Here is a 144179-nt window from a genome sequence, read left to right on the forward strand (position 1 = left end):
TTAGGTTCTCACTAAGGTTATCATATAAGCGCTGTTCGTCTGCTATTTTCCCCACTGGAGACACAGCGCTCTATGTAGCAATCCGGGGGAGTCTGTACATGACTTGTGGAGATCAACATTGAATATAACCGTCACTGATCATGTTAGGAACACAATTTGGAACGACCTGCCGGCATTAAAACATTGTCAGGAATGTGCTTACCTTATGTTTTCATGGTTGGGTTTTTGGGCATTTGACAAGGGCTTTCTCCCTGGATCTTGAAGACCCGTTTTCTGAAGCAAAAAACATCTTAAAAGTACTTCTATAGCTGAAAGGCGCAGCGTGGAAACTAAGATGACTGTAATTCCCCGTTCTAATTCAACTGCAAAAATAATCACCGGTTAATTGTGACTAATCAGATACCTTGGAAAGTGCCTCAGTGAGTCTGCAGAATTAAATGTCCATTTCAGAAATGGACTATATTTGATATGTAAACAGAAAATGCTGGAAAATCTCAGCATGTCTGGCAGCATATGTGGGGAGAGAATAGAGCCAATGTTTCGAGTGGAGATGACCCGTTTTACTTACATCTGAGTAAAGACTTCCAAATCTGAAACGCCAGGATAGAATTATCACCCAACATTTTCACTTGACTATAAAGTCACAGACAACAAAAGTTATCTTTAGTCTCTCTGTGTTGCTAATTCATATTAAATATTATCTTTGCATTAAATTAACATCAATTTACCTGTTCCCATATACAAGACCAGAGTGGCCGTGAGGCGGTACGGTGGCTCAGTGGTTAGCACTGCTACTTCACAGCGCTAGGGACCTGGGTTCGATTCTCGGCTTGGGTTACAGCGTGTGGAGTTTGCACGTTCTCCCCGTGTCTGCGTGGGTTTTCTCCGGGTGCTCCGGTTTCCTCCCACATTCTGAAAGGCGTGCTGGTTAGGTGCATTGAGCCGAACTAGCGCCGGACTGTGGCGACTAGGGGAATTTCGCAGTAACGTCATTGCAGTGCGAATGTAAGCTTTACTTGTGACCAATAAATAAACTTTACCTTCGTTAGAGCTCTGACTTGAAGTGTGCGAAATGACGAAGGGTCAGCTAGACTCTAACGTTGGCTCTATTCCTTCCCAGTAAGAAGTCTCACAACACCAGGTTAAAGTCCAACAGGTTTATTTGGTAGCAAATACCATAAGCTTTCCGAGCGCTGCCCCTTCGTCAGATGGAGTGAAAATCTGTTCTCCAACAGTGCACAGAGCCACAGAAATCAAGTTACAGAATACTAATTAGAATGCAAATCTCTACAGCCAGCCAGGTCTTAAAGGTACAGATAATGTGGGTGGAGGGAACATTAAACACAGGTTAAAGAGATGTGTATTGTCTCCAGACAGAACATTCCCTCCCCACAGGTGCTGTCAGACTTGCTGACATTTCCCACAATTTTCTGTTTTTGTTTCAGATTCCAGCATCCGTAATATTTTGCTTTTATCTATATATTTGATACATGTTGAGTATAGGGCTTTAATTAAACTGTTGCTATTGTGCTGTGCTCGGGATTCGATATCAGTTTACACAAGGGGCAATGTTCAGCAGTTTGGAATGAGCAGGGCACATGTGTGGTCATCCTGGACCAGGAAGCCGGATCATCGACACAGATGCCATCATCTCACGTGAGAACACCATCCACCAGGTACACGGTACATACTCTTGCAACTCGGCCAACGTTGTCTACCTGATACGCTGCAAGAAAGGATGTCCCGAGGCATGGTACATTGGGGAAACTATGCAGACGCTGCGACAACGGATGAATGAACACCGCTCGACAATCACCAGGCAAGACTGTTCTCTTCCTGTTGGGGAGCACTTCAGCGGTCACGGGCATTCGGCCTCTGATATTCGGGTAAGCGTTCTCCAAGGCGGCCTTCGCGACACACGACAGCGCAGAGTCGCTGAGCAGAAACTGATAGCCAAGTTCCGCACACACAAGGACGGCCTCAACCGGGATATTGGGTTTATGTCACACTATTTGTAACTCCCACAGTTGCGTGGACCTGCAGAGTTTCACTGGCTGTCTTGTCTGGAGACAATACACATCTTTTTAGCCTGTCTTGATGCTCTCTCCACTCCCATTGTTTTGTTTCTTAAAGACTGGATTAGTTGTAAGTATTCGCATTCCAACCATTATTCATGTAAATTGAGTCTGTGTCTTTATAAGTTCTGTTTGTGAACAGAATTCCCACTCACCTGAAGAAGGGGCTCAGAGCCTCGAAAGCTTGTGTGGCTTTTGCTACCAAATAAACCTGTTGGACTTTAACCTGGTGTTGTTAAACTTCTTACTGTGTTTACCCCAGTCCAACGCCGGCATCTCCACACCAGGAAGCAGGAGCAGAGATAATTGTGAAATTTGAATGTGCCTTGTAAATCTCCTGTTTTCTCTGCATTGATAACACGTGGACATCTCAAACTCCTTCCTCTACACACGTTGAACCAGCTCTGATGACCCCGACCTTTCACTGGGTTTCAGATGCTGAACGACCTGCTGTAAATTTTCATCATTTTCCCACTCGCCTTCAAATGTCTAAAATGCGTATCTTTTGCCACCAAAAGAGAAAATGCTGGAAAATCTCAGCAGGTCTGGCAGCATCTGTAAGGAGAGAAAAGACCTGACGTTTCGAGTCCAGACGACCTTTTGTCAAAGTATATTTTGCTCCTGGTATTCGAGGGAAAGCTTAACGAGCATTTATTGGTTATGACTGTGTTGCATTCTTCCCTTCAGATTTACGCTTTCTCTGTACATTTACACAAAAGTCTCCTTAATATGTTTCCAGCATTATTTTCGACAAGGGAAGTAACCGATTTTCGATCTGGCCAAAATCTCGCTAAACTACCGCCATGGAAATAGCAGCAGATATGCATTTGCTTCTCATTATATTCACTTAACATTGATAGTTCCTTATCATTTGTGTTTATTGCGGGTCAAGTCAGCTGTCAGTACAATGTTCCGTGCAGCTTTCAACCAATAAAGGACCTCAAAATTAGACCTCTAGTGCTTGCTCGGTAGAATTACAATTTCCCAACACATCCCCCCAACAAATACGTCCTCATTTAAGCAGTGCACACTTGTATACAACTGACATTTACAACCGCAACATCACGGTTTTCCCAATTACATAAACTTTTAAATGGCCCAGGCATCTCCTAAAAAATCAATCGAAGGGGAGGAGATTCATTTATCTCGAATTCGCTGGAGATGGTAAAAGTGACAGTTCGAAAAATGGACAGAAAATACTGTGCTTGGGTATTTGCTTAAACGGGTTTGGAAATATGAGTGGACAAGAGAGTCAAAAATTATAGTGTATACATATGGTTGGGTAAATATTTAAAAATGATTTCGATGGAGCTTGCTGATAAAACAGGTGAACGTAACGCCAGTTCTTGCTATTCAGGGCTTAATTGGGATTCGCTCTGGAAATGCTTATTTCCAAAATCTGCTCATATCAGATCTGCATTTAATGAAATTCTGTGCAATGTTAGGCACCCATGATGGACTAGAGTCCATCAATACAAGTTCATCAAAAAGAAATCCGGTAGGGAATTCAGAAGAAAGTTAGTTACCCAAAGAGTTGTGAGAGTTTGGAACTCACTACCACAGGGAGTGGTTGAACCGAATAATAGTGCATTTAAGGTGAAGTTAGACAAACACATAAGGGAGAAGGGAATAGAAGGTTACCATGGTAGATTTAGATGAGGAAAGACCGGCGGGGGGGGGGGGGGGAGGTGGAGGCTTGAGTGGAGGATAAACGCTCTCAAATTGGTTTTGTGACTGGCTTATTCCTGTGTGGTAAGCACTATCTGCAAACAGTTAACTTACTTTTATTTTGTCTGATTACTCCCCCGTTGTAGCGCGCTGTGACATTTCAGTACAAGACAATGCATGCTGTTTTGGTAGTTCTGAAAGGATTGATCTGTTCAGTTCTTGTTTTGTAAGAATCAGGGAAGTCACTGACTCCGTCTCATTCAACACACTATGGTCATCCTCGAACCTTTACACTCTCTTCACCTCACAAGGTATGAAACTAAGTGCCTCAAACTTGTTCGTCGCTGCACTTACACCAAATGTGCTTGTTTCAAAATCTAGATCTGTGCAGTACAAAAAAATACACTTGTCTTGGACTTCAATGGAGTTGGAAATCTTTGTGAAGGGCTGAAGACTCTTTTGCACAGTGGAGCACGAGAGATTGAAATAGTTTGCTTAAAATAGAACGTTTAGTAAAAAATGACCCATTTTATTGCAAGTTAATTGTGAATAGAATCGTATTAATCAAAAATACCACACGCGTAACATATATTAATTTCATTAGCCAAAACATAGGGAAAGAATAATCTGTTCCGGGTGATTTTATTGAAAACACCTTGCGCAGTCATTGGCTTTGATATGTGGAGGGTTAAAATTGGACTTTTTGCGCTATTTCGTAAATAATAGCCATCACCGACAACATCCCCCTAATTTTAAAAAGCGAATTAATAAACTATGATCAAGAGGCGGGCAGTAACAGCAGAATACTTGGCAGATTACGCCCAAGGACATCTTACCCCGCTTACATTAATCTAGATAGAAAGCGCCATCGTTTGTCTCGAAGCGTCTGTGACGCATTTGTCCATGAATATAAATCTTATTCTACGGAATTGCATTCAGGAATCATGGTTTGCCTATAAGCCACTGGGATAAATGCAAGCATCCTTCCCCAATGGAAAGTGGCTGCAGGTCACTTTTTTGCGAAATATTGGTCTCCTATAATTCAAGTTAATATACGAGAAAGAGGGTTCATTCATAGCCCCAGTAACGCAACGAATAGGCGTCGAAAGCAACGGACAGTGGCACACACACGTATTAAATCCCTTCAAACATCTATTCAAGATCAGAGGTATCTTTCAGCAGGTAAATAGACAAAGTGGTTGGACACGCCTAAAAATCATGATCACGAGTGGCATTCGTTTACATTACACACGGCCTTGTACCATGTTCCTGCATTGTATTGCTTAGGGTGCTCCCTAATATTTCAGCGTCGTTTAGCTGACTGCTAAAAGGCAGGAGCGGTAAGTAGGTGATTTGATCCCTTGCCTCCTTACAGTTTGGGATTTCTTGATAGAGTACTGCCTGTAATTACATATTTTTTTGGTCCGTTGACTGACGTGCCGGTGCCTGTTTTAAAGCAGGTCCCAGTTCTACATTGTTGTTCAATATATTAGTGATGCAAGTCCTAAGAGATCATAAAACCGTGGAAGAGGCTGTAAATTCCCTCAACTACATATTTTGTGGAATAACGTCATGGAAAAATCTTTGCTTTCAGTCGAGGAGCCAGGCGGAATGTGTCGAGCGAGGACTCCACAAAAGTAATTTACATCTTCTGAGCAAATAAAAAAGATTTAACTCATTAATAAAACATTTTGTTGTTAAAGTATTTACGCTGCAGATTGTACTCTGGTTTTCCCGACTAGTGATTGCTGAAACATGTTAATGATCTAATGACTGGTTCTGCCCCAGCCTCCCTGTGAATGAAGGTTGTGGGGAGAATGACCTGCTGTTCTAGTCACAAAATTGGGGCAATAGAGCTCATTACTAGTCAGAAGAAACCCGACATTCTTTCTTCCATCTTCTTCCGTCGGGAAAAAGATACAAAAATCTGAGGTCACGTAACCAACAAACTCAAGAACAGCTTCTTCCTGCTGCCATCAGACTTCTGAATGGATTAAGTGAATCTTGCATTAAGTGAATCTTTCTCCACACCCGAGCTATGACTATAACACTGCATTCTGCACTCTCTCCTTTCCTTCTCTGTGAACGGTATGCTTTATGTGTATATCGCGCAAGGAATAATACTTTTCACTGTATGCTAATACATGTGACAATAATAAATCAACTCAAATCAAATCAAATCAAAGTGGTAAGCAATGGGTTCCCGTTCAGTGAACAGGTATGAGTTGCTGGCCTTTACAATAAAGTAAGGTCACCTATCACTCAGTCAATACATTTGCATTTTATTCATTTCAAACTCTTAACTCCCGTAATATTTAAATAGCTAGGTGCACTGCAAACATCGTTCTCCTGCTCAATTTGAGATTATATTTTACAACATAAAATAGATCTCAGCACCATACCCCACTCCACCTCCCCCCCCCCCCCCCCCACGATGTGGCACCCCTCTTCCTGCCATGTCAATGCATTTAAAATTTGCAATTCGGTTTGTCCACTGTGTCCCTGCATAAACTTAAATTATATTAACACGTCAGTACGCTTTCTCCCATGTCAACACATCCCCGATATTAGTTAAGCCACAATAGCTGAACTAAAGGAGCATTTCATCAAGACACACTCTAATCTCTTCAAGTCCAATTCAGAGAATACCATGCGCCAGCCAACCTCGACAGTCGAATGCATGGATTCCTCTGGTCAGTTCGCTGGCGTTGTTCTTGTATAGATTATATATAACTAAAATAAACTATTACTAAATGCAATGCATGATAAAGCAGCCCAGGTAAACACCTTTACTGTTTTATTTGTTTTACCGCTGAGTTATTTATTACACTGTACATCACAATATTGACATTGTTTAAAACGACCTCCCTATTTAATAATCCCAATCTTGGGCAAAATGCACGGGCCATGCTTTGTTCTTTGTGTCTCTTTCCGTCCCATATTACTCTCAACTTCGTTTATGCCAGCTGGATATTAGTGATAAACAGAAGACAATTCAACAATTCGAATCTTTTCCAAATCCTGGGTCGCCCTTCATACAGGGCATATGCAAGGCTGTTTCTTTTTAATATTCAAGAACCGTCCCTGTGCGTCCATTAAGACACTACATTATTCTGTCATCACCTTGTGGGCTGGGGGGAGGGGGGTGGGGGGGGGGGGGTGAAGAGAAACTTTTAACAGTTGATGGAATTACTCCTGTCACTACCCCCTCGCCTCGCGTAAACTTTGAGAGATCAATTTCCTTGGCTGCCCCGAAGTTTTGCGTCGGGAGGGTTTGCACATTTTAAAATAATCCCTGTCCAAGGTGATCTCGGGGAGGGAGAGCCTAATTAAAAGCAGGGAGTGGAACGGGGCACACGCGTGCCTTAATTCCAGCCGTGGGTGGTCTGGGCTCCCTCTACCTCAGGCTTGAGTGCTGATAAATGCCTGGCCCCGGCTAACAGGGTCACTGATTACGCAGCCTGTTTACAATAACTTAACCCAAACCCGGGTCTTCGTGGACCATAATACCCCTTGTATCAATTTTATTTACACCCCCTATGCAATCTCGAATACAATCGACTCGGCTTGTTCGATGCCCGAATTTGATCTTAAAAGGAAACTGTTTTTTAATGGGCGTTCATGGTAGGCGGTAGAATCAAACTGCCCCAAGAGGGTGGGATGGGAAATGTAAAACACAGGCGCTCCAAAGAGGTGACTTTGCAACTGATTAAATATTTAAAATGTAGATGTATAATTTTAGATTGTTTCAACTCGATAAGCAACATTGAATCAGTACTTTATACCTGGAATCGAATTTATACATCTTTTGATAACATTATTTAACCTATAATCGATTCGCATTTTAACTTTAATAGTATTTTTAAAACTATGATACGGCCAACAGAAAAGTGACTTATGATCACTTCACCTAAATGAATTTGAATCGGATTTTGAGGACGGAGTTCATACCATCAGCTGCGATCAATTTCCACCAGTTTTTTTTCTCCGCAGATAGATGAAACTACTTTTATTTATCTAATCTGCTCTTTGTACTAAAAAAAATGGGCCCAATACCTAAAACATGGGGATATATAACATATATACAATATATACTATAAATAACATAGATGATATATATATTTAATATATATGTATTGCTTATCACAGTAAGGCGAAGTTATAGAACACGTTCCTATTTTCCTGTGTTCCAAAGATAGGGCGACGCTACTTCCAAATCGTTTGCCACAATACACACGATAACAAAATATAACTATATTACAGCGTGGTCTTCACAATTCGTCAATTCATGAAGGTTAGACCGCTCGATAAGCACTTTACTTAAAACACATAATTGTATAATATTTTGAGTTGCTATTTCATATTATTGCAACTACATGCATGAAACCGGAATATATTTTAACATTAGTGTGCGCAAGGAAATCTTACAAGTTTTTGTGTTTGTCGGGATCCATTCCTTATTTACTGGGAATAAATCATGTCCAAGAATTCTCCTTGTAGATAATGTACCCGTGTGCAGGTGGGTAAGGCATGTGAATTACAGTAATTCAGCAGATGGGTATAATATTATTATAAAGAAGCACTGTCGCACATTCTATCAAAACAGGGGAATTAAATGGGGCAAGCATAATCGATGGAAAGACATCTTAACAACAGCCTATTCGATAATGAACCTGAAGTATTAACAAAAGAATCTGTAAACTGTTTAGGCAAATATGTCACTTGAATACATCGGTGTATTTATAACTTTCTAATTTGTCTTATCCACTGGGAGGACACGGCTCGGCTTACGATTTCTCTCATCTAGGTTTAAAGAGGAACCCAGCAAGTTTATAGTTCGGCCTTTATCCTACTTGCTACAGGGTTTAAAAACAAACGCATTTGCTGGACTTACAGTTTTAGTGCAAGAATGGTTTGCTCCCCGCCACCCCCAATATTGTTAACTATTGTGCTTTTAAAAAATGTTACTTTCCTTTTGCAATTACCAATATTTGTTTTTGTCACATGCGAGAGGCAGTTTATTCCTTACGCTGATACAGTATATTATTGATTTATATCACTAAAAAAAATAAACTAGCTCTTTGCAACCAGACTGCTTTGGGGAAGTGGCCTTTTTTTTAAAGCGTGCCTTTGTTTCAATATTGGGATGTTATTGTGACAACAGAAAATATTCAGTCATGATGACACAACTCTGAATAGAATAAATGCATTATAGAGCAATGTGATATATATTTGTTGGAAAATCGCTTTTTACTAGTCAATTGGCGGGGGTCACTGACTGTCGTGCTGTTTACAAAAGTGCATTCATATTAAATCGCTTACACTTTGGCAAGCCCTACTTCTTTTAAAGAAAGCAAATCAGTTACAGAATGCCTAAAGCGCAACACATTTTAATTTGGAAATAAGTCCCGGGGGAAAATAGATGCAAATTCCTTCCAAGCTCATAATTTTCGCCAAAATTTTGACACAGAACAATGGGATCTTAAATTGCAACTTTATCTGCATAAAATAACGCAAACCCGATCTCTTCCAATGTAATCCCAACCTTATTAGAAATTCAACGCTTATATATAGACACATTACAAAAAAAAACACAATTCCGTGATCTTACCAGAGAGAAAATAATCTCCGGGTTACAGGCGCCGTCTGGACTTGTCGCATGGATCTGCTTTTGTAGTTCATCTTAATAAACTATGGGTAACCAGCAGCAAGAATTGCACTTTCTAAATCACGACGCTGAATCAAAGCACGTCTTTCTCACACTTGGCTTCTAATCATGTAAAAGCTTTCACTTTACATGAAAGAAATGCAGAGATGCTTGCGATGTCCCCTTACCTTGGGTTGTGTTTGTCGGGATGCGACACGTTATCGCAAACGATGCCAGGCGCCGGGACTACTCGTTCGCGTCCCTGCTTTTTCCCTCTCTTGCAGTGACAGAGTGTATGTGTGTGTATGTGTGTGTGTGTGGCAAACTATGTGGGCCAGAAACTGGGCACAATTCAGCTTGTACTGACTTATTTATATATAAACATATATTAAGAGAATATCTAAACAGTCAGGCGTGAGGCTACAAAGAGCATTTTATAAGTAACAGAAAAGAAAGAGTATTAGATAGGATTTCACCGAATTTTCTTTAAAGGAACAGATTGCAGATGTTTACATTGTTTTTGTATAAACATCCTGTACATGTTCCTGTCTATTAAACATCAGCTCTCAAACAAGGGACGGAATGTGTATCTGATCCACATTTTAAATAGGAGAAAATCCAATACTAATGTATTATCAACCATTCCTCAAAGTACAAAATTCCTTAAAGAACAAAAGACACATTCTCCTATTATGAGATTCAATTCTGCTTTCATTTTTACAAAAATAGACCGCCAATACCTTCACTTCACTCTGTCCTCCCCAGATCCCACTTTAATCACGAGCAGACATTTTATTTTGCTAAAATTATTTGACTTTCAAACAAAATAACTTAATTTAAAAAGAATTCTACCCTGCTCGTTTTAGCTTGAAATCTTTATCAAGGTTTATAATTGACCCTTATTCAAGATTTGCTTTTATGAATTAGCTGGCATTTAATATTTCTTTGTGTGTATACAGATATTTTATATATATATACATGGTGATTCCCCCCCAACACACACTCCAGCCTCCCTACCCCCGCCCCCTCACCCCCCCCCCCCCCCCCCGCCATAAAAGTTGGCTTGAACTGCGTGGAGAAAGACAGATACCACATCAAATTACTAATGAAGGCGGGTGTTGGAGCGCTTTAACAGCCCACCAGTCCTGACCGAGGTGGGAGGGGGGTCGGGGCGGGGAGTTCCTTGTTCCTTTACGTCTTTTGACAGTCGAGAGGTTTGGAGACGCTGATGACAAGAGATAAGTAAACGCGATCTCTTTGGCGTGGCAGATGCCAGAACAACTGCGATGAAAAGCTACTCCCCGTCCAGGCGACCTATGCAAAAAGCAGCACAGCCGAAGAAGTAAGTGCGCCGAGGAAGGAAGGAAGGGTTTCCTCCCCAGAGCGTCTAACAACTGCCTTCGCCTGATCCAACCTCCTTTTTGGAAGATCCGGATTTAAAAAGAAAGCAATATATATACATATATAGATTGATAAAGAAACATTCTGGCAAACAAAAGAAACTTTTTATTTTGAAACAGCTCGACGTTTTGGGGAATATTGAAGAGGCGGTTGAATCAAGGCGCTGAGAGTTTTTACTGCCGGGTTTCGCTGAGTGAGAGCAGTGTCCAAATGACGGCTGAGGTTCAGCAACCGCCGGCTCACAGCACGGCCCAGAGCAGCCCCATGTCCGCCGGCACCGACAAAGCCAACAATCAGACCTCTGTGATGGAATCGGCCATCTCCACCACCAAGAGCAAGAAGAGCAACGCGGGCATACGGCGCCCCGAGAAGCCGCCCTACTCCTACATCGCCCTGATTGTGATGGCCATCCAGAGCTCGCCCACCAAGCGGCTGACCCTCAGCGAGATTTACCAGTTCCTCCAGAGCCGCTTCCCCTTTTTCCGGGGCTCCTACCAGGGCTGGAAGAACTCGGTGCGTCACAACCTCTCCTTGAACGAGTGCTTCATCAAACTGCCCAAGGGTCTGGGCAGACCGGGCAAAGGCCACTACTGGACCATTGACCCCGCCAGCGAGTTCATGTTTGAGGAGGGATCCTTCCGACGCAGACCGAGGGGCTTTCGCCGAAAGTGCCAAGCCCTCAAGCCCATGTACAGCATGATGAACGGGTTGGGTTTTAACCACATCCCAGAGAGTTATAACTTCCAAGGCTCAAGAGGACCCATCTCCTGTGCCCCGAACAGCCTTTCCCTGGACAGTGGCATTGGCATGATGAATGGACATCTGCCCAACAACGTGGACGGGCTAGGTTTATCAGGACACGCTGTCTCTCACCTCTCCACTAACAACGGGCACTATATGGGGAGCTGTACAGGGTCTTCCGTGGGAGATTACCCTAACCACGCCGACAGCTCGGTGCCCGCCTCTCCCTTGCTGACCGGTGCTGGGGTGATGGAGCCTCACTCCATGTACACTACCTCGGCTTCAGCATGGGCTCCAGCGGCCTCCGCACTCAACAACGGGGCCCCTTACATCAAACAGCAGTCCCTATCACCCTGCAACCCGTCGGCGAACCTAACTTCAAACCTGCAAGCGCACTCCCTAGACCAATCCTATATACACCAAAATAGCCACAATGCTACCGATATACAAGGTACAGAGCTTTGGTATTACAGATAGACATTAGCAAAAGTATTCATGCTTCTATGTTGCAGGAGGCACTCTCACGACAGAACAGCAGTATATTACTAAGTGATAAACTGAGCAGTATATTACTAAGTGATAAATTTATCTAATTTTAAGCAGAATTTTAAGAATGTGCACATTATGCGGTAGACGGGACAATGTTGGGATAGACAACAGATGCTGGCTGGGGCGAATTAATCCACAAATTGAACCCATCATTTTCAGAAGCGCCCCTTTCAATTTGCTGTGATATTTGTGTAGGTAAACTCTTAAGCCTTAAGCTCAAAAAGCAGCAGAAACCCTTAAGCACTAAAGACAGGGGCAAGAAAAAGAGAATTCCTGGTGTTCAAGCGAGTGACTGAAAGGAATGGGTTAAATAAGATTTCAGCGAATTATTTATCTCACAGAGCTTCTCTTCCAGTGCAGTATTTCCCAAAAAAAGCGTTTTACTTTTGTGGGAAGCAATTCTAAAACTCAAAAGATTTGGCAGGGTTGCTATGTGAACGGGGCTGTGAAATCTCACTTGGTTTGGTCACAATGATAAGAAAAAAGCTCTGCAAAAAAATAGAGAAATTATCTTTTTTTTTACACACACACACACGCCATCTCCGTGTATAAATAGTTTGGGGGCTATGTACCAGGAAGATTCATTAGGAAATTGACTGGACTTAAGGCTGTTGTCTTGCAGAAGAGTTTCTAAAGTGTCATTAAGTTAAGGAAGTAAGTAGTTTTTTCGCTTCCTCCCCGCGCACGTAATTGGTCACTGGGCTGGAATAATAACAAACTGGGAGGATAAACCGGCCTTTGTTTTTCCAACAAATTCCAAAACGTGGTCAAAGAAAACATCTCGATGCCATCCCCGCGGGGACAGTGTTTACTGTGGTGCCAACCCGACGGCAATAACAACATCAGAATGTCAAGAGCCGACTCCCTGCCGCAGAACCCGTCTACTGGGGATTCATAGCGTGCAGCTCAGTCCCAGAGCAACCCGGCCAGAAACAGGATTAATTGTGTGAATCTGGATTGTGGGGTGTGTGTGAAAGGCGGGGGGTGGGGGGGAGGGGGGGGGTGGTTGGTGGAGAAAGAATAGTGACTCCCCCCAGCCCCAAGTAGCACAAATTTCTATTCCCGCTTATCCTGAGAAAGACATGAGTATTTTAAAATATTATCATTTCTGTGAGCATTCCGCCAGGGGTTTTTAAAATGTAAATAGACCGAATAGCTAACACACCACATCGAGGGCCTCAAATACTTGCTCTCTGAAACGGGTAAAGACTAGTAACAGTTTTAGTAGTCCAACCACAAACTGTGTGACCAAGTCGATCTCTTACACTGTACCAATAACTGAAGATGTGCAATTTCTGATTAGGCAAGAACTGATTCTGATTTCAAATATAAAGCTACTTTAGCTACTTGGTCAATCAAAGCAGCAACTAATTGATGGGAGACATTAAATCCCCGAGTTTTTTTATGGTGGAAGTTTTTCTTTTTTTAAAAAAAACTTGTGCTTTTACAATGGGCAGCAGTGTAATGCTATTAAATATACCCCTTTAACCACACAATCAGATTAGATTCAGCCGGTACAATTGCATTGCAATGTGAATGCATGTAGACAAACAAACAATACATGTTGGCCCATACGGCCAGGGGGCAAATTCTAAACACAACGGAAATAATTCGTTTAGGAGGCCGCTAAGATTTCTTTTTTGAGCGTGGCTAATTTCGAAATATGAGAACACGTGAAGGAAATTAATTTAAGCATGAAACTAGGTAGCTTTGACATTGTGTGGGTCAGAAATTTGCAGAGAAGGGGTTCTGTTAGTAACAGCCCGCAATGGCGTGACTTCAGCCTCATGGTAGGCAGTCGGCGCACCTCTCGTTCTTGCCTGAGAAATAAGGTGGAATAAATTCAATCGACTAAATGGGATTTTTTTTTCACAAATCAATGAAACAACCAGAGCGAGATCTTCGCTCTGCCGTGAAGTGCGCTTGAATATAAGAATGCGCTTGAATATAAGAATGTGAGGCGACTTGATGAGACAAGTGGGACGCAGTTTCCACCAGCAAATGATTCCAGAGGTTTGCATTTGCCGCAACTGTTAAAATATCGGCGAAAGGGTGGTGTAACAATGGCAACTGATTGATGACATTAGATTTATAGACATAAATTTAAGACATAATCCCATAGATTAATGCATCATTGGGTGGTGAGTTGTGACTGATTATTGGTCTCTATTGAGCGGTGCAATCAACCCATTTAGTGGGATTTATCATTTTAATAAGAGATGTCAAGTGTAAAGATTTTCACAGTATGAGAATGGCCTCCCGTGATATCTGACCAGATCCATTCATTTTAATGTGTTTCTCCATATCCTAGCTTGAATGTAATGTATTATTATTACCAGGCTGGCCTTCTAGTGATAAATACAGGCTACTAATGAAGTTTCACTTGAATGGCATTTCTTCATCTCGGTGCATTTTTTTTACTCTCCCCCATTTTCTTTTTAAACAGGAATTCCGCGGTATCACTCGCAGTCTCCCAGCATGTGTGACAGGAAAGAATTCGTCTTCTCCTTCAACGCCATGACGTCCCCTTCAATGCATCCATCAACTAATGGATCTTACTATCATCAGCAAGTGACTTACCAAGATATCAAACCTTGTGTAATGTGATACTGTATAGGAAACCAGTGGAATATGCTCCCCCCGCGGCCTTGCACTGCAGTAGTGCCCATCAACCGAAGTGGTGCGTTCTTGTCCATAGAAACTTTATTTGGATCCTTATTTAAAGCAATAAGCGAATCCAGGATTATTACTAGAGAAGAAAAAATACAATTTGTGAAGGCACTTTCAGCGAAGCTCAATCTAGTTCCTATTTATTCTATTTTTTTTAGCTACCCATCATAAAGAACACCGCATAGCCTCCAAAACTGTTCAGTATTGTAAAATAAGTCAATGGTGCAGTTTGTTGGCAATATTTGCCGTTCCTATAGATTTTTTTTCGTCATTTAATGTAAATCAAGCCTAACATGCATTTTTAATTAAAAAAAGTTATCCTAATCTTTTTTTAATTTGAATATGTATTGGGAAAATACATATTTTAGTGTTTTTTGGCATTTGGGAAAGATTTTTAAAAAACAGTATTGTGACACCTGACTTTTTAAACTTTAATCTTTATGCACTGTATACCAATGTAATTCATGTGGACTCATAGGCGAGTTGGTTTGTACTGTCTGTAGATGAACGAAATGAAATGTTCTTTTATTCTGTGTATGGAGTCTAACATGATATTGTATAATTCAGTAAAATAATAAAAAAAAACATGCAGTTTAGGCCTGCAAATGTGTAGTCTAGTTTAAAGCGGGAGAGGTTGGATGGCGTGGACCCACCGCAGGCCGCGTTGCTCCCAAGGTCCTGGACAACTGAAACTGCAACGTTTCAAACTTGACATCTCAGAACTGGGGTGTAATTTATTTGAAAGCCTGTGCCTCTCGGATTATCGGTGTTATTTAACTCTGTAATTATCTGTACAAACAAACAGCCACCCCCAAAATGCAATGCCTCAACCAGAAACAAAAGTAATGACCGCTGTTGCTCAGCAGAAGGCTCCGAATTTTTTTAAAATATCCGAATAAAAAGTAAATTTAGAAATTTGGATACAAGATAATAATAACCCCCGCCCCCACATCGGTCCAGGCCGTTCCTCGCTGCTGCTGAAGAATTCTTTGCATGCATAATATAGACAATATACCATCGACAGTCACATTCCGATAAAGGCATATTTCCACAGTTTTGTGATCAGTGCTATAACACTGGGATATAATTGTCGCATTATTAAGGAGGACATCACAGAACTATAACTAATAATAAGAAGATATTCACGTACGCGTAGGTATATTTTATATGATTTATTTTAAGCAAGTTGTGAAATTCAAGAGGTATATTTTTTTTCAAAGGACGTGGATGTCGTTGTATTAAAGTTCCAAGTTATTGTACTCATAATGCCCAGGTCGGTTCTCATTATTTCTCCAACTTCTTCCTCTTATTTCTTCCAATTTATTGACAGTGCTGATTCCAAGTAGACATTCCGTTGCAATTTTGAAGGAGATATCTCCTTGTTTATTTTAAGTGTTGATTATTTTTACCATGAGGAGTTTTGCTGGTGTAAATAGATCGTTAAATTCACACGTGAACTATTCATCATTTGTTCTGAGTTGCCGATATCGCATTCCAATCTATATCTACATTTATACCCGTACAACTGTGTATCTTTATGAGCAGATGTGTAATCTGTATATATGGACATTAAAAATCTAAAATGGTTTACAGCTGAGAGACAGAAGTTTTTAAAAAACATATTCGACGTTCGCAAACCTCTCCAACAAACAACACATCAAAACAAAAAGAACTCTTGACAAAATTGGACGCCGCGAGCCAACTGTTGAGTCTTGTAATTTCCAGAGAAAATCCAAAATCTGACCAATATATTTCCCTGTAGCGCCATCGCGTGGACCTGCTGGTTTTAAATTATTGAGAAACCCCCTGCTTCAGTTCATCCAATTTAATTCCAAATCATTGCATTGTGCATGGAAAGAAATAAAGAAAAGAATCAGAGGATCACAGAATCGCTACAGTGCAGAAGAAGGTCAAAAAAAAGGAGGCAGGAAAATCTCAGCAGGTCTGGCAGCATCTGTAAGAAGAGAAAAGAGCTGATGTTTCGAGTCCAGATGACCCTTTGTCAAAGCTAAAAGGCATAGAAAGTGGGAGATACTTATACTGTAGGGTGAAGCTTTAACAAAGGGTCATCTGGACTCAAAACGTCAGCTCCTTTCTCTCCTTACAGATGCTGCCAGACCTGCTGAGATTTTCCAGCATTTTCTCTTTTGGTTTCAGATTCCAGCATCCCAATAATTTGCTTTTATCCAGAAGGAGGCCAATTGGCTTATTGAGCCTGCGCCGACAACAATGCCCTATCCCCGTACCCCCTGACACTCAGGGGCAATTTAGCATGGCCAATCCACCTAACCCGCACATCGTTGGACTGTGGGAGGAAACGGGAACACCTGGAGGAAACCCACACAGACACGGGGAGAATGTACAAACTCCACAAAGACAGAGGCCGGAATTGAACCCAGGTCCCTTGTGCTGTGAGGCAGCAGTGCGAACCGAGACTTGCACTTTTGCTGGCGTATTCCATGTTACCAGGATGTCCCAGAACGTTTTAAAGTGGCCAGGCACCCCTAATTTGTTTCACTGGAGCCTGACGGACACAATAGGTTATACAGGGTCAGAGGAGAAGTCTAGGCCAGATGACCAAAAGCTTGATCAGCGAAGTGGGTTTTAAGGAGCCTTTTTCATGGAGGAGAGAGGAGTAGACAGGTGAACAAGTTTAGGGTCAATGACCCAGAACTTAGTTGGCTGAAGGCAGAGCGCTTGATAGTGGGGTAGTGCCTGTTATCAAGTAACTGGATAGGTTGAAATCTGTGTTGGATTGGAAAATTGAATCAGGAAACTAACAAGCATTAGAATGATTTCAAATTCTTCTCTGGTGTTTAAAGTTTTTGTTGGGAGTATGATGATTTTCAATTATTCGGAACTGCTCTGATAATAGAATTTTCACTGGAGTTTAAAGCAGAATTGTAATACTTGGGCAGCAAATTGTGCTTCACATGAGGGTTCTTGCGTGGTCAGCTCACAACTTCCACCAATTCCACTTTTATCATCGAATCTTATGGCATAAGGGTGGCACAATATTAGCACTGCTGCCTTATAGCACCAGGGACCTGGATTCCATTCTGGCCTTTGGTCACTGTCTGGGTGGAATTTGCACCTTCCTCCCATGCCTGCGTGGGTTTCCTCTGGTTGCTCCGGTTTCCTTCCACAGTTCTAAGATGTGTGGGTTAGGTGGATTGGCCATGTTAATTTGTACCTTGGTGTCCAGAAATGTGTGGGTTAGGTGGATGAGCCATGGTAAATGGTACAGAGAGGGGTGGGCTTGGGTAAGATGCTCTGTCAGGGAGAAGGTGCAGACTCGATGGCCTGAATGGCCTCCTTTTGCACTGTAGGGATTCTATGGTTCATATAAAGGAATCATTCAGCCCACCATGCCTGTGCTATCTATTTTAAAGAGCTGACCAATTAATCATATTTTTCCAATCTTTCTCCATACCTTGCATATGAAGGGAGTGAGAATCGGAGGTGGCCAGTGCAGGAGTAAAAAACCCACTGTGGCTAAATGTACAAACTTGTAAGACTTGTTATGGGGACGTCAATGTCACATCATATTATTTGCCCTAATCATAATCGAATTGGATAACAGGAGCCAATGACATTAAAGTGTGAAGGAGTGGACAGAGGAACAACAGGTACACCATTAACCAAGTGTTTTGGGGAACATAGTTCTTTCAATTCTATACATTTCACTCCCTCACATTGTCAAGCTCAGTAATCCCTCCAAGACAGTTTCCAGATGATGTAATGAATGCTAAGTTTTAAACTGAAATATTAAAAAAAATTAGGATAGAAAACAGATACTGAAGTTAGTTGGAATTATTCATAAACATTGATTCTGAGATCTTATGGTGAGTGTTAAACTCACACTTTGATTTATATTGAAAGTCTTTGGCAAAGTCCAATTGCAGTATGGGGTGGCCATCATATGCTGACTATAGATTTCCACTTGTCAATCTTTACACATGTTTCACATATACACACATGGGTTGTTATCTTACCTTATCCATGAGTGTCAATGGGCTCAGCTGGTGGCACTGTTGACTCTGAATTAGAAGGTTATAAGTTCAAGCCTCACTTCAAGACTTGAGTACATAATTTAAGCAGATATTTCAGTATTGAGGGAGTGTTCCATTGCCAGAGATAATTTCTTTTGGGTGAGAGGTTATACAGAGGTCCTGCTCAGGTTGACGTTAAGAAACGCAGTGCAATATTTAGCATAGAGGATGTGGCTCATAGGTATCTAAGCCACTATTCCAGCTGCAACCAAAAACAGGCCAGCTGTATGTATTTTTATTAACAGGTAAAATACCAGTAAAGTAAAAGAAACACAAAACAAATGCTGAAAATATGATTTTTTTAAAAAGAAACTGGAAGGACACTGGCCAGAATTCTCTGGCCATTCACAGCTGGCAGTCCACCTGATGAAGGAGCAGCGCTCCGAAAGCTAGTGGCATTTTCTACCAAATAAACCTGTTGGACTTTAACCTGGTGTTGTGAGACTTCTTACTGTATTCACAGCCTGCCACCACTGCCAATGAGAACGGAGAATTTAGCGCGCAGCCAAAAATCTGTTCACTGCAGCGGGACCGGGGAATCCCAGCCACAGGCAAGGTCGGAGACTCCTTCACATTCTATTCACCAGCACTTGAAGAGTAAAAGAGAATATGTGAGTGTTACTGATCTTTTCTGCTCAAACGTTATGGGAGACAGGCAAGAAAGTAGAGTTAAAGCCACAATCAGGTCAGGCATGATCTTATTGAATGACAGAGCAGGCTGAAGGGGCCAAATGGCTTTCTCCTGCTCCTGTTTCTTATATCCTTCTGCACCCGAGATATCTACTAATGCTGATGGAACTCTTGTGTATTCTCAGAATTTGCCCTTTCTTTTCTCAACAAAGGTAATGTTCCATTTCTCAGGTTATGCAATTCACTGAAAGGTGACAGATAGATACACCTCAGTATCAAATAGTGTCTGGTTTTGATCCTGTGAAGCACTTTTGGGCATTAAAGGTGCTATCAGCATGCATATAATAGATAGATGGATTGAGCTTCTTGTTATGTAACAAATCTGGAAAGACTTTAAAAAGGTCAATGAATGAAAGTTGAGGTGGCATGGCATTTTTGGAATTTCATATCTCAAACACTGTCTGGAGGTGTTAGAACACTGCATAGGGAAAGAGGTAGAAAAGTAGAGGAAAAACCCCCAAAGCCCACAGTGAGCCAATGAAATGAAGCACTGAATCATAAATTCCAGTGGTCATGTTGATGGTCAAGGGTTACAGATACTGATTTCAGAACAAAATGGTAATATAGCCACCATCATCTTCAAAAGAATCTCCTAGATCGCCATTCAGTGGTAAAGACCCAGAACAGTTGAGAGTTCTCTTCTCTTCACTGCTCTTTCATTTGACTGCCATGCCAGCAACGTTAAAAGCCAGAGTGGAAGCAAATTCACTGAGCTGTGCTTAGCAGGGAGTTTCTCTGCAGAACTTATTGACAATATTGGCTGAACATCTAGTCATAAGTAAACACTATTACACTACTTAGGGCTTTTCTCGTGTTGGTAAATCCCTATATAGCAGCAAACTTCAAGGACTGGGACACACTGCTGACAATTTTGCACTAGGTTGCCAAAAAAATATGATCCTGGATCAAAGAGTTTGGATGACAGGCTATAAACAGTTTCTTGGCCTACAAACTATTTTTTTTTACAAGCTTTTACATACTCAATAGAAACGTTTTAGCTTTAACTGGAATTTCTTTATCACTGCCCCGTCTTGAAGGCATTGCTATGGTTTGAGTTATGGACTCCATTGTCCTTTTTGTGCCTGTGTAAATGAACAGACAGCACTTGAAAATTGGGGTGGCACCTTGGTCACACTGTTGCTGCCCAAAGCCTGCCATATGCAGTTGGATTTATAGACAGCAAGCATCACGCCTGACTGAAACAGGCATGAAGATGTTTTGCAATGCAAATTGAAGTCTTACATTGATCGTAAGACCCTGAGATTATTTTGATTTTTCATTTGATTTATTATTGTCACATGTATTAATATACAGTGAAAAGTATTGTTTCTTGCTCGCTCTCCAGACAAAGCATAACATTCATGGAGAAGGAAAGGAGAGAGTGCAGAATGTAGTGTCACAGTCATAGCTAGGGTGTAGAGAAAGATCAACTTAATGCAAGGTAAGTCCATTCAAAAGTCTGATGGCAGCAGGCAAGAAGCTTTTCTTGGATTGGTTGGTACGTGAGCTCAGACTTTTCTATATTTTTCCTGATGGAAGAAGGTGGAAGAGAGTATGTTCGGGGTGCATGGGGTCCTTAGTTATGCTGGCTGCATTTCTGAGGCAGTGGGAAGTGTAGACAGAGTCAATGGATGGGAGGCTGGTTTGCGTGATGGACTGGGCTTCATTCACAACCTTTTGTAATTTCCAGTTGAGGTAGTGTGGTTAAATCACTTTTCATGCCTCATCTTTGCCTCAGCTCAGATTTTCACCTGTGCGCAGTCTTTTTTCTAATAACTTGGTTAAGATCAGATCAACACAATTATTAGCAGAAGCTGTAATAAATGCCACCATACGTTAAAATAAACCACCGTCCTTGATAGTTAAGGACCCCATGCACCCCGGACATTTTCTCTTCTACCTTCTTCCTTCAGGAAAAAGATACAAAGGTCCGAGGTCACATCCCAACTGACTCAAGAACAGCTTCTTCCCAACCGACTCAAGAACAGCTTCTTCCCTGCTGCTGTCAGACTTTTGAATGGATTACATAAGAACATAAGAAATAGGAGCAGGAGTAGGCCATCTAGCCCCTCGAGCCTGCCCCACCATTCAATAAGATCATGGCTGATCTGATAGTGGTTTAGTTCCACTTACCCACCTGCTCCCCATAACCCTTAATTCCCTTATTGACCAGAAATCTATCTACCTGTGACTTAAACATATTTAACGAAGTAGCCTCTACTGCTTCAATGGGCAGAGAATTCCAGAGATTCACTACCCTCTGAATTTATCTTGCATTAAGTTGATCTTTCTCTACACCCTAGCTATGACTGTAACACATTCTGTACTCTCTCGTTTCCTTCTCTATGAATGGTATGTTTTGTCTGTATAGGGCGCAAGAAATAATACTTTTCACTGTATGTTAATACATGTGACAATAATAAATCAAATCAAATCAAAGTTTTAGAAATCATTTAAATAATTATATCAACTTTTTTAAACTTACATCTTACAACATCTAAAATGAATGAATTGAAACCAATTCCTTGAGTGAAATTATTTGTATTAAGCACAGCTTGTGGCAATCATGTGGTGATCGGGAGGTTTTCTGCTGCAGTGCTCCTGGCACATGGCAACAGTGTGTAGCAGGAAATTGCACGCCCACCCTTTGACTTTCCACCACTAAAGTTAATAGGCAGAAAATTATGGGCTTGAAGTTGCATAATTTCTCAAAGTATGCTCAGAGCACCAAAATGGAAAATTTCCCAAATTCTTAAAATCTCACAAATTCAGCTTATAAAATCTCTTTTTTACAATAAGTCTGCATTTTTACGGTGTACGGTTTTTGTTTGAAATCCAATTGAGAAGCTGCCAGTACAGAAATATAGCCACAATGTCAGAATGGTCTACTGGCAACTGTCAAACAACAAGCCAGCACTCTGAGCAATGTTTACTATTTACAAGATTCACTGCAGCAACTCGCCAAGGCTCCTTCGACAGCACCTTCCAAACCTGTGGTGTCTACCACCTAGAAGGGCAAGAGCAGCAGACGCATGGAAATACCACCACCTGCAACTAGCCCTTCAAGTCACACACTATCCTGACTTGGAAGGGTTTTAAAATGCCAGTGAGAAACATTGCTAAACAGCTAAGCATGACAGACACCAGTGAGTGCAAAACTGTAAGTTGACTTTTACAGTCTTGGCATGCCACGAGCAATAAATATATATATAATAAGAGAAGTGTCATGCGTTAATAAGCCTGGAATGTTCGTTTGAACAAGATTTTCAATCCGCACTTTGCTCAATAACAAGTAACAACATCCAATGTTTATTGCTTTGAAGGGAGAGTGGAATGGAGCCCATTTCTGAATAAATTAAATTCAGTTATTGACATAAAAATAATGATTTCAATACAACGGTTACAAACAGTATTAATTCATACTTTTGTCAGAGTGAATTTCCCACAGTCAGGAGTACTCCTTTCTCACTGCACAGTAGACTAAGTCAGCCTAATCCTCTCAGAAGAGATTTAATTTTCCAACAAGAAATTATTCTTAAAGTATTATTTATCACAAGTCAAATGATGTTTCAGTAACTGAAATATATCACCAATAAAGTTTATTCATTAGTGTCACAAGTAGGCTTACATTAACACTGCAATGAAGTTACTGTGAAAATCCCCTAGTTGCCACACTCCGACGTACACTGAGGGGGAATTTAGCATGGCCAATGCACCTAACCAGCACATCTTTCCGACTGTGGGAAGAAACCGGAGCACCCGGAGGAAACCCAAGCAGACACGGGGAGAACGTGCAGACTCCGCACAGTCAGTGAACTGAGGCTAGAATTGAACCTGGGTCCCTGGCACTGTGAGGCAGAAGTGCTAACCACTGTGCCGCCCAAATGTGATGTTATAATGTCTAATTTCCATGTTTTAATCATTTTTGTTAACTATTCATATTAAACATTTTATGAAGTCTCCTGTTTTAATAGGCCAGTATAGGAGAGGGACAGGAAGTCATTCTTATTACTCTGCGAAAAGTTACCAGCAGTGTGTAAACTGAGAAATTATTGCTGGCAATGAATACTGAAAATGAATACTTACTAGGTGGGTATTAAAACTCACTTCATATAAATGGGTTCATTCTTACATTAGATTTGTGCTACCCACTAAGCATTCATCCAGGAGTATTCACTATAGTAGTTCCAAGGTATATTTTGACTTAAATGGTGGCCAGCCCAGCTTCATTTACAGATATGAATTGGGAACCAACTTCACCTTACTTAAAGAGGAAAAGTAAAGTCTTTTGACATTTGGAATTGTACATATGAGTGAGACTTTTCACCCACACCCTATTATTTATTTTGCTGCAAAAGGCACTCAGGAAGACATGTTTGGGTGGGTTTAAATCAGATAACTATCTCCTCTAACATACCTCTTATGATTTCTTTCCTTCAAATGTTGGACACAAAACTATCTGTTCACGAAGTTCTTTTCCCAATGGATGGTGTGGGTGTTAGAGGGTGGTGGTGGGGGTTGCCAGATTTTTCCTTTGGTCCCAGGAGCCTGTAAAAGCACGCAAATACTGAAGAGGGTGATGTTAAAAAAAAATCGCTTCGAACCCCTCTGTAACTAAGGGGTAACTTGTATTTATATAGCATCTTTAATGTAACAATGCCCAAAGGTATTTCACACTGACTGGGTGGAAACAGAAGAAATTAGGAAGGGTGACAAAAAGCCATCGTTAAAAGGATGAATTTTAAAGAAAATCTTCAAAGGAGATTTGGGATGTCGAGAGGTTTTAGGGAGGCTTGATGTAATAGTATAATTATTGGACTAGTGATCCAGCATCATGAACAGGAACCAATGAATTATTTTATTGTACATTCATAAGAAACTATGGTAAGAAATGCCGGCTTGCGTCAATAACAACAATTTTATTGTACGCAATTTTGAAAAGAGATGTGTGGTCCAATTAAATGCCATTTCTGTTGCCTCCTTCTACTCAGTTTGAAAATGCATTTGGAATAGATGAAGGACATTATCTGGAACAATAGTGGTAGTTTGGATGAATCATTAATGTACCTCATTGATTTTAGAATGTGAAGGGTGAGATATTCCCAAAAATATTCTAAGTGCCTAACAGGCAGTAAAATGGGGGGCTTTCCCATCCGTTTTTTTGGGCAAGCTTAGTTAAATGAATTTAAGGCACTCTGTGCAATACTGAGGTCATCAAATGATTCACGCCAGAAGAGGGAGGGGGCGGAGCCTAATCCCGCTCAAGAGGCCGGCATCAGTCTGCTCAGTGAGTCATTGCGTATGCACCGATCTCCCATTATACTGGGAGACTGGTTTACATGCCCCCTCCCCCCCCACCACCGACATTGCCAACCTCCTGATCGCCGGCCCAGACCCTCACTCCACCTCCCCCCACCCGCATCCCCCACCCCAGACATCGTCAATTGGAAGGAACAGTGTGGGTAGGGGTTGAGGTTCTGTGGGACTAAATTGTTTTGTATTCCAGATGCGCTGTCTGTCCCCACCCTACTCAACTCCCCCAGCCATTTGAACTTCGCTGAATTCGGGAACGGGAAGTCCACCCACCCAAGAGCAGCCTAAACTAAATGAAAAGGTCGCAATCTTTACTGTGGGCCTAACTGAGGTCCATATGATCTGAAACCTACCAGTGAAAGCTAGTGGCAGCCTGACCAGAGAAGGTTTACTTTACTTTGTAATTACCTTGTGCTTCCTTCCATTCTTTAGATACCTTGTTAAGGACGGTTTTGATGGGTCCCTGGCAGCCTGTCCCCATCCCAGCAACACCCACCCCCAAAAACAGATTTTTAATTCTGCCCCGGCAGCAATGACACAATCCCCCCAGCTATGAGAAGAAGTCAATGTTGGAGCATAAGGTTCAGGAGTTTAATTGTGCTGCTCTGGCTTACATTCTGGTTTGCTGCCCACTTTGTGCCCCATAACTCTGATTTACACCATGAGTTAAAATTGGGCTTTTCAATCTCTGCAAAACCTAAATTAGCTGCAAGGCTTAAAATATAGAAATTGGAGTTGGTTACACCCAGTGAGGCTCAATGTGGGGAAGGAACCAATCTTGTGGACCCCAGTAAAACTGTGAATTGGATTCCAATACATCATTGGCTCCTGTCTCACAGTTATTTGAACACAGACATTTAAAACATTTTTTATCCCATCCTTAAAGTTACAAAACCAATGCTCAGAATCATAGAACCCTAGAGTACAGAAGGAGGCCATTTGGCCCATCGAGTCTGCACCGACCACAATCCCACCCAGGCCCTATCCCCATAACCCCATATTTACCCTACTAAGTCTCTAACACTAGGGTCAATTTGGCATGGCCAATCAACCTAACCCACATATATTTGGACTGTGGGAGGAAACCGGAGCACCTGGAGGAAACCCACGTACACACGGGGAGAATGTGCAAACTCCACACAGACAGTGACCCAAGGCCAGAATTGAATCCGAGTCCCTGGCGCTGTGAGGCAGCAGTGCTAACCACTGTGCCACCATGCCACCATTGGGCAAACCCGAATCCATTCCTTGCTTGCTCCAAAAACCGAATTCAATCCAATTCATGGTTCCACAAGGGACACAAACAAGATCCAAGCTGGCAAGATAAGACATTGCAACTTGAGCTTGTTCTGACGCTTGATCTGAGCCAAAAGGTGGAGAACCCAGACTATCACCAAAAGGTCCTTTAAAAAATCTTCCTCTGAAGCCATAAGGAGAGTGCCTACCTTCACCCTATCAACTGCTGCCCCCTTCCATCACCACTCCAACTCCCCCTCTCAGGACGTCGGGCTGCTATTGGTGACAGAATTGACCTGAAATTCATCCTGGTAAAAATGGGCCACCCAGACCTCTCAGGCACTGGCATCTCCCCTAGGTTATTTAAATGAGGGTCTAACAGTGTTAGGTTTGTCTTGTGGTCGCAGATCTCTGGCAGCAGGCTTTGACGACCACACCCCCCCACCCCCCTCCAATCCCAAAATACCACGCCCACACCTTTGTGTGTTTTTGGCAACATTTCTCCTACATGTGGGCGCTGGGGGAACTTGTTCAGCAGCTTTTCATTTCTAACTCCCCAATCTTTCCCCATTGCAGCCCTTCATGGTTTCTCAATTTTATAAAACATTGATTGCTCCTCTTGAATTGTTTCTGTATTCTCCCTTGGAAGTACAAAATAGCATGCTCTCCAGGATGTCCTCCCTCCCCTCTGCACTGCACACTCTGTCTTATTCTTTCCTAATAGTCAGAGTATCATAGAGGTTTACAGCATGGAAACAGGCCCTTCGGCCCAACTTGTCCATGCCGCCCCTTTTTTAAACCACTAAGCTAGTCCCAATTGCTTGCATTTGGCCCATATCCCTCCATAGCCATCTTATCCATGTAACTGTCTAAACACTTTATAAAAAACAAAATTGTCCCTGCCTCTACTACTAGCACTGGCAGCTTGTTCCAGACACTCACCACCCTCTGTGTGAAAAAAATGCCCCTCTGGAGACCCTTTTGTATCTCTCTCCTCTCACCTTAAACCTATGCCCTCTAGTTTCAGACTCCCCTATCTTTGGGAAAAAGTATTGACTATCTAGCTGATGTATGCCACTCATTATTGTTTGGGCCTCTATAAGATCATCCCTAAGTCTCCTACGCGCCAGAGAAAAAAGTCCCAGTCTATCCAGCCTCTCCTTATAACTCAAACCGTCAAGTCCCGGTGGCACCCTAGTAAATCTTTTCTGCACTCTTTCTAGTTTAATAATATTCTTTCTATAATAGGGTGACCAGAACTGTGCACAGTATTCCAAGTGTGGCCTTACCAATGTCTTGTACAACTTCAACAAGACGTCACAACTCCTGTATTCAAGGTTCTGACCAATGAAACCAAGCATGCCGAATGCCTTCCACTCTGTCCATCTGTGACTCCACTTTCAAGGAACTATAAACCTGTACCCCTAGGTCTCTTTGTTCTGTAACTTTCCTCAACACCCTACCATTAACTGAATAAGTCCTGCCCTGGTTCGATCTACCAAAATGCATCACCTCGCATTTATCTAAATTAAACTCCATCTGTCATTCATCAGCCCACTGGCCCAATTGATCAAGATCCCGTTGCAACCCTAGATAACCTTATTCACTGTCCACTGTGCCACTAATCTTGGCGTCATCTGCAAACTTACTAACCATGCCTCATAAATTCTCATTCAAATCATTAATATAACTGACATTAAATAATGCCCCCCAAAACCGTGGAACGTCTCAATCTCCCACAGATTTACTTCGCTCCCACAACTGACAGCATTGCAATACCCAGGGTTGGTGCCACCTAGCACCACTTATTAAATGTATGCTTCCCACTTGGTGGGGGCCTGAACTTTGGGCTTTAATCTTGCACCTAACTTTCCCCACCCAGTATATGTCCCTTCTTCCCCCCCGCCCCCCGTCTTTCCTTCTCGTTTTCACTCCGCCCCACGGTTCAACCTCAAATCTGCCTTCCACCTATCCTCTGAAATCCACATACAATCGTCAGCAGTGCAGTGTGAACAAAACCTCCCTGTGACAGATCAATAAAATATTCAGATTAGGTTATAACTAATACCATTAGCTGAGGAAGCCTTGTGCATTTCAACATTACCTGCGCTCACACACACGCACACTGCAGCTACATAACTCTCTCTATATATCAATCCACTGACTACAGACTAAACACAGACAGACTGAAATCTTTTCCGTTTTATACCACCGACTGCAGCAGCGGTCCACGATAAAATGGATGTAAAAGAGGTAACAGCAAATAATATTTGAACAGTTTTGTAGAATCCTTCCATTAATTTTCTTCAAAAGCACGTAGAAAGTTAGATTTTAGGAATACCTTTAACAAAATTTATAAATGATCACGGCTCAAAAGTAGAAAATAACATTTAAGAATGAACATGTCCAGTCTTGGATAGGGAGACAGTTTAAAATATTTTAATGAAACAGAATTATTAAATAGGCAGATTGGTTGTAGCTGGACTTGATTTTTTGGTTCATTTGTCATAAAGGAAATGTAACAGTAAATACATAAGGCTGGAAATTTCCTCGGAACCTCTCCTGGATTGGCTACCTTAACTTCGGCGGAGGTCCCAAATAAAACTCCAGTCCCCCACCCATCCCAAAGTTACAGCAAGTTGAATGGAACAAAGCTCCAGGAAGTTCTTGTCACCAAATAACTCGTGCAAAGTCCAGCTTTCAAAGCTTTCAGGCAGAAATAAAACTTTCAAGTTTAAAAGAAAAGAAAACCCTTGTCGTATAGTGCACACAGAAGTGTTATCTGTGATCGGCTTTTGTGTCGCGTTCTTCAGCATGCAACAATATTGCCATCTTCTGGTACGAATGGAGGCTGCCACAGAGATGACCAACTAATTTCCGACATTGTTCTTCCTACTCCTTGGGAATGAATAATAATTAACCTTTTAAATACCATACATTCACCCGAATAATCCTGCAAAGCATACTCTCATAAAAGAAAGATATACACAGCAACATGCGAGAAAGTGGAATGCAAAAGTGTGGACAACTTGATTCAAGTATGGCAACGTGTATATTTCATTGTAATCTTTATCCGTAGAATCCCTCCCTACAGGGCAGAAGGAGGCCATTCGGCCCAAGTGAGTCTGCACCAACTCTCTGAAAGAGCATCTCACCCAGGCCCACCCCACACCCTACGCCCGATTCCCGTCACTCTGGGCATTTACCGTGGCTAATCCACCTAGCCTGTACATCTTTGGACACCAAGGGCAATTTAGCATGGCCAATCAACCTAATCTGCACATTTTTGGACACCAAGGGACAATTTAGCATGGCTAATCCACCTAACTTGCACATCTATGGACACAAAGGGGCAATCTACCATGGTTAATCCACCTAACCTATACATCTCTGGACACCAAGGGGCAATTTAGCATGGCCAATCCACCCAACCTGCATATTTTTGGACATCAAGGGGCAATTTAGCATGGCTAATCCACTTAACCTGCACATCTATGGACACTAAGGGGCAATTTATCATGGTTAATCCACCTAACCTGCTCATCTATGTACACCAAAGGGCAATTTACCATGGCTAATCCACCTAACCTGCACATCTTTTAACACCAAGAGGCAATTTAGCATGGCCAATCGACTTAACCTGTACATCTTTGGACACCAAGGGGCAATTTAGCATGGCCAATCCACCCAACCTGCATATTTTTGGACATCAAGGGGCAATTTAGCATGGCTAATCCACTTAACCTGCACATCTATGGACACTAAGGGGCAATTTATCATGGTTAATCCACCTAACCTGCTCATCTATGTACACCAAAGGGCAATTTACCATGGCTAATCCACCTAACCTGCACATCTTTTAACACCAAGAGGCAATTTAGCATGGCCAATCGACTTAACCTGTACATCTTTGGACACCAAGGGGCAATTTAGCATGGCCAATCCACCTAATTTGCACATCTTTGGACTGTACTTATATAAGTAGATCTCATGTTATGTTCAAGAGGGAAAATCCCAAAGAAAATTATTTCAGCAGTACTTACATAACATAGTCCAAGAATTGCTACCTGTTTGCTTGTGTTGGCTGTAAATTAAAATTAAACGGCAGGTTATAATGCCAATAAAAATAAACAGAAATAGAGCTTCTGGTGTAGTGCCGAAGGTAGAAAAATATATATTTTAATTAGAAAGGAAAGAATCACTACCTTAGAAGAAAAAATACTCGGTAGAAAGTTTGGCTAGGATCATGCTAACATAAACTTTGATGCAAGTGTTAAGTTTTATCGATTGAATGTTTCCTAGTTGACAACGGTGGAGTTAATCTCTGCCAGAGGTTGAGGTGAAATATAGGTTTTGAGGAAATGTCTGGCTGGTCATTGGTTTGCCCTCAATGTATGTATTCAAAACTACCAGGCAATGAATAATTTTCATTGCGTTTCATTGTTTCATGACCTGCAGAATCCTGTCAACTTTGGTTGAACTTCAGAAACAATGAAAAAAATTAATATTTCCGACTTTGGGTCAACACCACTCCAGAGGTTTAGCATTGGAAAATCACTTTGCTTTTGTAATTAATATTTTTGACATGCCAAATTACGTGATAAAGATACGTCGGCTTGTACAAATGTTAAATGCAAAGTCCAAGGGAAAAGCGCAAAAGAAGCAGAACAAAGACTTGGCAGACAGTACAAAGACAGATTCAAACAGCCAAATACTGACCTTCCAACAGATGAAATGTAACATTACAGGAAAACCTTCCACAACCGCCAGAATATTGGCTCCTAGACAATAGTGAGGCAGAGGATCTGGGCTGGCATTGCTTCCAAGTTTAAGTCAGCTTCCAGACCAGAGGTTTTAATACTGACAGACAAAATTGGTTCAATAGGATCCGTAGGCATGGGGGTGAAAGGCTATCTTGCATAGTTGAAGGATAATCAGAGCACCAAAAGTTGTTTCGGTGACTTTTTAAGATGAGGTACTATCAAGGCTACGTAAAGAGGATATGTTGGTTGAGGGACTGATAGTGTAAACAAGACTGAGGAACTTATAGTTTAAGTTTACTTATTATTGTCATAAGTAGGCTTACATTAGCACTGCAATGAAGTTACTGTAAAAATCCTCTATTCGCCATACTCCGGCACCTGTTCGGGTACACTGAAGAAGAATTTAGCATGGCCAATGCACCTAACCAGCATGTCTTTCGGACTTTCGGAAAACGGAAGACCTGGAGGAAACCCGCGTAGACACAGGGAGAATGTGCAGACTCCACACAGACAGTGACCCAAGCCAGGAATCGAACCCAGTTCGCTGGCGCTGTGAGGCAGCAGTGCTAACCACTGTGCCGCTTATCAAGTATCGTCAGCCAAACAATCAAGATTCATATTGAGAATTCAAGTATGCCACTCAACATGGAATGTAACACAAGCTTAAGGTATGGAACAGCAAAATGAGTCATTTCTCTCATGGGATAATTCAGGAGTACTGAATTGAATGCCTACTTCCCATGGCCCTGTTTGGAACACAGTCATCTCCTGCACTGGCCAGCCATAGAGTAATGAATCAACCTAGGAAAGTAATGTTTCCTCAAACAAAGAGTATGGTGTTGTTAAGACAAAAGAATGTGCCAGAACATAATGTGCTACTTTATGATACACCCAAAACACAGCCCCAGGGAAAAGCACTATGTATGTCGGACCCGAAATATGAATCAGGGAAGACCAATTTAATGTCAGAACAAGGTCCTAAAATGTGGCTGCAATGCAAACAAAGAAGGTCATGAGAATCCAATAGTTGGATGGGGGTGACAAGTGACAACTACCTGAAGAATTGAAATATCAATCCCCATTTTCTTTTGCCTTCCAGACTCTGAATGAACAGTGCATTTTCAGTATTTCCTTATTTTGGAGGGAAGGTGGATATAGTTTAGAATAACAAGTCTTTAATTTGTTGCTGCTTTGGGGCTTGTACTAGTATATTTTTAACTGTATCACACATACCTAGCCACACTGTTTCACAAAGAAAGGACATGGGTTTATAAGAGACAGCCAACATAAATTTGTCAAGGATAAATTGTGTCTGGCTAACCTAATTGAATTCTTTGATGAACAGAGAAGATTGCTGGTGTAGTGCTATATATGGACTTTTTTAAAAAATTGATTAAGTACCCCATAACAGATTCACACATGAATTAGAAGCACATGGCATTGAAGGGATGGTGGTAACATAACTAAAGGTTAGAGAATGGTGGTGAGAGATATTGACTGATGTGGAATGAATTTTATCATCCACCACTAAGTTTTCAGGTGGGGTTGAGTAGAGGGCATGTAAAATTCCCCAAGTGGCCTTGCTGCCACCCTGCCACCCACCCATGACCTGTCCACAATTGTACGGGGATAGGGCAGGTGAGGTCCAGGGTAACCCCTGCATTCTTGCCTCAATTGGCCATTTGAGTGAATAATTAATGGTCACTTAAGAACTGCTTCCCATCTAGCCTTAATTTTGAGACTGACAGGAAGAATTCAGATCTGGGGGAAGCCTGGCAGTTCACCCTGATCAACTCTCAGGCTGGAAGTATGCTCCTCCTTCAAGGGCCCCCCTTTCCACATTGGGCACCCCCACCTCCAATGTTTGCCCTCTGTGGGTGCTTTCTTACCCCCACCACCACTGGCCTTACCATCAAGACCTCTACCCTTCTCCTGGGGCTGATTGTAGTCCTAGACTTGGCACTGCTGGAGCTACAGAACTGACAGCAGGGGGAAAACCCTAAACTCGACCAATTAACGTGTTAAATGGCTGTGGGGCTGCTATGATTGGTGGCAGAGGGGTGGATGTATTCCCCACCGATTCTTTGGGGGTGCTGTAGAATGTACCGCTATCCTAAAAACCCCAGCCAATGTGCAATGGGATTCTCCCAGATATCAGCATTAGGACAATTGAGTTTTTTGTTATTTATAAATTACTGTGACATGAGTATAACATGTATAATTTCAAAGTTTGTGGACGAGACGTAACTTTGTAATGCAGCAAACAGTATGATGTATGTGTGCAAATGTTACATATGCTTCTTTATGTTTCAGAGGAATGTTCAAAAATTCAGCTATATGCTACAGGTAGTTGATATGTCTGGGAGGAATACAGCTCAGATGCTGGGAGAGCAGAATAATTGCTCATTTCAGCCTTGCAAATTGTTATGTTAAGTAGAGTTAATGGATTTTTGTTTACTTATGTTCCCCTGGGATTTCAGATTACCGTGATTGACAGGGTCATGTGCTGATGTGGTTTATGTGCAGTGCTGGATCTGTAGCAGAGAAACAAATATTTTTGAAGAAAGAAGTTGGAGCTTGGCTGTTCTAGTTCTAGGAGAATTTTGCAGGCTTCTGAAAGCTCTATATCTCTCTGCAAACTTCAAGGCTATATACACTCTTTATAGTAAGTATATTTATGATTGCTAACAATATTTAAAGTGGCCTTTAATTCTGTAAGAAGAATGTTGCTTATTTGGAACTGAAATAGTGATAAGTTAGAAATTGAAGTTGTTTCCCTTCATTTTTAAAATATGTTCAATTGCTAATGGTTATCCCATTTCCTTTGTTAGAGTTTATTTAAAATGTGTTATGAATAAAGCTTGTTTTGATATAAGATCCCTAATTTGTCAGTGCAATCATTCCTGGAAACAAGTACCCTTTCCTCACATTTATGCCAAAATAGAAAAATTGTTGGGGTCTAGTCTGGCGAATTTATCTTGGGGTTCTGGTCTGGGATCCTAACAATAGTGAGCATGATAATAGCAAATTTCAGAAGGATTTTGGCAGACTGGTGAAATGGACTCACACATGGCAGATGTAATTTAATGCAGATATGTGTGAAGCAATGCGCTTTAAGAGAAACAAGGTGGAGAAGCGGTACAATGTAAATGGTACTGTTTTGAGAGGGGTGCAAGAGGAGGACCCTGATGGTGCTTACTCACCGATCTTTGAAGGTAGACAGGCAAGATAATAAGATGATCAAAGAAACATAAGAGATACTTTCTAAATAGAGACAATACAAAAACAAGGAAGTTACGCTGAATCTTTCCAAAACACTGGTTAGGTTATAAGAGCATAATTTGTATCCAATTCCAGGCACCTCATTTTAGGAATGATGTCAAGACCCAGAGGAAGGCGTAGGGAAGGATTATCAGGATGATATCTGCGATGAGGTAGTTGAGTTATGCAAGAGGTTGCAGAAGTTGGAATTGTTCTCTTTAAAGTGGAGAAGGCTGAGGGGGCTTAATAATGGGCAGCAAAGTGGCACAGTGGTTAGCGCTGCTGCCTCACAGCACCAGGGACCCAGGTTCGACTCCCGGCTTGGGTCACTGTCTGTGCGGAATCTGCACATTCTCCCCGTGTCTGTGTGGATTTCCTCTTGTGCTCCGGTTTCCTCCCACAGTCCCAAAGACATGCTGGTTAGCTGCATTGGCCATGCTAAATTCTCCCTCAGTGTACCCGAACAGGCACCGGTGTGTGATGACTGGAGGATTTTCACAGTAATTTCATTGCAGTGTCAATGTAAGCCTACTTGTGATGCTAATAGAACATAGAACATAGAACAGTACAGCACAGAACAGGCCCTTCGGCCCACGATGTTTTGCCGAGCTTTATCTGAAACCAAGATCAAGCTATCCCACTCCCTATCATCCTGGTGTGCTCCATGTGCCTATCCAATAACCGCTTAAATGTTCCAAAAGTGTCTGACTCCACTATCACTGCAGGCAGTCCATTCCACACCTCAACCACTCTCTGCGTAAAGAACCTACCTCTGATATCCTTCCTATATCTCTCACCATGAACCCTATAGTTATGCCCCCTTGTAATAGCTCCATCCACCCGAGGAAATAGTCTTTGAAAGTTCACTCTATCTATCCCCTTCATCATTTTATAAACCTCTATTAAGTCTCCCCTCAGCCTCCTCCGCTCCAGAGAGAACAGCCCTAGCTCCCTCAACCTTTCCTCATAAGACCTACCCTCCAAACCAGGCAGCATCCTGGTAAATCTCCTCTGCACTCTTTCCAGCACAGATGCTCATAAATAAACTTTAAACTTCGAGGTATTCAAAATTGTGAAAGTTTATTTATTAGTCACAAGTAAGGCTTACATTAACAATGCAATGAAGTTACTGTGAAACTCCCCTAGTCACCACAGTCCAGTGCCTGTTCAGGTCAATGCACCCTGACCAGCACACCTTTCAGAATGTGGGAGGAAACCGGAGCACCCAGAGAAAACCCACGCAGACACGGGGAGAATGTGCAAACTCCACACAGACAGTGACCCAAGCCAGGAATCGAACCCAGGCCCCTTGCACTGTGAAGGAGCAGTGCTAACCACTGTGCTACCATGCCGCCCTTTTGCCCAGGGTTCTGGGAAGTGGATTGGTAACTAGAATTAAATTGAACATTTTTGGCAGAAGAGGTGAGCCAGTGCAGACATGAGAGGCCGAATGGTGCCGTAAGGTTTTATTAATTCTAATTCACTAAATTTGATGCATGTGGAACTGCAGTTTATTTGGCCTAAATTAGTTACTGACTTGTTTTAATGGTAAGCAATAAATGGGCAGAATTGTGGAACGCGATCCCCAAAACGCTGGTAAAGAGAAATCCTGGAATTCCTTGTATAGAAAAAAGGGAAGTTCAATTACTTAGTCATTTTAAACCAGCAGTCCTGGCAATTTGCCTCTGTCCCAATGAATGAAGGACGGATAGAACGTTTCGTTTATATAGCTGTATTTTCAGGAATTATAACTCTTTCCCTGCACTTCTAGTTCACTGAAATCGACACTGTAAGTTTCACCAAATCCAGTAGCTCCAACAAATAAAGATTTAGTTGATGGGTTGCTCAAATGAAAAGTTCATAGATGAATTTAAAGTAGTATTACTGTACTGTATACATGTCTACCTGTCATTCAGGATCTAATTGCACTGCTGGCCAAACATCAGAACAAACATCATTTGTAAACTGGATACAGATCGACATTTTCTGTTTCAGTGCAAATGATCTTCAAATTTCTTTCCTGCCCCCATATGCACCTTGCCCCCCTCCGATATTAAATATATATTCAGACAGAACACGGCAAATTATTTTCATAATTCCTGCAGTGTTTTGAATACAATTTATACTGTTTAACACGCTTGTTAAATAAATTGTAGTACTCTGGTAAGCTTAGGAAAATTTGGAGCATAAATTCAATATTGTCGCACTTATTTTATGGGAATATGATGGGCACTCCGGTGTTGAATTTAGCAGATCAATGACCTGTGCCCAATTATCCATGGATTTGGTGTGTCACTAATTTGATCAGGGCCATTATTAGGCAGTCCAACCCAGGCCACACTTCAATATTGAGATGCGGGGTCATGGCCGGAATGTTATTGGCATGCCCGCCCCAGAATCAGGACGGGTGAGGCTTGCAGTATGGCATTCTCCACTGGCCTCAGGCGGGATCTTACGAGCCTCGGGCAGGTGAGGCGGTAAAATTCCGGCACATGTGTCCATTTCCGGGAACTCCATTTAAACCGGTTTCTCAAGCCTCGCAACAGGATGTTACCACATAAACCTTTGTTTTTAACTTACCTTAACATGTAGCCAGAAGGGGCACTTTTCCTGTGGGCTGTTACTATATCTCACTCGACCTCCCCCCACCACTCTGCTCCTCCCCATTTGCCTTCCCCACTGATGTTATCTGGAGGGTAACAGGGAAATGTAAGCTGGGCAGGAGTAGATCAGCAAGCTGCATAAGTTGGTATCTGCAGTTCACTGAAACCTCTTCTAATTTAGGCCTAAGGATGAGTCCGTAATGGATTTTGGGGCCTCCATCTCCTCATTTGTGACCACTTTGTGGTCATTATTGGGATCTAGCAAATTTAACTGACCGATTATTTTTACATTCAAAACCAATTTTGCGGAAGATGTCTACATTAATGATTCATCTTTGAACCTTGTGCCACAGACAACCATCGACAGGTTTTTAGTAAAAGCAGAAGCTTACAAACCAATGTAAAAAGGGTATAATATTCAAAGCAACAGTTTTACTCTGTAATGTGGTTTCTGTTATTGTGCTTTGTCAGTAACTACTACCCTATTCGTTTCCAAATCAGGAAATTATGGGTTCAAACCCATCTGAGAATGGCACTCCAGTGGCATTACAGAGGTGTGGCATTGCAAGAGATACCAAAAGTAAAAGTTTATTTATTAGTCACAAGTAGGCATTCACACTGTAATGAAGTTACTGTGAAAATCCCCCAGTCGCCACACTTCAGCGCCTGTTCAGCTACAATGCGGGATAATTTACCACGGCCAATGCACCTAACCTGCACATCTTTGGACTGTGGGAGGAAACCAGAGCATCTGGAGGAAACCCAAGCAGACACGAGGAGAAGGTGCAAACTCTACACAGACAGTGACCAAGACGGGAATCAAACCTGGATCCCTGGTGCTGTGAAGCAGCAGTGCCACCATGCCGCCCCATCCTTCTGATGAGATATTAAACTAAGCTTCTGTCTGGTTTCCCAGTCATTTAAATATATACTTCTTGGCTAATATTCTCCCTCAACCAACTTCACCAAATTCAGCTGACCATGGAAGTTTTTGCAGTTTGTGGGATCTTGCCATGTATCTACCATCTTTGCTTATGTAAAGTCCAAAGGTAGCACTGCATTTGAAATATATTGACATGGTTTTGATCTGCATGAAAAGATGGTTATTTCCCCTTGTGGGAGAGTCTAGGACCAGAGGACATAATCTCAGAATAAGGGGGTTGCCCATTTAAGACAGAGATGAGGGGGAATTGTTCTCTCAGTGGGTAGTGAATTTGTGGAATTCTTTACTGCAGAAGGCTGTAGAGGCTGGGTCGTCAAGGCCGAGATAGACAGATTTTTAATCAGTAAGGGAATCAAGGGTTATGGGGATAAGGTGGGAAAGTGGAGTTGAGGTTTATCATATCAGATCAGTTATGATCTCACTGAATGGTGGAGCAGACCCAATGGGCCGGATGGCCTACTTCTACTCATACATCTTATGGTCTTATACTGTGACTATGCAAACCTATGAGAGCCAAAAATTACATTTCTATAATTGCATTTTTTCAGATGATGAAACTAACAATATAAATTGCACATTGTGGACCTTTCATAGTTTTTCTGTAACTCAACTAAATATCCTGAACGATTCTCACAGATGTTTACATTATATTCTATTTCCTTCATTAGACTCAACTTTTAAAATAATTGTTACTCTTTTTAACAAATATTTTAGTTGTATAAAATAATCTATTTGAAGCTTTGCAATATTAAGAAAAAATTGGTGAGGAGAATGTTCATGGATAAACTGGAGGAATCCAACTACTGACATATTTTGTAGTCATAATATAAACCAAACCTGCTGCTTTGGTTGGGCTTTATTTTAAACTCCATCAGTTAAGGTGATATTCTTCCATTCGTGCGGTCCACTCATTAATTTTCCTCATCTCTCATTAATGAATTCACTCTTTGCACAATGTTTAAGGTGTGCCAAGTGTCACAGAGCTAATGGAGGTAAAGCAAAAAGGGTGCTTGGTCACTTAGGTGTAATCAGGAATTTATATCGAGCACCGCACAGCAAAGACATTAATTATGGGAAGTTTCAAAGTGTTACTGTGCGGAGGAAAGAGTAAGGAGACAAGAAGGAAAGCCTCAAGAACAGTAGTGTAACACAGCAGAAATATAAATACATAATTGACAGCACATTGCAAGATCTTTGACTCTGAAAGATAAATAATTAACTAACAAATTAACATTCTCGCAATACCGATTTAGTATCCAGTAGCCAAATGTCAGACTGGTGTTCATAAAGGTCAAAAGAAGATGGACACAATAATGCTTCACAGCGCCAGTCAATATTATTAATGCAATTTAATTTATTGGCAACGCACACAACACATTTCACAAAATAGTGTCAAACTGTAAACTGAACTGTACGTTTGACCAAAAAAAGGTGCAAAGTTGAGCTCCTGTTCAATCTGTTAGCTATCAACATGAGTTATGACAAAGGCTATACTCCTGAAATTTCCTTTACACGTGTAACTGACCTGCTGTGAATTTTCTGCATGTTCTGTTTTTATTTCAGATGTTCAGTATTTTCTGTTCTCCTCTATCTGGGTCTGGTTGTACTGCACTGGTGTCTGTTCCCATAGCTCGCGCTGAGTTGAACATTGTACAGGGGAGAGACTTCCCATTCCTCTCTACTCTGCACAATGCCAGGAAATCCCATGCCTTGCAGTGCTTGGCTTAATACATCACCAGAAATAGCTGCCATTACAGTTCAAACAGGCACAAGATTGAAATTTATGAAGGTCAAAATGGTAACTGAGGTTGGCACAGGTAGATCAAAAATTCCCCCAGTATACACTGGCAATACAGTAGTTATGTATCACTACATGACTCAATGGTTTTACTATTCATTTGGCTTTCAAATGCCTTTTGGCTCCCTGACTGAGATGAACTTTATATGTCATCCAACACATTTTCACTACTTTGAAGCCTTTGCTAACCTCATTCACAGGCCATTAAATGCACTAACTGCTCTCTTCTGATAGTAGTTAGCATACACGACTTTGACTTTTACCTGCTGACCTTCCTTTCCTCTTCACTTTTGCTCAGATCTACAAAGGAGATTTGCTTATCCTCCAGTTTCCAACTCAAAGGGGCCAGGATTCTCTGATCTCGTTCACCCCCCCATCACTGTTTAAAGTTTTAAAGTTTATTTATTAGTGTCACAAGTAGGCTTATATTAACACTGCAATGAAGTTACTTTGAAAATCCCCCAGTCGCCACACTCTGGTGCCTGTTTGGGTACACTGAGGGAGAATTTAGCACCTAACCAACACGTCTTTCGGACTGTGGGAGGAAACCGGAGCATCCAGAGGAAACCCACGCAGACACGAGGAGAACGAGCAGACTCCGCACAGACAGTGACCCAAGCTGGGAATCAAACCCGGGTCCCTGGCCCTGTGAGGCAGATGTGCTAACCACTGTGCCACCGTGCCACCCACGAGAATGGAGAATTTGACGCTCAGACAAAACTCCATTCACCGCAGTCGGAGAATCCCAGCCAGGATCTGCATTAAAGTTGTTCCTCCTTTTTCGTTGCAGAGGCTGTGCAATTGCAGCATCAGCATTGCCCAAAAATAGAGTAGAAATGTGCAACAAGAGAGTTTGAAAGCTTGACAAGTGGTGTTTTTTGCTCTGTTTTGAATGAAGGTGCATTTGTGTGCACCTCCCAAAAAGGAAAAATAACATTAAACTTGGAAATGAAAGGTAACTGGTAAAAATTGTCTGACTGGTCTTGTATACCTTAAAATGGAACTCCAGTATTACTGGTGTCAATGTTACTGATTTTTACCGGGATTTGAAAATTCTGAGTAGGTTCATCCTTCCAAAAAGTGATATAATAAATGGATAATCTCAAATTCTGAACTTTTCCAAAACTAACGCCATGTGGTATCATATCAAATTTCCAGCCATAATCTGCAGGACAAGTTTAGCCGTACAATTCACGACAACAATTTCAGACTGTACAGTAACAGTTCACAACCCACTCTGTAAATTAAACTATAATTGCAAGGGTGAAAGATAAATAGAAGGTCATTTAGAAAATAATAGTGAACAAAATCCACAATAGTTGTTTTGCAGAACTACCCTTGCAAAAGCAAGACAATACTTTAAAATTATTAAACAATGGCACAGAGAGGACAATATAATCTCCCCCTATGGAAAATCACACAAAAAAAATTTTGTTGAAAAATCAGAGTAAGCTTAGAAGGAAAAATGGGGTCATTACACCCAGCCAGCTTGCAATTTAATATGTGGAGTGGCTGATCATCATTGTTGGTTATTCTTTTCTTCCAGAGCTTAGTTCAAAGTGTTATTATTCATGATAGTGCTTTTCTTCTTTATAACTTCTTGTTTCCATTCCACAACTCTGAGTCAGTTTTCTCGCTTTGGTGCAGTCCTAGCCTCAATCACTCCATTACCTTGATAAATAACTACCGTATTGCCAATGTATACTGGGTGGCACAATGGTTAGCACTGCTGCCTCACAGCACCAGGGACCCGGGTTCAATTCCAAGCTCGGGTCACTGTCTGTGTGGAGTTTGCACGTTTGCCCCGTGTCTGCGTGGGTTCCCCCCCCCCCCCCCCCCCCTCTCCAATGATGTGAGAATTAGGTGGATTGGCTCTGCTAAATTGCCCTCAGTATCAGGGGGATGAGCTAGAGTAAATACATGGGGTTATGGGGATAGGGTCTGGGTGGGATTGTGGTCAGTGCAGACTTGATGGGCCAAATGGCCTCCTTCTGCACTGTATGATTTTATGATTCTACTCCTCTCTCTCGCATCTTGCAGCTCCAAACTGTGCTTCCCACCCCTGATTCCCTAATTTCTAATATCATTTCAGGTTTCCAACCCTTGAATCCAGTACTGCATGGTGCCACTGGAGCCTCACAGCGCCAGGGACCCAGGTTCAATTCCAGCCTTGGGTGACTGTCTGTGTGGAGTTTGCACGTTCTCCCCAGGTCTGCGCGGGCTTCCTCCGGGTGCTCCAGTTTCCTCTCACAGTCCGAAGGACGTGCTGGTTAGGTGCATTGACCATGCTAAATTCTCCCTCAGTGTACCCGAACAGTTGCTGGAGTGTCGTGACTAGGGGAATTTCATAGTGACTTCATTGCAGTGTTAACATAAGTCTACTTGTGACACTAATAAACAAAACTCATGTATTTCATTTTAAATTGACATATTAACCCAACTGGGGGTGGTGAGAGAGTGGTGGAAAGGGTTGGGGCACAGTTAGCTCAATTGGCTGGGCTATACTTGTGTGGATCAGATTAGTGCCAATACAAAGGAGTTTGATTCACATTCTGGGAGTGATGCAGATCCAGAACCTGCCTCCTTACTCAAACCATAGCAAAAATCATAGCATTTGACTACGGTTTGGTGAATAATTTTCAAAGATCTGCTTTCAGGCAGGGAATTGAAGAAGAATGGGGATGGTGGCATGGTGGTACAGTGGTTAACACTGCTGCCTCACAGTGCCAGGGACCCGGTTTAATTCCGGCCTTGGGTGACAGTGTGGAGTTTGCATGTTCTCTCCGTGTCTGCGTGGATTTCCTCCGGGTGCTCCGGTGTCCTCCCACAGTCCAAAGCTGTGCTGGTTCAGTGGATTGACCATGATAAATTGACCCTGTGTCAGGGGGAGTAGTAGGATAAATGCGATGCGTACAGGGATAGGGCCTGGGTGGGATTGTTGTCAGTGTGGGCTTGATGGGCCGAATGGCCTTCTTTTGCACTGTAGGGTCCCCATGATTCTATTCTATGACTCTACGATTAACCCACTGTACAGGTTTCAGGCAACTACAGCTTTGGATGATTCAGTTTCACATTTGTATTGATGCATTTTGAGCATAACCATTCGGATGAGGTTCAGTAAAGTGTAGGAAACATTATTCTAGTTTATTCACAATTTTAATGTCTCTTAACTGTTATGATCACATCGAAATGGAACATGCATGGAATCGAATCAAACAATATGGACACGGAAATATTTTTCAGTCTAAAAATTTGCTTCTTGATTGTCTTTTAGAAATACTTTTGGAAAGCAAGAAAAAAAAATCAAAGGAGATTTTTAAACTGGTTTCACTGTGGATCTAGTTCATGAAGATAATGACAAATGTGCCCCGCAGAAAGGAACTTGCAGCAGAAGGTGACACTGAATCAGTGGAATAAGACTCGCAAACCACTTCCGCTGGCCCCACAATTTTTAAACTGCGCACTTACAGAAGCACTGCATGCATACTCTGTGTGCCTGTACCCAAAGCTTGTCAAGACTCCAAGATAAATTATTCTTACAAGTGAAGTTACTGATAGAGTATCATGTGCCTTGCACTTGTGCAAATGTTTGGTTTGTAAAATGGGTGTCTAAAGAAAGCAGGTTTAACTTCATGCTTTCCATTAAGGTTGTAGTGAATATACCCTATACCACAGAGCAACAAAGACAACTGGAGCTGCCAAAACGTGAAGATATCATGCCAGTAAGCCCTTTGGGGGTTAATTCAGTTAGCACCTGAGAATTACTGTGGTGATCGTGACACACAATTTGGCCATGTTCATTGATTGAAATGCAAGAAACATAGTGACTTCATGCTGTCTGTTCATTTCAATTATTTCAACGTCGAACAAGCACAAGGCATGCTGTTGTTTGACTGAATGCATCAGCTGGTAGCCAATATTGAGTGGCCAGCACCAATTAAAATGAGCCTAAACTGCTTAAAACTAATCTGCACCTCTTAAAAGGCAGGTGCAATGTGGGTGGAGGGACCATGTGGTCATAGCACTGCTCTGACGTTGCAGCAGCTGACAGATTAGAGTAAAGGCATCCTGATTGCAGTGCGGACATCACACATTGTGCCTGACAGTGGAACAATTACTCCCTGAACATGCACGGTGGAGATGGCCTCCTGCTGGAAATCCTCCCCCCTCCCGCATCCTCTTCCAGCAGATTGTACTGCTGTGTGTGACCTCTGCTCAATCTCCACATCACGCTGTATTCCAGGGGGAATGGCTACTAGGTTTGTGCAGGAGTCCTGGAGTCAGCAAAAACTTCAGCATCTTCCACACCACTCCACATGGCTTTGACGTTATAGAGAGAACCAAACACTTGTAGAATTGAAGCAACAGCCAGAAGAAATCAACTGACAACTAATCAATATATGTTTGATGATGTCACATTGCTGGAGGAGTCCTTTCTGCTGCTGAATGTGTGCTCAGCTGTGCAAGGTCAAGAAAGGGCAACAGCTGGAGCATGGAAATTCAAGCCTTGAGTGGCGGGCACCATTTTGGACGCCTGTAGCGCACAAAATACAGAACCAAGCAATCCCAATTTCTCAAGTGGTGCCCTTTATGTTTGGTACAGGGTGGTGAGCAATGTGATTGGGGGAACATCAGCATCAGTTTCTGGTGAGTGGATCACCTGATCTTTCCTCACATTTTTCACTAATTCCTAGTTTGCTTAAGGGTGAGTTTTATGGAAATTACACAGCCAATCACCCCGCATCTGAAAAAGAATAGATGAATATTGGCAAGCAATTATCATGCCTCGCACATCACAATATATAACACACCCCAGCCCACGCAAAAATCAGGAAGCCTGCTGGGAGGGGTCAGTTAAGTAAAAGAAAATCTAATTAATGTCATATTGTCCCTACCTTTTGTATGAGGACAAATAAAGATAGGCTTAGTGTTCAATTTGTCTTCTGAACTGTCTCACCCAGGACCTAAACTTGATTTTTCTCTTTCAAATCCTGAAAGGTCTGCTATAACTGGAGCGGCACGGTAGCACAGTGGTTAGCGCTGCTGCCTTACAGTGCCAGGGACCCGGGTTTTATTGCGGGCTTGGGTCACTGTCTGTGTTGAGTTTGTACATTCTCCCCGTGTCTGTGTGGGTTTCCTCCAGGTGTTCCAGTTTCTTCCCATGCTCCAAAGATGTGCGGGTTAGGTGGATTGGGCAAGCTAAATTGTCTTAGTGTCAGGGGGACTAGCTAGGGTAAATGCATGAGGTTATGGGGATAGGGCCTGGGTGGGACTGTGGTCAGTGCAGACTTGATGGGCTGAATGACCTCCTTCTGCACTGTAGGATTCTGTGATAAATTCCTAAAGTTTTCTGTTCATATTCCAGATTTTGAATGTGTCCAGTTGTAGTAAATTTCAATACCTAATACTTCTTTTAGACATGCAGTTGGAAATCCAGCAATGAATTACTGGAGTAACAGAATAAGCTGCTTGTTCCTAAGCAACGTAAAAATGTCCAAAGTGTTTCCAAATGCATTGGTTCAAAATAGTAACCCATTCACTTTCACTACATAAAAAAATGACACTGAATGAGACTTTAAGCTTTACTAACAATATTCTGCAAACCACCCCCTTTTGAGACTGGACCCTGTTAGTAACTGAAAGCACTGTACTCTGACAGTTAAGTGACGATCAGAGTCAAGAAAAATCTGAAAACTAACTGACTGCCAAGCAATACCAATGACAAAGAGACTTTGTGGAAAACACATGAAGGGGTGAAATGGTGGGAGGAAGCCTGGGAGGTGACGGAGTAGAGACCTTGTTGCTGCACAGTTCATCAACCAAGGATTCAGGATCATGATAATCAATTATCGTTAGGCTGTTCTGCACTGAGGCACTGAACGTGGCATTTGCTTGAACTTAAGAAAAAGGGAAAGAGGAATATTCGCATATTGAGCTAGTTCCCTGAGTATTTTACCTTATCCAGCCACATTGTAGACTCCATGAATATCTTTTACCCCACTTTACCCGATTGATTATTCCAGACACAGTTCACACCACGAGCAAGGATTCATAGAATCCCTACAGTGCAGAAGGAGGCCATTCAGCCCATCGAGTCTGCACCAACCACAATCCCACCCAGACCTTATTCCCATAACTCCACATATTTACCCTGCTAATCCCCCTGACACTAGGGTCAATTTAGCATGGCCAATCAACCTAACCCGCATATCTTTGGACTGTGGGAGGAAACCGGAGCACCCGGAGGAAACCCATGCAGACACAGGGAGAATGTGCAAATTCCACACAGACAGTGACCCGAGGCCAGAATTGAACCCATGTCCCTGGTGCTGTGAGACAGCAGTGCTAACCATTGTGCCACCTTGCCGCCCCTGATTTCTTTCCCTTGTTTTTTACTTTTCATTCAACTTTATGCTAAAATTATATCCTTTTCCAACGGCATGAATGCCAAATGAATATCAAGTTGATCCTACCTATGAAATTTTCTATGTTATAAGCCTCAATGACCTTAACTCTCTTTCTGAACTGTAAAATGTAAGGTTTTGCAATCTTAATTTCATATCTGCGTCATTCTCTAAACCTCTCCCATGCTTCGTGACCAGAGGCACATTAAAGTACTCTAAAAATGGTCTCTGGCCAACATATTATAAAAGTCCAGAACTAGGGGTCACAGTCTAAGAATAAGAGGTAAGCCATTCAGGAATCGTAGAATCCCTACAGTGCAGGAGGAGGCCATTTGGCCTATCAAGGGCTCAAGGTGAGAGGGGCGAAGTATAACTCAGATATCAGAGGGACGTTTTTTACACAGAGGGTGGTGGGGGCCTGGAATGCGCTGCCAAGTAGGGTGGTGGAGGCAGGCACGCTGACATCGTTTAAGACTTACTTGGATAGTCACATGAGCAGCCTGGGAATGGAGGGATACAAACGATTGGTCTAGTTGGACCAAGGAGCGGCGCAGGCTTGGAGGGCCGAAGGGCCTGTTTCCTGTGCTGTACTGTTCTTTGATCAAGTCTACACCAACTACAATCCCGCCCAGGCCCTATTCCCATAACCCCACATATTTACCCTGCTAATCCCCCTGACACTAGGGTCCATTTAGCATGGCCAATCAACCTAACCTGCACATTTTTGGACTAAGATAAGGAAGAATTTCTTCACTCAGAGAGTTGTGAGTCTGTGGAATTCTCTACCACAGGAAGCTGTTGGGGCCAATTCGTTAGATATGTTCAAGAGGGAGCTGGACGTGGCCCTTGCGGCTAAAGGGACCAATTGCTATGAAGAGAAAGTGGGAGTGGGATACTGAAAGTGCAGGCTCAGCTGTGATCAAATTGAATGGTGCTGCAGGCTCGAGGGGCTGAATGGCCTACTCCTGCACCTATTATCTATGTTTCTAAAACCTTAGCAGGCCCTGTAAAAACTCATTCCACTGGGATAACCTATCCCAGCATTCTGTTTAAGTGTTTAAGTGTTTCTCCACATTGTATCGACATTAAAAGTGATGAGTTGAATGCCATAACTTGTTGCACAATTGGCATTTAGTTTATTTTTTTATTTGCAAACGCTCCCTGCTAAATCCATTCCTTTCATTGTATCCCCAAGTTGCTCATTTCTATTTCTTTGATCACCTGGCTACATGAAAACCCATCACTATTCTTCCCAGCCTCCCGGTAAAAAGCACAGAGCAATCCACACAGGTGGAGCGCTGTTTGCCTGATATGGATGCACATACTCTCCACATGGGCACGTACTAGTTAACACAGCACAGAGTGTGGGAAGTTTCCTGTGGCTTTGTCCGTTGGAACGATTATATTATTATTATTTCTTCTCGTAGGCAACACTTCATTTGTCAGTGTTAAATTTCTTTTTGCCCATTAAACCGAGGCGTGGGGAATTTCCATGGGGTTCGCACAATTTACTGCCCTCACTTCAGTGGTGACCCAGGGGAAACAGGGCCAATCCGGTTCTTAACACTGAGTTTAAACTCCATCATTTTTAAGCTGTTTCTTTGGGGCATTTGCCAAAGTTACAGTGCAGACCAGGAAAACCTCTGTGCAACTTCCAGGCTTAGATACAGCTCATTGAACTTGAGTAGGGAAAGGTTTAATGGCAGGATGACAATATCCTCTCGAATTCTACAACGTCAAGAAGGTGATTTTTAAAATCTATACCAGTACCCTCTGCCTGCAGGCTTTGAGAAAGCTTTGAATCTTACAGCTTAAATTGAGCTATCCTTGAATTAACCATTTATGAATCTCATTGGATGTATATTGCTGCAATCATATTAACATTGTCCTTGGAACTTGTAAACACTATCATAATTAGAATCATAGAAAACCTACAGTGCAGGAGACCGCCATTTGGCCCATCGAGTCTGCACCGACCACAATTCCACCCAGACTCTATCCCCATAACCCCACCTATTTACCCCGCTAATCCCCCCCGACACCCAGGGGCATTTGAGCATGGACAATCAACCTAACATGCACATCTTTGGAGTGTGGGAGGAAACCGGAGCACCCGGAGGAAACCCACGCAGTCACGGGGAGAACGTGGAAACTCCACACAGTCACCCAAGGCCAGAATTGAACCTGGCTCCCTGGCGCTGTGCAGCAGCAGTGCTAAGCACTGTGCCAAATTAGCAGACTAATAAGTTATATTTTTCATGTCGACACTCAAATTTCAAAATGCAAACAAGTATATCTCTTCTTTAAAGAAACAGAATTCTTTGAAGACTTCAGCGATATGAGTAACCTTCTCAGGATGGCATTCTCTTCCTTGTAGCTTGCTTCCCCCTAGTGGTGAAATATGCACAATACTAACTGTGGAGATGTTTTAAAGGAAGTCTTAAAAGGACAGATTCTGTAGATTGTCACATTTATCTCACTACTTAGTGAATAAGGGAAATAGATGCTCTACTTTCTGACAAGGTACAGAAAACATTTTTCACACTAGTGTATTTAATGATGGCCATTTACTTGTTACTATTTTGCTCATTTAAGTGTTCAGTACCTGTACCGGTAACCAGATAAAATAACGAAATAGATCCCGACCATTTCACTCAATTTGACTTTGTTTAAAATTTTCCTTACTCCCCTCTCCAACCTTTGTTTCCTTTGCAAAAAAAATGTAGAAATCTCCTTTTAACAGTCTGAATCTACCCTGGATTTGGCCACATTGACAAAGGGATAATCGGGACTCGATAGTGTCAAGGAGGCATTTTTACCAGGTATTTAAATGGCTACATGGCCTCAGAGGTGACTAAGACGAGGTCTCAATCTGCAGCGCCACTGTAGCCTGAGTTTGGTGCCAGGCATCACTTTGGTAAAGGAGCTGTAGGGAAGCTAGAAATCGTCACCTGAGCGATAGCTAAAGTGGTTGGCTGCTATTTAAATTGCCAACTGGGTAACCTGCTCTGGCCGGGGCACACTATAACCTACGTTATTGCATAGCAGGGGAGACCACTCACCTACTTTGTGAACTGCCTGATCTTCATCCCACTTGGTGAAACTTTCCCACAACTAATGCATTATTTTGATGCTTAAATGGAACTGCATCCCTTTAAGGCCACAATGTGTCAAGCCTGAGCGCTTATCTGCAGTTCAATAAACCATAAAGTCATAAAATCCCTACAGTGCAGAAGGAGGCCATCGGCCCATCGAGTCTGCACCGACAAGAAACCACACAAACCAGAAATTTTAAGTTCCCAGTCAGAATGAAACATCGCACTTTGAAGCATAACAAGCGGAACTATTCATTCAGTCCTATGGACACAAAGGGCGGGATTTTCTGGTCGCGCTCTCCCCAAGACCAGAGGTCAACGGACCTTTGCATGGTCCATGCTCCACCCGCTACAATTCCTGTGGCGGGCAGAACGGGAAAATTCCACTCATAGGCTCTCTGTGAAAATATAAATGACAGAATATTCTCCACTTAAGAAGTCCATTTCCAAATCTAGAAGGTAAGCTGTCAAACTACTGTCCCTTTTCATTCTGCAATGCATTTCAGTTCAGAAGGTACCATTTTTCAGAATGTGGGTGTAAAGCTCTCAATACTGTGCTTGTTGCTCCTCCTTAGTTACTCCAGGCGCAAAATGTGGGTTGTAGACTGGAGTCACACATATACAAGGCCAGGCCATGTAGAAGTGGCAGAATCCTTTCCCTAAAGGAGAGCAGTCCTAACCAATTTTCTCTCAGCCGTTGTCTGATCTTACCTGCCGTTCGCGCCACGCTCCCGCTGCAGCGCAGTCGGAGAATTTGGCAGCCAGCCAAATCCCCGTTCACTGCGGTGGGATGGGAAACACCCACCGGCATGAACCGTGGTGAGATTCCGGCCTAAGTATTTGCATTTTCATTCCATTGGTCACAGCACATATGGTCCATGCTACTTTCATAGGACTTGGACATAATTAACTGCTTGAAATATGGCCTTACTAACCCTCTCACTTTACACTCTTTTTTCCTCAGTTATTAAACTTTTTCTGGCCTCTGTCCATCACTAATGGTAATGGACATGATGCACATCCTCAGTGTGATTCCTGGCCTGATATGCTGGGAACAAAACTACGCGACTGTTACCCTGAATGAGCCAGTGAGACCCTCTTCTTTTCCAGGATTACATCATGTCTCTCCTGATATTCAATTCCTGAGAAAATATGCTTCCTTCATGGTTTGTAGCCCTCACTTTAGTTCATTACAAGCCTTTTGACCACTTAATGTGTGTGAAACAAATCTTACTACAATAAATTTCTGATGGACTATGTTTCTACAAATAACAGCTGGATTCCATTAATTTTCCTGGCAAAAAAAAAGCATCGACATTGTGGAAAAATACACTCCCTGCAGTGCAGAAGGAGGCCATTCAGCCCACCAAGTCTGCATCAATAACAACTCCACCCAGGCCCTATCCCCGTAACCCCACATATTTACTCTGACACTAAGGGGTGATTTCGCATGGCCAATCCACTTAACCCACACATATTTGGACTGTGGGAGGAAAGCGGAGCACCCGGAGGAAACCCACGCAGACGCAGGGAAAACGTGCGGACTCCGTACAGACAGTCACCCGAGGCCAGAATTGAACCTGGGTCCCTGGCGCTGTGAGGCAGCAGTGCTAACCACTGTGCCACCCAGTTAGTAATCTGAAGGGGAGAGAACTTAACACAAAACTTATCAAGAAAAAATAAATCAATGTTTTGATGTTCACCTATGTGCCAATCAAACTTGTGTGCACAAAGTCATTAATGTCCGCTTGATGCTTTCTATAAAATGGAATAGGAAATACATACAAAGTCAGGTGCAGTGTTTTACTTGGTTTCTATTATTCATAGAATCATTGAATCCCTACAGTACAGAAGGAGGCCATTCGACCCATCACGTCCGCACTGACTATCCGATAGAGAATTTTACCCAAACCCTATCCCTGAACCCCATGTTCTTACCCCGCTAATCTCTCCAACATACACATCCTGGGACACTAAGGGGCAATTTCGCATGGCCAATGCACCTAACCAGCACATCTTTCGGACTGAGAGGGGAAACTGGAGCACCCGGAGGAAACCAATGCAGACACAGGGAGAATGTGCAGACTCCGCACAGACAGTCACCCAAGTCCAGAATCGAACCCGGGTTCCTGGCACTGTGAGACTGCAGTGCTAACCAATTATCAAGGCAATCGTGTTATGGCGGACACAGGGTAGGAAATTTACGGCCCTGCAAAGTGAGGGCAGGGCCTATAAAATGCGGTGAGTCATTCAAAAGTCCCTTGCCTTTGGTGGGGTCATTAAGTCCCGCTGGTGTAAAATTCTGTCTGTATTTTGTCATAGAATCCCACAGAATCCAGCAGATAATATCTGCATCACATACAGTGCAGAAGGCGGCCATTTGGCCCATCGGGTCTGCACCGACAACAATCCGAAAGAGACCCTATCCCCGCATCTTTACTCCACTAATCCCTCTTACTTATGCATCCCGGACACTAAGTGGCAATTTAGCATGGCCAATGCACCTAACCAGCACATCTTTGGACTGTGGGTGGAAACCGGAGCACCCGGAGGAAACCCACGCAGACACAGGGAGAACGTGCAAACTCCACACAGACAGTGACCCAAGCAGGGAATCGAACCCGGGTCCCTGGAGCTGTGAGGCAGCAGTGCTAACCATTGTGCCGCTCCAAATAGATGTTTGCATGCTCAGGCAAGGCAACATTTCTAATTCCATTGGCTATTCCTGAAATGCATGTGTGCTCTTTGACTCCATTGCATTTTACACATCTCAATATGACCAATACTTTTAAGGCAATTTAAGATATGTGAAGTCTGATGTTGGCAGTTTTGGTGTGTAATCAGATGAGCGGCTGTTTGCTCGTTTTTTCAGTGGTTTGACTTCTCGATCTGTTGCCTCTCTGACTCTTGGCAAGCTCCACTCTAATCGCACTCCCACTGATGCTTAGCCCAGCGAGGGAAGTTACAGCATCTTCTGCAGTTACCTCATCCTTGTAATCAAGAAAAGCCCTGTGCTGGGCACCCTGCCAATTCAGACGCAATGGAAGCGCATTGTGATCTCTCAAGATATTCTTCAATTCACTGACTCTCAGACTATGTGGTATGTTACCCATATAAACTGCAGTAACTCTACTTGGAACACTGGGTTGCATTTTGCAACCAGATTCTATTTGTTCTTCACTGCCTTCACTATTTTTGGTCATTTCAGTTGGATTAGCTTTAATCTGCGTTGAGCTTCCATCTTTCCCTGACCATTTTCTTGAGTGTGACAAACCCGGCAGTTCTTGCTTCACTGCCAGCCTTTCGTCCTTCAGCGTGACATCCTTTCCCACTTTTTTCTCCCTGAATCGAAGGCTTTTAAGGATCGGCATTTTTTCCATCATCTCTGAATCCACCTGGGCAACAGAAAAGGGAAAACACAACAGCTGAAGGAGTGGTAAAAAGATGCTTAACGTGAGCAAGGTGTGCTTTTGTCTGAGGACACAATGGGAGTGATTGTTAATTTAGGATGCAGAGGACGGTGGTTAGCACTGCTGCCTCACAGCACCAGGGCCCCGGGTTCAATTCCGGCCTTGGGTCACTGTCTGTGTGGAGTTTGCACATTCGCCCCGTGTCTGCGTGGGTTTCCTCTGGGTGCTCCGGTTTCCTCCCACAGTCCAAAGGTGTGCGGGTTAGGTGGATTGGCCGTGCTAAATTGCCCCTTAGTGTCCCAAGCTGTGTAGGTTAGAGGGATTAGTGGAGTAAATACTTGGGGTTACAGGGAACAGGTCTGGGTGGGATTGCCCCTCAGTGTCAGGGGGATTATGTGGGGTTACAAAGGTAGGGCCTGGGTGGGATTGTTGTCTGCACAGACTTGATGGGCCGAATGGCACTGTAGGGATTCTATGATTCTATTCCATGAGTGCTCACCAGAACCTCACCACGCTGAGATGGGGAAGAGAAATGCAGGCTGCTTGATAGGTAAGCATGGCTGCCAGTTAACAGTGAAAGAAGAGGGAGTCAGTCAGCAACAGCCTCCAGCATCTTTGTTGGACTAAGAAACAAAAATAAAATTCTGCTCCTCCTGATCGGACAAAATATAAGCCTTTCCCATATAAAGAGAAGTTGCAGGCTGTTTCATAGAATCAGAGAATCCCTACAGTGCAGAATGAAGCCATTTGGCCCATCGAGTCTGCACCAACCACAATCCCACCCAGGCTATATGCCCGTAACACCACCTATTTACCCTGCTAATCCCCTGATACTAGGGTCAATTTAGCATGGCCAATCAACAAATCCGCACATCTTTGGACTGTGGGAGGAAACCGGAGCACCCGGAGGAAACCCACGCAGATTTGGGGAGAATGTGCAAACTCCACACAGATAGTGACCTGAGACTGGAATTGAACTCGAGTCCCTGGTGCTCTGAGGCTGCAGTGCTAACCACTGTGCCACCGTACCTCCTTGTTTCTGCAACTACCTCCGGCCGTCTCTTCATTTGTTAGGTTGCTCAATACCTGGTAAAATGAGTGCAAGTATGTGGCATCCCACATTTGTGCTTGAAACTTGTCAATGAGGTTCCACAATGTTGTCCAGTTGTGACTTGCAACCTTTCTGATCTTTCTGGCAAGAGTATGCCTTTTACAAGTTCTGAAAATGGTGTCAAATAGGTCAAGGGGGTCCATGGTGTGGCCAAGCTCTCCTTCCACCCTTCGTAGCTGTTTTCCATTGCCTGTCTCTCATGTGGATAAAGTGGGTGGGGGAAGGGCTCGCAAACCAATTGAAAATTGCCCGTTATGAACCTCAGTACTTCATTTTCACAAAGTTCTACAAGAGGAACTGTCAATGCAACAGTTTAAAACTATTTGCCCACATAAGGCAAGTCATTTAAGGTGGAGTATGGTCCATGACATCTTTGTCAATCCCCCCTCCTCGCCCTTAAAGTATAAATATCAGCCTACTTTCGATTGTCTTCAGCTCTGACAAAGGGTCATCCTGACTCGAAACGTTGGCTCTATTCTCTCTCCACAGATACTGTCAGACCTGCTGAGATTTTCCAGCATTTTCTGTTCCTGGTGTGTTGAAGGCAAGTCAACTGTTTGGCAGCATTGACGACAATTGTTACCTCCCTAGGCTCGGAGAGGAACACGCATGTTTGTTCATTGGAATAATGAACGGGTTGGTTTTCTCACACTCAGGGCCAGCATCAGGCACTGCCATGTTCATAGATGCTGTGCCATGTATTCATTCCAACCTCAGAAATAGTACCAGGAAGGGGCAACATGGTGGCACAGTGGTTAGCACTGCTGCCTCACAACCGGGTTCGATTCCCAGCTTGGGTCACTGTCTGTGTGGAGTGTGTACATTCTCCCCGTGTCTGTGTGGGTTGCCTCCGGGTGCTCCGGTTTCCTCCCACAGTCCAAAGATGTGCAGGTTAGGGGGATTGGCCATGCTAAATTGCCCCTTAGTGTCAAGAGGACTAACTAGGGTAAATGCATGGGGTTATGGGGATAGGGCCTGGGTGGGATTGTGGCCGGTGCAGAATCGATGGGCCGAATGACCTCCTTCTGCCCTGTAGGATTATACAAGACATTTCCATTTCTGATACCAACCAGTTCAAAATGGACAGTTTTAAGCCATGGACACATATTAATTGAGAAGCTGTGTGAAAATGCCCAAAATGATTTACCTTAGTTCACCTGCAGGCATCCAGGGCAGAATATATGGAAGCTGGAGGCTGGGCACGTAAATTTGTGCCATTGGCTAGTGTTCCAGTTTGCTGGTACTATCAGGCCTGGATTGGGATCAAAAGGGCTTCCTGCCTGTAAGCCATGGCTAGCTAATTAAGCTGAGTTAATGGCTGTCACAGGCCATTGTCAGTCTGTGGGGCTACAGTAGCTTGGGGGAACCAGGCAGTTGCCTGGAGGCAGCACCCTGGTGGTATTCCAGGGAGCCAGAGCTTCAGGGAGACTTGGAGGCCCCTTCTACCTACCTGGCTTGCATGTCACCTGTGGAGGAGCATTCCCCCTCCCCCCCCCCAACCATGATGGCCCTGGAGCTATTGCCATTTTTGAATTCAAAAGTTTTAGAAGTGGCTAACAGGGCACCTCACATGGAAAGGCAGGCTGCAGCTCCTCCTATACTGGAGGACCACTAATTGGCCCTAAAGCTTTGAGAACTCAGTGTTAAAATGTAACCGGTGACAACTTTGTATCAGATGTAATGTGACCAATGATAACAAGTTGCAAGGGTCAGCTGACCCAGTAAACCATGGAACCAATTACAGAATGATGTGATGATCAGCTGACCAGCTGACTCACTATAAATAAGAACCTGTTGGGAATTGAGGGGAACTTGGATTGGCCGACGAATGGGAAATGGGAGAAAACAGTATTTTGACAAAGATACAGAACTTTTCCTTTCAGCAACTCAAAGAGAAGAAAAAGGATCCCTGGAACCACTGTGGCACGGTAGCACAGTGGTTAGCACTGCTGCTTCACAGCTCCAGGGTCCCGGGTTCGATTCCCAGCTTGGGTCACTGTCTGTGTGGAGTTTGCACATTCTCCTCGTGTCTGCGTGGGTTTCCTCCGGGTGCTCCGGTTTCCTCCCACAGTCCAAAGATGTGCGGGTTAGGTTGATTGGCCATGCTAAAATTGCCCCTTAGTGTCCTGGGATGTGTAGATTAGAGGGATTAGCGGGTAAAATATGTAGGGATATGGGGGTAGGGCCTGGGTGGGATTGTGGTCGGTGCAGACTCGATGGGCCGAATGGCCTCTTTCTGTACTGTAGGGTTTCTATGATCGCAACAAAAACAGGAAATGCTGGAAAATCTCAGCAGGTCTGACAGCACCTGTGGAGAGAGAATAAAGCCAATGTTGAAACTTTGGCTCTACTCTCTCTCCACATATGCTGTCAGACCTGCTGAGATTTTCCAGCATTTTCTGTTTATGTCTCAGATTCCAGCACCCGCAGTGTTTTGCTTTTATATAAAAAGGATTGCAAACCTTTGACCATATAATTCCTTGAGGTTTGGAGCGTTTGCAGTCAGTTTTGATCACTTTTGTAGGTGTAAGGATGTAATCTACAGTTAAATCGTGGTCATCCATTAGCTCTTCTGGGATGTCAAGCAACTGGAAAAACATAAAAACATTGATTAAAGCTTTTAAAACTGTCTTTATAGTCTTTGCTCCAGAATGTCAAATAGTCGGTTTTACTTGGTATCATCTCACTGACTGCACCCTGCCAACCTGATATCGCTTGCTGCTGTTGGCACTCACTCTGCTTTGCTACCAAGGCAGCACCCTCCGGCATCCTCCCTGCGTCCCTGAATTATACTGAGGGTGATGCCAAATGCCAGTGAATGAATTAGAAGAAAGAAAAAAACAAGGGTCAGGCTGCAATCCTCCAATAAATATACACCCAGGTGTTTATTTTTCCCTCCCCCAATTTATTTAGAACTCAAACCATCTTTAAATGTTTACCTTGCCATGGTTGGCTTCCTGATCAGAGCCGCAGTTTTTGCACCATCTTCCGATGCTAAGCAGTGAGACGGGACACTCCAGCCTTTTCACTTCCCTACCGGGTTTTATTTCAGCCCAAGCCACGGAAATGTTCACAGACGCGCACCTTTCGCAGCCACTTTTATATACTTACAAACACTGCAGCACCAAGAGAAAATAAACTAGGTGGTCCTTCCAACCATAACTCTTAAAAGTCTCTTCCTATCTGAATTGTAGCATTCAAAAGTGAATCTTTTGAGCACCAGCTTCTTTGATTTGATTTATTATTGCCACATGTATTGGGATACAGTGAAAAGTATTGTTTCTTGCACTATACAGACAAAACATACCATTCAGAGTAGGTTTATTTATTAGTGTCACAAGTATGGCTTACATTAACACTGCGATGAAGTTACTGTGAAAATCCCCTAGTCGCCACACTCCAGCACCTCTTCGGGTACACTGAGGGAGAATTTAGCATAGCCAATGCACCTAACCAGCACGTCTTTCAGACTGTGGGAGGAAACCAGAGAACTCAGAGGAAACCCACGCAGACACGGGGAGAACGTGCAAACTCCACACAGACAGTGAACCAAGCCGGGAATCAAACCCAGGTCCCTGGCGCAGTGAGTCAGCAGTGCTACCGTGTCACCTTGCATAGGGGAGTTCACAGGGGAGAAGGAAAGGAGAGGGCGCAGAATGTAGTGTTACAGTCATGGCTAGGGTGTAGAGAAAGATCAACTTAATATAAGGTAGGTCCATTCAGAAGTCTGACAGCAGCAGGGAAGAAGCTGTTCTTGAGTCGATTGGTGCTTGTGCTACGCAATGCAGTTTCACCTCCTAGTCCATTCTTCCTCTTCTGATTTGTCCAGGGCCATTTGGGCAATGGTCAAACATTTCTTCTCCTTCTGAAGCTGGTTTGGTTTCTCCTAAATGGGCCAACTTGCTCTATAGGAAGGTGAAATCTGCATTCAAACTGGGTACTTTCTGCCAAGTATGAGCAGCTGTGCAAAACTCCTATTCCTTTCTGAGCAAGACGAGCCTGGATTTCTGCCCGGATAAGAAACCTGCAAACAGTACCAGCTACTTCTGTTTGAAAAAAACAAGCAGAATAGCTTTGAAGAACAGGAAGCTATATTGTATTGTACAGGTTTCGTGAGATTGCTTATATCCTGTAAATGTTTTTTGCTGCTTGGTAATATTTTGCCCACCCTGGAACCACTGTACTCTGCTGGTAACTAATCAACTGCAAACAACAATTCAAAAGGTGTAATTTAGGAAATAAAGGGGTAAAAATTGCTGCTCCTGCACCATGTGGATATTCAGTAATCAGGACATAAATCGAGCTTGTGCAACCTACAGGTTTAAGAAAGCTCATCCAATTTTCAATCTACTTAAATTAAAGGAGTATATTAGGAACAGGATTAATAAAAACATTTGTGGATGAAGGACTCTGCAAATGCAAACTAGTAGAACCTCTTAAATCCAATTGACAATTTTGAAGAGAGAAATTCTCTATTATATATTCTGGTTAGATATGGCACTTGGGGTGAATGGGATCAAAAGTTATGGGGAGAAAGCAGGATTAGGCTATTGAGTTGGACGATCAGCCATGATCGTAATGAATGGCGGAGCAGGCTCGGAAGGCCAAATGGCCTCCTCCTGCTCCTATCTTCTATGCTTTTATGTTAAATTTCTCCACCTCCCTCCCTTCCTTATCCTCCTTCAAGATGTTCCTTAAAGCCTCTCTATTTGACCATACTTTTGGTTATCTGCCCCCATATCTCCAGATGTGGTTTAGTGTCATATGCTGTTTTATAATACTCCTGTGAAGCAGCTTGGGACATTTTACTCCCTCTAATATGCCATATAAGTATAAGCTTTTCTTATCGATGCCATTTATAGATTACGAAAGCATGGGGCTCAATTCAAACCAGACATGATCATTATCAAATGTTTTAATAATTCAGCATTTCCAATTGACATCAAATGGCAATAGTGTTCCAACGCTAGCATGAGTTGTCTTAACTGGTGAATGGAGCTGCCAAAGCTCCATCAGAGAACTCTTGGCTGCAGTACACAGATCTGGACAAAGAAATGAGAACAGACTACTTTCATTAGGATGATTGTGTGAGTCAGCAATCGATGCTTGATTCTCCTGATCATCAAGAAGATGAAAGGAAATATATGGAAGTGCCATGAATGAGTCAACATTCCTTTGTCATAGAGACTGCGGCCTTGTAATTGAAGCTAAATCTGCATTGGCTTCCAGTCAAGAACAAGGAACCTACACAATGACAATCTTTGAATGTCTTGTTGAATTGTATTATTGTTAAATAACACTCAGTAAATATACTGTGGTGCCGGCACTTGAAATAGGACAAACCAATGAATAAGAAATTGGAGCACCAATTGGAATTGAGCTGTCTAGGCTTTGAGGACCAGACTGCTAGTGTTTGAAATAGGGACTTGCATATAATCCAGAGGTTACAGCTCAGAACTACTGGGGCCGATGGTACAAGACTTGCAGAAGAAACAAGTGTGATGGCCTTCCCTTACTACACGGAGGCTTTAAAGCAAAACAAAGCTTTACTACTTTTCCCATTTTTTCCAAAAACCGCTGTTGGCAATTATTCTGCTGCGGTCATTTGTACCTCCTTTAAAACTAACTTTTGTTTCTTTTCTTGTCCCATTATCACTCCCATTTCTTTGCATGATCATCACCTTGTCGGTTATTCACTTCTGTCTTGGATACAGACTTTCCCTTTTGTTCTTTGCTGTCCACCCCTCACCATCTTTTCCGGTCTCTGGACTAACTTAAAAGCTGTTAGAGCTCAAACTGTTTCCAGTTGAGTGACCCAAAAGATCAATTCTGCTTCTAATACTTGCTTTCTCTCTCTCTTTCCAAGGATGCTGCCAGACTGGTTGAGTATTTTCAGCATTTTCAGTTTTAAACAAAATGAACTTGGTGGCGTTAGTTGAGGGGGCAACATTGGCCAAGGCACAGAAGGCGCTCCCAAATATTTTCAACCAGCATCCTAGAATCCTTAACGTTCAGCCGAACAGACAAGGCCTTCGTTAACTATCTCACTCCAAGAACCACACTTCTAATGATATAGCAGCCGCTCAGTGGTGCACCAGCGTGTCAATCTAGATTAAAGTTTAAAGTTTATTTATTATTGTCACAGGCAGGCTTACATTAACACTGCAATGAAGTTACTGTGAAAATCCCCGAGTCGCCACACTCCAGCTCCTTTTCAAGTACACCGAGAGAGGATTTAGCATTGCCAATGCACCTAACCAGCACGTCTTTCAGACTGTGGGAGGAAACCGGAGCACCCGGAGGAAACCCACGCAGACATGGGGAGAACGTGCAGACTTCGCACAGATAGTGACTCAAGCCGGGAATCGAACCCGGGTCCTTGGCACTATGAGGCAGCAGTGCTAACCACTGTGCCACCGTGCCGCCCCTTATGAGCACAAATCCTGAAATAGGACTTCACACCAAGACAAATTAATGCTACAATTGAAATGATTGCTTGAGTGTCGATTAACTTTACAATGAGGCCAAGTAACATTAACATGACAGAACGGTGGCACAGTGGTTAGCACTGCTGCCTCACAGCGCCAGGGACCCGGGTTCAATTCCCGGCTTGGGTGACTGTCTGTGCGGAGTCTGCACGTTCTCCCCGTGTCTGCGTGGATTTCCTCCGGGTGCTCTGGTTTCCCCCCACAGTCCGAAAGATGTGCTGGTTAGGTGCATTGACAATGCTAAATCCTCTCTCGGTATACTTGAAAAGGCGCCGGAGTGTGGCGACTCAGGGATTTTCACAGTAACTTCATTGCAGTGTCAATGTAAGCCTACCTGTGACAATAATAAATAAACTTTAAACTTTAATCTAGATTGGCTAAATTCTCCTTCAGTGCACGGGCGCCTGAGTTTGGCAGCTAGGGGATTTTCACAGTACCTTCATTGCAGTGTTAATGTAAGCCTACTTGTGACACGAATAGATAAACTTTAAACTTAACAATTGTCATTTGAATAAAAGGTGATTGCTTTTACTGGGACTCTCCTGTAAATTATAACCATCTGCAGAATATGACAACTCTGCCCAACCCGATGGGGCCCTGTAGTGGTTCTCAAAGTATTTTGCTTGAAAAATCTCCTTTCAAATGGTTTAGTAATCCCAGAAGCACGTCTACATTTTTCTACACAATACTTACAATAAGGATGTGCTGCATGTAAGGAGTTTAAATAATGTCTTTAAGAAAACATACATTTCCTCTCATGCTGCTCTCAGTGCTCCACCATGTACACTACCCCCAGTGCCCCTCCATGCCAGCCTACCCTGCACAACACATACAGCGGCCAAACTCTATTCCCATCTCCAACTTTGGTTTTTGTGGACCCCCCCCCCTCGGTTTGAGAGCCATTATCATGCAGTAATATTCAGAGTTAGTGAGAGGAAAAGTAGAGTATATCAAAATGACAGATACGTTTTCTTAAAACTGGTTGAAAACACTGTGGAATCACACAGCACCGATGAGGCCATTCAGCCCATCATTTCAGTTATAGCTCTTTGAAAGAGAGTTACGAACTCAGCCACTCAGCCCCTCGAGCCTGCTCCGCCATTCAATGAGATCATGGCTGATCTGATTGTAACCTCAACCCCACATTCCTGCCTACTCTTGATAACCTTTCTCAAATAAATTAGTGGGTCACTTGAATCATAACGTTCTTCTAGGGGAGGCAATGGCCTAGTGGAATTATCGCTGGACTGTTAATCCAGCAACTCAGCTAATGTTCTGGGGACCTGTGTTCGAATCCCGCCACAGCAGATGGTGGAATTTGAATTCAGTAAAAAATATCTGGAATTAAGAATCGACTGATGACCATGAAACCATTGTCGATTGTCGCAAAAACCCATCTGGTTCACTAATGCCCTTTAGGGAAGGAAATCTGCCGTCCTTACCTGATCTGGCCTATATGTGACTCCAGAACCACAGTAATGTGGTTGACTCTCAACTGCCCTCTGAAATGGCCCAGCAAGCCACTCAGTTCAAGGGCAACAAGGGATGGGCAATAAATGTTGGCCAGCCAGTGACGCCCATGTCCCACGAATGAATTTTTTTTAAAATTCCATTCCCCCCTCACACTCCATATCTCTCTTGCCCAAAATTTTAAATCTATGTCTCTTAGTCCTTGTACCTCAGCTAATGGGAGTAGCCTTTCTTAGTCTACCCAGTCTAAACACCTCAGAAAATTGTCCACCCCTATCAAATAATGTTGCGCATAGAATGTAAGTTACGCACGCTTGGTCAATGTAATCTCCTGGACTGGTTTTGCTTGTCTGAGGGAGTCAGAAAGGGATTTGCCCCTTTTTCACAGTAACTTCATTGCAGTGTTAATGTAAGCCTACTTGTGACTGATAAATAAACTTTAAATTTAAATTTTTTAGCCCTGATTTTATTGGCTGTTATCTTGCCTTTCTCAGGAGATTACTTGACTGTAAGGGCAGGGCTGGGGGTTGGGTTAGGAAGTGTCGAGTCATGGTGTCTCATTGGCTATCACGGGTGTGAAGCAGGATTGTTGGACCATTTGGAATTTTCCTATAATTTTCGTATGTCTAGATATCTGTTGTGATAATATTGTGCCTTTAAGAAAAGTATTTTTAATCATGTTTCTTTGCAGGTTTTTCAAGCAGCTCCTAGCATTTTATTTTTGGCACAGAGATGTCTGTAGCCGATGTCATCTAATTGTTACTGAAGCAATATAATGGACTTCTTGTTTATTTTTAACCTGGCCTAATGCACTGCCCTGGGGTTTTATGGTCCTTTTGGAATTGCTAAGTGGAGCTTGATTTGGGGATGATTGACAGGTCAAGTGATGCCTGGGGACAGTTTTTTCTACAGAAAAGTCCAAGCTTTTAGTTTCAGTTTAGTTGCTGTTAGAAGCTGGCAGTGTCTTTCTCTCTCTCTCTCCAGAGGTGTGCTGAAAGTTCCAGGACTAGGGAGCATCAGAAAATCGATCCAACATTTGATCAATTCACAGCAGGTGTTAAAACGCTGCAAAATCCAGCATCACGCATGCGTACTTGCTTTTTGTGCCAAGTCTAGAAGAGGGCATGTTTGTGGGTGTTGTTTGACTAGGAACATCATAGATAGCTCGCTGTTAAGATTTATACGATATCATGGTTGATTCTTGTAATTGGTAAACGTTATGCTAGTTTTTCTTATTATACTTTAACTGTGTTCTTAAATAAACTAGTGGGTCACTTAAATCATATCTGGAGTGAAATACCTTCTGCTCACCTGTGCCAAATTCAAATGTAAAAACTTAAGATCTAGGCGACCTTCATAAAACACCTTGATGTTTCTGGCCTGGGTCTTAACACTGTCACCCCTGCTCATAGGTAACAGACAGTGACGGTATCTATTATTTTAACATCAAGGCTCATTGTTATGAGAAGATATCAGTTATGAACCATTCTTGGAGCAAAAAGTATTCAATGTTACTTTTTTGCTTCTAAGTGAACACACCCCCTCAATTTTTCACTTATCATTTCCAATGTCCTTTTGTATAACGAACCTGGCAGTCATGCACTGTGGTGACTACAACTGTGTTCTCATCAACGGCTCCCATTGATACCATCATTGCGTATTCCAGATCGGCAAATCCCTCGCCTTTTCCAATTCTCCAGCCTTGACACAAACACAATTTATACATTAAGAGCTGTATCACAGACAAAAGAAAAATAAATGGCCAATTATGAAGAAAATACTGGCAATATTTTGTTCATAGGTCTAAAAGCTCAAAAAGCAAATTTCGCTTTAAGTTTATTTATTAGTGTAATAGATAGGCTTACATTAACACTGCAATGAAATTACTGTGAAAATCTCCTAATCGCCACACTCTTGTGCCTGTTCGGGTACATTAAGGGAGAATTTAGCCTGGCCAATGCACCTAACCAGCACGTCTTTCGGACTGTGGGAGGAAACCGGAGCACCCGGAGGAAACCCATGCAGACACAGGGAGAATGTGCAAACTCCACACAGATAGTTGACGCAAGCCAGGAATTGAACTCGGGTCCCTGGCACTGTGAGGCAGCTGTGTTACCCTTGAGGAGAGCCCCTCCCTTTCACAGTATCATTTTTCAAATAAAAATATACACAATTAATTTTATGACAAAATATGGTATCTACTTCTAAATTCTTGTTCACTGTACACTTTGCAATATTGCTGACAAATTTCCTCACAATGAGAAGTTGCAATGTTTCATAAGCGGGGGAGAGACTAAAAAAATAGAATGCGAGCATGTGTCTCTTTTAGGCTCAGAAGTGTAACTGGCATGCATTCCTGAAATAAATGGTGGATTCTCTTAAAAAGTTATAGACTACAGCTCAAAAACCGATGGTTTTAACATCAATCTGAGATGCAGCTCAGCATTTTTAATCTTATTTCCCGCATTATTCATTTGAATTTAAGTGTACATGTAGGCACCAGTTGCTTTGTGTGTAAAGTTATACTCCAGTTAATAGGGAGTGAGGGGGTTACCTTATGAGTGAGATCTTTGGCAAAGAACACAAGTATCTGGTGAAGTCCTAACCTTTTAACAGGGAACATGAGCACAGCATAACACTCGCAGTTCCAAGGGAGCCTTTTAGGTGTGATTCAACATTCACAGTAATCCTTTAAAAATTACAAAGCTCTAATCATTAAGAGCCCCACACATTATTTTTTTGCTATTATGAATAAAAATATTAAAACATTTTAAACTTTTTATTTAAATGCAGTTGTTGGATGCAGTTCAAATTGTAAGTTTTTTATTCATTCAAAGGGTGTCAGCTTCGCTGATGAGGCCAACATTCATTGTCCACCCTTAATCTCTAAAGGGCGGCATGGTGGCACAGTGGTTAGCACTGCTGCCTCACAGTGCCAGACCCCGGGTTCGATTTCCAGTTTGGGTCGCTGTCTGAGTGAGGAAGGATTTTGCATTCAAGTTTTATCTTGCAATGTTTAAGTCACTGTTTGTGCGGAGTCTGCACGTTCTCCCCGTGTCTGTGTGGGTTTCCTCCGGGTGTTTCGGTTTCCTCCCACAGTCCGAAAGACGTGCTGGTTAGGTGCATTGGCCAGGCTAAATTCTCCCTCAGTGTATACATTAAGAATGAGGGGTGCGTTCAACAGGAAACCCCATTGATAACTGCGGGTCCATAAGATTCTGCTGCCAGTGAGCAGCACACCACCTCCTGCCACCACGAGACACACTGCTGAGGGGGAGGAAAATCGTGCCCTGAGTTTTTGGAAGTTACATTCTAAATGTTACCTTTGTCTGATACAGCCACGGAACCCACCACAACCAGGTCCACATGAACTCTTGCATCAAGTCCCACAGGCACACTGAAATCCTTCACTCCCTGAGGTGGAAAAGATAACGTTTTAGATCAGACATAGAATAGAGATGGGAATAGGTTGGAAAGATAAGTTTTAGTTGAAGTGTCCCAGGATGTCACAAATGTAACATAATCAACAGTGACCTCATGTACTTCATTGCGGCCCACAAAATACACTGCGATCCCAGTGAGAGACAAACCTCACGGATAAAGTTACACGGGTGTGCATTTTATAAGGTGCACAAGTGCGCAAATCTGGTCTTTCCACGCTCACACAAAGGTCGGGGCCTAGAAACAGACACAGATGCAAACAAGAATTGGCACTTTCAAGACAGACATCGGGAAATTCTTCTTTGCAAAAAATGATAATTATGTGTAAAATGATAATTAGCTTCTAGACAGATTAATGGAGGGAAAAACCTAGAAAGTCATTTAAGAATTGGATGCAACAGTGACAGGTGGGATTTTCCAGCTGGCACCCAGTTTCTTGACTTGACTGAGAGTGCAGATTAACTTTCTGGAGGCGGGCAGCCTCTGGCAGGCTGGAGGCTTTAGTGGCCCTCCTGGCTTGCTTGAATGCGAGTGCATCCATGGGCCCCACTGTGGACAGACCCGAACAGTGGTGGCCCGGCTGTTCTTCCTGTTTTTTATTTAAAATCTTTAGAAAAATCAGTGAGAGGATGCATCCATGTTAAAGCATTTTCTCAGTTACTTAACCTCTTCCTGCCCAACAACTGCCCCCCACCTGAAAATCCAGTCCACAGACGCAATTATATTACCCGTACGGAGGTATCTTTACAAGCCAATTCCTTTTTTAAATACACAAATTTGCTGATGCTATTATACACAAACTCACACACGGAACAGAACAATACATTCAAGATTCACAAGATACCTAAAGGACTAATCCAATACATTTGACTACAACAAACACAGAGGTCCACAACACTTTCCATTTGGGCAGCAAATTCAACCACTTCTAATTAAATTAAATTCTTGTGTTAATAAAGTATACCTTGCTATTGCACAAAATTAGATCAATTAAAACTAATCAAGGAGGATTTTCAAAACTACAATATGTTACTTTTTTAAAAATTCCCAATGCATTGCATTTGTTCCTTTTTTAAATTGTCAATGACCCATAATTAACCAGCTTCTCTGGGAGTCAGTTCTCTAATCCTCCTGATTAAGGCTTATTAATTTTATACTTCTGTGCTCGCTATCAAAATTAACCTTGACTTTCTATAAGCTTGTATCTCCCTTTCACATTGTAACTTGTTGCATTATTTGGTCTTTTCCTTGGCTCGAACAAAATTCTTATTTTAACACACGCAACTTCATCCAGCTTCTGAGAAACAAAACGTGTTCACAGCTCTTGTCTTTTTACATTTGGACTGTGAATCTGGTGTCCTCAGGAATGCTGGGCTCTCTGCATCGCTATAGCCCTCTCTCTTATCGAAGCAGCAGAACTGGTGAGCCAAGCCTTTGGCTGCTTTACCTTGTGGAATAAAGTCCATGAAAATCTCTTTATTTCAGCTGCACTTGTACTTGGGGTGCCCAAAACAGCTTAGCTTCAGGAAATACCTGTGACTCCAAGTCTCGTTTCCCTCTTAATGCATTAACCAGTTGGCCATCGGTCTATATTACCTCTCCAATGGACTTAACATGATAGCTCTGAGAGACAGGAAAAATCATATCTTGGACACTGATGAAGACACAGAACCCGGCTTCCAGGCTGATGGAGTACTGTGAACTTACTGCCAACTTACACAGACAACTTAAAACTGCCCTTGGAAGAAAAGTCAGCATTTAATAGGAGAAATTCATTCATGAATACTGGTTCAAACTGGCTAAACATTTTTAAAGATCTTATAAGATAAGGAAGCGCAAGCGGTTACCAAGAAAAGGTGCAAAATAAATACTGAAATGGAGTCTGATTCAATGTTGAGTCTGAAACTTATGTTAAGGTTATTTAAAAGCTGTTGCTAAGCCCCTGCTGAGAGTACTGTGTTTAGTTCTAGGCATTGCACCACAGGAAAGATAGAGGCCGGAATTCTCCGGCTGATCATGCCAGTGGGATCTTCTGGTCCCGTCGATGGCGCACCCCTGCCGTGAGTTTCCCGGTGGCGTGAGATGCAGTCAGTGGGAAATCAGAAGATCCCACTATGAGAAGCATGTCATAGGGAGGCCAGGGAATCAGACCCAGATTATATTGGCCTTGGAGGGCAGCAGATTTCCCGAGATACAAGAGTAAAATCAGGTTTTTGTTGAGCTTTGTCACTCTCTCTTTCTCCGCAGATGCTGGGCATTTCTAGCATTTCATGCATTGGTTTCAGACTTCCAACATCCATAGCTTTTGACTTTACTAAGTTATGATTAGGCTCACTTTGTATTGAAAGGGCAGCAAGGTGGCCCAGTGGTTAGCACTGCTGACTCACAGCACCAGGGAGCCGAGTTCAATTCCAGCCTCGGGTGGACTGTCTGTGTGGCGTTTGCACATTCTTCCTGTGTCTGCGTGGGTTTCCTGCTCTGCTTTCTGCCCACAGTCCAAAGATGTGCGGGTTAGATTGACTTGGTCATGCTAAATTGCCCCTTAGTGTCAGAGGGATCAAGCAGGGTAAATACGTGGGATTACATGGCTAGGGCCTGGGTGGGATTGTTGTCGGTGCAGGCTTGATGGGCCAAATGGCCTCTTTCTGCACTGTAGGGATTCTATGATTCTAATCAGGCCACCTTTCAGACATCTCTTTTTATAAGAGTGTTGAGCCCCAGCCTTTCCTAATGGCTTATAGCTGGTCAGCTCTGGCCTTGTCAACCAGTTTTGCATCTTCCCAAAGCCTCTATATCGTTCTTGTAAGGCCAGAACTGTACACAGTACACAAAGTGTTGTCTAAGCAAGGTCATACATAAGTTTAACAGGAAGAGTCAGGCTTGATGTAGTTGCCAATATTTACTACGGATTCTCAATGTGAATTGTGGCTAAGGGCGGAGAGATGAACTGAGGGGCCCCCACTAGCCTTGGACCTGTATCCCAGCAAAGTGAACAAAAATTCAGAAAAGAGTAGAAAACTACCAAGGAAACGGAGGGAGAGGGGAAAAACTAAGTGAAGCTGCTTACACATAAATCATCCTCTCCAAGGTTAGAGCATGTCTACTGCCTCCCACATTTAATGGAAATGCCATTATTGGGACGAGACATTAAACCGGGCCTCTATCAGTCATCTGTGATGGTTGTAAAAGATCCATCCCTTGACTGTATTTAAATAAGAGGAGTTGAATTGTACCCAACATTTGGCCAATATTTAGCCCTCAATCAATTCACTAAAAATGGTGATCTGGTCATTGGAGAATCGCTGTTTGTGGCAAGTTAGTTGCTATATTCTCTAGTTACAACACTACAAAAAAGGTGGTTAACTGGTTGTAAGGAGTTTTGGGATGTCCTAAGATTGTGAAAGATGCTGTATAAATAATTTATACATATAATTTCATTCTTTCTTGGTATAAATGCAAGTCTTTTTTTCGTTAACGGTGCTAATGAGAGCGTGTACAGGAACATCCTTAACAATGGCTGCATACTGAACCATGTATTGTAAGTTTTCTTCCTCTAAGGCCATGTAGGGGTGTTGGGATGGGGGAACAGAAAGGGTGCTCAATAATATTGTGGTACGTATAGAAATTCACAGCAGAATGTATGGATGGTTCAGTTTCAAAAGCCATCTCAGAGTTGTTCTAAATTCTTAGTGCACCTGTTTGCGTGTAAATGTGTAACTAAGGAAAAATGCACTAAAGGTTGAACTTTTACTTTCAATGAATGGAGACTATTTCAGTAAGCCTCCCGATATTGGCAAACGCTTTGTGCAAACTTGTAAACAGAGTTAACACTGTTTTCAAGTTTCTCAAATTAACGGTCCTCTCAATCAGGGGAACAAAAAAAATAATTTAAATATTAACTTCATGTCAGGCAGCTAGGAACAAAAAGATCACAGTTTCGACCGGCACACTGTGCCAGTACAAGGAGTTAACCTTTCCCAATGGAACCCTTGTCATACAGTCACTGGTATCATTATGCCAAGACATGTGACCGCCTTACTGAATCTAATCATTTGCTGCGGATTCTCTGCACGTTTTTTCCATGTCCACTTCTCAGTTAATTCATTACCAGTTCACATCCTGTCACAGCAGCAATTGTAAGTGGCTGGTGACCCTGTTAATGAAAGAACCCATCATTACCCCTTAACTTCTTCCTCTGTTAAATGCAATCGTTTTTGTGTCCTCTCATTTATTCTCCACCAGATCTTGAATCAATGTCACTGTGGCTCCAGTTCTGTGCCCTGTTCCAGATCACTTGATCTACCAATCTTTAACTTGCTGTTAATATTTGCAGACCCAGGCGGGTTGCCATTTCCAAGCGGTAGCAACTGCTGTGCCAGAAAGAAGCACTAGGTGGCGGTCTACCACCAGCAGAGGCCTCGGCTGCTGGAAACGAGCAGAAATATTCCCTCTAGTCAACAGGCAACTACTGCACGGTTTACTGGCCATGAAAAGTCTTTTGAGTTGGGTCATCATAACATAGCAAACAGTTATCGAACGAAGACATCTAACAAAAATAAAAACGTTCAAAAATTGAAAGGACCGCCCAGAGTTTTCAGGAAGACCACATTTCTGCAACAGTCTGGTCATGTTTACTCAAAGTTCATAAAAGTTGATTTCATCCTTAGATATTTTGATAAAAATGGATAAAGTTGTTCCAATCGTCAGTTTAGAATGAACTTTAGGTTTAGTTTGTCGTCTTGGGAAATATATCACTTTTAGAATTTTCTCACATGTAGGTTTTTTTTGTTGTGACTTAACAATGAACGAAACTGAATAACTTGTGTGGGCTTCAAACTGCAACTGAGCAGCTAGTATTTAAACAGATTCCTTGATTGTGAAACTAAAGAAGGCCATTTGCCGTCACTATGTTTTGTAAATAGGGCAAATGAGGCTTTCCATCTCGCCTGAAACTTTTCCGGCAAAATTACAATACATACAACAGGCAGCAGATATTGGTGGTGGATGTAGAAATTTGTGAGATCTGCTGTGAAATACCGTGCACAACAAATAACTTGCCCCGTCTCGAACCCAGCCAAGAAATAAAGTTTTAAAGTTTATTTATTAGTGTCACCAATAGGCTTATATGAACAATACAATGAAGTTACTGTGAAAATCCCCTGGTCACCACACTCCGTCGCCTGTTTAGGTACACTGAGGAAGACTTTAGCATGGCCAATGCAACTAATCAGCATGTCTTTTGGACTGTGGGAGGAAACCACAGCACCTGGAGGAAACCCTCACAGACACGGGGAGAGTGTGCAAACTCCGCACAGACAGTGACCCAAGTCGGGAATCAAACCCGGGTCCCTGGCGCTGTGAGGCAGCAGTGCCAACCACCGTGCTAGCGTGCCGCCCTGCTTAAAATGTACTTAAAATATGAAAAGGAATGTGCTTCCGACTGATGTACCCACCTGAGCAGTAGAACATACTCGCAGTATTTCCTTCGAGGCACCGGGAGGTGGGACAATTTTGTTGAACAGTCCAGTTCTCAGCCGAGGAGTTGGGACCAACAGCGTTTTTCTGGCCTATAGTAAAGAGTACACTAGTTAGAGCTCGATGTGTACACCTTGTTACACTACTGTAGCTTAGCACACTACCCGCAAAGATTACTGTGCCTCACCCACAGTTCTCCCGCCTGAATGCTGCGAAGTTGGAACAAGGCAATGACAGCATCTGTGGGATGTCCAACAATACTGCAAGTTTTAATATGCAGGCCAAGATACTTCATGCCAGTGAGTATCCATCCAGCAATGCAGCACGCCAATCCTGCCCTTGTCCTCACCCAAGATTATCATAGAATCCCTACAGTGCAGAAAGAGGCCATTTGGCCCATCGAGCCTGCACTGACAACAATCCCACCCAGACCCTATCCCCATGAACCCTCGTATTTATCTTGCTAGTCCCCCTGACAGTAAAGGGGCAATTTAGCATGGCCAATCAACCTAACCTGCACATCTTTGGACTGTGGGAGGAAACCAGAGCTCCCAGAGGAAACCCATGCAATCACAGAGAGAATGTGCAAACTCCACACAGAGTGACCCCAGGCCAGAATTGAACCCAGGTCCCTGGCGCTGTGAGGCATCAGTGCTAAGCACTGTATCACAGTGCCACCTGAACTTTCAGCCCAACTTCTAAGCGGGGGGGCCATTGGACAGTGATCAGAAGGGAGTCCAAAGATGTGCGGGTTAGGTTGATTGGCCATGCTAAATTGCCCCTTGGTGTCAGGGGGACTAGCTGGGATAAAGGCATGGAGTTATGCGGATAGGGACTGGGTGGGTTTGTGGTCAGTGCAGACTCGATGGGCCAAATGGCCTCCTTCTGCACTGTAGGATTCGATGGGTTCTATGTGAAGAGCAGCACAGACGAGAAAAGAATGTAGCTGCCTGCTGTGCCCTTTTAAAAAGCAATGTTAGCTCTCATTGTATTCTAGAGGAAGACAGCTACTCATCAGTTTAAGAGATATGGTGGGGCAGAAACAAAGTAGTCATGAATTCAGATTAAATTCACAGAATAATCAATTTTAATACCTCCAAATTTTATCAAAATTGCTTTATTTAATGTAGCTACTGACTTAGATCTCAATGTTGTGGAGTTATTTAGCTGGAGTGGATTTAAAATAACAGATAATGCAAGACAGCTGTCATCAACTATACTATACCTCAGAACAGCAAAATGCACGTTTGTAATCAAAGCTTCCCTTTTGGAAACCCCTTCAATGGGAAGGTAGGTGGTCAGCAAAACTGATGGGCTCCCTAGAGAGAGAAAACAAGATAAACTGGGAGATGGATTGTCAAAAGCCTTTGACCCGTTTCTCAGTCCACCATTTGTCTTGGGTGAGGGAAAGTCAGGCTCACGTATCCACCACCCTGCCCGACAGAGAGCTACAGGCTGCTGCATGTGTGGCAATGCATTGGAGGATCCTGATGGAAAAATATTTACTCTGTGTTTGCATGATTGTGCATTTGTGCCGAGGTTTGTGAGTGAGTGTCTTGCTGTGTAACTGAGTGTCTGTTTCTGAGTAAGTGGGCGAAATTCTCCCAAGCCCCCGTCGATGTGTTTGCTGGTGAACGGTGGGAGATTATGGCGGGAGGGCCAGAAATTGATTTATTCTTGTCACATGTATTGGGATACAGTGAAAAATATTGTTTCTTGCATGCTGTACAGGCAAAGCATATCGTTCATAGAGAAGGAGAGAGTGCAGAACGTAGTGTTACAGTCATAGCCAGGGTATAGAGAAATATCAACTTAATACAATGTAGGTCCATTCAAAAGTCTGATGGCATCAGGGAAGAAGCTGTTCTTGAGTCGGTTTGTACATGACCTCAGACTTTTGTATCTTTTTCCCGACGGAAGAAGGTGGAAGAGAGAATGTCCGGAGTACATGGTGTCCTTAATTATGCTGGCTGCTTTGCCGAGGCAGCGGGAAGTGTAGACAAGAGTCAATGGATGGGAGGCTGGTTTGTGTGATGAATTGGGCTGCATTCATTGTAGTTCCTTGCTTTCTTGGGCAGAGCAGGAACCATAGCAAGCTGTGATACAACCAGAAAGAATGCTTTCTATGGTGCATCTGTAAAAGTTGGAGAGAGTCGTAGCGCCAGCATGAATTTACAGTGGGTCGGAAAACTCACCAGAGAACCAGGTGAACTCGAAGAAGGTCTTACCACCCCTCCCCATCCCCCCCACCCTGCCCTTCCAAGCCAATTCTCCACAGTGCCAGTGGGAAAACATACCAGTGTAAAACACATTCAGAACAGTTTGGCGTGCAGATGTCAGGACTCATCTGAACACTGCCTGGGTCTGCCTCCGGAGTTCAATCCTGGATCACCACGGCAGTGGGGTGGGGGAGCATCTGCAGATGGATCTTCCAGACCAGGTGTCCTGGAGGGGGGGGGTCCATCTTCCAGCCTCAGAATATTCCTGAAGATCCACCTTCATTCTCAGGAAGTCCATCTTCCAGTCTCAGAGTGCTCCCCGCGATGTACCTTCTTTTTTCGATGTGGAGATGCCGGCGTTGGACTGGGGTAAACACAGTAAGAAGTTTAACAACACCAGGTTAAAGTCCAACAGGTTTATTTGGTAGCAAAAGCCACTGTGGCTTTTGCTACCAAATAAACCTGTTGGACTTTAACCTGGTGTTGTTAAACTTCTTACCTTCTTTTTTCAACAGTGGGTCAGTGATGTTGAGTGCTTTTTCACTATGGCACACGGACACAATGGCAGACTATGTGCCATCCAGGGCTGCCCTGCCACTGAATATGGTGTGAAACAGCCAGGTGCATAATTAATGACGTTGGGGCTGGAAGATGTGGCGTGTTTTCCCGCTGATGGCCTCAGTGGGAAACACTTCGCGTTCCTGCACCCACCACAGCACCTAGTCTCAAAATGGGAGAATTCCACCTTGTGTGTATGTGTGCAGGAGGGTAAATATAACAATATGTGTGGGTTAGTGTGTATGTGTGTGGGTGTACATGAATGTGCATATGAGTAGCAGCGGCTGTGGCAATGTACATAGGGAGAAGAAAAAAAATGAAAAGTAGTACAAATCTAAATAAGGAAGAGCATAGATTTTAGGAGGGCTTAAAAAGGACTGAAAGGATTAAGATATCATCCAAACTGCAACCTAGTCTTCAAGAAGCAATGGGAAGCCTCACTGGCAAACTATTAACACAATCCACTGACATTTTGCAAATCAATGTATATGAAGTTCAAACTATGCAGACATACAATTAAGGAATGGAAGCTTCAGGAAGGTTTGAATCTCAGAGTGCAAAGTCTGGTGCTTACGGGTGACATCACTATGTGATTGTTTGGAAGAATCTTTAATGTCTCAGAAGCTACAGACATGTAAATCAGCAACATTAACATGAGGCATGAACAACACACTTTCATTATTAAAATAAATGTTTGTAACTATTACAGTACCTTTAGGAGTTGTGATTATTGAAGTATTGATCGAAGCTTTCAAATGCTTGAAAACACATCAGACACAGATTTTAGATACGTAATTTTAACGCAGGAATTTCTAATTACTGTACTTCTAAAGGGTTTCGCCCCCATATAGAGGTGAGGACTAGAAACATAGACAATAGAAGCAGGTGGAGGTCATTCAGCCCTTCAAGGCTGCTCCACTATTCATTTTGATCATGGTTGATCATCAAATTCAATATCCTGATCCCGTCTTCCCCCCATATTCCTTGATTCCTTTAGTCCCAAGAGCTATATCTAATTTCTTCTTGAAATCACACAATGTTTTGACCTCAGGGGACAGAAGCGGGCAGGAACATTCACACCATTGGCCAAAGTACCAGCACAATTGCACCCCCGGGCCACTTTCCTAGATGAGGGATTGAAGCCATCAGGGGTTCCTATCCACGAGCTGAAGCGAGCCAATTAAGGTGAGTAAATGGTAGATTAAGCCCGCTGCCAGAGGCTGACTGGAATTTTCCAGTCGGCCTGTGGGGCCTGTGAGGCCTTCAGGAACTAGGCCAACTGGCTCAAGGTGGCCTCCTGGCTGCAGGCCAGGGGACCAGTGCTCTTGGCAGGCTTTAAAGCCCTCCCTGCCTGCCTTGCTGCAGTTGCAGACACAGGCTTCCCTGTCGAGGGGTTTCCCCTCTATGATGGTGGCTTGGTAGCTTTGGCTATTTTTTTTACTTTTAAAGTTGCTGGCACTGTCTTGAGGTGCCCTCCATTCCTCTCACCTGCACTGGAAGGCTCAAGTCGCTTGCAAACTGGAGGGGCTCCTATTGGCCCTCCAGGTTTGAGGACACACTTGCTGTCATTAATTGGACAAGAAGTGTGCCCCCAGCCACTAAGTGGCAAATTCACATAAAATTACTGTCAGGTGACTGTTTCCCACACATTGCAGGATAGTGACCCCCATTTGATCCCAATGTCAGGGTCCCATTTTAAATCACTGCCCCTTGGGTCTGTGGTATGGAGTAAAAGGGAGGCCAGGAATAAAAAAATTGATTAAACTTCGGAATGTTCAGTATAATTCTTTAAACTGAAGTGCCATAAAGAGTGCAAATGTAGTGAAGGATGTATATATATCTAAAACAATCAAGTGGCTTTATAATTGGTAGCAAGCACAAATACCAGTGCCAATTCAGGGAACAGGGATATCCGCTGCTTGCTGAAGTCCAGGTCTGAGGCATTCAGGTCAGGCAACCCTGATTTATACAAGAAAGCCAGATATGATCCAAGGAGATCCATCAAAGATGCCAAAAGACAGTACCGGACCAAGCTAGAGTCCCAGGCTAATCACACGGACCCCCGCTGACTATGGCAAGATCTGCAAGACATAACAGGCTACAAGATGATTTATTTATCTGTGGAATTCCCTGCCCAGTGAAACAGTTGAGGCGACCTCACTGAATGTTTTTAAGGCCAGGATAGATAAATTTTATTTATTTATTATTGTCACATGTATTAGCATGCACTGAAAAGTATTGTTTCTTGCACTCTGTACAGACAGAGCATACCGTTCGTAGAGTATGCTGCTACATAAGATAAAGGTGCAGGGTGTTATGGGTAACGTATTAGCATAGATAGAGGATTGGTTAACTAACAGAAAGCAAAGAGTGGGGGTAAATGGGTGTTTTTCTGGTTGGCGATCAGTGACTAGTGGTGTGCCTCAGGGATCAGTGTTGGGACCGCAATTGTTTACGATTTAGATAAATGATTTGGAGTTGGGGACCAAGTGTAGTGTGTCAAAATTCGCAGATGACACTAAGATGAGTGCAGAGCGAAGTGTGCAGAGGACACTGAAAGTCTGCAAAGGGATATAGATAATCTAAGTGAGTGGGCGAGGGTCTGGTAGATGGAGTACAATGTTGGTAAATGTGAGGTCATCCATTTTGGTAGGAATAACAGCAAAATGGACTATTATTTAAATGGTAAAAAATTGCAGCATGCTGCTGTGCAGAGGGACCTGGGTGTCCTTGTGCAAGAATCACAAGGAGTTTGTTTGCAGGTGCAGCAGGTAATTAAGAAGGCAAATGGAATTTTGTCCTTCATTGCTAGAGGGATGGAGTTTAAAAACAGCGAGGTTATGTTGCAGCTGTATAAGGTGCTGGTGAGGCCACACCTGGAGTACTGTGTACAGTTTTGGTCTCCTTACTTGAGAAAGGACATACTGGCACTGGTGGGGTTGCAAAAGAGATTCACTAGGTTGATTCCGGAGTTGAGAGGGTTGGCTTATGAGGAGAGATCGAGTAGATTGGGGCTATACTCATTGGAATTCAGAAGAATGAGGGGAGATCTTATAGATACATGTAAGATTATGAAGGGAATAGATAAGATAGAAGGAGGGAAGTTGTTTCCACTGGCGGATGAAACGAACTAGGGTGCATGGCCTTAAAATAAGGGGGATTTAGGACTGAGGAGGAACTTCTTCACACAAAGGGTTGTGAATCTGTGGAATTCCCTGCCCAGTGAAGCAGTTGAGGCTACCTCACTTAATGTTTTTAAGGCAAGGATAGATAAATTTTTGAACAGTAAAGGAATTAAGGGTTATGGTGAGCGGGCGGTTAAGTGGAGCTGAGTCCACGAAAAGATCAGCCATGATCTTATTGAATGGCAGAGCAGGCAGGCTCGAGGGGCCAGATGGCCTACTCCTGCTCCTAGTTCTTATGTTCAAGTGCAAGGCCAGAGAGATGGCATCTGCTGTGGACCTGCTGTTGCAGTGGTAAACAAACTGTAATTCGGGAGCTCCGCATAATTCGGGAGGCGGAGGTGGAAGTTGATAGGAGTTATAGAGAAATAGTAACTCCTAGAAATGAGGCTTGGGTCAATGCCAGGAGGAGGGGTAAGAAGCAATCGGGAAGACAATCCCCTGGGGCGGTTCCCCTCCATAATAGGTTTTCGGTGCTGGAGGCTACAGTTGAGGAGGAATCAACTGAGCATAGAGAGCAGATCTCTGGGGGTGAGCCGAGTGAGAAAGCTCAGGTGGTTAGGGGCTGTAAAAGACTGGGCCTTGTGATTGGGGACTCCACAATTAAGGGGACAGATAGGAGGGTCGGAACTAAAGGTAGGGACTCAGGGTTGGTGTGTTGCCTACCAGGGGCTGGGGTCCGGGATGTGTCTGACAGGGTATTCAGGACTCTTAGGGGGGAGGGAGATAAACCACAAGTTATTGTACATGTGGGGACACACGACATAGGGAGGATAGGGGAAGGGGATATTAGGCATGGATTTATGGAGTTGGGGTGGAAACTAAAGGCCAAGACTGACAGAGTGGTTATCTCTGGACTCTTGCCTGTACCACGGGATAGTTTAGAGAGGAATAGGGAGAGGGAAGGTTTGAATTCATGGCTGAGGGGATGGTGCAGGAGGGAGGGGTTCAGGTACTTAAGCAATTGGGGCTCGTACTGGGGAAGGTGTGACCTCTATGAGAAGGATGGTCTACACCTTAATCAGAAGGGGACTAATATCCTGGGGGGTAAATTTGCTAAGGCCATGCAGGGAGGTTTAAACTGATTCGGGGGGGGGGAGGGATCCTGAGTAGTGGGGCTGAAAGTGAGGGATGCATGGATGGGGACTGCAATGCACGGCATTGCAGAGGTGGGGTGGAGCAGGGTTTGAAATGTGTATACTTCAATGCCAGGAGTATTCGCAATAAAGTGGGTGAACTTGCAGCGTGGATCAGTACCTGGGACTTCGATGTTGTGGCTATTTCAGAGACATGGATAGAGCAGGGGCAGGAATGGATGCTGCAGGTCCCGGGGTTCAAATGTTTTAGTCGAAGTAGGGAAGGAGGTAGAAGAGGGGGAGGGGTAGCATTATTGGTCAGAGATTGTATCACAGTGTCAGAGAGGAGGTTTGATGAGGACTTATCTGTTGAGGTAGTATGGGCGGAGATTAGAAATAGGAGAGGAGAGGTCACCCTGTTGGGAGTCTTTTATAGACCTCCTAAAAGTTCTAGAGAGGTTGAGGAAAGGATTGCGGAGTCAATCCTGCTTAGGAGTGAAAGTAATAGGGCAATTGTTATGGGGGATTTTAACTTGACTAATATTGACTGGAATTGTTATAGCTCTAGCTCGTTAGAGGGGTCAGTTTTTGTTCAAAGCGTGCAGGAAGGTTTTTTGACTCAGTATGTAGACAGGCCAACTAGAGGTGAGGCTATATTGGATCTGGTGCTGGGAAATGAGCCAGACCAGGTGCTAGACTTGGAAGTTGGTGTGCATTTTGGTGATAGTGACCACAATTCGGTTACGTTCACCTTAGTGATGGAAAGGGATAGGCATGAACCTCGGGCCAGTGGTTTTAGCTGGGGGAAGGGTAATTATGAGGCTATTAGGAGAGAATTAGGAAACATAGGTTGGACTAGGAGATTACAGGGACTGGGAACGTCCGACATGTGGAGTTTTTTCAAGGAGCAGCTACTGCGAGTCTGTGATAGGTATGTCCCTGTCAGGCAAGGAGGAATTGGTAGGGCTAGGGAACCGTGGTGCACCAAAAAAGTTTCTTTGTTGGTTAAAAAGAAAAAGGAGGCTTATGTTCGGATGAGACGTGAGCACTCGGGTAGTGCACTAGAAAGCTTTAGATTGGCTAAGAGGGAGTTGAAGAGCGAGCTTAGAAGGGCTAAAAGGGGACATGAGAAGACTTTGGCGGATAGGGTTAAAGAGAATCCTAAGGCGTTCTATAGGTATGTCAAGAACAGAAGGTTGGTTAGGGCAAGTTTAGGGCCAGTTATAGATGGCAGAGGGAAGTTATGTGTGGAACCGGAGGAGATTGGTGAAGCATTGAACCAATATTTCTCTTCGGTGTTCACGCAAGGGGACATGAATATAGCTGAGGAGGACACTGGGTTGCAAGGGAGTAGAATAGACAGTATTACAGTTGATAAGGAGGATGTGCAGGATATTCTGGAGGGTCTGAAAATAGATAAATCCCCTGGTCCGGATGGGGTTTATCCAAGGATTCTCTGGGAGGCAAGAGAAGTGATTGCAGAGCCTCTGGCTCTGATCTTCAGGTCGTCGTTGGCCTCTGGTATAGTACCAGAAGATTGGAGGTTAGCGAATGTTGTCCCATTGTTTAAGAAGGGGAACAGAGACTTCCCCGGGAATTATAGACCGGTGAGTCTCACTTCTGTTGTCGGCAAGATGTTGGAAAAAATTATAAGGGATAGGATTTATAGTTATTTGGAGAGTAATGAATTGATAGGTGATAGTCAGCATGGTTTTGTGGCAGGTAGGTCGTGCCTTACTAACCTTATTGAGTTTTTTGAGAAAGTGACCAAGGAGGTGGATGGGGGCAAGGCAGTGGACGTGGTATATATGGATTTTAGTAAGGCGTTTGATAAGGTTCACCATGGTAGGCTTCTGCAGAAAATGCAGATGTATGGGATTGGGGGTGATCTAGGAAATTGGATCAGGAATTGGCTAGCGGATAGGAAACAGAGGGTGGTGGTTGATAGTAAATATTCATCATGGAGTGCGGTTACAAGTGGTGTACCTCAGGGATCTGTTTTGGGGCCACTGCTGTTTGTAATATTTATTAATGATCTGGATGAGGGTATAGTTGGGTGGATTAGCAAATTTGCTGATGACACCAAAGTCGGTGGTGTGGTAGACAGTGAGGAAGGGTGTCGTAGTTTGCAGGAAGACTTAGACAGGTTGCAAAGTTGGGCCGAGAGGTGGCGGATGGAGTTTAATGCGGAGAAGTGTGAGGTAATTCACTTTGGTAGGAATAACAGATGTGTTGAGTATAGGGCTAACGGGAGGACTTTGAATAGTGTGGAGGAGCAGAGGGATCTAGGTGTATGTGTGCATAGATCCCTGAAAGTTGGGAATCAAGTAGATAAGGTTGTTAAGAAGGCATATGGTGTCTTGGCGTTTATTGGTAGGGGGATTGAATTTAGGAGTCGTAGCGTTATGTTGCAACTGTACACAACTCTGGTGCGGCCGCACTTGGAGTACTGTGTGCAGTTCTGGTCCCCACATTACAGGAAGGATGTGGAGGCTTTGGAGAGGGTGCAGAGGAGGTTTACCAGGATGTTGCCTGGTATGGAGGGGAGATCCTATGAGGAGAGGCTGAGGGATTTGGGATTGTTTTCGCTGGAAAGGCGGCGGCTAAGAGGGGATCTTATTGAAACATATAAGATGATTAGAGGTTTAGATAGGGTGGATAGTGATAGCCTTTTTCCTCTGATGGAGAAATCCAGCACGAGGGGGCATGGCTTTAAATTGAGGGGGGGTAGTTATAGAACCGATGTCAGGGGTAGGTTCTTTACCCAGAGGGTGGTGAGGGATTGGAATGCCCTGCCAGCATCAGTAGTAAATGCGCCTAGTTTGGGGGCGTTTAAGAGATCCGTAGATAGGTTCATGGACGAAAAGAAATTGGTTTAGGTTGGAGGGTCACAGTTTTTTTTTAACTGGTCGGTGCAACATCGTGGGCCGAAGGGCCTGTTCTGCGCTGTAATGTTCTATGTTCTATGTTCTATGTAATGGATCCAGGCAATCTGGGAGGCCGGATTTGATTTGTGCCATGATTAACCTTTTGAAGCACTTCATAATGATGGATGTCAGAGCCACCAGACAATTGTCATTATGTTCAAATTACATGCCTTTATCTTGTAGCCTGTTATGTCTTGCAGACCTTGCCATGGTCAGCGAGGATCCGTGTGGCTAGCTTGGGACTCTAGCTTGATCGGTGCTGTCTTTTGGCATCTTTGATGGATCTCCTTAGATCATATCTGGCTTTCTTGTATAGACAGTAAGAAGTTTAACAACACCAGGTTAAAGTCCAACAGGTTTATTTGGTAGCAAAAGCCACCTTTTGATAAAGGTCTGGTGGCTTTTGCTACCAAATAAACCTGTTGGACTTTAACCTGGTGTTGTTAAACTTCTTACTGTGTTTACCCCAGTCCAACGCCGGCATCTCCACATCACTTTCTTGTATAGGTCAGGGTTGCCTGACCTGAACGCCTCAGACCTGGACTTCAACAAATAGCATGTAAAATTGCCGGCACCAAGGCACCCCTCCCTGATGAGCTCAATGCATTCTATGCCCATTTTGAACAAGAGGTCAGCAAGAGGACACCCTCCATCCCGGGAGCCTAGAATGCACCTGTATCCGAGGTCACCATTGCAGATGTCGGAGCAGCCTTCCCAAAGGTCAGCACACGCAAAGCGACTGGCCTGGATGGGATACCTGGAAAAGCACTCAGATTCTGCGTGGATCAGCTGGCGGGGGTATTCGCAGACATCTTCAACCTCTCTTTACAACAATTTGAGATCCCTATCTGCTTCAAGTCAACCATTATCCCAGTACCAAAGAAAAGCCAGACAGGGTGTCTTAATGACAATTGTCTGGTGGCTCTGACATCCATCATTATGAAGTGCTTCGAAAGGTTAGTCACGGCACAAATCAAATCCGGCCTCCCAGATTGCCTGGATCCACTACAGTTTGTCTACCACTGCAACAGCAGGTCCACAGCAGATGCCATCTCCCTGGCCCTGCATTCAACCCTGGAACACCTAGATAACAAAGACACCTATGTCAGACTCCTAGTTATTGACTACAGCCTTCAACAGCATTATTCCTACTAAAGTCATCTCCAAACTCTGTTCCTCCGTCTGCAACTGGATCCTGAACTTCCTAACCCACAGACCGCAATCAGTAAGGATAGGCAATATCACCTCCTCCAAGATCATCTTCAACACCAGCATTTATTGCCCATCCCTGAGGGCATTTAAGAGTCAACCACATTGCTGTGGATCTGGAGTCACATATAGGCCAGGCCAGATAAAGCTGACAGATTTCCTTCCCTAAAAGACATTCGTGAACCAGATGATTTTTATGACAATCGACAATGGTTTCATGGTCATCATTAGACTTGCGCCACCTGCCATGGTGGGATTTGAACTTGGGTCCCCAGAACATTACCAGGGGTCTCTGGATTATTAGTCAAGCCACGGCCATCAGGTAGAGGGAAATGATTCCATTGTACTATTTCAACATTAGGCAGGGGAGTTTTTCTCAGTATCCTTGCCAATATTTATTGCTCAATCAACATTCCTAAAATTGGATAGTGTAATTACTGTTTGTGATCGTGCTGTGCATAAATTGGCTATTGCATTTCCTACATTACAATGGTGACTACACTTCAAAACCACATCATTGGTTGTAAAGTGCTTTGACATGCAGTAGTTTTTGTTTGAAATCAACATACTTTGGCTATAAGGAAAGTCAGTGGCTGCCAGTCAATGATGGAATGAATAGGCAGGTACCACAATACTGCAGTGTAACTGAGGCACCTATGGACAGCTGCAGATCCTCATCGGTGTAGGTCTCTTGGTTTGTATCCAAGCACTTCCTTCTGCTTTGGAGAAAAACATCCTTGCTGCTCCGTTAGTCTTTACAACGCAATATATCTTTGCGATTAATAAAATAGTGAACTTCAAAACACTAATGTATTTCTGGCTCACCTGCATAACTTTTTTCCCTTTTAAAAACATGAGTAATGTATCATCAGGGTCAAACTGACCCACAGCAAACTGGCAATTAACACCAGAGTTGCATTGATTTATGACATCAATGAACAGCATTGTAACTGATGGAGATACCACTTCACTCCGAGTTAATATTTCCAATGCAAACTTATTCTTCCCAGGCTGTAAATATTCTGTGCACTTTATCAAAAGCAATGCACATGATAAAGCAGCTAACATTCTGCATTCAGAGTGCGTTGTGTTCTCCAATGTTATTTCAACAGTTTCTTGATAACATAGATAGCTGGACAGATTTTAGAGTTTGATCTTGTAATTCACCAGAAAAATAACATTACAGTTTTAAAATCTAAAACATCTCCAATTAGATTCCGAAATAGTAACATTCTATTCATCTAAGTGACCAGTAATCTCCCTATTATATTTGGGTACAATAAACTGTGAACCTGAACTGCTTAAAGTTTTTTAAAAGTCTATTTATTTGTGTCACAAGTAGGCTTACATTAACAATGCAATTAAATTACTGTGAAAATCCCTTAGTCGCCACACTCCGGCGCCTGTTTGTGTACACTGAGGGAGACTTTAGCATGGCCAATGCACCCAACCAGCACATCTTTCAGAATGTGGGAGGAAACCGGAGCACCCAGAGGAAACCCATGCAGACACGGGGAGTACATGCAGACTCCGCAATGACAGTGACCAGAGCTAGGAATCGAACCCAGGTCCCTGGCGCTGTGAGCCAGCAGTGCTAATCACTGTGCCACCGTGCTTGACACTTTGGGTGGGATTTTCTGGCTGCGCTCGCCCCCAGACCGGAAAATCCCGCCCGAGGCCAACAGACCTTTGCATGGTCCATGTCCCGCCTGCTACAATTCCTGTGGCGGACTGGATGGGAAAATTCCACCCTTTGTTTCTTTGGTCCCCTTGGGTCACTCCCATTAGATTTAACAATTGAGCACACTCAATGTCGTACTTGTACGGAAATTTAAGGCAAGAAGTTTGGACATGTTAAAAGCACACTTGTAACCTTGCAAACCAACTGCTATGGTTAAATGCCAATGGGACTCCTCCCCCAAGCAGTTGTCCAATCTGTTGATTCACGGAGTGTGCCATATATGCGACCAGAACCCAGAAAACCAACAGTCAGCCATCCCATAACAGCCATGCTGGTGGACTGACAGGTGATTCTCTGCACAATACCGAGACACCAGTGATATCTTGGCACTAGAACTGCCTGGATGCTTGCCCAAGGATAAAGTATAAATACTCTGCAAGCAATGTGGAGGAGTAAGACAGGGTTGCAAACAGCTAGCTTGGGTTCTCCTTAAGTTCATGTTGAAATACTTCCCTTGCCTGAGCCCATTTTTATTGTGGGGTCAAATAATCAAGTATCCAGTCTGGCAGCAGTCAAACTGTTGACTGCAATAAATTACTGCACATGACCTCCCAAGTTGAAGCTCTTTTAATGCGTACTTCTTCAACTGTAGAGGTATAAAGTAACCAGTCACCACCTTTTCACATCAAATATGCTTTTCTCATATTTTGCAGAGGTAATGGTCTACCTGATGTATTATTAAAATGTCTGAATTTGGAAATAAAATGTCGTTCGCTTAGTAGTGAGCCAGTATGGTGGCTTCCAAAGGAAGGAGAGAAACTTGCAATCGATAGCACATCATGAAAACATTTCAAATGTGCTGTACACAGTAGATGACCTGCAAAAATAGAGTGGCCACAAAATGTGGCTCCACCGTGGTTTCGGTAGCCAGTCGAGGTGAAAAACAGAGAGCCTGTGCCAATTGTCATGTTTTTCAGTATGATGGTTAGGTGGTCTGTGTATACATGGGAAGTATGAAGTGTCACCAGTTCATGAATTCAGTGAGCCTGAAACGCCAGCCATCGCGGACTTTATTGCTCTTGGTAATGCCCTCTCTTAAAAACACACTGATGAACAGGTGTGCAGCTGCATGGAATAACCAGTTAACCTATTCTCTGGCAAAGGGTAGACAGCAATGATGAAGAGTTCTAGCAACAGCTATTGCTTTCATCATTATTATTGAAGCAGGTTGGAATCCATAGATAATATTCAAGTCGGAAATATACATGGGGTAGCAACTATCAATTAAAACTTTTTCTAAATAATTGTCTGACTCCCCAAACCAGTTTGGGAGGTTCATACAATCATAGAATCCCAACAGTGTAAAAGGAGGCCATTTGGCCCATCGAACCTACACCGATAACAATCCCACCCAGGCCCTAATCTCTGTAACCCAGGTATTTACCCTACTTGTCCCCCTGACACTAAGCGGCAATTTAGAATGGCCAATCCACCTAATCCGTGCAGAGTGGCTAGCACTGCTGCCTCACAGCGCCAGGGACCCAGGTTCGATTCCCAACTTGGGTCGCTGACTGTGCGGAGTCTGTACGTTCTCCCACTGTCTGCGTGGGTTTCGTCCGGGTGCTCCGCTTTCCTCCCACAGTCTGAAATGCGTGCTGGTTAGGTGCATTGGCCATGCTATATTCTCCCTCAGTGTACCCGAACAGGTGCCAGAGTGTAGCGACTGGGGGATTTTCACAGTAACTTCATCGCAGTGTTAATGTAAGCCTGCTTGTGACACTAATAAATAAACTTTGGAGTGTGGGAGGCGACCAGAGGAAACCCACGCAGACACGCAGAAATTGTGCAAATTCCACACAGTCACCCAAGGCTGGAACTGAACCCCGGGTCCCTGATGCTGTGAGGCAGCTGTGCTAACCACTGTGCCACCACGCCGCCATTCAATTTAAAATTGTCGTGTTTAAGTGCTTAAATGAATTATTACCTGGAGCGTGGCTAAACGGACTCCTTCTAGTGGTTTGTCGGGATCCACCTTAACCTCTCTCGTCTTGGTGAAACTATCTAGGTGTGTGATTTTATTACAGGCCCCATATGCACCCTGCAATCACAAGAAGAAGCAAAGACTTACTTCCAGCGTGAGGAAACGGACATTTTCCTGCGGCTTGTCGGGATTTACTTTGATAATCCTTGCGTTTTTGAACTCTTGCAGATTTGGCAAGTATTCTGCAGCCTGGGCAGCCCCCTGTTTCCAGAAGATGTGACGAATTACAATGAAAAACAGCCACCGGAAACATACATGCTTTATGATATCTTTATTTCCCCCACATTTTAAACTCTGCGCCCTCCCTCACACTGCATTAACCTTTTTACCCGCATAAATCTCCTTTCCCAGCACATCCTAAAAAATCTAGATTACACAAGGGGTTATATTTCACTGCGGTATTTTGAACATTGAGAACAGAGTAATAAAACTGGAGCACCCACACACTTAACTTTTCCTGCTCGCAGTCAACAATGCTTTTGGAATAGAATTAGTTGAAAAAGCATTTTGCGCATTCGTGAAAAATGCACAGAGGTTCATCCAGAAAACAGAACGTTGCTGAAATGTAATTCTTTGTACAAAACAAAGCAAAGACTGGGTTGATGAGCAGTTTGAACTCAAATCTTCATGTCTAAGACTTTAAATCCAGCACAGATGGATAGGCTAAATATGTCTATTTGTTGACTGTTAAGGATCCCGCATGTCGACACAGTCTCTATAGGTTTGCAGCATAAGAAACATGCTCTTAATTCAGCACTAAGCAGTCATTCTCGACAAAAGGACTACTGCACAGCTGGTCTGTGAAATGGCTTAATCATTTGGGCAGCATGGTGGGCCAGTGGTTAGCACTGCTGTCTCACAGCGCCCAAGGACACGGGTTCAATTCCGGCTTTGGGTCACTGTCTGTGTGGAGTCTGCACATTCTCCCCGTGTCTGCGTGGGTTTCCTCCGGGTGCTCCGGTTTCCTCCCACAGTCCAAAAGATGTGCAGATTAGGCCATGCTAAAATTGCCCATTAGTGTCAGGGGGACTAGCAGGGTAAATAGGTGGGGTTACGGGGATAGGGCCTGGGTGGGATTGCTGCTGGTGCAGGCTCGATTAGCCTCCTCCTGCACTATAAGGATTCTACGATTTTATCACACTGAAGCAGTTCAAGTGTTAGCCTTGAAGCACACACATAATTAGGGCAAAAGAGAAGCAGTTTTCTGGGCCTTGATGCTGTCTTTGATGCTGACACTGATACTCAGTAACTGAGATCATAAGGGTTTCATTATCCTACCCTAAAATCACCAGGACAAACATATTCACAACAAAAATAATAAAACCGATCTTCCTAAATCTTCCCACAAATTGTTCGCAGCTCTGTGCTGGAACGCACAATGCTCTTATGTAAAAAAAAGTAAACATTCGACCGAGTTACTTAGTGACCACATTGCTCAGATAGGTTATGCAAGCGTCTCCCTCACTCGCTTGTTCTTTTTGCACAACACCAACGACCCAATGCTAAATGCTCGAAGCGGGAGCCAAAAGTTCTCGCCGTCAGCAGTGACACCCTCGCAAGTACAAAATTGATTAAATGAAAACAAAGAAAACAGCATGGTTGGAATCAGAGGCTGCCAGCTTGTGTGGAAGCTGACTCTGTATGGGCATACAACAGACTGCAAAGGCCAGAAGGATCAGTAAGCCTTTCAGCACCCACCCAGATTCTGTAAGCAGCTGCGAGGGATATATTTAAATGCTTACCCCTATGCCTGACTGTGGTTGGTTAGGTTGCGGTGGCTTAACTTTTTATTTTATTTTTTACCACAGAATGGTACGAAAAAAAAAGGGTGTTTAAATAAAAACAACAACCTTTAATGATAATCTCCATCCTTATTACGAAAAGAGTGATGCAAGGAGCTATGTTTTTCTTGGATACTTATGGCAAAATGTTAAGAGTATATGTTTTGCGAATACCTCATGGTCTAACAGAAATTCTGTCTTGAAAGATTGCAGTCACTCAATTCTAATTCTTTAAATGTCTCCATTCGTTATGTAACTGAACAAAGTAAGTGTTTATTGTGATTATAGGGTCATAAAAAGAGCACAGAAAGGGGCCCTTCAGCCCATCATGTCTGTGCTGCCCATCAAGCACCCATCTATTTTAATCCCATTTTCCAGCATTTGGCCTGTATCTTGGATGCTGTGATGTTTCAAGTGCTCATCTAAATGCTTCTTAAAAGTTGTGAGGTTATCTATACCCTGATGAATCAATTATATTCATGACCTATTTTCTACTGATCTTCCTTATCTGTAAATTCCCTAAAGCACACTCCTAATAGAACCATAGAATAGAACCGAATCCCTACAGTGCAGAAGGAGGCCATCTGGCCCATCAAGTCTGCACTGCCTCTCCGAAAGAGCATCTTACCAAGGCCCACACCCTCACCCACCATCCCCATAACCTCACGCATTGACCATGGCTAATCCACCTCACCTTTGGACGCTAAGGGGCAATTTAGCATGGTCAATCCACCTAACCGGCATATCTTTGGACTGTGGGAGGAAATTTGGAAGAAACCCCCGCAGACACGAGGAGAATGTGCAAATTCCACACAGTCACCCAAGGCTGGAATCGAACCTGGGTCCCTGGTGTTGTGAGGCAGTAGTGCTAACCACTGTGCCACCCTTAATATGATTGGAAGGGGGAAAAAATAGTAGTGTTCAATTAATTGTTTTTGCACATTGACCAAAGAGTTTATTATTGTCAATTGAGCTGCAATTTAAATTCATTTGTGTAAATTCTGTCTTGGGGAAATAATGCAAAACAAACGTTTCACTGTAATTGGCATGGCAATTGTGTCTGAGTAGATTCACAATCACGCTTCCCTTGTCTGTGCATCACTGAGTCTGTAATGGTGCTTACTGCACTAGTCCTCATGTCTCACCTACACTAATGGAAAGCACTAAAGGAGGAGACTGAGAAAATAGAAATTTTGATTTTAGATCTTTTGAATTTCAGGAATAGACAAACTAAAGCTTAATTTCTTTTAAAAAACTCAGTGGTGGTGTGGCAATTAATATTCACAGGCTGTGCTATGAATTTGTTTAACAACATGGTCGAACAACCAATCTCCTTTCAACCTTTCCATATAAGACAGAATGGTGTTTGTTAATGAAATACATAATGATAGCGCTGGCTCCAAACTTCAAGCGAGGAGGAAGCGTCAGCATTTTATTCTCATGCTCCATCGCGGAAAGGGCTTTTTTCCCCCCCCCCGTCTCTGACAGCTACAACACAGACAAATTGATTTTTTAATTAATTCTCACCACGTGGATGCTTGCCCAGTCCAAGAAGGCAGAGCTGGTGTGCCTTCTTGAACCGCTGACGTCTTGTCATTCTTTGTAGCATCTCGACACAACCAAGTGGCTTGCTCGGTCATTTCAGCGGGCAGTTAAGAGTCAAGCTCATCACTATGTGACTGAAGTGACAGATAGGCCAGACCGGACAATGACAGCAGCTTTCCTTCCCTAAAATACATTAGTCAATCAGCTAGACTATTCTGATAGTCCAATAACTTCATCAATTACTTTTGTGTTTATCGATGCCAGCTTTTAATTTCCAGAATTTTACTTAGAACCCACTCCAATCTTATAACTAATATTACCGCATCTTGAAAATAAATGCAAAGATTAATGATGGACTAAATATTGCAGGTTTTGTATCCAGTACATGGAATCATAGAATGATTACAGCTATATAACTAAAGTTGCTCATACCTGGGAACATTCTTATGAATCTTTCCTTCATCTGCTCCAATACCTTCACATCCTTTCTAAAGTGCGCTGTCTAAGTATGTGACCATACGCACGTTGAGGTCGAGCAGTGTTTGAAGGTTTTAGGTTTAAACTAACTTCCTTGCTGTGTACTCCATGCTCCTATTGATAAAGCCCAGGATGCCAGATGCTTTATTAACCTGCTTCTTAAACTGTCCTGCTACCTTCAATTATTTATGCACATAAACACTAGGTCCCTCTGTTCCTGCAGCCCACCCATCCCCCCACCCCATCACACTCGCCCACCTTTAGAATTGTATCCTTTATGTTATGTTGTCTCTCTGCATCCTTCCAATCTAAATTAATTACTTCATAGTTCACCTACCCATTCCACCAAACTGTCCATGTCCTTTTGAAATTCTACACTATCTTCCTTGAGGTTCACAACACTTCCAAGTTTTCAATCAACCACAAATTTTGGACTTGTAACCTGTAACCAAGGTCTAGGTTAATATATGTCAGGAAGAGGAGGAGTCTGAACACTGATTCCTGGGGAACCCAGGAAACCTTTCGCCAGTCTGAAAAACTCAGCTCTCCACTTTGTTTCCTGGCACACTAACAATAACGTACCCGTATCTATGTTGCTACTGTCCAATTTATTCCATGAGCACTAACTTTGTTCACAAGTCTGTTGTGTGGCACTTTATCAAATGCCTTTTGAAAGTCCATGTACACCACATCAAAAGCATTGCGCTCATCAACCATCTCTATCCCTCATCAAAAAACTCAAGCAAGTTAGTTCACCATTACTTGCCCTTAACAAACCCATGTTTGTTTTAATTAACCAGCATTTGCCCAATTGAGTATTAATTTTGTCAGGGATTATTAGCTGTTGTTTAATAGAGGTGACAGGGATATCGCCCGAGGGCCAGAAAGTTGAAGAGTGAAGGTCCTTCCTCGGGATTTTGGATCTGGAGGTGGTAGCTAGTCAGAGTCTGACAGCTCTATCGAATACAGTAAGAAGTCTCACAACACCAGGTTAAAGTCCAACAGGTTTATTTGGTAGCAAAAGCCACTAGCTTTCAAAGCGCTGCTTCTTCATCAGGTGAGTGGGATTTCAGATCACAAACAGGGCACACAAAGACACAAACTCAATTTACAAAATAATGGTTGGAATGTGAGTCTTTGTAGGTAATCAAGTCTTAAAGGTACAGACAATGTGAGTGGAGAGAGGGTTAAGCACAGGTTAAAGAGATGTGTATTGTCTCCAGCCAGGACAGTTAGTGAGATTTTGCAAGCCCAGGCAAGTCGTGGGGGTTACAAATAGTGTGACATGAACCCAAGATCCCGGTTGAGGGCGTCCTCATGTGTGCGGAACTTGGCTATCAGTCTCTGTTCAGCGATTCTGCGCTGTCATGTGTCGCGAAGGCCGCCTTGGAGTACACTTACCTGAAGATCAGAGGTCGAATGCCCGTGACCGCTGAAGTGTTCCCCAATAGAAAGAGAACACTCTTGCCTGGTGATTGTCGAAGCTAGTGGCTTTTGCTACCAAATAAACCTGTTGGACTTTAACCTGGTGTTATGACACTGCTTACTGTGTTTACCCCAGTCCAACACCGGCATCTCCACATCATCAGCTCTATTGAATGACAGTGCCACCTGAGAGGCAGTGACTGCTGCGGTAAGACATCCACCTGAGGCCTAGTATTGCTGCTGAATCCTGGGCTACAGGTGAGTGATGGTGGGTGGGAGAGCAGAGGGTCAAATGGAATTTGGAAGTCGGGGAGGGGGGGGGGGGGGGGGGGGGAGGCGGGGAGGATAGTGTCTGTCAGTAAAGGCAGGAGTGTGGCCCCACATCCTGATGTCAAGTCCCATGGTCAGGCACTGGGTACCTTTGAATGAGGGACTCCCGCCTAGAAGCCCATAATTAACCCTGTATAGGTGTGCTTAACGTACTCCCACTCATCGAGCATCCTCACCTACTCACCCATTCTGGGTTAATGCCAGCACTGGCAGAACTAGGTTATTTTGGCCAACTTAAGGGGCTGATTGGTGAGGCCTTCCCAGCATGAACTTAATCGGGGTGGAGGTAGGAAGTGGCCATTCCTGAATACCCCTGCCCAAAACCCAACATGAGGGAGGGCATTAAATTCAGCCCATCGTTTCTAGAAGTTTCCCAACCTCCGAAGTTCAACTGACTGACCTGTAGTTGTTGGGCTTATCATTACATCCTTTTTTGAAGAGGCGTGTAACATTAACAATTATCAAACCCTCTGGGACCACCCCTGAATCCAAGAAGGATTGTAAAATTATTGCCAGCGTCTCCACAATTTTCACTTTCTCTTTCTTTAGTACTGGTCCTGGTGCTTTTTAAGTACAGACAACCAATCCAATGCCTACTCCTTTTCAAGTTAAATCCATAATGTGTCTGATATTCAGAAAGTCTGATATTAAAATGTCATCAAAAAATATTGTGACTATTTTTGTCAGTGATCATTTTAGAGAGCAGTAGAATGGGGAGGATAGTGTGAAAAAGAAATCAGCTTCAAGTACAACTTATAGTGAACCAAGGCGCAGATTGTCTGAATGGTAAATATAGAATCCTCACTTAAAATATAAAAGTAAAGATTGTTAATGAAAAACTATTTATGCCAACAGTTCTTTAATGTGCAATAGGTTGTGTTAACAGCAGACGTCCTTGTACCAATCCAAGAACTCCACTGAATGTGCCTACTAACAGGATAAATTTTGTGAACTTGTCAAAATCTTACGGCCGTCAATTAAATCAATTGCTTTTTGCCTCAGGGAGCGACAACTGACAGATGTGGGTTCAGTCTGTAGTGAATACAACAAATGAGGTTTGCTAATGATTTGCCTAGAATGAAGCTGACATGAGAACTTGACATTTAAGAGGCAAACATAAGGGTAGTTTTAGGTCTAAGGCTGGCAAGGTTTCACAGTGGTTTTACCTTGAAATTGGGAATTCTGCGATGAACCGGCCTTGGGAAGTTTGCCAAATCGTTTTCTTCCATATAATCCCAAACTTTCTGACGAATGTCCCATTTAGAAACACCTGGAAAAAATTTTTAAAAAGAATCTCAGGTCTGAAATATCATTCCAAAATTATAACTGCCTGATCTTTATTTCTGTTGGGGACGCAACAGTCCCGGGGCAGCACGGTGGCACAGTGGTTAGCACCACTGCCGCATAGCACCAGGGACCTGGGTTCGATTCCCGGCTTGGATCACTGTCTGCATGTTCTCCCCGTGTCTGCATGGGTTTCCTCTGGGTGCTCCGGTTTCCCGCCCAAAGTCCAAAAGACGTGCTGGTTAGGTGCATTGGCCATGTAAATTCTCCCTCAGTGTATCCGAACAGCTGCCGGAGTGTGGCGACTAGGAAATTTTCACAGTAACTTCACTGCAATGTTAATGTAAACCTACTTGTGACTAATAAATAAATAAACTTTACAGTCCACAACACTACATGAAGAAGTGCTTTCACCCAGAGAGGAGGCAGAATGGAAATACAGGCTGGAGGTAACTGTTACAATTTATATAATTGCTCCATTATCTGCTCTACACTTGTAGATTGGATCTTGATTATTTGTACTTATTTTTCAAACAGTCATTCTTCATTCGATGACAAAAAACAATTAGGTGCTGATTAAGGTGGCTTTTTAAACAATTTCCGCCTGTCACAATTTTGACCTGCACAATTTCAATTCAAATCTGAACTAAAACTCTGTTCTTACTTGCATCTATGTTATTATGTTTAGTTTTCTACTCTGTAGATATGACAACTATTTATTTTTACATTTTTGTGACCATTGCGCTTTTCCCCCTCTATCATTTTATCCAATGCATTTTTCTGTGTTCAATCCTATTTTCGTTTTCCATTACATGGGGAGGCGATGGCCTAGTGGTATTACCGATAGACTCAGCTCAGGTTCTGGAGACCCAAGTTCGAATCCCGCCATGGCAGATAGTGGAATTTGAATTCGATATAAATATTGAGAGTTAAGGATCATGAAGCCATTGTCGATTGTAGGAAAAACCCATCTGGTTCACTAATGTCCTTAAGAAATCATAGAAACCCTACAGTACAGAAAGAGGCCATTTGGCCCATCGAGTCTGCACCAACCACAATCTCACCCAGGCCCTACCCCCATATCCCTACATATTTTACCTGCCAATCCCTCGAATCTACGCATCCCAGGACTCTAAGGGGCAATTTTTAGCATGGCCAATCAACCTAACCCGCACATCTTTGGACTGTGGGAGGAAACCGGAGCACCCGGAGGAAACCCACGCAGACACGAGGAGAATGTGAAAACGCCACACAGACAGTGACCCAAGCCGGGAACCGAACCCAGGTCCCTGGAGCTGTGAAGCAGCAGTGCTAACCACTGTGCTACCGTGCCGCCCTTAAGGGAAGGAAATCTGCCAGTCTGGCTTACTTGTGACTCCAGAGCCACAGCAATGTGGTTGACTCTCAGCTGCCCTCTGAAATGGCCTAGCAAGCCACTCAGTTGTACTGCACCACCATGTTCTCAAGGGCAAATAGGAGTGGACAATAAATGCTGGCCAGCCAATGATGACCATGTCCCACAAATGAATTAAAAAAACATATATTTTAGACAGGTTCACAGGTCCCACAACTGGGTGCAAGTCAACTCCAGATGCTCACACACCACTGCAATTTATATTTCTAGGCATTTCTCACACACCGTATCAACCCCTTGATTGAATGCATATCCTGTGTTCTTTTTGAACAAGCTGCACTATTCTGAAATATCAGAAGCATAAAGCGTAACATCTCATCATTACTTGCATTGATGAGAAATAAAGAACACGACAAGTAATGTCAGATTAACCAGGTATCATTATTCAACACATTTAACTCAGAAAGCATGCAAAAAATTCCCATTTGAAAGCAGAATATTTTGTTTCATAAAATCCCTACAGCACTGAAGGAGGCCATTTGGCCCACCGAGTCTGTACCGACCACAATCCCACCCAGGCCCTATTCCCATAACCATCATAGTTCCCCTGACACAGGGTTAATTTAGCCTGGCCAATCAACCTAACCCACACATCTTTGTACTGTGAAAGGAAACCCACGCAGACACGGGGATAATGTGCAAACTTCACACAGTTACACGAGGCCGGAATCAAACCTGGGTCCCTGGCGCTGTGAGGCAGCAGTGCTAACCATTGTGCCACCGTGATGATCAGTGCTTGTTCAGGTCAGGGATAAAATAACCCATTATAATTTGGTTTCATCATGTTCAAATACTGTATCCTTGTGTCCATATTCAAAGAATAAAGAAAATTACAGCACAAGAACAGGCCTTTTGGCCCTCCAAGCCTGCGCCGACCATGCTGCCCGACTAAACTAAAGCCCCCTACCCCTTCCGGGGACCATATTCCTCTATTCCCATCCTATTCATGTATGTCAAGACACCCCTTAGAAGTCACAATCGTATCTGCTTCCATGACCTCCCCCGGCACCCACCACCCTCTGTAAAAAACTTGCCTCGTACATCTCCTTTAAACCTTGCCCCTCACACCTTAAACCTGTGCTCCCTAGTAATTGACTTTTTCACCCTGGGAAAAAGCTTCTGACTATCCACTTTGTCCATGCCCCTCATAATCTTGTAGACTTCTATCAGGTCGCCCCTCAACCTCCGTCGTTCCAGTGAGAACAAACCAAGTTTCTCCAACCTCTCCTCATAGCTAATGCCCTCCATGCCAGGCAACATCCTGGTAAATCTTTTCTGTACCCTCTTCAAAGACTCCACATCCTTTTGATAGTGTGGCGACCAGAATTGAATACTATATTCCAAGTGCGGCCTAACTAAGATTCTATAAAGCTGCAACATGACTTGCCAATTTTTAAACTCAATGCCCCGTCTAGTGAAGGCAAGCATGCCGTATGCCTTCTTGACTATCTTCTCCACCTTTTCCTCAGATATATCACTGGCTGTGTTTGTTTCTAAGTTTGAGTGTCATAATCTTCTGTTTCACCCACTTCTCATGAAGACGTTTTTTTAATGTTTAAATCTTTTGAATCAATCTAATTCAGCAATTAACTGCTTTATTTTGCTCCCCTCCACCTCCCTCAAATCTGTTCAGGCTAAGATTTATTGTACCGATTGGTCAAAGTAGTTTTTAATAAATAATATGAATGCAACCATAATCCCTACAATAAAAAAAAAGTTCTGTTTAACCAATGCTTTGAGTGATCATTAACATTCTGTAATTTATTGCTTTTACATAAATATTTTAAAATACAGAAGCCACTGTATAGCATGGAAATAAGACAGGAAAATGAGATGGAGTACACATCTGACTATGTGCTTCAGATGTCTCATAAAAGTATGACAATCTTAAAAGTTTAAACAAAAATGGTTTCTGAAACAGCATTCATTGATAAGTAAAGCATTTTGTACTCTTCAAATGATCAAAAGATCCCCAAACGTGCAGCATTCTCAACTCTGCGCATGGTTCTACTCTGAAATTAGCTTTTCATTGTTACTGGCATGGGTTTCCAATTATGTGCACCTCAGCAAAATTTCTTAAGGCTCGGGTTTTAAGAATTTCCATCTCCCTTCATAGAGTTTGGCTGCCTCTAAAGCAGACAGCTTGCAAAGTGATTTATATAGTATAAGAGGTTTCCGCACTAATACACCTTCTCAGGTTGATATTCTCCACCAGCTGAATTCACCATCTGTTCAAGGTTTTCGAGAGGAGATTGGAAGGGGTCTGGGGAGGGTGGAGGGGACACATTCCTTCAATGCGCAGGGAATAGTCCACTTTTGCACATCAGCACACACTTCTTACTGGTTACAAAGTGACACCTGGCAGTTGCTGCTGCCAACTCCTTTGGCAGAAACAAGTACTTTGGCAGCAGAAACTTTACAACAAGGATAAACCATTTGCCGTTTAAAAATTGACTTTTGGTAAGAAACACGAGTTTTGATTCGATTTATTATTGTCACATGTATTAACATACAGTGAAAAGTATTGTTTCTTGCGCGCTTTACAGACAAAGCATACTGTTCATAGAGAAGGAAACAAGAGAGTGCAGAATGTAGTGTTACCGTCATAGCTAGGCTGTAGAGAAAGATCAACTTAATGCGAGGTAGGTCCATTCAAAAGTCTGACAGCAGCAGGGAAGAAGCTGATCTTGAGTCGGTTGGTACGTGTTTGCTGTAATTTTAAGATCTACCAATTATTTTGGTGCTGCAGCTTTGTGAGGAAGAGGAAAATTGAGTCCATGATCCATATACTGTAAATCCATGAGCAATACCACACAAGATCCACTCTTGTCAAAGATGTAGAGAAGGAACACTAAAGCACGATTTAAACTCAGTCAAATTATATCTATAAATTGCACACTTCTATCGTCATTGTAACCCTTAGGAAGAAGGTACAAACCTATTTAGGCACCAGTGGCTTATTCAAGAAAACATCTGGATAAACCATGAATAAGGTATAAAAGCAATGATTGGTGAGCTTAATTTGTATAAATTACTCATCTCCCACATAGGGCCCAATTTTACCATAAATTCGCGCCTGTTTTCGGGCGCAAAATCGCAATAAAGGGCCCTATTTTACCATTTGGAGTCTAAGGGCCGGATCCGGGCGTAATGCAGGTCCGTGCCCGGAATCCTCTTTGCAGCGTGCCCATACGCTTTTTGCCGGCTCCAGTCCGATTTGGGAAACTATTTCAAAATATATATCCCCCCATCCATATTTTGAAATATTTTCCCAAATTTTTGACTGTCAGGTTTTTAGTTCCTGCGATTATAATTTTGACATTATCTTCCAAAGGGGATTCCTCTAATTCTGTACAATGTTCAGATGAAAACAAGATTTAGTAATCTCCTTGAATCTTATTTCCAACCAAGTTCCACCACGGGGACAATTCTTCCAAGTTCACCACAGGACTCTGAACATTTGAGCATCGACAATCCAGTTACAGATCACAAATGTATTATACAGGTCACTAATTACTCACTAGGACACTGTAGTTTAATTACCTTTCCTATAGATAATTAGGCAGCACAAAGAAGATGCAACATTATTTGCAGGATTTGCACGATTCTCCCAAGTCCATCCTCCCCCCCTCTCTGCTGTTTTTTCTTTCGCGCCCGGGCGCGCTGCTTCGGATTTTTTTCGAACTGCGCATGCGCAGTTCAGAGCTCTGATCGGTCCGGCAGCGCTAAGCCCCACCAACAGCGCGAATCGGACTGGAGCCGGCAAAAAGCGTATGGCGCGCTGCAAAGTGGATTCCAGGCTCAGATCTATTTGACGCCCAGATTCGGCACTTAGACTCAAAATGGTAAAATCAGGCCCATAGACTCAGAGGTTAACAGCCTGGAAACAGGCCCGTCGCCCCAACTTGTCCATGCTGCCCAGTTTTTACCACTAAGCTATTCCCAATTGCCTACATTTGGCCCATGTCCCTCTAAATCCATCTTATGCATTTAACTGTATAAATGCTTTTCAAAAGACAAGATTGTACTCGCCTCTACAATTGACTCTGGCAGCTCGTTCCAGACACTCACCACCCCGTGTGTGAAAAAATTGCCCCTCTGGACTCTTTTGTATCTCTCCCCTCTCACCTTAAACCTATGCCCACTCGTTTTAGACTCCTCTACCTTTGGGAAAAAATGTTGACTACCTACCTTATCTGTGCCCTTCATTATTTTCTAGATCTCTATAAGATCACCCCTCAGCCTCCTATCTTCCTGGGAAGAAAGTACCAGTCTATCCAGCCTCTTCTTTTAACTCAAACCCTCAAGTCCTGGTAGCATCCGAGTAAATCGTTTCTGCACTCTTTCTAGTTTAATAATATCCTTTCTATAATAGGGTGACCAGATTATGTACTCTAGCATCTGACCAGCATCTGTACTCTCCCTGTTCTTTACACAGGTAGAGTACAGATGCAACCGGGAATATTGTTTGTTTTGAACTCTATATCAAAAGAATTTACAAGGTGTTCTGAATTAGCACCAGCATTATTGGCAGCTGTGGACAATGCTTTTCAGACTTAAGCTTGAGTGATATTATAACGTTTCAAAAATGTTGCCCAGATGTTGTGGAAAAACTATAAAGAAGGTCATAGTCCAAGACAGTTTTCTGGTCACATTTGTCAAACAGTCAATGAATCATACAGTATAGAAGGAGGCCATTCAGCCCATTTCACCTTTATCAACACTTTTAAAGAGCTACCTAACTCGTCCCAATCTCTTGTTCTTTACAACAATATCTTTGCATTTTTTTCCTTTTCAGTTATTTATCCAATTCTCTTTTGCAAGTCATGTTTGAATATGCTTCCACCGTCCTTTCAGGTAGTGCATTGCATATCACATCATGGTTGGGTTTCTCCAACCGCGCCCATGGCTGGGATTCTCCAGTCCCGCTGCTGTGAATGGAGATTTGGCTGAGTGCTAAATTCTCCGTTCTCGCTGGCAGCAGTGGCGGAGCATGCAAGACGGGAGATTTACGGCCCAAGTCACTGAAATATAAAATCTTCCCATTTCTCCTTGGTTCTTTTGCCAGTTACCTTACATCTGAGTTCTCTTCCAGTGAATACTGTTTCTCCTTGTTTAACCTATCAAATGCCTCATAATTTTGAACACTTCTTTCTGTGTACAGTTCTGGTCATCCTATTATAGAAAGGATATTATTAAACTAGAGAGAGTGCAGAAAAGATTTACAAGGATGCTACTGGGACTTGATGATTTGAATTATAAGGAGAGGCTGGATAGACTGGGACTTTTTGCTCTGGAGCGTAGAAGGCTTAGGGGTGATCTTATTGAGGTCTATAAAATAATGAGGGGCATAGGTCAGCTAAATAGTCAATATCTTTTCCCAAAGATAGGGGAATTTAAAAACTAGTGGGCATAGGTTTAAGGTGAGAGAGGAGAGATACAAAAGTGTCCAAAGGGGCAATTTTTTCACACAGAGGGTGGCAAGTGTCTGGAACAAGACGCTTCAAGGGGAACACTTCAGCAGTCACGGGCATTCAGCCTCTGACTTCCAGTAAGTGTTCTCCAAGGCGGCCTTCACGTCACGACACGACAACGCAGAATCACTGAGCAGAAACTGGTAGCCAAGTTCCACACACGAGGACGGCCTCAACCAGGATCTTGGGTTCATATCACACTATCTGTAACCCTGGGCTGTAACACTGTTGCCTGGGCTTGCAAAATCTCACTAACTGTCCTGACTGGAGACAATACACACCTTTTTAATCTGCGCTTAACCCTTTCTCCACTCACATTGTCTGTACCTTTAAGACTTGATTACCTGTAAAGATTCGCATTCCAACCATTATCTTGTAAATTGAGTTTGTGTCTATATATGCCCTGCTTGCGAACACAACTCCTCACTCACCTGAAGAAGGAGCAACACTCCAAAAGCTTGTGCTACCAAATAAACCTGTTGGACTTTAACCTGGTGTTGTGAGACTTCTTACTCTGGAACAAGCTGCCAGATGTAGTAGTAGAGGCGGGTACAATTTTGTCTTTTAAAAAGAATTTAGACAGTTACATGGGTAAGTTGGGTATAGAAGGATATGGGCCAAATGACTTAGAGGAGGGGGCTGAAGGGTGGATCAGTAAATTTGCTGATGACACCAAGATTGGTGGAGTAGTAGGAGGTGGAGGGCTGTTGTAGGCTGCAAAGAGACATAGATAGGATGCAAAGCTGGGCTGAAAAATGGCAAATGGAGTTTAACCCTGAGAAATGTGAGGTGATTCATTTTGGTAGGACTAATTTAAATGTGGATTATAGGGTCAAAGGTAGGGTTCTGAAGACTGTGGAGGAACAGAGAGATCTTGGGGTCCATATCCACAGATCTCTAAAGGTTGCCACTCAAGTGGATAGAGCTGTGAAGAAGGCCTATAGTGTGTTAGCTTTTATTAACAGGGGGTTGGAGTTTAAGAGCCATGGGGTTATGCTGCAACTGTACAGGACCTTGGTGAGACCACATTTGGAATATTGTGTGCAGTTCTGGTCACCTCACTATAAGAAGGATGTGGAAGCGCTGGAAAGAGTGCAGAGAAGATTTACCAGGATGCTGCCTGGTTTGGAGGGTAGGTCTTATGAGGAAAGGTTGAGGGAGCTAGGGCTGTTCTCTCTAGAGTGGAGGAGGCTGAGGGGAGACTTAATAGAGGTTTATAAAATGCTGAAGGGGATAGATAGAGTGAACGTTCAAAGACTATTTCCTCGGGTGGATGGAGCTATTACAAGGGGGCATAACTATAGGGTTCGTGGTGGGAGATATAGAAACGATATCAGAGGTAGGTTATTTACGCAGAGAGTGGTTGGGGTGTGGAATGGACTGCCTGCAGTGATAGTGGAGTCAGACACTTTAGGAACATTTAAGCGGTTATTGGATAGGCACATGGAGCACACCAGGATGATAGGGAGTGGGATAGCTTGATCTTGGTTTCAGATAAAGCTCGGCACAACATCGTGGGCCGAAGGGCCTGTTCTGTGCTGTACTGTTCTATGTTCTATGTTCTAAATGCGGGCAATTGGGACTAGCTCAGGGGTTTAAAAAAAGGGTAGCATGGACAAGCTGGACAGAAGGGCCTGTTTCCATGCTGTAAACCTCTACGACTCTATTTATGACTCGAAATTTATCCTTAATCTTCTCTGCACTATGAATGATCCAAGCTTCTCCGTACATAACTGAAGTCCCATATCCCTCATGGTACAATTCTAGTTAACCTCTTTTTCTGCATTTTCCCTTTAGTATTAGTATTCCCTTTAGGATGGACAATTGCAAAATTTTAAAACCCTCCAAAGATATAACCTACAGTGCTGGACTTTATATAAAAGCAGCGTTGATTTTCTACTAGTTTGCATTAGTTTTATTAATGCAATCTGGATGAAATTGGCCAAAAGAGTGCAAAACGTCACATGGAATGCTAAACCTCAGTTCCATCAAGCATAAACTGAGCCTCCATGATCTTTATCCCTGTTTTAAAAACCATTTTGCCTGAAGCATCACCACCCACAAAACTGGATAAGCCTCCAGATTGAAGTAATGAGGAGAGCAAGTTGTCTCCAAATATGCCAGTGCCTAAGAATATAAGAAATTTGAACAGGAGTAGACCATACAGCCTTGTGAACCTGCTCCACCATTCAATACAATCCTGGGCGATCTTCCACCTTAGCTCCACTTCCCTGACCACTCCCCATATCCTCTGATGCCATGCGAGAACAAAAGTCTGTCTATCTCAGCCTTAAATACACTCAAATGATAAAACATTCACAACCCTGCAGTTGGGTGGACAACTGCAAAATTTTAAAACCCTCCGAGTGAAGGAATTTGTCGTCTTCTCAGTCCTTAATGATCCACCGCTTTCCTTGAGGCTGTGTCCCCCGATGTTCTAGATTCTCCAGCGAGGGGAAACAACTTCTCAGTGTCTACCCTGTCAAGCCCGTTCAAGGTTTTCCACGATTCAATGAAATCACCTCTCACTCATCTGAACTACAGAGAGTGAAGGCCCAATTTACTCAACCTCTCATCATACAACAGCCGTCACTTCCCAGGAACCAATCTCATGAACATTTGGGGGGACTGACCCCAAGTCGAGTATATCCTTTCTTTAATATGAAGATCAGAACTGAGTACAGTTCTCCAGATGTACTCTCACTAAAGCACCATACAATTCTAGCAAGACTTCAGTACTCCAATCCCCTTGCAATAAAGGCCAAGGCATAGAACTAAAGTTTGAAGTTTATTTATTAGTGTCACAAGTAGGCTTACATTTACACTGCAATGAAGTCACTGTGAACATGCCCTGGTCGCCACATTCCAGCACCTGTTCGGGTACACTGAGGGAGAATTTAGCATGGCCTATGCACCCAACCAGCATATCTTTCAGACTGTGGGAGGGAAACCGGAGCATGCGGAGGAAACCCACATAGACATGGGGAGAACGTCCAGACTCTGCACAGACAGTGACCCAAGCAGGGAGTTGAACCCGGGTCCCTGAGGCCGTGAAGCAGCAGTGCTAACCACTGTGCTGCCGTGACTGGGGGTCACTGTCTAAAAGTAAGGGGTTGCTCATTTAAGACAGAGATGAGGAGAACTTTTGTCTCTCAGGGGGTTCTGAGTCTCTGGAACTCTCTTCCTCAAAAGGCAGCAGAAGCAGAATCTTTGAATATTTTTAAGGCAGAGCTACATAGATTCTTGATTAACACGAGGGTGAAAGGGTATCGAAGATAGGCAGGAACGTGGGGTTGAGATTGCAATCAGATCAGCCATGATCTTATTGAATGGTGGGGCAGGCTCAAGGGGCCAAGTGGCCTACTCCTGTTTCTAATTCTTATGTTTGTATGTAATATGCTATTTTCCTTCCTCATTGCTTGCATCTGCATGCCAACTTACATGTTTCTTGCATGAGTACACCCAAGTCTCTCTGAACAACATTTACAAGGTGCAATACTCCGCTTTTCTACTGTTACTTTTAAAATAACCAACCTCACATTTCACCATATCACACTCCATCTGAAAATCTTGTGGCCAAATTGAGTTTATACAGACACAAGGTATGTTTTAGAAGTTTTTAAATATTAAAAATAATATTGCATCTCAAATAAATTGATTAGTGTGTATTAATGAAACTAGTAAATGTTTCCACATTGTTTATTTTCTTTTAGTTGTTTTAAGTGGTCAAAATCATACTCACAAGAGGTCACAGCATCACAGAATCCCTACAGCACAGAGGGAGGCCATTCAGCCCATCGAGTCTGCACCGACCCAATCCCATCCAGACCCTATTCCCGCAATCGCACATATTTATCCTGCTAATTCCCTGACACTAATGGTCAATTTAGCATGGCCAATCCACCTAACCTGCACATCTTTGGAGTGTGGGAGGAAACCCCACGCAGACACGGGGAGTAACGTGCAAATTCCACACAGACCCGAGGCCGGAATTGAACCTGGGTCCCTGGCGCTGTGAGGCAGCAGTGCCACCGTCCTCCGCATCCTAATTAAAAATAACACATTTTGCGATGATCCATTTTCAGCTGTATGAATAACACTACACCATGTCACTACTATTAAACGAATGAGTCTTTTTAAATGTGAAAAGATTCAGTTACATTTTATATTGCTGTGTTATTTCGCTGGTCATGTGATTATGCAAATACACTTCAGTGGAAACCTGAACTGTAACTCAATCAGCAAAAGGTCAAGTGCAATTTGCAGTCATTTTCCCCAATTCGGTCTAAAGCTAAAACTAACCCCAACACTGTTCCTAAAACTAACCCCAACACTGTTCCTAACTACAAATGTCACAATTCAAATGCAATGATCAAGAACTTGCATTTATATAGCACTTGCAAATGTTGTAAAATTATCCCAGATTGCTTCTTAGGATGCAAGACAACATTTTACACTTTTAAGAAGTGGATAAATTAAACTTGATTCCGGCCTTGGCTCACTGTCTGTGTGGAGTTTGCATGTTCTGTCCGTGTCTGTGTGGGTTTCCTCTGGGTGTTCCAGTTTCCTCCCATACTCTAAAAATGTGCAGTTTAGGTGGATTGGCCACGCTAAATTGCTTCTTAGTGTCCAAAGATGTGTAGGTTAGGTGAATTAGCCATGGTAAATGCACGGGGTTATGGGGAAAGGGTGGAGGAGAGGGCATGGGTGGGATACTCGTTTGGAGAGTCGATGCAGACTTGTTGGCCAGATGGCCTCTTTCTGCACTGTCAGCATTCTATACTTCTATGGAAGCAAGAGATGGAGTGCTTTAGGAAGGGGACTCCAATTCTTGAAACCAAAACTGTTGAAGGCACAGCCACCAATGGTGGAGCGATAAAAACCAGCGGCTGGATTTAATGAGGTGATTGGAGCCTCACTAGCTCGCTGGAGAGCCGGTGGGCACCCCATGTCATGTCCTTTGGGCACTTAACAGCCCAGTGGGGGGGGGGGCCTTAGCTGGAATCAAGTACCCCAGAAGTCCCACCTGCCGAGAGCTGCCAGGTAATCCGAGTTTGCCAGTTCTGATGAACAGCCATGATATCAGGGCAGACAGTGGCTGCTTCCAGTTTGACACCCACCTGAGGCCCAGTGTGGTCACTGAGTCCAGGACACCTGTGAATGATGGTGGATTTGAGGTTCAGCAGCAATGGCACAAGGGGTGACTCTCAGTGTCACTCCTCCTGCCTCCCCAAACCTTTGCATTGACAGGTCCCTTCGGCACTGAGTGATTTTGAATGAGGGAGTCCACAAAAACAACCCCACCCAGATTTAGAAGGGTCATCCAGACTCAAAATGTTAGGTCTGTTCTATCTCCACAGATGCTGTCTGACCTGCTGAGATTTTTCAGCATTTTCTGTTTTTGTTTCAGATTCCCTTCCATTAAGTTGATCTTTCTCTACACCCTAGCTATGACTGTAACACTACATTCTCTGCACTCTCTCGTTTCCTTCTCTATGAATGGTATGTTTTGTCTGTATAGTGAGCAAGAAACAATACTTTTCATTGTATGTTAATACATGTGACAATAATAAATCAAATCAAAATGCATCCACAGTATTTCACTTTTACCCACTCAGATTTACTTGTATTGCTCCTTGCAGGGTGAACCCCATGCACCACCATCCATGTCCGACCTAACGCTGGGTTAATAGCTTTGAGGACAGGATGGGGCCATTAACTGGGCATCAATTAACAAAGTGATGCTGTTTTGAGTCCCGAAACGTCAGCTCTTTTCTCTCCTTACAGATGCTGCCAGACCTGCTGAGATTTTCCAGCATTTTCTCTTTTGGTTTCAGATTCCAGCATCCCCAGTAATTTGCCTTTATCAATTGCCCACGTTAAGGCCTCATTGGCAGCAGAGTGGGTGGCCCTCCACAGGCTTTCCTGCCAAGCGCCAATCAGGATGGAAGCAGGAAGAAGGCGGAGTGGCAATCGCCTACCCTGTCACCAAACCTGCCACGGTGGGGGGAGGGCATTAAATTCCTGCCGAGGGGATGAGCAAGGGGCCAGGATTTGCAGAGATCGGGGGAAAATTGCGGGGGTTGCAAAAAGCATATCACATTTCAAACAGGAAAGAAAAGCTGTAAAATACGATGACAAACTGCATAAGCTTAAAACTTTGCTGGAACATAAATAAAGACCATACCAGGCTTTAACTTGATTGCAGGCTCCATGTTTTTATAAAGGGCATCTGCCAATGAGAATAATGAGGTGCCTTTAAACTGGGATGGTACCCGCTGGAGGTTGTTTCCCAGTGAAGTTACCCGAAATGTACAAAGTAGCCAAGAAGGAATGGAATGCGGGCAATGTAGCAATTGCAGATTCCCCGCTGACACGTGTCTCCGCTGCCGCTATGGCGCAGCGCAGAGACTGCAGGCAGAAGCAGCAGCTTCCGCACTTCATACAAGGCAAGAGAAGCCGCAACTGCGAATCGCTTCACATTGCTGCCTGCCTGTACACACAAATCCACACGCACACAATTCAGCAATCCCTCTGCCGCCTCTGGGCTTTCTCCATGACGCAGATATCACAAACTTATCAATCACCCACGTTTCAGCCCCAGTCTTATTCCACACAAAGTTGGTCTTCGAAAACAAACTTTGGCAAATGTGGGGAGATGGTGGGGTAGTGGTAATGTCACCTGATTGTGTAATCCACAGACCCAGGTTAATGCTCTGGGGATATGGGTTCAATCAAATCCTACTAGAGCAGATGATGGAATTTAAATTTAATCAATCATTCTGGAATTTAATTAATCATTCTGGAATTGAAAGCTGGAATCCATAAATATTTTAGCTTCTCAGGGAGGGGGTGTTTAGCAGTAACTAGGGGAATTTCACAGTAACTCCATTGCAATGTTAATGTAAGCCATATTTGTGACTAATAAATAAACTTTACTTTAATTATGAAGACTATAAGATCATATGACTTAGAAGTAGGCCATTGAGTCCACTCCATGATCAATTGTCTAAAGACCCATCTGGTTCACTAATGTCCTTAAGGAAAGGAAATCTGCCATCCTTATCCGGTCTGGCTGACATGTGACCCCAGACCCACAACAATGGAGTTGACGTCACTGCCTTCTGAAATAGCAGAACAAACAGGACAATCAGGGAGGGGCAACAAATGCTGGCCTTTTGCCAGCAATGCCCACATCCAATGAAATATTGTTTTTAAAATGTAGGATGATTGTTTTAAACATTATAAAGAGAAATTTGACATTCCATAATTATTTTAGTTTCTCAGCACCAGTGTTTAGCAGTAATTATGAAGAGTGTATGACCATCGGAGCAGAAGTAGGCCATTCAGCCCTTAAAGTTGGGGCGGCACGGTGGCACACTGGTTAGCACTGCTGCTTCACAGAGCCAGGGACCTGGGTTCAATTCCAGCCTCGGGTCAAGGTCTGTGTGGAGTTTGCACATTCTCCCTGTGTCTGCATGGGTTTCCTCCCACACTCCAAAGATGTGCGGGTTAGGTGGACTGGCTATGCTAAATTGACCCTAGGGTCAGGGGATTAGCAGGGTAAATAGGTGGGGTTACGGGAGTAGGGCCTGGGTGGGATTGTGGTTGGTGCAAACTCAATGGGCCAAATGGCCTCCTTCTGCACTGTAGGGATTCTATGATTCTATTCTAAGATATCTGATCTGCCATTCAATAAGATCATGACTGATCTGATATAATCCTCAGCTCCACTTTCTTGTCTTATCCCCCAAACCCTTGATTCCCTTACTGATTAAAAAGAAAATTGGGGCTAATCAGCGAGCCCCATGGTGGCTCAGGTAGGTAGCTAGCAGGTGGAGGGAAATGTGGGGGCTGGTTGTTAGGAGTTGGGGAGGTAGCTGGAGACTCCCATGGGGGTTGGGAGGATAGTCAAGACACAGAGATGGGGTAGTTGTGGTGGGGAGAGGATATTGGGGGACTCCCCTGGGTGGTAGTTACCCAGGAGTTGGAAATGGTTTTAAGAGATTGGGAACCATCCGAAGACAGTGATTTCAATCGGAAAGCTTCCTGGGTAATCGTGGTACAATCATTTTGTGGGCACCTCTGGGGGTGGAGAGGGTATTCCCGCCCTCCCCCCCAAGGAATGGGAGTTATGGGCCTTTAACAGATGAAGAGTGGAAGTTCTTATCAGATCAGAGAGACATCAGCAGATTTCCACTTTATTCTCGAGAGTTAACTGTCAGTAAGATGGTGAATGCTGACAGTCACACTATCTTTCAGCGATATTCGTGTCCTGATCTAACACCATGAACTGTCCTTCCCAGTCAAACAGCCAAAGTAAAAGCAAAAATACTGCAGAAGCTAGAAATCCAAAATAAAACAAAAAGTGCTGGAAAAACATCAGCAGGTCTGGCAGCATCTGAGGAGAGAGAACAGAGTTAAAGGTTTGAGTCAATTCTTGGGAGTGGAGCTTTTTTATCTGTAATGACTTCAATCAGGCCATTGAGGTTGGCCTATTGGAGTATGAAGTCTCTAATTAACAATCCAATTGGTGGGCCAATCAGGGAGTCCTTACCCTGTACTTAACTGGGAGTGTCAGTTCCTCCGGACTCTCTGTAGATAGACTGCTAAGTGCTAGCACTCATGTGTACTGCTATTAGACTTGTAACTAGAGGGATTTTGGTGAAGGGACTTCTGCCTCTGCAGACTTATTACATTATCTACCTCCAGTTTTTTTTAATGAATTTTTTTTTATTGTTAAAAGAAATGCAACATTTTAAATGTCCCTTTGATTGTGTTTCTCTTGGTTTTTCACAACAGTGTCCAGGTGATAAATCTCTAATTCTTGGAAACTTGAGAACAATGGTGGAGAGTTGACGACCCCATGAGACATAGTATTAACATCCAAATGTAAGAAGCATTTATCATGTTTTATTGGCTCAAGTAAAAACATTGGCACAAAAGTACAATCTTCAACAGGAGGAGGTTTAGAAATTTGCCAGTGTTGTGTACCTAGTTTGAAACAAAACTCCATCAGATTCATCAGCATATGGCTCAATTTTAAGGTCATAAGACCATAAGACATTGGAGCAGAATTAGGCCACTCAGCCCATCGAGTCTTCTCTGCCTTTCGATCGTGGCTAATATTTTTCTCATCCCCATTCTCCTGCCTTTTCCCCATAACCCCTGATCTCCTTATTAATCAAGAACCTATCTATCTCTGTCTTAGAGACACTCAATGACCTGGCCTCCACAGCCTTCTAAGGCAAAGAGTTCCACAGATACACCACTCTCTGGCTGAAGAAATTCCTCCTCATCTCTGTTTTAAAGGATCGTCCCTTTAGCCTAAGGTTGTGCCCTTTGGTTCTAGTTTTTCCTACTAGTGGAAACATCCTCTCCATGTCCGCTCTATCCAGGCCTCACAGTATCCTGTAAGTTTCAATAAGATCCCCCCTCATCCTTCTGAACTCCAACAAGTACAGACCCAGAGTCCTCAACTGTTCCTCATATGACAAGCTGTTCATTCCAGAGATCATTCTTTTGAACCTCCTCTGGACCCTTCCCAAGGCCAGAACATCCTTCCTTAGATATGGAGCCCAAAACTGCTCACAATGCTCCAAATGGGGTCTGACCAGAGCCTCAGAAGTACATCCCTGCTCTTGTATTCTAGCCCTCTCGATATGAATGCTAACATTGCATTTGCCTTTATAACTGCCGACTGAACCTGCATGTTAACCTAACTCAGCCCCATCTACTCGCCCTTCTTGTGGGAGAATCAAACATACACGGTGACCCATTGGCAATTCAGGAATCCTCTGTTCAAAATTCCCCTTAAAGGTAATCGGCCAAACTTTGGGAGGTCCCAAACTCATTAGTTATCAACCTCATTCTCCACCAAAGTGGCAAGGTGCCATTTCTAAATTCTTCCACCTCCTTCACCCCTATCATTCGAGGGGAGGTGATGGCCTAGTGGCATTATCGCGAGACTATTAATCCAGCAACTCAGCTAATGTTCTGGGGTTCAAATCTGGTGGAATTTGAAGTCAGTAAAAAGTATCTGGAATTAAAGATCTGCTGATGACCATGAAACTATTGTCGATTGTCAGAAAAACCCACTCTGGTTCACTGATGTCCTTTAGGGAAGAAGATGTGTTCCTACCTGGCCTGGCCTACATGTGACTCCAGAGCCACAGCAATGTGGTTGACTCTCAACTGCCCTCTGAAATGGCCCAGCAAGTCATTCAGTTGTATCAGTCACGGGCAACTAGGGGTAGGCAATAAATGCTGGCCAACCAATGACGCTCATGTCCCATGAATTAATTTTTAAAAAATCATGGTGCAGGCATCCAAGGAATGTTGGATTTAGTGGCTGGAATTTTGTCAGAGAGATGGGGATCTGAATGATGAGTCCGAATCCTGGCGGCAACACTGCTTTGGCCTGTTGTGGGACCACGGGATGCATTTTCTGTTTGAGAGCAACTGATAAGTTACTGTCGGGCTTCATGTACTTTTGAAAGGGAGGAGCCCAGATCGCAAGAGCACAGTGCCACAGGAGTCATGGTTGCTGCTGAAACTGCACCCAGGTGGGCCGTGGATGGCAAAATGCTGCCCAGTGGATACTTACCCTGATTATATTCATGCCGACTGGCACACTGGTGGGTGGCACGACAACACAGTGGTTAGCACTGCTGCCTCATAGCGCCAGGGACCTGGGTTTGATTCCCAGCTTGGGTCATTGTCTGTGCAGAGTCTGCATGTTCTCCCCGTGTCTGCGTAGGTTTCCTCTGGGTGCTCCGGTTTCCTCCCACAGTCCAAAAGATGTGCTGGTTAGGTGCATTGCCCATGCTAAAATTTCCCTCAGTGTACCTGAACAGGCGCCAGAGTGTGGCAATTAGGGGATTTTCACAGTAACTTCATTGCAATGTTCGTGTAAGCCTACTTGTGACACTAATAAATAAAGTTTAAGCATTGCATTGGCAGGTGGAACTACAGTTTTGCTGAACATCTGCCTGTGCAGTGCTTTAATCACAATTTCCAAAAGCTTAGCTGTATTTAGGAAGAAATAATTTGTAAATAGAGTAAATGTCACCAGATATTGAATCGCAGAGCCTGCTTTTCATCCATATGAGAAGCAGATTCCCGTTTATATGGATGAGTCACGCAAGATCAGGATTCCAAAACCAAAGAATGTAATTAATTTGTACCACAGAAATAAGATAGATGATTTCAGAGCTTTACTTCAAGCTGTTCTTGATCAGTATGAATGGAGAAATGATTAAACTGGTTGATTCTGCGGTGCTCACGATGCAAAGGTTCAGCAGTGAGTGAGATTACTAAATGAGAAAAACAACGGCACACCAATTTGAAAAGAAACATTAAAGAGTAATTTCACTTACCTACTCATAGCATGTCTAATGAAGTTAATTCTTGCAAAGATAATAGTTGGAAACACATTTAAAGATTGAAAGAAAGATGGAAACAATTAACCGAAGCAATTGAATATGGTATTATTTACATGCAAAGTTTAATTGTTACCCTCTGCAATTTGCACAATGTGGGGAAAGCCAAGGACCAGGTTCTCACACTGCAATAGAAAGCATGGTACGTTCTTAAAGGATGCTTTATTTTTGTGCAAGAATGTCATTCTAACGAGATCTTACATGCAGTGAATAATTGGCAAACTTGCAGGGACCCACATGATGGAACTTTTTCTGATTACCCAGGTGGATTCGAACAATGTTTTAGAAGGCTGCATACCTGTAATTACTGGTGTTGTAAAGCCAAGGTCAGAGACACAGGGTAAATCTGAAGGCAATCAGACTGTGGTATCCAGGTTCCCACCAAGTCCCAAGTAATATACCTCTGTAACTTTCTGCCCTTTGATGTCCTTTGCAGCTTGCAGCAAGGACCCCTCAAAATGGACCTTGTCCTGGTGTTTTGCTCTTTGAGGTCCTTTGGAGATTCTTTGGAGCTAAAATCTCTTTGGTTCTGTCCAACTGCACCTCTTCCTCCATGGCAAAGTTGTGAGCAGTAGATATTTGTGGAGCGCTTCTCAGGCTAACAATGCAGATCCCAACTGTCCAAGTGGTGAAAATACACCCTGATAGTCTCCCCAATCGCCATTGCAGTATGTCCCACTGAATACTCCTCTACTTCTGTTTAGTGGTGGAGCTTCAGTAGGTAACAAGAGATGCCAAGTTTGGCTGCATGGCAGAGAAATGGGCTGTTGTGTTGTAAAGAACAATAGTGACTCAGAAATACATGCCTGTACTACTGCTTGGCTTATATTGTTCAGGTCTGAAGGTGTCTCAAAGGAGCCTGGGCAACAAATAAAAAAAAACACACAGGTTATAGAACATAGAACATAGAACAGTACAGCACAGAACAGGCCCTTCGGCCCACGATGTTGTGCCGACCTTCATCTGAAACCAAGATCAAGCTATCCCACTCCCTACCATCCTGGTGTGCTCCATGTGCCTATCCAATAACCGCTTAAATGATCCTAAAGTGTCTGACTCCACTATCACTGCAGGCAGTCCATTCCACACCCCAACCACTCTCTGCGTGAAGAACCTACCTCTGATATCCTTCCTATATCTCCCACCATGAACCCTATAGTTATGCCCCCTTGTAATAGCTCCATCCACCCAAGGAAATAGTCTTTGAACGTTCACTCGATCTATCCCCTTCATCATTTTATAAACCTCTATTAAGTCTCCCCTCAATCTCCTCCGCTCCAGAGAGAACAGCCCCAGCTCCCTCAACTTTTCCTCATAAGACCGACACTCCAAACCAGGCAGCATCCTGGTAAATCTCCTCTGCACTCTTTCCAGCGCTTCCACATCCTTCTTATAGTGAGGTGACCAGAACTGCACGCAATATTCCAAATGCGGTCTCACCAAGGTCCTGTACAGTTGCAGCATAACCCCACGGCTCTTAAACTCCAACCCCCTGTTAATAAAAGCTAACACACTATAGGCCTTCTTCACAGCTCTATCCACTTGAGTGGCAACCTTTAGAGATCTGTGGATATGGACCCCAAGATCTCTCTGTTCCTCCACAGTCTTCAGAACCCTACCTTTGACCCTGTAATCCACATTTAAATTAGTCCTACCAAAATGAATCACCTCACATTTATCAGGGTTAAACTCCATTTGCCATTTTTCAGCCCAGCTTTGCATCCTATCTATGTCTCTTTGCAGCCTACAACAGCCCTCCACCTCATCCACTACTCCACCAATCTTGGTGTCATCAGCAAATTTACTGATCCACCCTTCAGCCCCCTCCTCTAAGTCATTAATAAAAATCACAAAGAGCAGAGGACCAAGCACCGATCCCTGCGGCACTCCGCTAGCAACCTGCCTCCAGTCCGAAAATTTTCCATCCACCACCACCCTCTGTCTTCGATCAGATAGCCAGTTACCTATCCAATCGGCCAACTTTCCCTCTATCCCACACCTCCTTACTTTCATCATAAGCCGACCATGGGGGACCTTATCAAACGCCTTACTAAAATCCATGTATATGACATCAACCGCCCTACCTTCATCAACACACCTAGTTACCTCCTCAAAAAATTCTATCAAATTTGTGAGGCACGACTTGCCCTTCACAAATCCGTGCTGACTATCCCGGATTAATCCGCATCTTTCTAAATGGTCGTAAATCCCATCCCTAAGGACCTTTTCCATCAATTTACCAACCACCGAAGTCAGACTAACCGGTCTATAATTACCAGGGTCATTTCTATTCCCTTTCTTAAACAGAGGAACAACATTTGCCACTCTCCAGTCCTCTGGCACCATCCCCGTGGACAGTGAGGACCCAAAGATCAAAGCCAAAGGCTCTGCAATCTCATCCCTCGCCTCCCAAAGAATCCTAGGATACATTTCATCAGGCCCAGGGGACTTATCGACCTTCAGTTTATTCAAAACTGCCAGTACATCCTCCCTCCGAACATCTATTTCCTCCAGCCTATTAGCCTGTAACACCTTCTCTTCCTGAAAAACATGGCCCCTCTCCTTGGTGAACACTGAAGAAAAGTATTCATTCATCACCTCGCCTATCTCTACTGATTCCATACACAAGTTCCCACCACTGTCCTTGACCGGCCCTAACCTCACCCTGGTCATTCTAACCAAAGAAAATGTTTTCAAACTACTAAAAACATTAACCCAACTTCACAGATGTTTCAAAACGACCTAACTCCTCTCTTTCACTTTCTTCAGATGGACAGGCTAGATGCGAGAAGAATGTTCCCGATGTTAGGGAAGTGCAGAACTCGGGGTCACAGTCGAAGAATAAGGAGTAAGCCATTCAGGACTGAGATGAGGAAGAATTTCTTCACTCAGAGGGTTGTGAACCTGTGGCATTCTCTATCACAGAAAGTTGTTGGGGCCAGTTCATTACATATGTTCAAGAGGGAGCTGGACATGGCCCTTGTGGCTAAAGGAATCAAGGGGTCTGGAGAGAAAGCGGGACTGGGATACTGAAAGTGCATGATCAACTATGATCATATTGAATGGTAGTCCAGGCTTGAAGGGCCGAATGGCCTATTCCTACACCTATTTTCTATGTGTCTATAGGCACCTCCTACACTTCATAGTCTTGATTACTTTAGTTGCATTAGCTGGGTAAAATGAAAAACAGAAATATAAAATGCCATTAGTTGGTATATAGTCACATACAAAGGATCAAGAAATAATCAGATATCGTGCTTGGGGCTAAAATGATCAAGGGATATAGGGAAGGTGGGAACAGGATATTGAATTTGATGATCAGCCATGATCAAAATGAATGGCAGAGCAGGCTCGAAGGGCCGAATAGCCTACTCATGCTTCTAGTTTCTATTTTTCTATACCAGGGGACTGAACAGGCAGATTGCAGAATGGTTCAAAAGGAATGAAGGGAGTTCTGGGAGAAGGATTTTCCAGGCACACAAGCAATAGAATTGGCTTCCAACAGATGACTTTGTTCCAGAGTAACCAATGTGCTGGAAATATTGAGGAAATTCACCTCCTGTATTCTTTTTCCAAGCGATTTGTAAGAATTTCTGCATGTGTGTGGTGACCCAAATACATCCACAGTGAGAACCTCATGACCACCAACACATAGATATCTAAGCCAAGACTGCAACCAATGAGATATAGTCCAGTCTTCTCCATTCCATTAAGTTAACCTGCCAAACTATTCCCCTGTGTGACTTGGCAATTATTCTAATCTGTTTTTATCTCAGTAGCAAAAATCTATTCATCCCTTCTCTAAGTTAGGATCATTTCATGATTTAATGAGAGGCTATTTCCATTTCCAAAAGCCAGCCTTCAAAAGCTATTACATAATAAGGAAGGTAATGGACCCAAACACATTTTGATCCCAATATGTTTCAGCTCTAAATTGAAAACTTCTGTTCCATCTTAAAATTAAATTTGGAAGCAAGACTCCAAATGAGTTTGAAGATCTCAAAATCGTTTCAACTAGCTGTGTGTTATACTTAACACCACAATGGATGTTGAACATCCATTCTATAACCTTGGCAGATTTTGAAATGATACACAAAGAAATTTGATAAGAGTCAATGTCAAATTGTTTATAATGATGAGATTTAGTCAGGGTTATCTATTCGCTAAGCTGAAGGAACAAATGCAAGCATATTTGATGGCTTGTGAAGGCATTGCTTATTTAATAAATTAGTTTCACATTCATATTAATGCTTCCCTATGCTCTAATTATAGGCAGCAGATGGTGCATCAATTTTGTTGTTGAGGATACATATTTCGCTTTGAGAAATTGTCCATATTTTTGGTGAAGCAAATCCATGGCTGGAATTTTACCGGCACGCCCGCCCCCGCCCCGATTCCGGGGGCGGGCAAGGCTTGGAGTATGGTATTCTCCATTGGTCTAGGGCGGGACCGTGTGCACCTCAGGCAGACATGCCGGTAAAATTCCACCCATGCATGTTTCTATACAATAACCTAAGAAATAGGAGGAGGAAACCTTACAACTGATCAAACCTACTTTGCGATTCAGCTTGATCATGGCTGATCTTCTTTCTCAACTCCAATTTCCTACCTGCCCCCCTATCCCCCCCCCCCATATCCCTTAATTCCCTGAGAGAACATAAGTCTGTCTATCACATATTTTAATACAGTTAATGATGGAACACCCATAACCTCTGGGTACATAATTCCAAAGATTCACAACTTTTTGAGAGAAGAACTCTGAATGATCAACCCCTTATCCTGATCCTGTGCTTGTGTTCTAGATTCCCCAGCCAGGGGAAATCTCCGCTCGATGTCTATCCTATGAATCCCTTTCAGAATCTTAGGTGCTTCAATGAAATCTCTCTTGTTCTTCCAAATTCCAAAGGGCACAGTCCCAACTTACTCAGCTTCCCATCAATGGGCAACTTTCTCATTCCAGGAACCAAACTGGCGAGAACCTTCACTGCACTGTCTCCCAAGGCACCTATGTCCTTCCTTAAATAAAGAGACCAAACAGTATTCCAGGTCTGGTCTCAACAAAGCCCAGTACAATCAATGACAACAATACTTTTTTTTATTCTTGCACTCCAATCCCCTTGCAGTTAAGACCAACATGCCATTTGCCTTCCTAGTTGATTGCTGTACCTGCATGCTAACTTTCTGTGTCCCTTGTACAAGTACTCTCAAGTCTCACTGAACAGCAACATTTAGGAATTTCATGCCTTTTTAAAAAATATTCTGCTTTTCTCTTCTTATTACAAAAATAAGGAACTTTATCCTTCCCTGCATTATTACACATCACTTTTTTAATTCATTCATGGGATGTGGACATCACTGGCTGGGCCAACATTTATTGCCCATCCCAAATTACCCTTCAGCTGAGGGCATTTAAGAGTCAACCTTATTGCTGCAGACCTGGAGCCACATGTAGGATAGACCAGGTAAGGTCGACAGATTTCCTTCACTAAAGGACATCAGTGAACCAGATGAGTTTTTACAACAATAGACCATGGCCATCATTCCAGATTTATATTGAATTCAAATTTCACCATCTGCAGTGGCAGGATTTGAACGTGCGTACCCATTACCCGGGGTGTCTGGATTACTAATCCAGTGACAATACCACTAAGCCACTTCCTGCTACCTTGTTTCCCAGTCACTTAACCTATTTTTATTTCTTTGCAGCCTCTTACATTCCCACCTAGCTTTGCATCATTGACAAACTTAGATACGTTACTCCCGGCCTCTTCATTACTCCCGGCCTCTTGTGGTCGGTGCAGACTCGATGGGCCGAATGGCCTCCTTCTGCACTGTAGGGTTTCTATGATTAAGACATTAATGTATATTAAAAAGCTGAGGCCCCAGCATTGATTATTGTGGCCTTCCACTGGGTACTGCCAATGTGTAAATGTCCCATTTAACCCTAATCTCTGATTTCTGTCCCTTAATCAATAATCTATCCAAGCCAATATATTACTCCCATTTCCATGAGCCCTTATTTTGCACATTCATCATTTATGGGGTACTTTATTAAATGCCTTTTGGAAATTCAAGTGTACCACATTTACTGCATGGTTCTCTTTTATCCACCCTACTAGTTACATCCTCAAAAAAACTTTAACAGATTTATCAAACACAATTTCTCTTTCACAAGACAATGTTAACTTTGTCTAATCCAGCTATGATTTCCTAAATGCATTGTCAAGAAAAATAAAGTTAAAGTTTATTTATTAGTCAAAAGTAAGGCTTACATTAACACTGCAATGAAGTTACTGTGAAATTCCCCTAGTCGCCACAGTCCGGTGCCTGTTCAGGTCAATGCACTTAACCAGCATGTCTTTCAGAATGTGGGAGGAAACCCACGCAGATACGGGGAGAACATGCAAACTCCACACAGACAGTGACCGAAGCCAGGAATCAAACCTGGGTCCCTGGCGCTGTGAAGCAGCAGTGCTAACCATTATACTACCGTGCCACCCCCTTGTTAGACTTCCTTGATAATAGAATCCAGCATTTTCCTGATGTCTAATGTCAGACTAGCTGGCCTGTAATTCCCCATTTTCTCTCTCCCTCATTTCTTGAATAGTGGTATTACACTTTCTAACTTCCATACCACTGACGTGATCGGATCATTCTAGAATTTAAGCCAATGAAGCAATGGTCAGTTTTCTTTTAACTCATTAGTTATAGTCCATGCCTTTCTTCAACCTACTTACTTTTCTTACTATTTTTGTCAGGCTTTCATTCGTCACCAATCAAATTGTGCCAAACTTTTCTCCCAGTTGCATTCCATATAACAGAATATTCAAAGTACAGCTTGCATGTTAGTTCTCGATGCAGCCCACGACATACCTCTATAAATAAAAGTTTTCACATAAAATTTCACGAGCAATCATAATTTAGTTCCAATACCTTCACTGTATCATAGCACATCGAGCAGGCCTCTGAACATCTTGGATGTTGATACAAGTTCACTGCCATATTCAATTTAATTTGATTATTCGTTACATGTGAAAAGGAAGCAGCAATTTTATCCAATCAAACCTGTACATATTTTGGTGAAAGGAAACAGACAAAAGCTCAGTTTTGCATATCTGTTTATTTTTGACATACAATGCTTTAATTCAGAGAGCTCTTTGAATGAAACAGTGTTGGAACTGCTCTGCTACAAGTTGTGTACAGTGAGGGAGAAATAATTTTTAAAAAACATATTTATATAGGGCCATTCACAGTGTCAGAATGTATTAAAGTATATAACTGTTGGTTTCTAGGCAAATGCAGCCATTGTGCTCAAAGTAAGGTCCCACTAACAGAAGTGGGATAAATAAGATAATTTGTTTTTCGTGACGATGATTGATCAAGAAATATTTGGTGAATTTGCCTTATCTTCTAAAAAGCAATGCAATGAGATCTTTGATGTTCACCTATGAGCATAGTTGGGATTTCAGTTTCACCTCACATTTAGAAGGTGGCATTTCCAACAGTGCAGCCCTGCCTCAGTAATGCATGGAAGTGTCAACATAGATCTGCTCAAGTGGATGAAGTGACTCCAGGCATTTCGAGCTCAGAAGCATATGTACCATAGAAAGCATTCTTTCTGGTTGTATCACAGCTTGGTATGGCTCCTGCTCTGCCCAAGACCACAAGAAACTACAAAAGGTTGTGAATGTAGCCCAATCCATCATGCAAACCAGCCTCCCATCCATTGACTCTGTCTACACTTCCCGCTGCCTCGGAAAAGCAGCCAGTATAATTGAGGACCCCACGCACCCCAGACATTCTCTCTTCCACCTTCTTCCATTGGGAAAAAGATACAAAAGTCTGAGGTCACATACCAACCGACAGAAAAACAGCTTCTTCCCTGCTGCCATCAGACTCTTGAATGGACTTATCTTGCATTAAGTTGATTTTCCTCTACACCCAGGCTATAACTGTAACACTATATTCTGCACTCTCGTTTCCTTCTCTGTGAAAGGTATGCTTTGTCTTATAGTGTGCAAGAAACAATACTTTTCACTGTCTGCTAATACATATGACAATAATAAATCAAATCAAAATCAGGAATATTTTATTATTTATTTAATTACAATGCCTTAAACCAAAATTGCATCAATCAATTGTAACTCTATGAAGAACAGGCAAAATATTTTTTCCAATTATTTACCCTCTGTGTGAGAAGAACCCCATTTGTTAATGCCACTAATTTTTGTTCTTTTTAAAATCTGAATGCAACATTTCAGGAGATGCACAAATTTGTTAACTAAAACATTTGACGAATTTACTAAAAGGTTCTCTGCTGGCTTCTATGTGAATCAGCGGTTTTCTAAAATCATTTTAAATAGTCAACTCCTGAGAAGTATATAAATATATGCACATGCAACAGTTTGGAGACCTGATAGTTGTGGGGGGATATTTTACACTTGAAAAAGGATTATTGTGTTTTTATGTCATGCTTGGATCAGGAAACCTCTACAATTGAAATGAATTAAACATAGTTAGATGCTTTTGAGATCTATACTTAAACAGCTACTTGTAGTGGATCGTCAATAATCATGCCTTTTTGAGGGGAAGCTATTAACTCAGAAGATACAGTCGTTTCTTAGCAGTGTCTTGCTGGAAAGTGGAAAATTAGAGAAATGGCGAACTTTCAGAATTGAGAAACGTTATTTAATATTTGCTTGATCACAGATTTTCAGCGTGAATGGGTTTTATAGATTCCTTCCCTATTGATCCTTATCATTTTTCAGCAGACATTTTAAACTTATTCCTTTCAAATTGAAATTCATCCTTCTACCATGGGGTCAAATCTTGCGTCAATGCTGTCTTTAAAAAGTTAAACGCATAAAAAAGCTCTTGTGGACTGCATGAATTTTAAGCCAATTCTAGGTAAATTGCAAGATTTTAGCCAAGACATTGGCATCGGGATGACAGAAAATCATTTCAAAATATGTACGTTGGAGCCAAGTGCATTTTATATAAGACCAAGATGCCTATAATAACATCCACAAGGTACTTGATCCTAACAGTATTAATGTGAAGATTTATTACCCAGCACTGGTGGTCCTCCTGAATGCTGAACCAACATTTGGTTGGACTGAATGGAGCTTTTATTTTGGGTCCTCGAGCAAATCTGAGTTTTAACAGAGATTTTTCAATGGATTAAAGTATTATATATTGGATGTACGTCCACGGAAATGTCCGAAAAGTTCGCATGTAAGCTCTGTATCTCTTAAAGGGACAAGGAAAGAGATTACTGGTCAAAACCGAATTTTAAAACAGTGTCGCCTAGTTCTGGATTCACCCACAAGGGGAAACATCGGCCAGAACTCTACCATCTCACCCGCCATGGAATCGGCATGGGCAAGAGTCCGACAATGGAAATCTCTATTGACCTCGGGCAGGAATTTTCAGTCTCTACTGAGCGAGGCCATAAAATGCCACCCATACTTTCAATGTCCATCTTATGCAGACTGTTCAGGATTTTAAATATAAATTCTCTTAGATGCTTATGAATTACAGTTGAAAGCTGGGCTTTATCAAGAACCTGTTTACAGTATTAGCTATGAGGAGAAGTTGGAGAAACTTGGTTTGTTCTCACTGGAATGATGGAGGTTGAGGGGCAACCTGATAGAAGCCTACAAGATTATGAGAGGCATGGACAGAGTGGATAGTCAGAAGCTTTTTCCCAGGGTGGAAGAGTCAATTACGAGGGGGCATAGGTTTAAGGTACAAGAGGCAAGGTTTAAAGTAGATGTACGAGGCAATTTTTTTACACAGAGGGTGGTGGGTGCCTGGAACTCGCTGCCGGGGGAAGTAATGGAAGCAGATATGATAGTGACTTTTAAGGGGCGTCTGGACAAATACATGAATAGGATGGGAATAGAGGGATATGGTTCCTGGAAGGATAGGGGGTTTTAGTTCAGTCGGGCAGCATGGTCGGTGCAGCCTTGGAGGGCCGAAGGGCCTGTGCCTGTGCTGTAATTTTCTTTGATCTTTGTTCTGTTTCTCTTGGGCTATGTAAGTGTACTTTTAGAAGCTAGTGTGGCAGTTTGATTTTAAAATGCAATTCTGTCATGGTGCAAAAGGGATAAAAGTAAAATATCTTCAACCACAGAAGGATTTTCCAGCACATCTTACATTTTGCTTCAATAATTTTTCAGTTTATCTGCAAAACAAGTGTTTGGGGTGGAGCCAAGTAACTAACTTCGAATAAAAGCATTCTGTGTGATTTATTCAAATAATTTTTTAATTGGCAGCCCCTTTTGAATCAGCAAACAGTTACTCAAATATATGATTCCTTAGTCGCCTTTTAAAAGATATTTATCAAACTTTTTTGAACTGATTATTGGGATGTGAGTTGATGCTTCTGATTATTGGGATTATATGACATAATTTCACCAAATGGACTCCTTGCTGTATCATCGTATGATTCTATGAATCTGGAGACTTTGAAGACAATGTATTGTAAAATAAAATTAGAACATCCTTTTACTCATTTCTTTTGGGCAGGTAGTAAGAAGATAACATTTTAATGGGTTCAAGTCAATTATCAGTGGCAGAGCAAACATTACCTGACCTAACCTGAGCTGACTCAGACATCTACAACATTGATTGTTTGATTGTTTGCTCCCTGCATTTCCCTAGTTGGAGATGGCAGAAGCAAAGTCACTGTTGAAATTTCTGATCACAACTTATTTTGGATATCTTGCAGCAAAGGCTAAACATTTAAGTTCCAGTTCCAGTTGCTCATTTTGAAAGACTTATTTATCATTAATTGTTGATTTACCAAGATCCAGAAGGCTGTTCATTATTCATACAGCAATTGCCTGTGTCCTAATTTTCACCAAGTTCCATTCACCCATCACACCCGAGCTTACATGACCAGTCCAGCAATGCCTTGCTTTTTAAATTTTTCTGATCGCAACTTATTCACAGAAGATTAACTGTTGAGTCTATAGTAGATGTGTATCATTCTGTCTTTCAAAGGATGAAATATCTCCCTAATTATTTGTATGAATATGGTATTTTAATGTAACTCCTGAAGACTATAAAGCAATATGGAAATAATCGCATTGAGAACAATTTTAAGAATGTTGTGAAATTGTTGAAAATTATTGACCATTTTCAGTGTACATCTAAGTGTGGGGAATGGGCAGCTGGAATAGCATACACCTGCACAATTGGAAATTTATGGTGCTTTATTAGAAATCCAAGATAGAAGCTTTTAGTTTCTGCTTTCATTCTCACAATCTACAAATTTCAATGTAACCAACACTGATAATTTCCTTTGGGAAACCAGTGTCCATTTTGACTGAAATGCAAGCAGGCAGTGTGGGCTTCATACCAATGCTCTCTTCTTTACTCTTCTGATGAGAGGATTTGACCCCAAAGTAATGATCCATGAAAAATGCTGTCAGTTGGGGTTGTTCTCCCTGGAAAGACGGAGAATGAGGGGAGATCTAATAGAGGTGTACAAGATTATGAAGGGGATAGATAGGGTGAACGGTGGGAAGCTTTTTCCCAGATCAGAAGTGACGTTCACGAGGGGTCACGGGCTCAAGGTGAGAGGGGCGAAGTATAACTCAGATATTAGAGGGATGTTTTTTACACAGAGGGTGGTGGGGGCCTGGAATGCGCTGCCAAGTAGGGTGGTGGAGGCAGGCACGCTGACATCGGTTAAGACTTACCTGGATAGTCACATGAGCAGCCTGTGAATGGAGGGATACAAACGATTGGTCCAGTTGGACCAAGGAGCGGCACAGGTTTGGAGGGCCGAAGGGCCTGTTTCCTGTGCTGTACTGTTCTTTGTTCTTTGTTTAGTTGTCAAACTTCTTTTTTCACTGACCAGGATTACTCTTCATTCTTCAACAGCAAAGTTTAAAATTAGCACATAAACCAAGCAAAATGAAATGGTAGGAATGAGACAGCAGCCAGCATAATTAAGGACTCCACACACCCCGCACATTCTCTCTTCCACCTTCTTCCCTCGGGAAAAGGTACAAAAGTCTGAGGCCACGTACCAACCGACTCAAGAACAGCTTCTTCCCTGCTACTGAATGGACCTACCTTGCATTAAGTTGATCTTTCTCTACACCCTAGCTATGACTGTAACACTACATTCTGCACTCTCTCATTTCCTTCTCTATGAATGATGTGTTTTGTCTGTATAGCGTGCAAGAAACAATACTTTTCACTGTAAATACATGTGACAATAATAAATCAAATCAAATCAAAAAGAGACAGGACACATTGTCACTTTTCTCCACTTGTCCTGTTCCCTTGTGCTACCAAAAACATATGAGGACAAAATTTAGTGAGCTATGTCATGAACCCGGCTGCTGTTGGGCATGATCTTACCGGCCAGCATTCATGCCCAGTTGCTGCTACGAGTGAGGACAGACAATTTGGTGCTCAGCCAAATCTCCATTCTCTGCAGTGAGAACAGAAAATCCTGCTGACATGTATAGCTGGAAAATCCCCCCCCCCCCCCCCCCGCCGCCCATTATCTGCGAGGGTGTCCAAGGCTGGGACACTGGTTCTTGGTGGTGTATCGCTTTCTTTACACGAATGGTGTGAGGGCCCACATGCGAGACCCAATGAGAACAATAAGCAGCCAGTCATAGTATAATACTTGGTAAAGACTATTTATTACAATAAAGGAAAGACATATATACGCGGACAGGACTATAATGATCTAAGACAGTTACATACAAGAAACTACTAAACACACCCACATAGGTTAAGTAGAAATTACCCTTTTTATTTCAAAGTATATTTACAAGATCTGAATTCTTTCAGGACTTCCCTCTTCTTAAACAGCATCCACTTCAATAAATCTATAGTTACCACGCTATATATGATTCGATAGTTATTCTGGGAAACGTTTCTTCTCAATTCGGTGAAGATATAGTTTTAGCTGCCTCCACAAAGGTTTTCTGCACTCTTGCTTCTGGCCCGCTAGGTAGACACAGTAAGAAGTTTAACAACACCAGGTTAAAGTCCAACAGGTTTATTTGGTAGCAAAAGCCACACCTGTAGAAACTTGATGTCTGTGTCGATATGTGCGATCTTCTTGGATATCCTCTCCACTTGGAGCCGGCAGTTTGCGGTGTCTATGGTAGTCATGATGTGGAGATGCCGTCGTTGGACTGGGGTAAACACAGTAAGAAGTTTAACAACACCAGGTTAAAGTCCAACAGGTTTATTTGGTAGCAAAAGCCACACAAAAGCAAAAGCAAAAGTGTGGCTTTTGCTACCAAATAAACCTGTTGGACTTTAACCTGGTGTTGTTAAACTTCTTACTGTGTTTACCCCAGTCCAACGCCGGCATCTCCACATCACCGCTAGGTAGAACCAGCTTGCATGCTGCTGGTTGGAATCCTGCTCCTCAGGCTGCTGGATGGAATCTGTCTCCGCGCTTCCACAAAAAGCTTGCCAGCCTCTGTAGTTTTAAAAGATGAATATACGTATCCCTTCCCTGGATGGTGCAATCACCTACACAAAGTGTTTCCTTTTAGCAGAATGAGGTATTCTTTTGGTCTGTCTACAACTGCTAATCTCGTTACTGGGATTCACATCCTGTGAAATACCTTTGAAATGCTGATAGCTTTTAACCTGTTGGCACATTCATGAGAGCTATTTAATATTGTTATCTTTAGCTTTTTTAAAAATTCATTCATGGGATGTGGGCATCGCTTGCTGAGCCAGCATTTATTACCCAATCCTGAGGGCATTTAAGAGTCAACCACTTTGTGTGGATCTGGAGTCACATATAGGCAAGACCAGGTAACGATGACAGATTTTCTTCCCGAAAGGACATTTGGCTGCCCGGTGGCACAGTGGTTAGCATTGCTGCCTCACAGCACCAGCGACCTGGGTTCGATTCCCAGCTTGGATCACTATCTGTGTGGAGTTTGCACGTTTCCCCTGTGTCTGCATGGGTTTCCTCTGGGTGTTCCGGTTTCTTCACACAGTACAAAGATGTGCAGGTCTCCCTCAGTGTATCTGAACAGGCGCCCGAGTGTGGTGTCGAGGGAATTTTCACAGTAACTTCATTGCAGTGTTAATGTAAGCCTACTTGTGACACTAATTTAAAAAATAAACTTAAACTTAGTGAACCAAATGAGTTTTTAGGACAATCGATTTGTGGTTATCATTAGACTTTTCATTTCAGATTTTTTTTATTGAATTCAAATTTCACCATCTACTGTGGTGGGATTCGAACCTGTGTGCTCCAGAACATTACCCTGGGTTCCTGAATTACTAGCCATTTGACAATACCACTGCCCCACTGCTTCCCCTAAATGAGTTCAAGTCCTAAGGTTCATTTTCACTATGAAACCTGTACAATGTTTACTGATAGAAAATGCGCGCATATTAATTCTGATGAATTCTGTACCTATTTCTAGGTTTGCTAGATGATTCTTTTTTGTCTGGGATTGTAATAAGAAAGAAATGTACAGCAAATGTCGCAAGGATAAGATTGATCACTACCAGGGAATCACATCAGATGTGGCACTGATTAGGTGAGTGGCAAATCTCCTTGTACTGAATTCCACCAAGGTACCGAATACTAACCTCACAAGCACTCCCCTTGCAACACATGCACATACTTTCCATTTCCCACATCAGCTGTCCTCATGGTCTAAGTGAGATTGCCAATTTGTGGTCAGTTTTGAGCTTAGGACATGGGGCTAAGAAATGGTTTGGGACCATTCACATTCACTTCACTGAGCCTCCTTGTATCTTTTACAGAGAAGATTCTTTCATTCCATCAATCTGGGCTGGATTCAAACCCCGGTGAAAGAACAGTTATTCACACTTGCTGCGCTACCCAGTTCCTCTCAAGAGATTTTTAAAAAAGAAGTAAATAAACTAACTGTTAGTGTATCTTTCCCTGTTATGCTTACTGTGTTAATTTGTTATGTGAAATGATCATTTATCTGTTCATCTTCATTGAGCACTTTGCCTAACTTAAAATTCCATGCACTGAATTTTATGCCGTTCCCCCCTCCCATACTAATGCATTTGATGGTGTTGGGGCTCATAGAACGGATGGACTTCCCACTGCCTTCTCATCCACCCCCCTGGCTTGTCTCTCAAGGCCCAATTAAGGGCCTCATTCCACCTCCACTGTTATAATATATGCGGGAGGAGAATCATAGAACCCTACAGTGCAGAAGGAGGCCATTCGGCACATTGAGTCTGCACTGACTCTCCGATAGAGCATCTTTCTCAGGCCAGTGCCCACCCTATCCTTGTAACCCCTCGCATTTATGCCGCTAATCCCATAACCTACACACCTTGGGATACCAAGGGCCAATTGAGCATGGCCAATCCACCTAACCTGCACATCTTTGGACTGTGGGGGAAACCAGAGCACCTGAAGGAAATTCAGTTAAGAAAGCCCACCAACACCTCTACTTTCTCAGAAGACTAAGGAAATTTGGCATGTCAGCAACGACTCTCACCAACTTTTACAGATGCACCATAGAAAACATTCTTTCTGGTTGTATCACAGCTTGGTTTGGCTCCTGTTCTGCCCAAGACCACAAGGAACTACAAAAGGTCATGAATGTAGCCTAGTCCATCACGCAAACCAGCCTCCCATCCATTGACTCTGTCTACACTTCCCACTGCCTCGGCAAAGCAGCCAGCATAATTAAGGACCCCACACACCCCGGACATTCTCTCTTCCACCTTCTTCCTTTGGGAAAAAGATACAAAAGTCTGAGGTCACATACCAATTGACTCAAGAACAGCTTCTTCCTTGCTGCTGTCAGACTTTTGAATGGACTTACCTTGCATTAAGTTGATCTTTCTGTACACCCTAGCTGTGAGTGTAACGCTGCATTCTGCACTCTCTCATTTCCTTCTCTATGAATGGTACGCAAGAAACAACACTTTTCACTGTATGTTAATACATGTGACAATAATAAATCAAATCAAACCCATGCAGAAGGCAGAAGCAAAATGGAAGCCGGACAGCTTTCACTGCGTGGGCTACTGTCAGGTAGGAAGGAGTACCTCCTTTGGGGGAGGGTTGCCCCCATCGTGCCCATTATAGGGAGCCCACACCTCAAAATCATAGCCCCCCTTTAAGCCTCCTCCACCGTCTGTAAAACACGCTCCTGCCCCTCCCCCACCATCCTCCCCAGGAGTTGATCTGACAGGCTTGACCAACAGCCAAGGTTAACTGCTTAAAATCCAGGATCCAAATGGCTTCTTATTCAGGGACTGCTTGTCCTGCCAGCAGTGTCCACTGACTCGAGTTCGATTCCCGGCTTGGGTCACTGTCTGTGTGGAGTTTGCACATTCTCCTCGTGTCTGTGTGGGTTTCCTTCAGGTACTGCGATTTCCTCCCACAGTCTGAAAGACGTGCTGGTTAGGTGCATTGGCCATGCTAAATTCTCCCTCGGTCTACCCAAACAGGCGCCAGAGTGTGGTGACTAGGGGATTTTCACAGTAACTTCATTGCAGTGTCTACTTGTGACAACAATAAATAAACTTAAAACTTAATCCATCCTGGCACTGCTGGGTCTACAGAGACACTGGCCAATCAGATAATACTTATTTGTCCAATCAGCTCTCTGGAGAGGGAACTTCCTCCCAGATGAGGGCTGAAGGCCACTCAGTTACCTCTTCCTCAGCACAATGTCGCTGCAGGGCAGCTGGACTTTGGTTAGGCGGGCTGACCATGGACTTCTTGGTTGGGGAGGAGTGTAGGCAGGGTGACTAGCTTTTGCAGAGAAATTTAAGGGATAATCTGCCAAGGGGTTCTGTGTTGAGGGGGAGGGGAGTAGGCAGTCCTGACAGGGTGGTTTGTGGGGCATGAGGTTGCCAGGGCAGTGTGAAAGCAGGGCAGGAGGGAAGGAGGTGGGGGAGATGGCTCCAGAGCTGTTAGAACACACATACACAGGAAATGGGCATGCATTGCCCACTGTAATTTAATGGTCTGAATTATGGGACAAACATAGTCTCAACAACATGCAGCTTTGGAAATGAGACAGTGGAGTCAGATATAAGACAGTCCTGTATAATGAGAGGTGGGATACCCCTCCTCACCCCGAGAAAATCCAGCCCCATAATTTTTCAGGTGTATTGTTCTGCACCTTTGTCATTTTCAGTTCTTGTTTTTGCTACTAATCAGAATTAAAACATTTTGCACGTCATATTGAATGGGGGAGCAGGCACGAAGGGCTGAATGGCCTACTCTTGCTCCTATTTTCTCTTTCTCTATCTTTCTATGTCATATCTGTTTTACACAAAATGCTGTTTGTTTTGTGTCATGTCTGTTCAGACATCGCATAATAACACCCACCACACAACTCTCCCGCCAAATATACACCATCTGAAGTAGATAGATTGCAATGGCACAACAGAAAATGCAGACTTGTGACTCTATGGAACATCAAATTATGTATTAATGCATTCAAAATTAATTACATTAAAAGCTGCAGTTAAAGATGTTTTTGACCATGTTCTTCCTGCTCTGATCTAAATGCAAAACTAGAAAGAAAAAACATCTCTATAGTACCTTTCCCAAAATGTTTCACCACCAATGGAGTGTCTTCTTGAAGTATCCTCATCAATATAATAAGGGCAAACACAAGAGTCAATTTTCACACAGCAAGATCCCACAAACAGCAGCGCTACGATGACTAGATAATCTGTTTTGATGATGTTTGTTGAGGGGTAAATATTGGCTAGGACATCATAAAAACTCCTCTGCTCTTCTTCAACATAGTAAGAAGTTTAACAACACCAGGTTAAAGTCCAACAGGTTTATTTGGTAGCAAAAGCCACACAAGCTTTTGGAGCTCTTAGCCCCTTCTTCAGGTGAGTGGGAATTCTGTTCACAAACAGAGCTTATAAAGACACAGACTCAATTTACATGAATAATGAATAATGCTGTTTGTTTTGTGTCATGTCTGTTCAGACATTGCATAATAACACCCACCACACAACTCTCCTGCCAAATATACACCATCTGAAGTAGATAGATTGCAATGGCACAACAGAAAATGCAGACTTGTGACTCTATGGAACATCAAATTATGTATTAATGCATTCAAAATTAATTACATTAAAAGCTGCAGTTAAAGATGTTAAAGATGTTAAAGATGTTTAAGATGTCCATCGACATGGTCATGGTTTCTTTGTTGTCTAAGTGAAATGATAGATGAGGAGGAAGTACTCGCAGAGGGTGGTGAATTTGTGGAACTCGCTGCCCCATAGTGCAGTGGAGTCTGAATCATTGAATGGTTTCAAGAAGGAGATAGATAATTTTCAAATAAAAAAGGGAGAAGGGGATATGGGGAACAGGTGGGGAAGTGGATTTGAGACCAGGGAGAGATCAGCCATGATCTGATTGAATGACGGAGCGGGCTCGAAGGGCTCAATTTGCCTACTTCTGCTCCTACATCCTATATTCCTATAGTTAATGACATGGTCTAATCCAAAAGGTGGTACTCCTGACTCCATTAATATCGTGCTTAAATAAAAACATCGATTCTTTACTTGGGTCTCTTGAGTGGGGCTCAGAGATGAAAGTGCAACTACTGAGCCAAAGCTAACTTTGAGAGATAGATTATTACGCTGATGATTTATTACTTTACAACAGTGAAGAGAGTTCGAAAGTATTGGTTATAAAATACTTTGCGATATTTTGAAGTTATTCAAGGCACTATATAAATGCAAGTTCCTTATTTAACTTTTTAAACTTTGTTTAACTTTTATTTAAAATTCACTCAACTTATTCCTGGGATGAGGGGCTTATCTTATGATGACTGGTTGAACAGGTTGGGCCTATGCCCTTTGGCGCTGAGAAGAATGAGAGGTGATCTTATTGAAATTTATAAAATCCTGAGGGGACTTGACAGGGTAGATACTCAGAGGATGTTTCCATTTGTGGGAGGGACTAGAACCAGGGAACACAGTTTAAGATGAAGATGAGAAGAATTTCTTTCCCTCAAAGCGTTGTTAGTATGTGGAATGCTCTTTTGCGGGGATTGTGGAGGATGGGTCATTCAACTTATTTAAGGCAGAGATTTCTGATAAACAGGGGAGTCGAACTTTATGGAGGACAGCAAAATGGAGTTGAGACCACAACCAGATCAGCCATGGTCTTATTGAATTTTGGAGCAGGCTCAAAGGGTTACTCCTGTTCCTAACTTCTGTGTTAGCTCATGAGAGGTGCATCATAATTCAGTCATATCAATGCCATGCACATTCATTCATGGATGATGAACCAACAGAAAAATGGCATGATCCTATAAATTTCTAATAATGCTGAACCTTGGTGCTTAAGGGTCGAGTCAAATAAAATTTCAATACAATGCACTCTGTGATCATGTGAATTCCCTGCAGCAGCCGAGGAAATACTGATAGCCACAACCACAAAAAGTAAAGTTTATTTATTAGTCACAAGTCACACTGCAATGAAGTTACTGTGAAATTCTCCCAGTCGCCACACAACAGCGCCTGTTCGGGTCAATGCACCTAACCAGCACGTCTTTCAGACTGTGGGAGGAAACCGGAGCACCCGGAGGAAACCCACGCAGACACGGGGAGAAGGTGCAAACTCCACACAGGCAGTGACCCAAGCCGGTCCCTGGCGTTGTGAGGCAGCATTGCTAACCACTGTGTCACCGTGACGCCCCTAGTGCACAGGATAAATATTCAGGAGGGCCTGGCAAAGTTACCGTTCTCCTGGTTTGATGGATAAATGGTTCCAAGGATGGAAATGACTAGATGAGACACACACTGATGCAACACTGCACTCTGGGGCAACTTATATTAAATTAGAAAAAAACTGTCTGGTTTCTAAACAAGGAACTGATAAGTCACAAGAACTTAAAGACATGATGTGATAACTAAGTTTATGTTAGGTGAGACAAAAAATTTAAAATGATAAAGTTAACTACAAAAGTAAGTTTTAAATGCAAGAAAATGATTTCCTGCCATGTGATAAGCACAATACTCTGAGAAATGGGGTGTGCATGTTGCTGTGGGCTTCAGAAGCCTGGCGTTAGGACCAAATGGCAGCAAGACTGGCTCAGTAACCTTTCAGGAGTTGACTTCTTAATTGGCACCTCTGGCAGGTGGGTTCTCAGTACTGCAGGTCCAATCAGAGGGCCAGCAGCTCTGGAGCCTTAGCAACCCCACTGGGAGAGGTGGACACTGCTGAGGCAGGTTGGAGACCAGGAGGCATCTCAACGTAGCGGTGTCCTTGCTGGGTTGCATAACCGTAGTGTAGTACTAAATAAAATCAAAGCCAGTTGGCCTATTTGGATGGAGGGGTCATCCCTCCGTTGGATTGGGTTCAGTTGTGATTGTGGTGTTTCATGTTCACAGCCCTGTCAGTGGGGCCACCAGTTCTGAAGGACCATGATTGTGCAAGGTACGAATGAGACCACACCAGGTGTACTGTGAGCAGTTTCGGTCCCCTTATTTAAGGAAAGATATAGGCCGGGATTCTCCCATCCCGTCCACCACGGGAATTGTAGCAAAGGTCCATTGACCAGGTAGGATTCTCCGGTTTTGAGGCGAGAGTGGCCGGAAAATCCCACCCATTATTTCATTGTGTGTGGTTCAGAGAAGATTTACTAGGATGATCCCCGGTATGGAGGGATTGTCTTATGAGGAAAGGTTAAACAGATTGGGACTCTACACATTGGAATTTAGAAGAATGAGAGGTGATCTCATTGGAAAGTATGGCACTCTTAAGGAGCTTGACAGAGTAAATGCTGAGAGAATGTTTCCCCTCATGGGAAAGTCTCAGATCAGAGTGCACAGTCTCAGAATAAAGAAGCGCCAATTTAAGATTGAGATGAGGAGGAATTTTTTCTTTCACAGAGTTGTGAGACTTAGGGACTCTTTGCCACAGAGAGCTGTCGGGGCAGAATTCTGTATATTTAAAGCTGAGGTAGATTTTTGATCAATAAGGGAACCCTACTGAATGGCAGAGCAAGCACGAGTGGCCGAACAGTCTGTCTACTCATGTTCCTATTTCTTATGGTCCAATGGCTTTATGGTTAAGAACCCTGGCAGCCACCTCCATTGAGCTGATGACCTTCATGTGTTGTAGGTGGGGCCAGTCTACTCATGGCAAAATACCAGTGAGGCCACAAAATCACCCTTCGCTGGAGCTTTAACAAGCATGATTATCTAGCTGTCTCCCTGGAGTGAGCAGTCAATCCAATTCCCTGCCCACCCTTGGGAAGGTTCCCTTGTAGCTGGAATGCACTTATTTTTTTGGCTCTCCGAACTCCTATCCCACCATTATGTGTTGGAAAAATTGAGCCAATGAGTTTATTCATTTATTTAAGTTTATTTATTTGTCACAAGTAGGCTTACATTAACACTGTAATGAAGTTATTGTGCAAATCCCCTGGACGCCACACTTCAGCGCCTGTTCAGGTACACTGAGGGAGAATTTAGCATGGCCGATGCACCTAACCAGCACGTCTTTCAGACAGTGGAAGGAAACCAGAGCACCCGGAGGAAACCCATGCAGACACGGGGCGAACATGCCAACTCCAAACAGACAGTGACTCAAGTCAGGAATCGAACTCAGGTCCACGGTCCTGTGAGGCCACAGTGCCAACGACTGTGCCACCGTGCCATCCACTTTACCTTGTAATGAACAGTCAGTGATTATTCATACTATATTCATACCATATGCCATGGCAATTTGTGGGGGAAAAATTAAGTTGTCGCTTCTGATCATTGCACTTTTTGTCTACTCAGGCAAAATAAATTCAAATCCTTTAATCAGAAATAAAAAAATAATTTCCACCTACCAGTGAATAAAAGAATCTCAGTTCATTGCATATAATCCTCAAGATTCCTCTATGACCTGCCCCATTCCAGCACTCAGAAAGGTCTGCCTATTGTCATTCTTCCATTCAGATGTTATCTGATATTATTATACAATGTTATGGTAACAGTGCATTCAAGGCATGGGTTAAAAAAACTGATTTTTATTTTTGCTTTTAAATTAGGAATATATTGTAGCATATTTTGCTATTTTTGCACTAAACCAATTGTTATAAATGACTGGCATTTGTTCTACAATTGCACCCACTATGACAGGAATAGACTAGATAAAGTGTAGAGCAAAGCTTCCTCTTCCATATCTCAAGAAGTTAATTCTAAACTCAAGCAGCTCTCCTTATTCCACCAGAGTTTCACAGCTTGTGGCCATTCTTTCTCAAGACCTTAGTGAGACTATCAATCTGTGATCAGCTTAGAGGTTCAGATTTTGGGCTTTTGAGACTATTTAGTGCTTTTTGGCAAGTCTCAGAGCAAGGAGCTAGCTAGATTGAAACCCAAATGAAAAGGATAAAAGGATAGTTATATTAATTCAAATTATACCTGGTGCCTCTTGAAGTGGCAAGGTGGCACAGTGGTTAGCACTGCTGCCTCACAGCACCAGGGGGCTGGGTTCGATTCCTGGTTTGGGTCACTGTCTGTGCAGAGTCTGCATGTTTTCCCTGCGTCTGCATGGGTTTGCTCCGGTTTCCTCCTGCAGTCTGAAAATGTGTTGATTAGGTGCATTGGCCATGCTAAAATCTCCCTCAGTGTACCCAAACAGGTGCCAGAGTGTGATGACTTGGGAGTTTTCATTGCAGCGTTAATATAAGCCTACTTGTGACAATAATAAATATGTTTGAGAGTGTGATTTTTCATTCTTTAGGTTTTTTGGACATTTGTTCAGGTTTTTTATATTGGTTCTCAATTAGTCAGTTGTATATAAAGATGAGAATTTTTTGCATTTGATAGAATGAATCCCAGTTACAAAAACGGAGATGGCATGACTGTGTATAAGAATACTTAAATGGAAAAGTGACAATGAAGATGAACATGTTGTCTATGTAAGTATATAGAGTGTAGATTATACAACAAGGTCTGATAGTATTGATAAGTACCTTGGTTAGAATGACTCACTGCATTGTTGTGGAGCAAAGCCGTATTCTTAAATTCAGATTGTTCAAGCTAGTCCAATCATTATAATGTTGGAGTAACCTGGATTCAAGTCCACAGCATGGCCAAAGCCTTTGGATTTGATACAAAGGTATGTAGAGGGAAAGGTAGTATTGAGGAAGCAGGAGGCTGCAGAAGGACTTAGACAGGTTAGGAGAGTGGGCAAAGAAGTGGCAGATGGAATACAATGTGGAAAAGTGTGAGGTTACGCACTTTGGAAGGAGGAATTGAGGCAAAGACTATTTTCTAAATGGGAAATGCTTAAGAAATCAGAAACACAAAGGGACTTGGGAGTCCTTGTTCAAGATTCTCTTAAGGTTAACGTGCAGGTTCAGTCGGCAGTTGTGACGGCAAATGCAACGTTAGCATTCATGTTGAGAGGGCAGGGATGTACTTCTGAGGCTGTATAACGCTCTGGTCAGACCCCATTTGGAATATTGTGAGCAGTTTTGGGCCCCATATCTAAGGAAGGATGTACTGGCCTTGGAAAGGGTCCAGAGGAGGTTCACAACAATGATTCCTGGAATGAAGAGCTTGTCGTATGAGGAACAGTTGAGGACTCTGGGTTTGTACTCATTGGAGTTTAGAAGGATATGGAGGGATCTTATTTAAACTTACAGGATACTGCGAGGCCTGGATAGAGTGGATGTGGAGAGGATGTTTCCACTAGTAGGAAAAACTAGAACCAGAGGGCACAACCTCAGGCTAAAGCGATGATCCTTTAAAAGAGTGATGAGGAGGAATTTCTTCAGACAGAGAGTGATAAATCTGTGGAACTCTTTGCTGCAGAAGGCTGTGGAGGCCAGGTCATTGAGTGTCTTTAAGACAGAGATAGATAGGTTCTTGATTAATAAAGGGATCAGAGGTTATGGGGAAAAAGCAGGAGAATGGGGATGAGAAAAATATCAGCCATGATTGAATGGCGGAGCAGACTCGATGGGCCGAGCGGCCTAATTCTGCTCCTATGTCTTATGGTCTTACTAGCTTATGGAATACACGCTTCTCTAGATTATCGGCTAAGTTTTCAGTTCTGAAGAAAGATCATTCAATAGGAAGCAATAACTCTATTTTCTTACTCACAGATGCTGCCGAACAATTTTCAGATTTCCAAAAACTAGTCTTGTTTTGTTCATCTGAACTAAACAGTTGCAGAGTCAGAGAAAAACCATAGGCCCCTATCTAGATATTGTACCTTACACTTTATACTTGCACCAGAAAGATGGGATAATTTGACTTCAAATCATCTCCACCAAACTGAATAAGTGTATTTCTTCCTCAGTTGATTTTCCTTAACTCTTTCAGACAGTATTGAAAATCATCGTTTGCAGCATGCTGCATTTAAGTTTTTTTTATTCATTCGTGGGGCATGGGTGTTGCTGGCTGGCCAGCATCTATTGCCCATCCCTAGTTGCCCTTGAGAAGGTGGCGGTGAGTTCTTGAATCGCTGCAGTCCATGTGGGTTGACTCACAATGCCGTTAGGGAGGGAATTCCAGGATTTTGACCCAGCGACTGCGAAGGAACGGCAATATCTTTCCAAGTCAGGATGGTGAGCGACTTGGAGGGGAACTTGCAGGTGGTGGTGTTTCCATTTATCTGTTGCCCTTGTCATTCTAGACAGAAGTGGTCATGGGTTTGGAAGGTGCTGTCTCAGGATCTCTGGTGAATTGCTGCAGTTCATCTTGTAGATAGTACACACTGCTGCTACTGAGCATCGGTGGTGGAGGGATTGAATGTTTGTAGATGTAATGCCAATCAAGCGGGCTACTTCATCCTGGATGGTGTCAAGTTTCTTGAGTGTTGTTAGAGCTGCACCCATCCAGGCAAGTGGGGAGTATTCCATCACACTCCTGACTTGTGCCTTGTAGAAGGTGGATAGGCTTCGGGGAGTTAGGAGGTGAGTTATTCGCCGCAGTATTCCTAGCCTATGATTTCCTTGACTGATTCCCTTTCTGAACCATAGTCTATGTAAGTTAGACAAAATATGCAAATATTCAGCAATCTGGTGCAAAAACCTGTAAATAATCAATAGGATAATTGCCTAGGTGTGATGCAAACACACCTTCAAGTGAAAATGCTATTGCGTTGCTATTTTTGCACCAAATAATGCAATCCCTTCAATATTTTACGATATGAAATAATTGGTGGATGTTTTCCACGAATAACACACAAAAGAACAAAAAATGCTAATGTTTGATGCTATGGATTCCTCCCTTGTGCCTTTTTTCCACATAGTTTATTTTGAAGACACAATAAAAGTGTCTGTGCTATAAAGTATATGATTCATTACCAACATTTGAATGTGATTTTCAAATCACTTCTGATCCTTATCTTTTGACTGAAGTCCATGCCAAAATGAGGAAACTTTGATGCAACTTTATTATAGCTAACAACCTGAGACTCATATCATCTGGCTTCAATGTGGAATTGTTAAACCTTGATGTAGTGCATTCTGGACTTAGTCTGCTCAACAATGAAGGCCTGTGACAAAGGAGCTGTACAGGAGCATGTGTAATTTGATACATGTGCAAAGGTCCACTCCTATTGTTTCATGTTAGAAAAATATTTTGGAAGCATCTGCTTTCTCCTTATATGTATATATTTTAAATCCATTCCAAGTTTTAAAAGTGCTCAGGTAGTCCAGGAAATTGCCTATTTTTGAAATGCAAATTTATATTGGGTTGAAGTTAGAGCACAGGGGAGGTATGGTGGCACAATCGTTCACACTGCTGCCTCACATTGCCAGAGACCAGGTTCGATTCCCAGCTTGGATCACTGTCTGTGCAGAGTCTGCACATTCTCCTCGTGTCTGCATGGGTTTCCTTTGGGTGCTCCGGTTTCCTCTCACAGTCTGAAAGATGTGCTGGTTAAGTGCTAAATTCTCTCTCAGTGTACCCGAACAGGCGCCAGAGTGTGGCGACTAGGGGATTTTCACAATAACTTCATTGTAGTGCTATGTAAGCCTACTTGATGTGGAGTTGCTGGCGTTGGATTGGGGTAGCCACAGTAAATAGCCTCACAACACCAGGTTAAAGTCCAACAGGTTTATTTGGTAGCGCGAGCTTTCGGAGCGTTGCCCCTTCATCAGGTGAGTGCTCCTAAAGCTCATGCTACCAAATAAACCTATTGGACTTTAACCTGGTGTTGTGAAACTACTTACTGTAAGCCTACTTGTGACACGAATAAATAAACTTTTTAAAACAGACTGCATAAATTTAAATTGATGGAAGACACCTGCCTTATTTGGTAGTCTAGATTTTTCTAGATTGAGAACTGATGCCCGCATTATTCTACACCTTTTTTGAACAGTTCACACCAAAAATTACTTCTCAAAAGTGTCAGTAGAATTCCACCCCTGGAGCATAGAGAGTAGGATTTTCTGTGTCGCTTTCTTTGTACGTGAGAAGCTGAGTCTTTTAGTTGTTATTCTCCCAAGTTCCTGGAATTTAAAGTAAACATCATGAAAATTCTCAGATCGCCCGAGATATTTTCAATGTTTGTCAACCTTGATCAATCCAAAGTTATGTCAGTGCTAAGTAATGGCAATCTGCACGGTAGAATTAGTCAAGAAATCTCCACACAATCTAATGGCACGGATATGGTCAGCAGTCTATATAAGAAGACACGACAGACTGGGCTGACTGAGATCAGCTGCTTTTTTTTTCCTAATCGGTCGTTTGTTGACGTTTAGATATATTTTTGCAAGAGCCATAATCCTTAAAGAGGCTATTCGACAAAGTAATCAATTGCTAAAAAATATACACTGTATATTGCAATCGGGAACAGCGACAAGAGGAAAATACTCACGTTCCAGGCACTTTGCTGAAAGCTGCATTGTTTTCCATGGAAATTGCTGACATCACTCAATGGAAACTGACAAACTGAAGCCTTGGAGTCAAGTTGAAAAATAAAACCCTTTAAAAATACTTCTTAATATTTGTATCCCAGGAGGCGGTAGGATGGGGCCTTGAAACATAATATATCATGCAAATATAACCCAAAATATTGCTACTTGTCTTACGAAATGCAAAAACTCAGCAATTTCCTGATATGAATGCCCATCCCTGTAAAATGTGGTTTTCCTTCTTACTAACCACCAAGAAAAGAAAGAAGTCCTGTGCTACTTTCAATGTTGAAGCAACAGAATTAAGTCTGCCTTAAATAAATGTATTTAGAACATTAATATCTAATCATTCCCTTAATTGTGCCTTCCTGTATATTTTCTTGCAACTGACACTAAACAAGTCAAACACATAAATTCAACACATTATTTCATTTAATCGCTTCCAAAATTCAATAAATCCTATGATGGGAGAAGACATACTGAAAATTATCGCGTTTCACAACCCAATTTCATAATTAGTTAGACGATGATAATGTCACGTTGACCCACATTAGGGTTGGAATGTCCATTTTACGAATAGCATGTTTTTCAAAATAACATATCATTTTGACAACTTTCATCTCATTTTACAACAGTCATCATATCAAAGTAATAGGTTCAATGAGGTCGAATACTTTGGATTAAAATGGTGTTCTAAAATGTTTGGTACTGCTTTGGACCCTTCAATGGCTGTGCTTTAGTTATTTGATTTGCCAGTTTTCAGAATGTTGTTGTTTTATCTCGGTTTTTTGTTCAGTGGATTTGCAAAAGTAACGCTCCTTTCCTAGCCTGCACATGTTCAACTTAATTCCTGGACCCGGTATGCGATATGTATTTTATTTCCAATGTTCTTCCGTCGGGAAAAAAGATACAAAAGTCTGAAGTCACGTACCGACCCCGACTCAAGAGCAGCTTCTGCCCTGCTGCCGTCAGACTTTTGAATGGACCTACCTTGCATTAAGTTGATCTTTCTCTGCACCCTAGCTATGACTGTAACACTACATTCTGCACTCTCTCCTTTCCTTCTCTATGAACGGTATGCTTTGTCTATGTAGCGCGCAAGAAACAATACTTTTCACTGTATGCTGATGCATGTGACAATAATAAATCAAATCAAATCAAGTTTAAGGAGCCTCAGTTGTCTGCCCAATTTCCACTCACCATCTGTGGGGGTGTCTGTCCCCCATTGTGGCAGCAGGTGACATTATTTATACCTCACCCGGCATCGCTAAATAAACAGTCATCATCGCATTGCTGTTGGTGGGACCTTGCAGTGTGCATGCTGTTTGCAAACGAGTTGCCCCACTGTATTCCAGCAGTGACAACACTTCAAACTCACTTCGTTGGTTATCGTGTGGGATCATTGAAGCCATTCTGTAAATACAAACATTTTTGTTTTTTTTTGTAAACCTTCTTACTCAAATAGTGAATTTGAAAACTGCTTTAACATCGGTTTCTGCCCGTTTTTTCAGCAGTCAAGCTTAATATAAATCTACAGAAATAAATTGGGGAAAGGGGATGGAGATAGGCGCACATTGTGTACAATCTGCTTGTGCAAAATGTAACTTAGACATTGGTGGAATGGTTCTAAGTCTGATGGTTCAAAATATATTTGACCAGCTTGAACTTGAATTCGTGGAGAACCTGTATTTGCGCAGCACCTAATGGTCCAGGAATATTCCAACGCACTCTAGAACCTAGTATGGGGTTTGTATTTAATTACCAAACTGCTGCTTGAAATGTCATCGCTGTTCTGTGTCGTCGGACACGTTTTTGCCCAGAAATAAAATAATAAAGAGCCGCTCTGCATTTATATAGCGCCTTTCGCAACCACTGGGCTGCCTGACATACCTGATGAAGGGGCAGCGCTCCGAAAGCTAGTGGCATGTGCTACCAAATAAACCTGTTGGACTTTAACCTGGTGTTGTGAGACTTCTTACTGCCTGACAACCAGTGGTGACGTGGGAATGCTATCCCAAGTAGAGAAACACGGGTCACATTTGTTTGCTGTCTAGTGTGGACGCGGGCAGACAAAGGAACAGTCACATAGAATCGCATGGCATGTAAAAAATACCTTTGACATTATTATTCGTACCTTTCTGCGCGCACTTTTTACAGATTATTGACAACCACCAAGTCTGTTGTTTTAAACAGCAGTTGTACTGGTGAGGGGGCGGGGTGGGGGTCAAGGGGAGCCTCTATAAAATGTCACAATCAAATCCCAGATCACAAGCATCACAAATCAGTGGAAAGGAAAACGCACCAAGTGCTGATGGCTACACGGCTAAAGGTGAAAGGAGACTTGGAGCAAGTGGGAAACTTCCTGCAGAGCTAATCTTCTTATCCCCCACACGCCCCCCCCCACCCCCCAGCACCCCCCCCCCCCTTCCCCTCTCCAACCATCGCTATCTCCTAATCAGTTGCTCCATCCTTTTCTTATTAATGATTAGGCTATTTCAAAAAATCCTTTTCACCTCAACGCAGTAAATCTTCTCCCTTCCTGTCGCATAAACCATAAATTCTCTTTACAATGGATTCTGCAATTAGGGATTATTATTGTGTAATCCAAAGATTAATGCTCTCATTTCCTTTCGAAGGTGAGGGGGGGAGGTGGAAATTGTTGACCAGTTTATTAGGAAAAAAATAAGAAAACGCGCACGTACATGTTAAATTATAAATAATCTTTAAAATATTGTGTCTTGATAATAAACGCGAAATTGGCAAGCCTCTAACTGCGATAATGGCACAAACAAGTCCCTATTTCAACCGATAAGAACAGCTTTGATTCTCCGAAAGGAGAGTTTGTTGTTAAAATGTCTGCAAAGAGGTAGCTAATATTCCAGACAGAGACAGCGTCTGTGAAGATTCGGTTCTACTGCGTTAAGTTTTGCCACAATATGCAATAACGTCTTAATCTGCTGTCTTTCCAGTCTATTCTTGTGAAGTATCATTATTTTTCTTTTCTCTCTCTCATTTTCTTCTCTCTTGATCCTAACCTGCTGCCCTCCAGCCAAGCCCGGGTGCAGTTGCAGTCAATTTACTCTTCTAGCGATGGAGAACCAGCTGGGAGAGAGAAAGAGAGGGGGGGGGGGTGATTATTTTGCTCTCATTCCTCCCACACGAAGTGCATCGTTTATTCATTCAGATCACACACAATTTCATGTAGCTTCATTGGCAGAACATTCATTTATTTTTGATGTGTTTGCATTTCCCAAGGTTCTTTTACATTAGTTTACTCATCTCGAAATCGTTACATCGTCGGGAAAGAAATATTGAAACAAAATAAGACAAGTAAGTGACTCTTAACCTTGGAAGCATTTTTCGCCGCTTCACGGCGTTCAAACGAAAACAAACACACTTTATTCCAACTCACTCATACTGTATACATGCGTATACTGGAGCCCTGCGCGACCTCAAAATAAGAACTCTTTGGTACTGCTAGTCTACACCAATGTTTCTGGTGTCAGGGCACTCAAATTTAACAAACAGAAATAGACTCTTTCGTCGGCGCTCGGGACGAATCTATATGAAGAAAGGCTGAAATTTCAAGAAATCTAATTGCGAGGGACTGGATGGACATAATTGCTTTGTGTCTTCCCTGTAAACCCAAGCGCTTCTTCCGAGCCCGCCTCGTTAACTGGGTGTTTGTTATCGCAGTTCGTTTGTACTCCAGCTCACGCTGAGGCGACTCCGTGCCAGAATGGACCAAGGTTAAGCATTTAAACAAACCCACCCTTAAAATGCAGCGCATTTCGATTCTGAAAGAAGACAATTTTTGGATCTTGCACTTGGGGGGGGGGGGGGGGGGAGGGCGCGGGGGAGGGAGTAGGGAAACAAAAATTATGATTTAAAGCGTTGGGAATAATGAATGGAAGGACGGAAGGTATTTTTTTGTCGAATATTTTATAAATCCGTTGACATTTCTATTGGGCATCGCTCTGGTTTTAAGACCCGTTATCTAGTGCAGGAGTAGTTGAATATTATAACAAGCGCGTTGGAAACGAATCCTAGACAAATCGAATGAATCTGCACAGAAATCTTTCTTTGTTTTTGAAGTGTCAACACATTAACCCATCACCCAATCATTAATGGCAACGGAGACTTGTATCGAAAACAAACCAATTAGATGTCCCTCCACAATTTTATTAGACCATTTTAAATTAAAAAGGAATCCTATTTATTCGGCTGTGGTGGATTATATTTTATCTCTGTGACCAATATCCATACATTTCTCTCATAACACTCTGTACATTACCTCTCGAACTCATTAAACTTTCGGGCGTATTTTTTTCCAGTACATTGCTAAACTCCAAAGCAACATATTCGTCCAGGTGATTTTAAAACCCTCAGACTATGCATTCTTCCGATCAATTTCAGATCTTCATGGTTACTTGTAACCAACGAGCAGAATGGTGTGTTTTGTTTTGTGACCTCCCGATTCTACACGGTGGGAATGAAATTAAATGCGAGAATCAGTAACGAAGTCTGTACAGAAGGCAGGGAGAAAAAAATGTCCTGTTCATGTTAATCAACTCAGGTAAAGGTATAAAGACATTTTCCCCCCAAAAAACAGGGAATCCTGCAGGAATGAATATCATCACGAGGGGGCAGTATTTAATAGAGAATATGAAGGGTCTGTCTCGAACAAGTGCGTATAACCCAGTGGGTTTCTGGTTGAAACTTATCGCCTCTTTGCACCGGTGACGGACGCCCATAACTCCCAATGCTCAAGTAAATGCGGGGGTGAAAGGGGAGAACCTCACACCATGTTAGACTGTGTGTGTGTGGGGGTGGGGGGGGGGGTTGCTTAGATCAATGGCAAACTCATAAAATCATGCATTATTGGAAATCAATTCGATCGAGCAAATAACATTATACGCATTCATACTACTGTTGTCACTAAATTCATCTTCCAGTTCCCCTTTACACCTTAAGTGTAGATTTGTTTTTTTGTCCCTTGAAAACACGGAATCCTCGCACAGAATACTAAACTTCACCAATATAATCTTCAACTCATTGTCAAATGACGATTTATATAATTCGAATGGGGAAATAGCTGTATCTATTTGGTATCCAGCAACATTGGCGTATATTAATTGAGGGAAGAACTTTTCGGGAGGGGGGGGGGGGGGGACAGGGGGACGGGGGGGGAGGGGGAATTAGCTTGGCAAAGAGAATGGCCAGGATTCAAGTCAAGGGGAATTCTGACCTATCTCCCCACGTACCTCCCTGCTACTGAAGACATTTATTTCTTGCCCTGACTTCTGCAACGGGTTGTTATTGCTGCCACTGAACCATGGTGCTTTCAGTTGGTATTGACATTAGGATCAGCACAGACACAATAAAACGCGGAGACATAATATTTGTTCGTCGATTTCAATGTGTCATTTAGAACTGACTTGCTGTGACAATTCAAAAAATACTGTGTGTGTGAGAGAGAGAACCCCGCTTAGGGTGGCTGAGATTATCAAGTAAATTCAGCGATTCACCACCGAGACCTCATTCAGACAAGTAAGCCATCAGTTAAATCACATTGCTTGACAAAAGCAAAAAAAAAATCACATTCGCATCATCCATACACTGGATTTAAAAAAAATAAATCCCATTCTCTCACTGCTCTGTCCTAGTTCTGTATGGTCTGTGCTCATGATTTGGCTGGTAGGATGCTACCTCGAGTGCTTTATTGTAAAACAATTGTTTACACTGATTTAAGCGTAGCTGGCAATCATTTACTCCACCCCCACCCCACAATCAATAAAGGTAAATCCATATCATTCCCATCTCCTACAGTTCTCCCATTATTTTTACGGCCTGTGCCTGAGTGCCTGATTTTAAGCAACATTTGAATTCCACCAAGCGCCGGTCCACTTGGCTGCAATTGTAGACACTTTCCCGGGGACAGTATTTCCACAGCATGTGCAAACCGAAGCTAATTGACACGCCGGTGAAAATGGCACAGGCAGATGGATAGAGGTATGGAGGTGCATGTGTGTGAGCATCCTTCAAACAAACTCAACCGGTAGCCAGATGCACAAACTAATGCCAGTGGAGCACTTGCTGAGAAGCCAGTTGCCTTCCCACGTTTAGAATTATATTCCGATTATTGTTTAAGAAGTAATTAATCCAAAATTAACGAGTGTGTTTTTTTTTTGTTTTGGCTTGATTGCAATAACATTTTGGTCTCTCGCTCGCCGGCTGACAGAATTCGATAGACACTCCACTGCCTTCTCATTAGTTTGTGGGACTCGCTGAAAAGCCAAAACGGAAAACAATTCTGAAAACTGTTCCAGTGACTGTGTGTTGGGAGAAGGGGGGTGTCTGTAGATAACAGCAACACAAATAACTCGACAAAATAAAAAAAAAGCGGTTATCAAAGTCCGCCAGACTTCGGGGGGTTGGCACAGGACGATTCTCGCTTATCAATCTTATTATTACCCAAATGGACAGCCTGATTAAAACCGGTTAAACGTGTGAAATAAAATAATCTAGGAGGCTGAGCAAGGAATTAGCATCAGATACATGAACCATAAAACAATTCCTGCAATGTAGGTTTAATAAATTCTGACGATAATATCCCCCTCTTTTTTTTGGTTTAATTTTGAATGTGTGTGTGTGGGGGGGGGGGGGGGGGGGGAGGCGTGGAGGGGGAGAAGCGGGGACCCAAATTATAACCGAACTTCACCAGTTTTACAACGAAAAGTGTAATCGATTTCCACGCGCGTGGACCAGAAGGAAAATAAATGTGTAAAGCGTATTTAACAAAGTGCCTGGAGATTTCAATCTGGTGCACACTTTGAACAAGGTGAGTTCTGACTTGCCTTACATTCAGGACTACTAATTGTAAGTTAGAATGCATTGTCCTGTTTTGTTTAAATACAGTGTATCGTTTGAATAAATATCTGCTCGTGTCATTTCTGTGATTT

General features: G+C 43.0%; 2 protein-coding genes across 4 annotated transcripts; one reads left to right on the forward strand and one right to left on the reverse strand.

Annotated features, from left to right (window-relative positions):
* The first annotated feature begins 10613 nt into the window (after window positions 1–10613).
* On the forward strand, window positions 10614–15631 carry foxf1 (forkhead box F1). Its single transcript, XM_078210595.1, has 2 exons — window positions 10614–11983; window positions 14528–15631. Exons 1-2 carry the CDS (start codon window positions 11002–11004, stop codon window positions 14686–14688), a joined length of 1143 nt encoding a protein of 380 aa, XP_078066721.1. The 5' UTR covers window positions 10614–11001; the 3' UTR covers window positions 14689–15631.
* Window positions 15632–50603: 34972 nt separating this feature from the next.
* mthfsd (methenyltetrahydrofolate synthetase domain containing) lies at window positions 50604–105444 on the reverse strand. 3 transcript variants are annotated; one of them, XM_078210222.1, is made up of 8 exons: window positions 105115–105373; window positions 91922–92025; window positions 85285–85398; window positions 70283–70396; window positions 64712–64802; window positions 62977–63089; window positions 55893–56018; window positions 50700–52304 (listed from the first exon to the last, which is right to left on the reverse strand). In XM_078210222.1, exons 1-8 carry the CDS (start codon window positions 105140–105142, stop codon window positions 51750–51752), a joined length of 1245 nt encoding a protein of 414 aa, XP_078066348.1. In that variant the 5' UTR covers window positions 105143–105373; the 3' UTR covers window positions 50700–51749. The 3 variants fall into 3 exon arrangements, with proteins under 3 accessions (XP_078066349.1, XP_078066348.1, XP_078066350.1); XM_078210224.1 differs by lacking the exon at window positions 85285–85398 and adding an exon at window positions 85141–85254 and having other exon boundaries at window positions 105115–105263; XM_078210223.1 differs by lacking the exon at window positions 85285–85398 and having other exon boundaries at window positions 50604–52304; window positions 105115–105444.
* Between the last annotated feature and the right edge of the window lie 38735 nt (window positions 105445–144179).

Source organism: Mustelus asterias, chromosome 4 (genome assembly GCF_964213995.1).
Source record: "Mustelus asterias chromosome 4, sMusAst1.hap1.1, whole genome shotgun sequence".
In the NCBI taxonomy this organism is placed as follows: domain Eukaryota; kingdom Metazoa; phylum Chordata; class Chondrichthyes; order Carcharhiniformes; family Triakidae; genus Mustelus; species Mustelus asterias.

Coding starts and splice junctions, on each gene's coding strand:
- foxf1 (XM_078210595.1), top strand. CDS start 11,002: ATGACGGCTGAGGTTCAGCAACCGCCGGCTCACAGCACGGCCCAGAGC. Junction 11,984..14,527: donor CAATGCTACCGATATACAAG/GTACAGAGCTTT, acceptor CTTTTTAAACAG/GAATTCCGCGGTATCACTCG.
- mthfsd (XM_078210222.1), bottom strand. CDS start 105,142: ATGGAGCCTGCAATCAAGTTAAAGCCTG. Junction 92,026..105,114: donor TGCAATCAAGTTAAAGCCTG/GTATGGTCTTTA, acceptor AATTTTTTCCAG/GTGTTTCTAAATGGGACATT. Junction 56,019..62,976: donor CCACAGTGCATGACTGCCAG/GTTCGTTATACA, acceptor ATGTTTTTCCAG/TTGCTTGACATCCCAGAAGA.